The sequence below is a fragment of the Phragmites australis genome, chromosome 13 (assembly GCF_958298935.1).
Source record: "Phragmites australis chromosome 13, lpPhrAust1.1, whole genome shotgun sequence".
NCBI classification, from domain to species: domain Eukaryota; kingdom Viridiplantae; phylum Streptophyta; class Magnoliopsida; order Poales; family Poaceae; genus Phragmites; species Phragmites australis.
The window spans coordinates 31050665-31188127 of NC_084933.1; the positions used below are offsets into that span (position 1 = coordinate 31050665).

General features: G+C 44.4%; 20 protein-coding genes and 2 pseudogenes across 25 annotated transcripts in view; 11 read left to right on the plus strand and 11 right to left on the minus strand.

Annotated features, from left to right (window-relative positions):
- The first annotated feature begins 484 nt into the window (after positions 1 to 484).
- Positions 485 to 2627, plus strand: LOC133889663 (uncharacterized). The gene is made up of 2 exons (XM_062330111.1): positions 485 to 1543; positions 2084 to 2627. The coding sequence occupies exon 1, from the start codon at positions 590 to 592 to the stop codon at positions 1400 to 1402; it is 813 nt and encodes a 270-aa protein (XP_062186095.1). The 5' UTR covers positions 485 to 589; the 3' UTR covers positions 1403 to 1543; positions 2084 to 2627.
- Positions 2628 to 5890: 3263 nt separating this feature from the next.
- On the minus strand, positions 5891 to 10185 carry LOC133889629 (putative B3 domain-containing protein Os04g0676650). The gene is made up of 9 exons (XM_062330078.1): positions 9903 to 10185; positions 8988 to 9278; positions 7781 to 7908; positions 7573 to 7701; positions 7105 to 7191; positions 6861 to 6961; positions 6665 to 6711; positions 6508 to 6584; positions 5891 to 6419 (listed from the first exon to the last, which is right to left on the minus strand). Exons 1-9 carry the CDS (start codon positions 10183 to 10185, stop codon positions 6291 to 6293), a joined length of 1272 nt encoding a protein of 423 aa, XP_062186062.1. The 3' UTR covers positions 5891 to 6290.
- Positions 10186 to 12133: 1948 nt separating this feature from the next.
- LOC133887824 (transcription factor SRM1-like) lies at positions 12134 to 15524 on the minus strand. Its single transcript, XM_062327809.1, has 3 exons — positions 15395 to 15524; positions 14782 to 15184; positions 12134 to 12922 (listed from the first exon to the last, which is right to left on the minus strand). The coding sequence occupies exons 2-3, from the start codon at positions 15180 to 15182 to the stop codon at positions 12421 to 12423; spliced, it is 903 nt and encodes a 300-aa protein (XP_062183793.1). The 5' UTR covers positions 15183 to 15184; positions 15395 to 15524; the 3' UTR covers positions 12134 to 12420.
- A 630-nt stretch (positions 15525 to 16154) lies between these two features.
- Positions 16155 to 22946, plus strand: LOC133887826 (probable protein arginine N-methyltransferase 6.1; annotated as a pseudogene).
- Positions 22947 to 23261: 315 nt separating this feature from the next.
- Positions 23262 to 24984, minus strand: LOC133887823 (protein ASPARTIC PROTEASE IN GUARD CELL 2). Its single transcript, XM_062327808.1, has one exon. The coding sequence runs from the start codon at positions 24682 to 24684 to the stop codon at positions 23278 to 23280; it is 1407 nt and encodes a 468-aa protein (XP_062183792.1). The 5' UTR covers positions 24685 to 24984; the 3' UTR covers positions 23262 to 23277.
- Positions 24985 to 30074: 5090 nt separating this feature from the next.
- LOC133889031 (LRR receptor-like serine/threonine-protein kinase FLS2) lies at positions 30075 to 32163 on the plus strand. Its single transcript, XM_062329467.1, has one exon. It carries the CDS (start codon positions 30227 to 30229, stop codon positions 31763 to 31765), a length of 1539 nt encoding a protein of 512 aa, XP_062185451.1. The 5' UTR covers positions 30075 to 30226; the 3' UTR covers positions 31766 to 32163.
- A 4808-nt stretch (positions 32164 to 36971) lies between these two features.
- LOC133887626 (NDR1/HIN1-like protein 6) lies at positions 36972 to 38230 on the minus strand. Its single transcript, XM_062327574.1, has one exon. The coding sequence runs from the start codon at positions 37996 to 37998 to the stop codon at positions 37267 to 37269; it is 732 nt and encodes a 243-aa protein (XP_062183558.1). The 5' UTR covers positions 37999 to 38230; the 3' UTR covers positions 36972 to 37266.
- A 2011-nt stretch (positions 38231 to 40241) lies between these two features.
- LOC133889765 (uncharacterized) lies at positions 40242 to 44253 on the minus strand. 3 transcript variants are annotated; one of them, XM_062330239.1, is made up of 10 exons: positions 43750 to 44253; positions 43424 to 43652; positions 43243 to 43329; positions 42972 to 43141; positions 42678 to 42820; positions 42404 to 42584; positions 41674 to 42277; positions 41313 to 41425; positions 40934 to 41177; positions 40242 to 40824 (listed from the first exon to the last, which is right to left on the minus strand). In XM_062330239.1, the coding sequence occupies exons 1-10, from the start codon at positions 43902 to 43904 to the stop codon at positions 40579 to 40581; spliced, it is 2172 nt and encodes a 723-aa protein (XP_062186223.1). In that variant the 5' UTR covers positions 43905 to 44253; the 3' UTR covers positions 40242 to 40578. The 3 variants fall into 3 exon arrangements, with proteins under 3 accessions (XP_062186223.1, XP_062186222.1, XP_062186221.1); XM_062330238.1 differs by having other exon boundaries at positions 41674 to 42274; positions 43243 to 43332; XM_062330237.1 differs by having other exon boundaries at positions 43243 to 43332.
- A 143-nt stretch (positions 44254 to 44396) lies between these two features.
- Positions 44397 to 48267, minus strand: LOC133889766 (pyruvate kinase, cytosolic isozyme-like). Its single transcript, XM_062330240.1, has 3 exons — positions 47819 to 48267; positions 46138 to 46599; positions 44397 to 45480 (listed from the first exon to the last, which is right to left on the minus strand). Exons 1-3 carry the CDS (start codon positions 48086 to 48088, stop codon positions 44668 to 44670), a joined length of 1545 nt encoding a protein of 514 aa, XP_062186224.1. The 5' UTR covers positions 48089 to 48267; the 3' UTR covers positions 44397 to 44667.
- Positions 48268 to 55267: 7000 nt separating this feature from the next.
- LOC133887851 (uncharacterized) lies at positions 55268 to 55726 on the plus strand. The gene has a single exon (XM_062327837.1). It carries the CDS (start codon positions 55268 to 55270, stop codon positions 55724 to 55726), a length of 459 nt encoding a protein of 152 aa, XP_062183821.1.
- A 363-nt stretch (positions 55727 to 56089) lies between these two features.
- On the minus strand, positions 56090 to 65260 carry LOC133888270 (katanin p80 WD40 repeat-containing subunit B1 homolog KTN80.4-like). Of its 2 annotated transcripts, none has more exons than XM_062328445.1 (18): positions 64762 to 65260; positions 64219 to 64349; positions 63732 to 63849; positions 63419 to 63645; positions 63184 to 63286; positions 62375 to 62445; positions 62018 to 62092; positions 61792 to 61935; positions 61447 to 61675; positions 60449 to 61342; positions 59621 to 59677; positions 59441 to 59553; positions 58364 to 58486; positions 57927 to 58001; positions 57738 to 57850; positions 57472 to 57591; positions 57324 to 57392; positions 56090 to 56903 (listed from the first exon to the last, which is right to left on the minus strand). In XM_062328445.1, exons 1-18 carry the CDS (start codon positions 64793 to 64795, stop codon positions 56837 to 56839), a joined length of 2763 nt encoding a protein of 920 aa, XP_062184429.1. In that variant the 5' UTR covers positions 64796 to 65260; the 3' UTR covers positions 56090 to 56836. The 2 variants fall into 2 exon arrangements, with proteins under 2 accessions (XP_062184429.1, XP_062184427.1); XM_062328443.1 differs by having other exon boundaries at positions 60449 to 61345.
- A 6566-nt stretch (positions 65261 to 71826) lies between these two features.
- On the minus strand, positions 71827 to 73704 carry LOC133889029 (uncharacterized). The gene is made up of 5 exons (XM_062329465.1): positions 73221 to 73704; positions 72962 to 73130; positions 72472 to 72711; positions 72252 to 72386; positions 71827 to 72155 (listed from the first exon to the last, which is right to left on the minus strand). The coding sequence occupies exons 1-5, from the start codon at positions 73679 to 73681 to the stop codon at positions 72027 to 72029; spliced, it is 1134 nt and encodes a 377-aa protein (XP_062185449.1). The 5' UTR covers positions 73682 to 73704; the 3' UTR covers positions 71827 to 72026.
- A 1143-nt stretch (positions 73705 to 74847) lies between these two features.
- On the plus strand, positions 74848 to 77105 carry LOC133889630 (uncharacterized; annotated as a pseudogene).
- Positions 77106 to 87005: 9900 nt separating this feature from the next.
- On the plus strand, positions 87006 to 91831 carry LOC133888635 (uncharacterized). Of its 2 annotated transcripts, none has more exons than XM_062328950.1 (7): positions 87006 to 88595; positions 89810 to 89900; positions 90074 to 90231; positions 90317 to 90368; positions 90542 to 90624; positions 90787 to 90880; positions 91119 to 91831. In XM_062328950.1, the coding sequence occupies exons 1-7, from the start codon at positions 87294 to 87296 to the stop codon at positions 91697 to 91699; spliced, it is 2361 nt and encodes a 786-aa protein (XP_062184934.1). In that variant the 5' UTR covers positions 87006 to 87293; the 3' UTR covers positions 91700 to 91831. The 2 variants fall into 2 exon arrangements, with proteins under 2 accessions (XP_062184934.1, XP_062184935.1); XM_062328951.1 differs by having other exon boundaries at positions 90542 to 90609.
- A 3-nt stretch (positions 91832 to 91834) lies between these two features.
- On the minus strand, positions 91835 to 92992 carry LOC133888637 (dof zinc finger protein DOF5.8-like). Its single transcript, XM_062328952.1, has 2 exons — positions 92584 to 92992; positions 91835 to 92480 (listed from the first exon to the last, which is right to left on the minus strand). Exons 1-2 carry the CDS (start codon positions 92689 to 92691, stop codon positions 91989 to 91991), a joined length of 600 nt encoding a protein of 199 aa, XP_062184936.1. The 5' UTR covers positions 92692 to 92992; the 3' UTR covers positions 91835 to 91988.
- A 2146-nt stretch (positions 92993 to 95138) lies between these two features.
- On the plus strand, positions 95139 to 97341 carry LOC133889673 (phosphatidylinositol N-acetylglucosaminyltransferase subunit P-like). The gene is made up of 3 exons (XM_062330126.1): positions 95139 to 95494; positions 96395 to 96513; positions 96935 to 97341. Exons 1-3 carry the CDS (start codon positions 95226 to 95228, stop codon positions 97150 to 97152), a joined length of 606 nt encoding a protein of 201 aa, XP_062186110.1. The 5' UTR covers positions 95139 to 95225; the 3' UTR covers positions 97153 to 97341.
- Positions 97342 to 106087: 8746 nt separating this feature from the next.
- On the plus strand, positions 106088 to 107670 carry LOC133889271 (protochlorophyllide reductase). Its single transcript, XM_062329780.1, has 2 exons — positions 106088 to 106231; positions 106370 to 107670. Exons 1-2 carry the CDS (start codon positions 106181 to 106183, stop codon positions 107477 to 107479), a joined length of 1161 nt encoding a protein of 386 aa, XP_062185764.1. The 5' UTR covers positions 106088 to 106180; the 3' UTR covers positions 107480 to 107670.
- A 960-nt stretch (positions 107671 to 108630) lies between these two features.
- LOC133887738 (uncharacterized) lies at positions 108631 to 113107 on the plus strand. Of its 2 annotated transcripts, XM_062327704.1 has the most exons (9): positions 108632 to 108919; positions 109290 to 109360; positions 109773 to 109837; positions 109919 to 109963; positions 110045 to 110125; positions 110679 to 110746; positions 111002 to 111050; positions 112138 to 112298; positions 112745 to 113107. In XM_062327704.1, the coding sequence occupies exons 1-9, from the start codon at positions 108732 to 108734 to the stop codon at positions 112806 to 112808; spliced, it is 792 nt and encodes a 263-aa protein (XP_062183688.1). In that variant the 5' UTR covers positions 108632 to 108731; the 3' UTR covers positions 112809 to 113107. The 2 variants fall into 2 exon arrangements, with proteins under 2 accessions (XP_062183689.1, XP_062183688.1); XM_062327705.1 differs by lacking the exon at positions 109919 to 109963 and having other exon boundaries at positions 108631 to 108919.
- Positions 113108 to 113546: 439 nt separating this feature from the next.
- Positions 113547 to 116312, plus strand: LOC133887620 (probable polyol transporter 4). The gene is made up of 2 exons (XM_062327565.1): positions 113547 to 113969; positions 114348 to 116312. The coding sequence occupies exons 1-2, from the start codon at positions 113726 to 113728 to the stop codon at positions 115724 to 115726; spliced, it is 1623 nt and encodes a 540-aa protein (XP_062183549.1). The 5' UTR covers positions 113547 to 113725; the 3' UTR covers positions 115727 to 116312.
- A 745-nt stretch (positions 116313 to 117057) lies between these two features.
- LOC133887787 (clathrin light chain 1-like) lies at positions 117058 to 119543 on the plus strand. The gene is made up of 3 exons (XM_062327769.1): positions 117058 to 117480; positions 118685 to 118838; positions 118930 to 119543. The coding sequence occupies exons 1-3, from the start codon at positions 117074 to 117076 to the stop codon at positions 119326 to 119328; spliced, it is 960 nt and encodes a 319-aa protein (XP_062183753.1). The 5' UTR covers positions 117058 to 117073; the 3' UTR covers positions 119329 to 119543.
- Positions 119544 to 119656: 113 nt separating this feature from the next.
- On the minus strand, positions 119657 to 123235 carry LOC133887786 (cold-responsive protein kinase 1-like). Its single transcript, XM_062327768.1, has 7 exons — positions 122973 to 123235; positions 121782 to 121910; positions 121306 to 121421; positions 120994 to 121204; positions 120656 to 120893; positions 120419 to 120566; positions 119657 to 120190 (listed from the first exon to the last, which is right to left on the minus strand). Exons 2-7 carry the CDS (start codon positions 121843 to 121845, stop codon positions 119849 to 119851), a joined length of 1119 nt encoding a protein of 372 aa, XP_062183752.1. The 5' UTR covers positions 121846 to 121910; positions 122973 to 123235; the 3' UTR covers positions 119657 to 119848.
- A 14138-nt stretch (positions 123236 to 137373) lies between these two features.
- Positions 137374 to 137463, minus strand: part of LOC133888680 (stem-specific protein TSJT1-like) — a 1409-nt gene continuing 1319 nt past the window's right edge. The window contains exon 3 of the mRNA XM_062329010.1: positions 137374 to 137463. This exon is cut by the window's right edge and continues 517 nt beyond it. The gene's annotated coding sequence lies outside the window, so the exon portion shown is untranslated.

The window sequence follows — 137463 nt, forward strand, 5'->3', positions numbered from 1 at the left end:
CTTTCCATCACTTCGCAATCACACAAGGAGCCCTGCATAAATGTCCAATTTGACAGCACCCAGAGTGTCAATTACTACAAATTTATACTTACTAACTGTCGTCCCATTTTGGAAGTTCAAAAGGGGTCAAAAAAATAATAAGTGGATACTATTGCAAAGATATTCATATTGAAAAATAATAGCATATGAACTTTAAGATTAATTTTTCAACTTAGATGATTTTAACGATGGTATTTTCCAAATTCATCTAAAGTTTCAAAAACACCATTGTAGACTTGATTCCATCATCTAAAAACGCCAACGATCTTCAAAGAATTATAAACACGTAAACACTCGATTAATTTTCCTAAAGTTTTACCTCAGTGATAGCAGTATATGACAAATAAAAGAAAAAGAAAACACTACTGGTCCAGTAATCCAGTTCGGAGCAAACCCACTAACCTCTGGCGCTCTCCTGCCCCATAAATAGCAGGCCGCGAACCCGCTCCACTCCCCTCTCTGTCCACCGTCTCCTCCTCCCATTACTCACGCCGCGACGCCGACACCTCCTCGCTCCCGCCCCACCATCCAACCGCTCGCGCCCCGTGCCATGTCGTACAGCTACGCCTCGCGGCACCGCGGCGGCACGTCCACGACGATGCTGGCGGCCAAGGTTGCCTTCGCCTCCGCTGCTCTCGCCGCGGCCGCCTCCTTCGCACGGCTCGCGGTCCCGCAGCTCATGTCCGTGGCCGGCGCCGTCTTCCCGCGCGTGTGGGCCGTCGCGCGCTTCTGGCTCGCCCCGCCATACCTCTTCGTCACCGTGCACCTCATCATCCTCGTCATCTGGAAGCTCTCCGACCACAAGCACTTCCAGACCCATGCTCACCACAAGGACCCCTGGCCGGCCTCTCACCACACTCCGCACCCGCCGGCGGCTGCTGTCCCCGACGCTGAGGTTGCCTCCCCCGCCGTCAGAGCCAAGGAGGAGTTCAACTCCTCGGCCGGGTACGACGAGCCCTTGGAGCCTGAGTTCTCCCCGGACTCCGGCGGCGGCGAGTCCTCCTGCGTCACCACGGAGTCCGACGAGGACGCCTCCTCCCACCCCTCCTACCTCGTGGACGCGAGGAGGAGGGTCGCGCCGGCGCACCAACACGCAGTTCTTGAACGGGAGCTCTCGCTGCCGACCCAGACCGTAGACTGCGACGGCGACGGCGGCGACGACGACTTGGACGCCACGTGGAACGCCATCATGCAGAAGACGCGTCCGGCGGCCGCCGCGCCAGCGCCTGCCCCTCCCCCTCCCGAGCAGAAGTCTCCGCCGCCGCCGCCAAGAGCGCGGGACCCGTCGGTTGACGCGGAGGAGATGAACCGGCGGTTCGACGACTTCATCAAAAAGAACCGCCACTCCTTCGGGCGGCACTAGGCGCCCTCCGATCCGATCCAGCCTCCCGTCGCATCCGTACGATACGTATATATACACACATCTTTGGTTTTTGATCTTGGTGTGCCGCCGAAGAGATCGCCGGAGCGGAGGTAGGCGGGCCAATCAAATCGCCATGCTTAGGTAAATTAATTAATCTCCTTTGCAAAGCAGTAAAAATCCGTTCTTTCTTAAGATTAAAAAGAGCACTGCTTGATTAGCCGGAATGAGTTGTCGTTGGCGTGGCTGCTTTCCGTAAGAAAGCAAGAAATTGGTCGGCTTCTGCGAGCGCAGTCCGGTCCACTTCTTTCCCTTTCGGTGCCATTAGGATCTAACTGTGCATGCATCTTTGCTTAGTGCTCACTAGATGTTTCTGTGTCGGGCCTCTTCTTTTCCCTCTATCCAAACAAGCAATTCTCAGTAAAATTCTTCAGAGCCAAAATTCTCAGTACAAGTGTAAAACATCTTTATGAAGTCTGGATCTCTGAATCTTCAGCGCTTCAGAAAAACAGCAAATATTTTCGGTAAAATATTACAATGATACTTACAGAAAGTTGTAGCAATCAGTAGACGAGATGCCAATTTTTCTTTGAAAATAAGATGGCTACAGTGAAATGCATAATCAACAGGTGGCCAAAATCCTCAAACTGACGAGTTTGTTTACATCCTTTCTGGAATTTGCAGGTTACGAAGGTTCTGGAATTTGCAGATTATTGGATCGATGGTGGTGCTGTGGGAGTAGCTAGAGATGACCGTAATGCGCTGAAATGATGGTTTGAGTTGGTACTTTGCCGTTAGGTTCTCCTTTTCAGTTGATCGATCCCCTTGCTGGCTTGCAGGCATTTGTTCTTAGCTTTCCCTTTTTTTCGCTTTGCTTTTCCTACAGCTCTTTTACTGATTATAACAGTGCTAATTGTCCAAGTTCATATGGTGCTAATACTGGTCAAGTAGTAGGTGTGCCTGTGATCATATATAAACGGCTGCTGCCACATGGTGTGTGTGTGTGTGATTTTAGGTCAATGACCATACCACACCTCGCTCCATGATTCTTTCTTTGTTATCATGGAATGGTCATTAGAAGCCTCCTGTTCAATGTTGCAACAGTGTGTATTATAGTCACTCTTTGTCTGGAGTGAACAGTCAGCAATTCTCGACAACAAAGCTTAGGTCCATGTGCCACTGTTGATAAAAATATCACATATAAATAAACGGTGCAACTGTGATATGAATATATAGTTGGCAAGTGACAATGGTCAAGAAAGGATTTGTTTTGCCGTGTTGTTCCTTTTTCTCTCTCCCACACTGTTCTTCTTCTCTCCCCTCCCATGTGTAAACGGCTAACGACAAACAAATCACCCAGTGGTGAAAATCATTGAGCTGCAAAGAATCAGAGACCGCTTTCTTGAAATGTAAAGGCTGCAAATCTGATATGACAACCAACTTGGAGCGTCTCTGTTGGTTTGGTCCTGGCATGATGCCCAGAGAACAGTTTCAACTTCCTGTTGCTATCCAGGTACTTACTACTGGTGGTAGTACACATGCGTACTTTGTTGTGAAAACTTTGTAGTATTGCTTTCAGTGACATAAGCAGAATTAGTTCCTGATGAGTAGAAGTTATAGTTTCTACTACTACAAGTCATGTTCAAGGACTGTACTATAAATTGATTACCCTGTAAAAAAGGTTTGGTAAGGCAATTAATTACTTACATTCTGACAATTCTTTGAACAGTGAAGGAGATAAATTTGTATTTGTACATGACGAATTCTAACTAGTTACTAGTTTCCTTGAGATCAGGCTGAAGAGGAGTGTGTCCCTGATGCTACTGAAAGTGGCATCTGCTGCTTCATAAGCATGGCTCCTCACATCGCAGATCGCACTGCGAAAAAGGGCCATGAAGTGAACCATTCCTGCTACAAGCACAACTGCATGATTGAGATTTGGTGAAGCAGAACATTACATTGCTTTGCGTGAAAGGCCGCACCAACAAGTCCCAAAACCCTCCTTTATCGCGATTTTCGAAAGCGCATTTCGCGTTTTATCCTTGTCATCCAGTCAACTTATCTATCAGTATTCAGATCTGGATGGTGGATTCCTTTCCCCTGCAGCATCCCTAGTCTGCACAATGCATGGGCTGCATTCATCTCAGCATCAAAAGGACTAGATAGATGCACTTAAATTTGTAATGGCTAGCTGCACCCTGAATTCCTAGTTTCCTACTGCCTATAGAAAAGATGTCACAAATTCTAATGGTTATGCATGCAACTTCAGACATCCCATCTGGATGTTAACACCTGTGCCATGGACAAGTAGTCCTTGTTTGTGGCTACCCTTTTGTTTGAGACTAGTAGGGTTCATAGGGACTCACCCTAGGCTTCAATTATGACACTTAAACTAGTATCAGGAACAGGGTTTAATCAGCACTTCCACTGACCCTGCAACAACATCAGTGAACGGTTATGGCGACAAGGCAACCACCACCATCTCTTTTACAAGAAATTCTGTATGGGTAGCTTGGAGCTTATTATGCACATGTGGTCCTCATGCTACTCACCACCCAGAAATGCTTGTATATGTGATTGTATATATGCATGTACGCAAGCTGATCACCACCTTGTTATGGAGCGCAATGCAATGCAACCTGCAGTGCTTATTGTATATATACTTGCAGCGGCTGCTGCGCCTATCCTGTCCAGCTGAAAGAGACGCCCGGGACAAAGTGCAACGAACAACGCGGGGCGCAAGATAAGTACATGCGCAATGGCCTCGGCGTGATGGATGCATCAGGGAATGGCGGGGCCATGGCCCCTGGATGATGTGAGGTTGCTGAGAAGCATCAGCTAAAGCGCCGTCGCCGTCGGCCCCCACCACCGCCGGCCTAGCGAGGTTTGTCGCCGTCTCCCGGAATATTTATGGTGGCGCGTAGCCGTCGGCAACTTGATGTTACCTTCAGCCGATCGGTCGGGCTCCTTCCGCTTGTGAGCACGCACTACTTAAAAAAAACTATTTTTCAAGATAACTAAAGTGTCTTTTCACGAACAATTCATATCAAAACGTTTAAGCAGTTCTCGAGAACTTATGTGATTTTGAACCCTTATGAAAATATACTTATGACATGTGCATATGGTAATAATACAATTTTCAGAAGCAATCGATATAAGAAACCACATGTGTAAAAAGTCGTTTTCAGAACGGTTCCTTATGTGAATTGTCTTTGATCACAAACAGATCATAAATCAAGTGAAAATAAAAGTATTTATCCTTATCCATCTAAACTCAAAAGGTAATCCCAGAAAAAGAAAAGGTTTTTAGGAACAGAAAATGTTTTAAATGACCCAAGATGATATGCTAGTTTTGGAGATTGGTCGTTGGGTGATTTCAAATCTCCTTCGTTTTCTCGAAAGAAAAAAGAAATTGTCGGACAATTTGGAGGTACAAGTAACGCGCTGTCAAGATTAGAGGGTGTGATACATTGTCGTACATACGTTTGGTAGCCGTAGTCGTTTTCAGGCCATGCTTGTGTGATAGTAGCCCGCATGATTGCGTACCTGTCAGGTTAATTGAACGAATCAAATAGCCGGATTAGATGTCAGACTATTCTTCGGCTCTCTTAACAGCTAGTGAGGCACCCTTGTCCAAATGCAAGTGTTGCACTGTGTAAGAGGTCACAGTTTTCGGTGAGCTTTGGCTGAGACTTGGGGTCACATCTCCCCTTGGTCCCTGTACTATACACCTGCCTCGGCTGTGTAACCTGCAGAGATTGGAATACCGTTTGCCAACCTGAAATGGCACTCCATTTGTGTTGGTTGTCAAATTAGTAGCTCACTGAGGAGGAAAACCAGGAGAGAAAAAAATATTAAAGACACAGTGATAGGATAAGTATACCCAGAAGAAGTGAACGAATTATATCATAAAGTGATGGCCTTAATCCTACTGAGCAATGATAAACCTGGCCTTCACATCTTTCGCAAAGATGATAAACCTTCACTCAGATGTGTCATGGGTCAGTTTTTCAAGCAGCTAACCTTTTCTGCATCAACTAGTTTTACGGAAATTGAAGCAAACTAAAATATATCTCAATATTTCCGTTCTTAGAAAGATGACAAGAAGATGCAGCATGATTGATTCTATCATGGTCCCTAGCTAGGTTATATGTTCATAGATGCTACAGAGCTGAGGTTGTGCTACATGCTTCCCTACATCTTTTCATGATACTTTTAAATCTGTGCTGCTGCACCTATGTTGCTCGTGTGAAAATAGGGTGCATTTAGGTCACACCAATTAACTTGATCTACATCTCACTAAAACCTAACCCTTCCTGTTGATCCGAAAAGATTTAACATACTACGACAGCCAAGTCCAATCGCAACATTAGCTGTCCGGAGCAGTGAGCCGACTTGATGTCTGTCTTATGGTTACCTACACCCAACCACTACTATGTTCTTTCCTGTTTGTGCCCAATAGAAATTCTGCTCCATTATTTCCCTTCTTTTCCCAGAAAACATCTACAACTTCAGATATGAATATCAACAGAAGTAAATATCTACGGCAGCACCGTTGGCAAACCCATAGACCATAGACCACATCTCTGCAAAACCAAAATCATCCAAATGAAGGAGTGCAGCTACAACACCCACGATCACATTATTCTGTTTCCTGCAGGATTATCCAGATACGGAATATGTACATATACAAAGCAACGACATTCACCACAAGCTACATGAAACGGCATAGTTACCGACAAACAACACAGAAAATTGATGTTCTTTCGGACGGATCTATCAGTTCTACAGGCCTAGGGAAGTCCAGCCTGAATTCAGTTTCAATGATACAACCTCACAACAGTTCTGGATGCCCTCGACGATGCTTTCTCGAGACATGAAGCTCCATCTATCAGGTCTTCTTGGGCCGAGAGCTCAAGGCGAACCCGCACTCTTCACTGGTGTTCCCTTCATTGATGCATTCGCATTCCAGCTCTTCCATGGTGGAGCTAAGCTGGATGGCCTTCACCGCACGGGTAGCCTTTAAGAGAGCACAAAAGAGGAGAGAAGCATAAGGAGACCACGAAAATACGATCAGATTACAGGTGGAGAACATAACTTTGACATACATATCTGCCTGTGTTCTTGTTTTTGTAGATGATAAGGATGTCCCCTTGTTTAAGGCCATGCCTCCTAACAAATTCACCTGGCAATAGAACATGCAACTCTTCAACTTGTGTAGAAAATTAGAAGATCAAAATTACTTTTACTCATTGTTCACCATACCAGTAGTTTCCAAGACATACATTCTGCTCTTATTATTAGGCCAGAACCTGGAGGGGGGAAAAAGGCAGATATTTGAACTCTCAAAGCTGTGAGACTTTCACTTTGTGAACGTCCTTTTTAGCAGGGAAGCATTCAAACCAAAACTTTTGATCATCAGAAACTTTGAACAAGGAATAGTATAGGTCGATGAAGATACCTGAACTTAAACTTCCATGTAGCTGGAAGCACCAAGTCATCCATTTCCAGTATCATGCCATCCTTTTCAGCCAAGGCTGGGAGATTAGCCTCCGCATCCCTCTACAAAATTCAGAAGGCAGTTAAATGCAGCACACTGGTAGCTCATAGTGAAATTTGTTGCTCGTGCTGGAAATATAATTGATGCAGCACACAGTGTATCAACCAGAGAGTAAACTCGATTGAGAGAATATACAAGTATTTACCTTTGGCACCACAATTCTTCCAATGTTTCCAACATCACTGTTTGTTAAGCCCTTGCGCAAGACAGTGCAGTAGTCTCGACAGTTGACCTTCTGTAAAAGATTCGTAGGAGAAAAAAGCAGACTTAGTTCAGAAGCAATTCACTCCAAACTGCAAATATGATGATTGTGTAAGTGGTTCAGTGGTGGATTTTAGCATATTAGTACTACCTACTGGAGAGCAGTACATTTTCTGCATTTTTTCCCTCCTCCTTGCCGAGTAGTTTTCACAATAGAAAAAGAACTAAAGGTAGAACTACTTGTTGAAAATTGTGAATTCATTTCTTTTAGTCTTAAAAAGATTAATAGAATAGTTGTCTTTACTCTTAAACAATGAATGTGCAAAATGATTTCTGGAGTTATATAAAATCCTGTAGAATAGAAAACAATTAACAATAGGATTAACGAAGCATGTGCAACTTGACAACATACTATGTTATTCATTGCAGTGATGTTCCCGTTTCCCTCGTTCACGTTCTCGGCCTCCGTAACTGGAGTGGGTTCCTGTTCCTCACTGTAGTCACTCTCGATCTCTCCACTTCCAAAAAAGCTTGTTGTATCCTGGAGAATTGTGACACCACGACCACTTATATGAACTCGAAATTCTTTCACCATACTAAAGAGCTAGTCCAAACCTTACCTCTAAATTATCGACATGGACGTCATTGAATATTTGAGCAGAAGAATAGTTGGTCGGTTTTGGAGACATCAATTGAAAAGGTGAAGCAGGTACCGCTGGTGCAGCCTCCTTAAAGCTTGTCGCAAACCCTGCATCACAAGATGCATGCTCAGAACGAATGAATGGTATTTTAGTCAACAAAAGTGAAAAGGCTGGAGCCCACATCCTCCCGCCCTTGCCCTAGAGCCCACCCCTCCCGCTCCCACTCCACCCACCCAGACTTTTGTAGCTCCTCGTCCCGCCGCCATCCCTACTCACTATTCCCAGCACTCTCACGATTGGCCCCAGCTCTCGGTAAGCTCATTGACATGTGGACCTCAAACTCTAACACTGAACCCAAACCGAACGTGAACCTAAACCCTAACCCCACCAAACCCGCTCTTGTATCCGATTGCAACTAGCAGATTTTAACATCAGAAGAAACAAGGGCGCTAGGTTACCAAAGATAAAAAGAGGGAGAACCCTTTATATAGACTGGTGAATGAGCACATAGTCAATCAAGGCTTTGTCCTTGTTATCAAATAAAGAAGGTAAGCAATTCATCCAAAATGTCATAAAACCCTAGGCTCGTTCTATACTTTATAATAGGAAAACAACTCATGAATCTACTTTGATATCTAGAGGATCACGTGGATTGACACGTGTATCGCCTCATATGGTGAGCAAGGGATACACACGTCTAAGATAATAAATGGGATAGGATCTTGGAAAGAATCTTCTTAGAGGAAAAGACTGATATGTCCTTACTCAGCATATCTCACCACCGCACGGTGGCGGACGCAAGATAGATTTGGTAGGAGGCTCATCTACTTATCTCTCCTCGAGCCCCGCTTTTCTTCTTCCTCTCCCTTCTCCCTCCCCTCTCTCCATCTCCATGGAGTGCCAATGAGTAGAGAGGGCTTGAGAGCCCCGCCCTACTACAACGTCACTCTTTCGGTTCTCCCGATGCCTCTATTAATAGAGATAGTAGCTATAGGGAATGGGACAAACAGTTTCGACAAACTTGGCTAGCTATATATATATCCACTTCAAATAGTACGCTCAGTCTCACATGTTTCCCATCAAATTCTCGGGAGTTAAAGGAAACCCTAAAGATGGGATCCCTCCTCTCCACAATCATAAAGACTCAACTAATGCAAATATGCCATTTATCAAAAGCAAAATATACCTGAATCGTCTTTCACATGATTGTTGTTGTTGTGAAAGGAAGGAGCTTGAAGCACATCCGTTGTTGCAGGACCATAGTTAGTGCAGTAAGGGTTCGTCGGCACATAATTGTTAGTCCATGTATTGGTTGTCGGGGACACATTTTGATGAAAGCCATAGCTGCTGCTGCTGCTGAAGGTAGTGCCATGAGCGAAAGACATGAGTGCATTGTTTTGCATTCTCCAGTCCGCAAAACCTCCTTGATATTGCAATGATCCAGTGTTGCCGTAGGGAGAATAACTCTGGTAGCGTCCTGAAGAATAAGTGAGCAAAAAGCTAAGAGACGTTAGCTAGCACTGCACAGGAAAAAAAAAAGAAGAAGACCGAATAATAAGATGAAGCAACATGTAGCACAAAATTTAGCAAGAATGACAGTATCATAGCAAGATGATAAATAACATGATGCCTGCAGGAAATTGCTAATCATTTGTCTATACACATATAGCTAGTTATGTATCAGATAAAAGGGCCGGGATTGCTACATAGCTACAAATGGTAAGGTCTCATATGAAGTTGGGATGCGAAAAGGAGCTGAATTCTACTTCCTACAATTCCCTTCAGTGATCTTCTCATCCTGAAGTGATTAAAATGGCAAAGAAGATCTTACGAAGTGAACAGATCTCTACGCACAGACGAACACAACTTACATAACGAGAGCAGAAACCCTAGCTAGTCCGCAAAGAACAGCCGCGATGAAACCGGATCCAACATCTAGCTAGGGTCCCGCGAGTCGATACACAGATCCGAGCGCGCATCAAAACCCTAGAAACAACGTCGGAGAACCCCTAAATGACAAGATCACGGAGACTCCGACGCAGAATCAAGCAAGCATGGCGCGCGCGCGGGTGATGGTGCTACGACGTGAGGCGGCACTGACCGGGGGTCGGCTGGGACTGCGCGCGGTTCTTCGGCGGTAGTGGCGCGAGCTGTGGTGGGGGTGGCGGCACGGCGATCTGTGGGGAGTACGTGGGGCGTGGCACGGGCACCGGCATTGCCGCCGGCGTGGGGATCATGCCGGCAGGGTACTGGTGGTGCACGTTCGCGGCGCTCGGCGCGGTCCTGTGGATGGACGCCAGCAACGCCTGGTACTGCTCTTGCGTGAAGGCCCTGCCGTTGCCTGCGCCGGCGCCGCCGGCGGACGAGCCCTTCGCGTCGGCCATGCGGAGCAGCGACGTCGTCTTTGTATGGCTTGGTAGTGTGAGAGAAAATAGAGAGGCGGGGCGAGGTGATGGTGGCCGCGGCCGTGGCCTTCAAGAGGTGTGGGTGCTACTTGATTTAATTAGGACTTGGGGGAATTTTTTTGTAGAGGAGGAAGGAGATAGGAAAAGGAAGCCGGCCGGCGCTGCCAAACAAAGCACTATAAATGGAATGGAAGCCAAAAAAGAATGCGTTCATGAAGGGCTTGAGAATGATACTATATTCTATAGCTAGGGTTAAATCAAGGGTTTTGTGATAAGGTTATACCTTGTGTTTTATTTAGTGGTGAAGGCAATATTATTTTTTACCAATATGATTCTGATCATAAACCCGATACAATATTATGGAAGAATATTTATAAATAGCCTGAGTTGTTTATGTTTCCCTACAAAGCCCATGTCGCTTTTCGACAACAAATAGAGCCTACACGTACGTATGCACTCGTGCGCATCCGTAGCTGCTTTTAGTTTCCTTATAAAGAGGCAACGGTCGATTGAATGCTCCACTAATGAACTTTTGCTTCTTGTGTTGACTCGTATGGAAAGTTAAAGTAGTTACATACACATGCCGGGGTATAATGGCAAGTTTGTAAAATTCATGATCCTGAATCGGAATAGAGAAACTTCGGTGAGATAGTCTTTTATGATAGGATCATCTAGGGTTGAGGATAGGGCACAAGAAATCACTAAAATTATTCATAATACGAGAATGTTCATGATTCTAATATAATTATGCTATGGTTCTATTATGATCGTACATGATTATATGACTACAACTACGATACTACTAGATATGACTCTTGATACAACTTGAATCGTATTGGTGTTGATAGGATCCTACAACTAGGATCACGGTTTTAACAACCTTAATATTGATAGGTCCGCTGTGGGTGTGAAGTAAAATCGTTCTCAATTTAAAAAAAAATCTATTACGATGTAGAACCGTAAAGTAACCATGAAACGTTTCTGTGAAAATTTGAAGAAAAATTTGAAGAAAAATTTCACCATGCTTGAAGAAAAGTCATGATGGTTGATTGGATAGCAAGCGGCACATCCATAATTCCAAGCCCCGCTTTAAAAAATAAATAAAAATCCAAGTCTCCTACAAGACAAATCTGGAGCGCGTCTCATTTTAATTTGCAAACTGAAGTTTGACTGCCGGTTCCAGTGCAGCAATACTACATGATGTGCTGCCGTCATGCGTGATACTTGGCATGACATGTGGACCCGCTGCGTCCCTGTAACACTGCCACTCGTCACTGCCATAGCTATAGTGACGCGAGTTTTGGCTACAGCTGCATGATAGGGCGCGGCGCGGCTGGCAGTGCACGGCCGTAGCATCGCTCACGAGGCCAACGGTTTTCACATGGTTTTTCCACGAGGTTACATCTCGCCGGCTGGAGATGACCCCATAATCTGAAACGATATCATTTCCAAGTTTTCCTGTCACGTTCTCGCTCTCATGATTAGCAACAATTAATCACTGTTTCTTTTTCTTAAAAACTTCAGTGGCCTAAAAGAAAACTCAAGTGCCAGATCCGTCAAGCTATACATAGTCCAATCTGGCGGAACGAATGAACAGCGATCGAGCTACATAAAACGAGAACGATGAGCTAGGCCGTGAGAAAAGATCGTGCGATAGATGGTGCTCGTGCTATTGCCAGTCTGAAACACACGTCTGGTACCAAGAAACAGACGGAGAAAATTACACCATACGACACCCGCCGTAGCAGACTAGCAGTGCGATGTGCGATTATTCCTCACAGAAATGAAGAGCGATCAGGCGCTGAACCAGGAACATGGCAGCTAAGCGGATAGTCTATATAGTATCGCTTTACGACTATGGGAAATTTCTCGTTACACATGATCACTGCAAATATTTAACTACGCAACCAGTTCGGGAAAGTGGACATCAGAAACAGGACAGCAGGTATACAATTACAAATAACAGATATACTGACTCAACCCCAACATCTAGCCTGATGGCTGCCAGACCGAGACATATAGCATGACGGCAACCATCCTGAAACACTTGCAGCAGGTGTACATCGAGTGTTTGCATGGAACACAAGTGCATAATCTGCAATGTCCTCAAAATGCTACATGTAATAACAGTTTGTAATGTACAAGAGTATATTGATTGCTTTATTGAGACATGGTAGAGCATCTACTAAAAGCAACACATGGATATTACGTCCCTCATCCATGAGATGATGGGGGTGGCATCGGATAGGCCATTGGAGCAATGTTTACTGGGGCACCAGGTACTACAGCTCCTGGAACCGGGGTGTGCATGCCATAGGCCATATGAGGTGGAGCAGGAACAGGCAGCGTAACTGGAGTCCCAACCGCTGAGACAAGGGGGCCACCAACTGGCTGTCCAATTGTGGTACCATAAGCATCGACACCTGGAGGTGTATTTGCTGGCTGTGGAGATTGCTTAGAGGATTTCCCAGGATTTGCAGCCTGCCCATTTGTTTGACCAGTGATTGGCCCCTGTGCAGCTGATGCATCTCTGTTGTTCACACTGGTGATGTCATGTATACTTGACCGTCGCCTCTCTCTGTTCATTGAGTTCAGACGAATAAAATACTTCTGTGCATGGCTAGCTACTTGAGTCGGTGTCCTTGAGATCACAAAGTTCCGTGAGATGCTCCGCCAGTCACCTTTGCCATACTTTTCAAGTCCAAGAAGGAACAATCTGCAAAATCAAAATCAAGTGGAAGAGCACATCAGTAGCAAGTAAAACCTGGATGAAGGAAAGCTTCCTTAAAAAAAAAATCAGCTCCAGAAGAAAGGAGCAATAATTAGACTGAGAACATTCAGAAGAGGAAAGACAAAGCAGAATGCATCATCTATGACTACATGCCACTCGAATTGTACTTCACAGCAAGCACGTGTCAATGACTAGAACACCTCTTTAATCTTTAGGTATATCTCACATGCTTGTGAATTAGCTGCATACTCAAGGCATTTCTAACCACTATTTGCTACTTCTTGCATACAACTGCTTCTGCTTCATCATTTCACTTTCTGACATTGGCTCAGCAAGTTAATTGTGAGTGGACACCATTTTCAGTCATTCAACCATTAAACTAAACATTAAATCACAAAGAAACCATCTTCTTTTTTTGTCACGGAAGTTCACAAGAATTTCAACTTTATCACTCATACAACACACAAGATATTGTGAATTAATCACCTACCGGAAATACTGTAAACACGATAGTTTAGCAGGCCAACAAGAGGTTGCAGATAAAAATAGGAGTACTTGTAAAAGGTACATATAGCACCTACATGCACACACAAACATGTGATGACTTCTTCAGGATTTGCAATTTAACACCGAATAAAGCATTGCCCCAAACATGCCACGTACCAAATATCAGAAGATGCTAAGTAAAACACATGAGAACAGAAAAAGAGTGAGAGAGAGAACACACTAATAAGCATGAAACTAGGTATATAATAGAAACACCTAATCGCGTACATCGGTATACAATAGAAATACCAAACTATGTAACTGAAGTAGGAATAAGGAGAAAATAAAAGGTATATGGTAACCGAGTTTTCCTTTTTACTGGCACTAAAAACTATAGCATGGGCAATTAGTTTATCACGGTCTATTCAGCAATTCTTGAAAGACAGCTTGCCTGGAAAAGAAAATGGTCCATACAAGTCCATGACACAGAGGAAACAAACATAGAACATGGACAAATGCATCCAAAATGCTCTTATTGCTAAAAACAATGACAAAAAGATTTTCATGCAGAAGGTGAAAGCAAATTAAACCATCTATAGCCCTGCTAATGATTATCCCACGCCTATATTGTTAAACCCAGTACAGTTTTTTTTGGGACCAAGTACAGATTGATGATGCAGTTCCAAACTTTAAGTATATTACACTCATTCCACCATGAAGCCATCTAATAGCATATCAATGACTGTTCGAAAGACGTTGACAATTCATAAATGAATAGAGTTGAATAATTGCGAGCGTTAGCCAAACTTACGAAGCATGCAGCATTTTATCAAATCCACCAATAGGTGAATGCCAGCTGAAAAGAATCATGCAGAACATACCTAATCCGCCAAAACGCACAAACTGACACTCCTCCATGCACTCAGCTTATCCGTTGAACAGCAGCAGCTAACTATCTAAGTAACAAATTTCCAGAATCTCCGACAGAATACGACAAGGACACAAAATAGAATATGCAATTCATCTACTGAAATGGAATTGGATCCTACCTGTGCTCGTCCCCAGCCCAGCCATAAAAGTTCAAGCAGGAGGAAACGGCCTAATGCCCTGATATGCACGATGCTGCAAACCGACCCACACCTAGTAGGCTAGTAGGTGGTACTGGCTCCCAATTTTGCCACCAAGAGTAGCAGGTAAAGTACCTAACCAGCTGCTTTCCAAAATCTATGGCAACTACACGGATTAATTAGCATAATCCCCGATAAAACAGTAACGTTATATATTCTAACCCAGGCAATTCAGCTACCAATTAACCATCCATTGCAATTTTAGGCAAGAGAAACAGAGGTGAAGTCAACCTGTGCTCGTCCTCTGTCCAGGCGATCCCCTTCCTGCGCTCCTGCTCGGCCGACTTGGCCGACCCCTTCTCCCCGTGCCCCCCTCCTCCCCCGCTCCCCTTCTTCCCACCCCCACCGCCGCTGCCGCCTTCCTCGGCGCCGCCGTCAGCAGCATACGTCGGAAGCGGCACGCGCCCCGCGTCGATGCCGTCGACGTCCTCCACCAGCAGCTCGTAGTGCCGCCGGACCTCCTCCGCCGTCTTCCCCTCGACGACCTCCGCTATCTTCTGCCACCTCGCGTCCCCCTCATCGTCCTCCTCCGCCATCGTCGCGACCGCGTTCTCGAACGCCTTCTCCTGCTCGCGGGTCCAGAGGCCGGCCCCCTCCTCGCCGCCGCTGCTGGTCGCCTCCTCCACGGCCATGGCTGCCGAGCAGAGCTGAGCCCGAGGATTAAACCCTAAGCGGAATCCACGAGTAGGGTTTCGAGGTTTTGGGGAAGGAAATGGAGTGGCGGCGCGGCGAGCTAAGAGGAGTGCCAATTTGGTTTTGGGAAGGGAATAAATTGGGGGCTTCGAGAAGCGGAGGGGAGGAGCCGGAGGAGGAGATCTACCGGCCGGGGGACGTGCTACCTTACCGCGGGGATATTTTGGTTTCACCGCGCGCGGCTGCGGCTGCGGCTGCGAGAGAGACGGGGGTGGAGTGCAGTGCAGTGTCGGCCCTTCAGTGTGGGAGGAGCAGCGTCTTGGCCGCTGGCGCCGGCGGCCGGCCGTCTCAGCGCGGGAGTTCGATGATTGGCGCGGCGGCGAGATAAGCCAATCGATCGAGGATGCATGACAATCATATTATAATATTCGGTCAATTGACTATCGAGCTCTAGTCGTTCCATTGTCAGTTAGCAAAAAAGACATTGCATTACAATATTTTTCAACTAACACCTCAAATCAAGAACAGGTAAAAAATAACAAAAGGGCAAAACTAAATTTCCTATACAAGTGTACCCTTACAAAACGAAGACCATTTGCAAAGCAAAATATTTTCTATTGCGTGAATCTGTTATTATATAAAAACATAAAGCAATTTGATTTATTGCCATCGTCTTTAAAACAAGGTCGTATCACATTTGACATACCTACACCATAGTATCACATTACAAAATAGCTTCTTTACGTGTAATCACCCTAGAAGATTAGGTATCTGACCTAGTACTCTCTTTCATAAAAAAGTACTTATGTTTTTTTAACATAACACAATTATTAATGTGTATCTTTGGTCACGTTTTCTATTAAAATATATTTATAAAATTCAACAAATTTACAAGATTATAAAAATATTTTTCAACATAAATCTACACATATAATTTTTCATATTTTCAAACTAAATTTGTTAAAAATTATTAGTAATCAAAGTTTTACAAGTTTAACCGGATCCCATCCAAAACGTGACGGATGCGGTGGATTTCCATTTTTCAGCCAAAAATTGAGAGGCCGATCTGTCTCCCGCGGTTTAAAACCACCCTGGCAACGCAAAGCAAATCAAATCAAATTCGAAGCAGCGAGCCGAACGAGTCGGTAGAGGGGAGAGCACATTCACAGAATCTCTCTCGCCTCCCCTCACTCTCACTCGCCATGCTGCCGTCGCACCTCAACGGCCACTCCCCACTCGCGCGCCGCCGGGGAGTCCCCAGCCGCGGGGGCGGGATCAGGGGCGGCTTCTGCGGCGGCGCCGCTGGAGGAGCACGACCGCATCTACTTCCAGTCCTACTCCCACATCGGCATCCACGAGGCCATGATCAAGGTAAGCCTCAGCTCCGAACGCCCACATCCACATCCGCACCCGATTGAATCGCTTGCTCGTGCAGACCTTAAAACCCTTAAACCCTAAGTAGCTCGCCAAATCGCCTTGGGTGCCGTGTTTCGAATTCGATTAGTGATCTGGCTAAACAACGTGTGCTACGTTTCGTTTTGGCAGAACCGGGTCAGGACTGATGCTTACCGCACAGCGACCATGCACCATCAGAAGTTCATCGAGGGGAAGGTAAAACTGCTCACCCTGAGTTGGGGGTTGGTTTAGTATTTGGACATGACGGAGGTCTAAATTTCAGTGATGGGTTCCAAAATTGTGCAGGTTGTGATGGATGTGGGGTGTGGGACTGGAATACTCAGTGTTCTGTGCTCGTGCTGGTGCAAAACGAGTAAGATATGGGATCCTTCTGTTGAAACATCTGTCCATTTTTTAAAAGTGTTGTGTTTGCGTTGGAGCATGTTGCTACTCTGCTTTGTTAGTTCTGGTCCTTTAGATGATACTAAAATAATTTCACATCTGTTCCTACTCTTCATTTGTTGAATTCTGCTCTAGTGAATATTTGTATACCCTGTGCTAGGATCAAAATGTAATTTTGCAATTATACAGTTCTGCTTGCCAATCAGCAACTTAAATGAATTGTCTGTCCTAAAGCAACAAATATTGGAAGATAGAAATTTAAGACTTGATATTGTCCGTGCTATCAGAAAAGTAAACCCAGTTTAAATCTATCAGTTATATATTTCTATTTGACTTATGATTGTGACAGAAATCTGGGATAATTAAAAAAACTGGCAAGACTTGGGTTTTGACAGAACTGCATTTGACTAGAGTTGATATTGATTTGTTTTTCACAAATCTATTTGTTCTGCCTTCTGACTTGTTTTTTTTTCTTTTTCTTTCAGGTATATGCTGTAGAAGCTAGTGAAATCGCTACCCAGGTAACACGTTACTTCTGAAGATATGCTCCGTGTGCTTTCTTTCTTCTGTTTGATGTTTCTCTGTGACATATCTAAATTTATGTTTCAACCATTTTCAAAGTGAGAAGTTCCATTAGGCTAGCTATACAATATATGAACCTAGTTTCAGTTAAAAATTACATGTTTGCAAAGTGACGTACCCAATGCAACGTGTTCCCATGATGAAAGATGATCCATTTGGCAGTATCTTGTAGTTACTTTGAACTTTCCTCTCCATCTGCCAGCATGAATAGAATTTACCTGCCCATACCATGAGGTACAAGTAGGAATATGACAACATAGTACAAAGACATCTTAATCATCGCATATATAGAAGGGCACCTTTGTGAGTTTGTTTTCCACAAACAATTATGTTTATGGGTTTGCTGCGCAGTGAATTTTCTAGATTTTATTTACATCTGAAGTTTGTAGCTGCTTGTTTTCAGTAGTGAGGTTATTCTACAAAACTCTTCCTTTTCATGCAGGCTCATGAAATTGTAAAAGCAAATAATCTAACTGATAAGGTTGTGGTCATTCATGGTCGAGTTGAGGTGAGATTCTAATTTCATGTTTCTTTAGTTGGTGCTTGTTAGATTCCTTCCTTCATTATGTGTTGGCAACTTCGCATTACTGGTCTTTTGTGTTTCGAGCAAGTTTGGTACTTTTCTTCTCTATTGAAGGGTTATCTGCATTTACCTTGTTCTACAGCTCCTTGGTTTATTAGAGTGAGCACAATGTTAGCATGATCAGGGGAAAAATATGTGTTTCCTTTTGTATTTGTATGATTTATCTCTGCTTCATTATATCTTTATTGAATGCATTTACATTTTTGTTCCTTACTTTCTTGCCTTTTGATCTGCATTTTTTTTCATTACTGTTGAATTGACATTGCAGGATGTTGATGTTGAGGAGAAGGTTGATGTAATAATATCATAATGGATGGGTTATATGCTTCTGTATGAGCTGCCTTTTTTTCAATGTAGTTCTTGTGGATCATTTGCATTGCATTTTGATGTGCTCTTACTTTTGTTAGTTCTAAATTCTTCTGATTTTCTCTGTAGAGTATGCTGCCAAGTGTCCTATTTGCAAGAGATAAATGGCTTAAACCTGGGGGTCTTATTCTTCCTTCTCATGCTACGGTATAATTAGTATATGAGGTTTAATTCCTCATGAATGAGTACTTGTACACACGTGCCCTCTGACACACAACAGCACAAACTCTTGAGGCACAGAAATAGCTCACTACTTTTTCAAGATGTACCTTCTACCTTGCCTGTTTGCTACTTTGCTTAAGTCATTAAATAAGTTTTTAGCTTAAATAGGTGGAAGAAATATCTCTGATGATTCTAAATATTACTTGTTTCAAATGTAAAGGGTCTATCATATGAGGCCAGAAATACTATTCCCTGCACAAACTGAGCCTTGATTTACCATCTTTCACAATGAAACACCAATGATGGTATGGTGAATCATTGTCCGAAGCTGAATGCTTATGCACGATTCTTTTCCATAGCTCTTCATGGCTCCCATAACAAATCCTGAGAGATATGAAGGCAGTGTTGATTTCTGGTGTGATGTCTATGGCATAAACAGTAAGTTACTACGATATTCTTTTAGAGTTCCAATATACATGGTAGTTGTCATCTGATCCTGGATGGTGGCTTCTGCACGCTGTAGTTTGATTTTGAGCTTTGTTGCTGCAGTGTCTGCTCGTGTCACTTGCCAAAAAACTTACATCTGAGGAACCATCCATTGAAACAATTGGCGGAGAGAATGTTTTAAGTTGGCCGTCTGTGGTGGGTCTTGGATAAGCTCCTGTGGATCATATTCACCTGTTTGAGGCTTATTGTGATTGAATTGTAATTGCATTTCTGACATTTTTTTTGTCCTTGGATGCATATTGTGGACAGGTCAAGCACATCAATTGCTGTACTTTCACAACTGAGGAATTCAAAACTATAACAGCAAAATATAAAGTTTCATCAATGATGTTAGGTGAGTGATGTGTCTTCAGCCATATATAGTGTTCTTCCTGTGTGCTGAATTTGCTATTTAGTTCCATTTTATTGTAGTTTGATAATATCTGTTATTTGATGTCATTTTAGTTGATTTAAGGAACTCTTGACACTGAATAATTTCAATTCCAAAAGTATGTCAAGTATAGAGCTAAATGTTATATTTTCTACACAACTTTGTAAATAGAAGTGCTTCTTTGTACCATGTGATTTAGGAGTAATATTGGCCAATTTGACAAAAACCACAACAGATTTAAGGGTTGTTTTAGTTCTGTGCAAGATGCATTATTTTATTATTTGTAGTCATGACAATGATCCATCATCTCATTGATGTGTTTGATGCTCTTATGTTTGTTCCTTTTGTTTTTGTGGTTATCATGTCCATATGTATAGGGGATTTTGAACAGCGGGTTTTCAGATCTCTTTGTAACATGCAAGTTAAACCATAGGTATTCATCAACTGTGTAGTAACATTAGTTTTCCACATTGGCAATGAGCTCTGATTACATGTTAATCATAATGCGATAAGTGATCATGTTCATGACCAGTCAGTATATTTCCTCATTCCCAAAAAGTGGCTAGAATGTTCAGATCTAGTTTTTAGATCTGAACATTCTAGCCACTTTTTTGGGTATCTAAAGGGCTTCCAATGAAAAAAATGATGAACTACAAAGTTGTAGATCTCGTTGAGGGCTATAATTTTTGTATAAAGTTTATCTCCATCTAAGATCATGTAAAAAAGTTATGATTCTTTTAATGGTGTCACCAAACCGTATGGCGACAATAGGCTGTGTCGCCAAACCGTGTGGCGACACAAGGCCTGACGGCTTTCATTAGGGCCCACAAAGCTGTGTCGACAAACCATGTGTCGATGTGAACGGCGTCACTCCACGGTGTGGCAACATTGGTATATTTTTGAAAATTTTCAAAACCAAGTATTATTTTTGCTATTCCCGTTGGAAAAATTATTATTTAAAAAATCACAGCAAATCTGGTGCTTTTGCATTTATTGCTGTGGCATTCTTAGAAGCCTGTGGTTGTGAATGTAGAATATCTAAATTTATAGTTTTGGCAACTTATTGACCATAAGTAAAGAACTATGTTCGATTTATACAAGAACTTCAGATGGCAGCATTAATCTTTTATGACCATTAATTATTTGTTCCTTCATAGTTCAATCTAAAGTTCTCAGCTGCATTTTTCCGCTATTTACTCTAATTGTGAAAAAAATTCTTGCTCTGCGGATATTTTTTCCTACCAATTTCACAGGATAATGATTTATCTTGGTTCCTTGATAAGAAACCTGAAACTCTTCTTTTGCCTGTGTGAAGCTCCTGTTCATGGCTTTGGTTTCTGGTTTGAGGTGGACTTCAATGGGCCTGCAGAGTCTTCTCACAACTTCCCTTCCAATTTGAATCCCCTTGATACAATACAGAAGAAAAGGTGACGAGGATTAGACGACACAGTTCTGCTGTCCACAGCCCCTGAGGATGAGCCAACCCATTGGCAACAGGTCTGATTTGTGATAACAGTCTTTTCCTTCACGAAACATTTCAGTTTTCAGTCACTCTTGCTCCTTTGCATAATATGATCTTGGACCATCTTCTGCAGACTATTTTTTACTTCCCTGATCCAATAGAGGTGAAACAGGATCAAATTGTAGAAGGCTCTGTAACGGTGTCTCAGAGCGAGGAGAACCCTCGCTTTCTGAATATTCATCTCTTGTGCTCGTAAGTTTTTCTACCTGTCGTGCATCTATAGTTCTATGCAGATGCTACATCCACAGTTCTACTATGTTGGCCAAAGCAACGTGTTGCTCAAAACGTCTTGATATTATCTTCTTATACTGTTTGGAATTTGTCTGTGGTGTCATTTTAGCTGTCCGTATAGGTAATTCGGAAATGCAAGGATGAACAATGGCATATGCTGTCTTCTTGTGCCATTAATACGTCATTCGTGGAGCTTTTGTTGGACACAAATTTAATGGGAAAAATCCTATGAAGAAATATAACAAAAGCAAGCCAATTGTCAAGCCCTCCCAGCCGTTGTATTCAAACATTTATGATTATATTTAGGAACAAGTTGACCCATATTGTCTTAGAATAAGCCATGATTTGATCTGAACTTTCCATGCAGAGGATGCATTAATCTGACAATTTGCAAGCTGTCCTGTAGTATAAAGGATATGTAGCTTTCCATCAAGTTTGCATTCACACTTGTGTTTAGCATCGTATCTTGAATTCTTGCTATCATGTTTTATGGCACTAGTTTTCACTTAATATACGAATATTCAGAACAAGATCTTTTATCTTGTGTTTATAAATCAGACTAGCACAGTTCCCTGGCTTTTATCTCTTATGCTCATCATTTTATTTTGGGGCATTTGCAAATACTTCTCTGGTTTTTATTTTTTGTAAGGATACCACTCGAATGATAGTTTTAATGGCATTTTTGTAATTTTCTAGTGGCAAGCTTGCAATAACACCAGGAGTAATGGTTTCTTTGCAATTGTTTCTTTTATTTTTGTACAACAGCACGGGAGGACAAACGTTGATGAAAGACTGTCATGCTATGAAGTGGTGTTTGTAATCACTGTAGTTGGATTCCCCAACCTCCTTAGGGAAGATCATACAACTCGCAAGAGGTTCTCTCTCTGTAATCACGAATTGAACTCATTGATTGATGCCAAACTTCTTGTATGTACCATTAACTGTAGCACCGGCACTGAGGAGATGAATCTGTACTGATCATGCAGATTTTGCATCCGAGTTCATTGAATATAGGATTGCAGGGTGAAAATTGGTCGAGTGCTTAAAATTGGTAATCGATATTTCGTCTACATCTTCTGATTAAACCTTTGAACCTCACTGTCTCAGGAGTTGGGCGGCAGGATGAGACGATAAAGGAGTCAAGATGAGATGAGGAGGATAAAGCGAGTAAAGATGGATAAATTGATGAGCTGTTTTCTCTTCAACCCAAAAGGATACAGCTTGACCTTCACTTGCTGTGACATTGAACTTTTTTTTTTTTTTTGAGAGGCTTGTACTTTAGTCATGGTGGCAAAGTCTGCATAAAGGCAAGGCTTTTACGTCGATGGCGTTCACCACGAAAATATCGATGTGGTTGCTTTGAATTTGCTTGTTTGAATCCAATTGTTTGAATATGCGGTCTTGCATGTTACAGTTGAAAATTGCCCGTATAACGCTAGGGATAAATTGTGGATCATTTTCTGGTGCCAAGTGTTGCTTGCTTTGTCTCGACGTCTGCGCAGGCCAAGTGGAAGGGTGAAAGCCGAGGTGCTGCATCATGGGTCCAGGATATCATCCCTTGCAGGCTTTGCACAAGCCAAGGGAAACATGATCCGCGCTCGGCAGATATTGCCATCATGCACACTGCAAGCGATCGCTACGTTGCTGGCCTGGTCATGGCTGCATTGCATTGGAGACCTTAGTTCATGTAGGTGACCTGGTCATGGCAGCACAAGGGCAGAATTTACATTTCCAGGTGAGCAGATCAATTCAGCATATACTACTCTTTCCAAACTTCAGGATCTCCCTAGCACCCAGGAAAGGCACACACACACACTTACATTTATACACTGTAAGTACCTTTATTATGTACTGCGTACATTTATACACTGTGCGACACAATTCCATTCCGTATGCCTACATTTAGCAAGCATATGTACGCCACTAGACGAGTATTTATGCTAGTATATAAATTGTATGTGCAAGTGCAACCGCTTAGCATGTACTGGGTCCGAAGCCAACGAACCCGCTGGCCGAGTCGACGGTGATCTGGATGCCTTCCTGCTGTATGTTCCCCAGGATGGACAGGCCCGACGACGACGGCGCGAACGCCAGGCAGTATATGCCGCCGTCCACCTCCAACAGTAGGTTCCTCGCCGGCAGCGTGAGCGTGGCGCCCTCGTCGAAGTAGAACGACACGGTCGGCACGCGCACGCTCGTGTACCCGCTCAGGTCGTAGCACGTGTCGAACAGCGACACGGCCGGCGCGCGCGGGAGCCCGCCCACGGCGCTCGCGAACGCGTCCCGCAGCGCGGCGTACGCCTCCTGCGGCAGCCGCGTCACGGCTGTGCCGGTGTCCATCACCACGCCGCCGGCGCCGTCGTCGGTGAGCTGGAACAGGCCCTCCTGCAGCGGCAGCTTTTCGTCCCCGACGCCGATCCCCGCGAGGCCGACGTAGTAGAAGGTCGGTGCCTGCGGGTTGCGCACGAGGGGAACCCACACAGCGCCCTCCGGCACCGCCTCGGTCCGGCCGAGGACCAGCGACCCGGCGCCGGTGTTGGTGCCGGGACCGCGGCTCGCGAGGCAGTAGCTGAACGCGCCACCGGCCGCGCCACCGAGCTGCCCGACGAGCGACATGGGGCCCCAGCCGAGGCCAAGCAGCCCGGCGGCTCCGACGAAGAGGCCGTGGTTGCGGTGGCCGCAGCCTATCGCGACGCCCTGCACCGCCGTGGCTCCGAACGTGAGCGTCTCGAACGCGAGCACGCCCTCGGTGTACGACCCGTCTCCGTACGACACCTTGTACTGGCACTTGTCTGATTCGCCGCATCCGGAGGCGGGCAGCATCCGGCAGATTTCCGAGCCGCACGACACGCCGGAGAAGGACGCCGACGTGGAGGGGTCGAAAAGCGGGTCGGCCTGCGCGTAGCACTGCGTGCACGGGCGGCACTGCACCCAGATGACGTCGCTGCCGGAGTCCACCACGAGGTACTGCTCCGTGGGCGGGGAGCCGATGCCGACGCGGACGAAGTACTCGCCGCTGCCCTCGTCGAGGCCGGACACCACGTCCGAGCCGAGGTCCGTCGGTAGGTAAGTCGACGCCGGGGACAGGCGACTCACGAGGTACTCGGCGCGTGCATTGTCGCGGGAGACGAGGTCCAGCACGGCGTGGCGGCGCGAGGGGTACGTCGCGCCGGTGATCGCGTCGCGGTGCAGTAAGTCGAGCGAGGGGTTGCGGCTACGGTGAACAGAGGAGGACGACGACGACGACGATGAGATGGTCGTCGTCGTGGTGAAGTTGTGAGGGTTGATGTAGTGGAATCGTAGGGACGAAACGTGGGAGATAATCACCATGGATGTTGAGACGAAGACGAGGAGGAGAAGTTTGGTGCTTGCGGTGTGCATGGTTCTGAGGTTGAGGGTGCGTTCACGCGCGCTCTTTTTGGTCTGTCTGCTTCAACTGAAGTGATCTCAAGTGCATTGGAAGTGAGGAAGCATGCATGAGTGAAGGGGTGGATTTATTTGTGCCGGCGTCTGTGTGTGCACTAGACACTAGCTAGTAGACTCGATCGTCATTTCTGTACCTGGCAACTGCACTGTTGTGTACAAGGTGTGTAGTGCTGTCGTAGTCGTGTGTGAGTGTGACTGCAGATACTACAATGGTATGGTTGGTTCACAACTACTGGTGCGCTGCCTACTTGTAGTTCTCTTTGACTCTGTTCATTCAAACTAGTAAAATCTGACTGAAAATTAAGCGAGAAAAGTTTGCATGCGCATCTGTGTATTTGCATGACCATGCGTATCTGAAGCTTAGGTTAGTGCAAATCGGTCATAATGCAGAACTGAAGCAAAACATCTTTATTCACATAATATATACACATGAGCTTGCATAACCTGGGAGGCTCTAATTAAACCGACTTCAGTTGAAAGTGACTTGCTTTCGGTAGAAATGCAATTGATCTGATGCAAATATTATCTACTTGTGTATCCGTTTAATCACAGGACAAAAAGAAAACGTTACTTTTACTATGGTGACAAATTTAGCTTTTTATTATTATTTTGTTGTTGATTCGAACCAGGATCACTTCATTCAGATATTTATCTTAAGCATAATAAAAATGTAAGACAAGGATTATTTTACCGAATCCACTACTTGTTAGCACATCACAGACAAGTTAAATGAATAGTTGGCGACAACCCTGCAGTGAGCCAGTGAGAAACGTGAAGGCAAAGCATACATATGTCCTCGTGCTTCGTGCAGAAGTTATGTTGGATCACAGTCAGTCCGATAGCGAGGCAGCATGATTCAGTTTCGTCAGTTTTGGGCATTTTTGAGCCTTTTTAGGTGCTCACTTTCCCTCCTTTTGCCTGAATAAAAAGGCCTTTTATAGATTCGATCTCGTCCTTTATCTTTCATGATACTTCTTTAATATCCCGGTGGAATCAGTGCAATTAGATACTTGTTGTGTAATGAACTAAATGATGATCAAATTAAAGTATATAAGACAATGCTTGCTAATTTCCATTTTCTGCAGAACAAGAAGTATATGTATTCACTATTCTATCTGCCAACGCAGTGCATACATGCACACAGGTATAGTGAATTGAACCTAGACTCCAAAGAAGCATTTCAGTACGTTAAGGAATCTTCAAGATCTTGCCAATCGGTACATGGTGATGAGGATTGTACCGTGCCGACCATGCGTTTTTGATGTGCAATAGTTTTCAAATGCATCTATCGCTGACCTTCTAAGGGACCACATAAAACTAGCTCCTTGCACGACCGGATCAGTCTTTAGTTTGGTTGTGCTGATCAACGTGTATCTCTAGAGACGTGCACTAGTATAGAAAGTGCCTTTACTGTTGGCTCTAAAGTCCAGCAGTGATTGATCTACAGTGAAAGTCGCATTCCGATCACTGTTGGTTGTACAACTTAAAAGAAAGAAAATGAGCCGACTCGACTACCGTTGCCATCGGCGTGCTCCGCCCTGCATAAGAAAATGCGACAGCACAAAGGCGTTGCCGCCGCCAAAGCTCTGTATGGAAAAGATCGCCGCGAACAAGAGGCAACAGATGACGTTGAGCGTCGGCCGGAGCTCCTCGTTACAGAAGGAGCGGTACTCGAGCGTGTCACCACCGTCCTTCTTGACGTCGACCACAAGCACAGATTGCACCACGCTGAAGATCTCTGCGGCCATGGCAAGCCAGCCCTTGGGTCCGCCGCGCTCTTGGTCACCTGCATCCACCCGTCGCTGCTGTCATGCCCTGGTCGGCCAACCCCGTCCTTGGACCCGCGATGGTGGTGACGTCGATGAAGGTAAGGTTCTAGCGGCACCCTTGGACCTGCCGCCATTGGGGTAGCCGCACGGCACGCCGGCCTCTAGATCCCCTTTGACGTCCTTGCTGTCGCCCGCTATCTCTGCCCCTAGCGAGATCCATGGCTGGATCCCACACGGATCCACCATGGATCTCACAAGGGGAGGAGGAGAAGGAGGAGGAGACCGGTGGGAGAGGAGGCAGGGGAGGAGGTCGGTGAGGGAGGAGATCATGAGGAGTGACACGGGTGGTGGGGTGGGAGAGGGGGGGGGGGGCAAGAGAGACAGAGAAAGAGAGCGAGGGAGGCAGAGATAGCGGCCACACACTGAAAGAGAGAGGGAGTAGGAGCTGGACGTGAGTATTGTGAGTCAAAACCGGATTGAAGTCATATTTCAGGTCCAAATGACTTTTCATTGCCGATTCAAATCAACAATCGGCAATAATACTATTACTACTAGTTTTTAATATGAGCTGGCAGTGAAAGTCATTATCACCATCGGTTGTTTACCTATTTTTTGTACAAACAGACAGTGATATCATTATCACTGTTGGTTTTTGGCGATCCGGCAGTGATGGGCTGGTATATAAGGCATATTCTGTAGTAGTTGTGAGAAGTTTTTACTATTGAAACTCCTACTTCGCATGCAACAATATTAATTTATATATAAAGGTATGCTCACTAAGAAAAAGAACAAGTATATCTTTATGAAATATTAGCCTGTACATCCTTTTAGTTTTAGTTACTTATATACACAGAGAGAGAGGGAGTCTAGGATGCCTGCAATTCAGTGGTTGTAGCTAGCTCCTAGTTAAAGAACGTTCTTGTGCACAACTTTCTTATAGAAACAAAACGGTTGCATGCCATGCAGTGCATAACCATCGTAATTATTACATGAAGAAAGTCACTATCATTGTTATCTTTTACAAACTAATTATGCCGTGCCTCTGGGTGGGATGAGTTAGAAAGTTAAGCTTCTTTTCGTTATAGTAATGGATATGCTCATGCCGCATCATCTACCAGGGGAGAGAGATCACACAATGCAAACACATGTCATTGGGGTGAAACATGACATCTGAGTCGGCTGTCCTTTCGTCCTTTGGAATTCTTAATTTCCATCCCTTTTGCGCCCAATAACCCAATTCAAAATGGCGTGCTGACCACCCACTGAACAACAAAAATTAGTAGCTCGAGTTAGTTGAGGTGTTGAACGCTAGGTTGGCAGCTCATTCTTGAAAGATTAGCGTATGATTTGCTCCTGTCACTAGTGCTCGATCCAATTAATATTTTATGCATACTGCAATCACATGTGTGCGTGCCCACCAAAAAGCCTATATATACTACTAGAAAGTAGTAACTCATTTTGCTACCTTGTACGGTACAAAATGACAGTTCACTTCTTCTATAATCTGTAATAAGACCAGCAAACTTTTCTAGCTAGTGATCGAAAGGCTATATATATCTACTGTATGAAACTACTATACGAACCTGGCATCTCTTTTTGTATTGCATGAAATCTATACATGTGCATATAATCAGTCGACTAATCATATTATATATATATATATATGTATATGGCTAAACAGAGACAAATTATACTGTCTATGTCTTATTTAATTTCTACAACTACAACTGCGATGATCGATTGACACCAACTAACCCCTCTACTTGAACTTATTATATATATCTTGGGCAATAGAGATTAGCTAGGGTGATAACAACATGTGAACCTGCCCAATTAGGAGCGCTAAATATTGAGACAAACTGGGACAAAATGTGGTTAGGAGGAGGAAAAGGATTGCTTAAACAAATGAAAAGAGGAGGCATGCATGCTTTACGACGGATGATGCATAGGCGCGCATGCAGGCGAGAGTGCTGGAATAATAGAGGGGAGCGCGCGCGACAATGAACTAATTCAGGCGTTGTAGTGGAGATGTCACCGACGGCATGCAGCTGCTAGCGCTAGTGAAAGAGAAGGGACTAGCTAATGGGTATGTCGTTCATGGCCATGGTGGGAGAGGCACACACAGACGGCACTTTCGGAGTTATTGGAGCTGGGCGGTCAGGCAATATCAAATCAACGAGAAATTAAAAAGAGGCTGGCCATGAAAGATCTGAAATTAAACTGGATCAATGCGATCTGATTGCGCTTTTGGTGATTGTTTATATGACCACACCTCTGGGCGGCCGGCATGCGGCCAGCTGACACTTGCCCGCACTCAGCGAGAGCTAGCTTTCCATCTCGCAGAGTGAGAGACTCGCATGGTACACACGTAGATTTTCAATCGGCGCACGATCAATCGAACTGGTTTTCCCGTCTTTTTCACGTAAGCTTTCGTGTACCTCGCGCAGCTCTTGCATCGGCGGATGATGGAGCATGGAACTATGGAAGGCTTTGACTGGACTGAGCACCGCGGGCAGCTCTCTCGCGGGTAGCCGAACCGTGCGCTGATGCCGTGCTGCGCTGGGAGCCTGGAGCGCCGGTGCGCGGTTGGTTGGGTAGCACGCGAGCGGATTGAACGGCCGCGGTTGGTTGGCCCGGCCCAGCCCAGGATTTGGCCAATTTCACGGGCTCTTGTTCTGTTTGGAATCTCTCACTTGGGGCCGATATGGCACAAATTCTTGCAAAGCCCATCAATGCAATATGTAGAGGCCGCGGGCTTAGGGTCTCGCCCCAAATTTCAGCTGTGATCATCATGGGCGGTAGCTGTGCTGATTTTCAAAAGTTGATCAAAACGCCACAATTTCAGCGCTATTGTCGACTTATATGGGCGAAAAAGGCAGAGAATCGGCATTCACCTGGGCACCACAAAATGAAATCAGGGAGAGCAACGTATAAAGATGATCCTCTCCTGGGCCTACTGTGTTCTCGCAAAGCCACACCACCAGCTTATGCTACTCACTTGATCTTTTTTTTTTTTTAAGATAATAGAAGTACCAATTTCGACCTTTGCACCAACAAGACGTCTTGACGTTTAGGATGTAGTAGCCATTACACTGCTATCACATAAAGATAACAGAACAAATTGGCTTTAGGAGACCAAAGAGAGAGAAAGGATCAAAATTCAGCTTTGATCTGTCACGCCCTTTCGGAAAAGCATTTCTCCCCCATCCCAGCTTGCACGCTTCTTTTTAACTCGAAGTTTTTTCTTACCATCAAGAAAGAGCCCTTTGCTTCTCACATCTGTCACGCAGCCCGTGCTTCCCATGTCGGCGCGTAACCAACGGAATCCATCAATCAGTTCACGCCGATGGCCCCGGCGCCGGCGATGTCGGTGGATTCGAAAGCCCAGAACGCTCCAAAATCCGTCTTCGGACGCGTTGCAGTAACTTGTCTAGGCTCCCTCGAGAGTCCCCGACGCATGAGCAGAGTGAATGCATGCATGCAGGCGAGGCTCCTCTCCCCGTAGACCGCCACGCCGCGACGCGGGTATAAATACACAGATCGCACTCACGTTTCCACGATCACCACCATCATAAATTCGTGTTCCCTACGTTAAGCCACGGCCCATCCATCATCACCTTCAAATTCCTCTCTGCCGCTTTTCATGTTATCCGCGCTGCGCGTATGCACACATCGATCATACCAGCACTGAACTACTGATAGCGCCAGCACAGTAGAGCACTGGAGCAATGCAGCTTTCTGCAAGGCTCTTGATTCTTGCCATTCTTCTCGTCGCTCTGCTGTCGCGCACCGCTAGCCATGACAACGACGACAGGCCGTCCCCGCCGTGCTCGCCCGTCGACCGGGCCGCGCTGCTCGGCTTCAAGGCCGGCGTCGCCGTGGACACCACCGGCATCCTCGCCACGTGGGCCGGCGACGACTGCTGCGGCGCGTGGGAGGGCGTGTCCTGCGGCGCCACCTCGGGGAGGGTCGTGGCGCTGCAACTGGAGGCGCCACCGCCGCGGGAGCGGCACTACATGGAGGGCGCCCTGTCCCCGTCCCTCGGCGGTCTCGAGTTCCTGGAGACCTTGGTGATCCGCGACATGGGGAGGATTGGGGGCGCCATCCCGGAGAGCCTGTCGCGGCTGACGCGCCTCAGGCAGCTCTACCTCGAGGGCAACATGCTCGCCGGGGCCGTCCCCGGGAGCCTCGGCAAGATGAGCTCCCTCCAGTACCTGTCGCTTGCCGGCAACCGGCTGGAGGGACAGCTGCCGACCGATCTCGGGGCCGCCTTCGGTCTGGAGCAGATCAACGTCGCCCGGAACCGCCTCGCCGGGGCCGTGCCGCCGAGCTACAAGAATTTGTCCAGGTTGGCGTACCTTGACCTGAGCAACAACCTCTTCTCCGGTGCTATTCCTGGGTTTCTTGGGCAGTTGAAGAACCTGGCCCTGCTGGACCTCAGCAACAACAGCTTCTCCGGTGAGATACCGGCGTCACTCTGCGCCTTGCGCAGCCTGACAGATTTGTCACTGAGCCATAACAAGCTCGGTGGCCGGATTCCACCCCAGATGGGCAGCCTCCGGTCTCTGAATTCTTTGGCCATTGATGACAACATGCTTGTAGGCTCCATTCCAGCGTCATTATTCCTTGGCCTGCGGAAGTTGTGGTACCTGAACATGTCAAGAAACGGGTTCTCAGGCTCACTTCCCACCGGCATTCGCAATGGGTTGCCGTCTTTGGAATCCATGGACCTCTCCCACAACCATCTCACCGGTGGCATCGATGAATTCTTGAGAAGCTTATCAATAGTGGTTTCCAACAAGAACATAAGCACAGGCACCTTGCGGGTTCTTCTTCCTCAGAGACTAGAGCACCTGGACTTATCAAAGAACAGGATCACCGGCGCACTGCCAGACTTGGCCGGTGGCGGCCTGAAGTGGCTGGACGTTTCAAACAACGCCATCGGCGGCCAGATACCAAGCTCGGTTTCGAAACTGAGCGACCTGGAGAGGCTGGACATATCCAGGAACCAGGTCAGGGGCGTCATCCCTGCATCCATGGCCGGGATGGTGCGTTTGGAGTGGCTGGACTTGTCCAGAAACGCGCTCGTCGGGAGGATACCCGACCAGTTCACCAGGCTGACAAGCATGCGGCACGCGAACTTCAGGGGCAATAAGCTGTGCGGGAAGATACCGCAGGCCAGGCCGTTCAATTTGTTCCGTGCGGCCGCGTACGCGCACAACCTGTGCCTGTGCGGCAAGCCGTTGCCACCGTGCAGGATCATATGAACATGTTTGGGTGTATGGTGGTGGCCAGCAAACTGGGTGTACGCACATGTACAAATCAAGCGGCAACTAATTGGTAATCCCCAAGACTGGAAAGCACTAGTAAGTTGCATCCAACAGTCCACAACGAGAAATTGAAACCAGGACAAACTTGTACGGTTCGATTCAGTTCTCACTTCTCACTCAACCTTGTCGATCTCCTCGATCCGATTACACTGTGATCTGTTTCCATTATATTTGTTTGGTTTGGATGAGGTGTAATCAGATACCCAGGTAACAGATTACAGCCTAATACAAATCCCATTACTCTCAATATTGAGCTGTATTAGATCCTGTTACAACTCTTCCTCGCCTCCGCGACCGTGCATGATTCTCTCCCCTCCACACACAACGGTGCGGCGCTTGCCTCCTCTTATCCTCTCTCCTATGGCTTTCCTCTGCATGCGACACCCTCCAGTCGCATCTCCGGCAAGCCATGGATATGGCACTGCCCGACAATCATGCAGTGGAGGCGGCATGGTCTGGCACGGTGGCACAAACTCGTAGCGGACGGCAAGTGCCGAGAAACACACAAATGTAGAAAGGCTGGCGACAAGCATGATCGGTAAGCTCGGGATCTAGCATCAAGCTCTCTAGAGGGACATGAGAGGAGCTCAGGTGGCAATGGAGGATTTGGGAGATCGGGAAGAGCAGACGGGATTTGGGTAGCGACAGTAGATTTGGGCGAAGGCCAGCGAAAGGAAGCTCAAGACCACAGAAAACTAGTAGAGGGACATGAGAGGAGCTTGTTTTGATTGTCGGTAGCGTGCGAGGATGCCAGATCCAGCGGTAATTGTCACACCCGGTTTTAAAGGAAACAACCAGATGTATTCCACATGTATACCAGGATCAAGTTTTACATACATGCAGCGACATCATTAGTGATAACATAAACTGTGTCTTAAATAACGTAAACAATCCTTACAAAAGGACCCGAAGGTCTGAAAGAAAATACTAATAAATCTTCAAATGGCAGCGGAACACCCATCCATCCACAAGCGTTGTCCGGGGGAAACACCAGCCTAGGACATGGTCTTCAATCAACGCCTTCTTCCTTCTAGAAATCAGCGTCCTCGCCCGGGACTTCCTCGAAGACTTCACCTTCTGAGCAGCATCCGAGGGTAGGGAAAAGGCAAGCGTGAGTACATAAAGTACTCAGCAAGTGGAGGAAAAATATGACATGCAGGCTATTGACAAGGAAAAGTCAACTTGGGGATTACTGCGACTATGCTCAGCTAAACCAGACTCAAACAACCTAGCAATCCTATTTACTAGATTTTTATTCCAACAATTTAAGAACACAACTCATCGGATTCCATCCGACTACCAGACTCACCAGATATCTCATATCCGGCTACCGCCTCATCGGGAGAACCACCACCCGACTACCCAAAACCAACCCCTAAAGCTCCCATCTAATCCTGAAGAAGTCCAAGCCGCTCTTGACCGTGAGCACGGCTGATCGATCAGTTATTTACTCTGCAGAGTTTGCACACTTTACCCACGAGTCGTGATTCCCTTTTTGCCTTACACTTCCGGGGTGTATGGCCGGGGTCTCACTACAAGGCTGTTACAAAGTATCTCCACATCTATAAGCACCCATTGAGGTTTCACCGCTAACAGGGATCCCATCCTCTGCAGAGGCCCCCTCTTGTGCCACTGAACCAACCAATGGTGCGTATAGAATGCGAAGAACACTAATTACTTAGCCATGCCGTACCCATATAGGCCTCATGGTTGTGCTGTTTTGCCAGGTTACAGGCTCCAAGAACCGGTCCTTAGGATCCCACACAGAAACATACACAAACCCTGCTGTGTAGCTCCACCACATACTAGCCATCCAGTTGGGATCCCTAAATTCAAGTTACTACAAGATTATCAATTCTCCCAAGTACTTGTTCCTTAGTTATTAATCAAAGTTCATAATAATTCTAATCCATGACTGCACTAGCATGACTACCCTTTTACAGGACCCAAAAACCCCAAAAGAGGCTACAAGGAAAGGCCATACAAATTCTAGTAAACCCTATTCATGGGATTCAAAATTAGACAAGCATGCAACTAAGAAAAAGTAAACTATAATGATCTATGGTTAAATCAAGGTGATCAAGGACACTTGCCTTCGTAAGTTGGCTGCTCAGAATCTTCGAAAACTTGATCTTGAATGCTGGCACTCTGCTCTCCTCCTAAAGCCGAAGCACACACCGGAAAGAAATAACAAAACGGCTAAATACAACACACTAAACAGGAGAAACTAATTCTAAAAAGGCTAAGAACAGAAAGTACACGCTGCTACGATCTCGGGAGCGCGAAAATCACCTAAATCGGAGGTCGTATGGAAAAGTTACACTAATTCTACTCTACAGGGGCTTTTCTGAAAGTTTGCAGGGACTAAATTGTAAAATAGATAGTTCTAGGGGCTTAAGTGCAAAGTTCAGGGACCTAAACATAATTACCCTAAAATCCAGGGGCCTAATTGCAATTATCCAGAACTATCTAAGGGCCTATATGCAAAAATAGTGAAGCCTAGGGGTTTCCTTGCAAATCTCCCTATTTTCCGAGAATAGGAGTAATTCTTTTCATACTGAAAATCCTGATTAATGCGTAATGCTGACGTCACAGGCTGATTGGGCTGCTGACTGGGCATCCAATGCTGACTGGGCTCTGCCACGTAGGACAGGGACATCCACGTGGCGCACTGACGTGTCTCGACTGCTGACTGGGTTTAAGAGGGACACGTGGCGCAATCTGGACGGCTAGCGAAGGGGTATCTTGCGATCTAATCGGGAGCGTTCAACAAAGATCCGACGGCTGAGGTTGCTTGGGGGGGGGGGGAACAGGCCGGCGGCGATCGGAACACGGCGGCGCCGCCTCGGATCTCGCCGGAGGATCGTCGGAGACAGGCGATCTAACGCTACCGGCCGCCAAACTCTTCGGGAAAAGGCGCAACCGAACGGGGAGGGCACGGGGAAGCTCACCGGGGGCTTGTCGACGGCCGGGGAGGTCTTGATGGCGGTGGGCGACGACAATGGTGGGCGGCGGCGCTCGGAAGTCGACGGGGACCCGGCTGCGACGGCGGAGAGGCGAAATCGGCGGGCGCAGGAGCTTCCTGGGTAGCATGCGGTGCCGGAGAAAAGGTTAGTTGGCCGCGGGAAGCTTCGGGCGCTGCTAGCGACGGCGAGGGGCGGCGATGCTTACCGGCGAGCGGAGAGGACTCGGATTCGGCGCGGCAGCTTCGGAGTTCAGTTTGGATACGGCGCGGGCGCGGCGGGGACGATGGAGCTGACGGGCGGGCCCCTCTGGCAGCGACGCGCGCGCGGGGTGGGCTGGGCCGGAAGCAGACGGCGCTGGGCTGGGCCGCGGCGAGAAAAATGGGCATCACAGTAATCCATGGAGGCGCTGGAGTTTCTTTACGAGGAGAGGCTATCCATCCTCATGAACCAAACAAACTTTGTAGTCTGTTACATTGTTACCACTTCTAGCGGCTTCAGTACCATTTACGTTTGCTTTTTCCAACCGAACACCAACTAAAAACAAGCACTAAACAAAGTTAACATAACAAACGAAGGCTAAGACTAACCAGGACACGATTTTAGAAAGATTTGGGCGCAATCCAAATCGGAACAACAACGCGAAAACTACAGCTAAACGAAATTTAAAAGTCTAAAAATGACGAAAACTATTTTTATAGAATTAAACCTAATTTTAAAAGACCTAAAACTGATTATTTCCAGAATTATTTTATAGCATAAAGCTGATTAAAATAATTTTATAGGATTTATTTGCATTTTTACAAATTAAAACTAATTTTATATACAACAAAACATATTAAAAACATTTATTTTATCAAATAAAATATATTAAAGCATTATAATAATTAATCTATATTTTATAAATCATTTTCCAAAATAAAGCATTTATTCTAACATTTTTGAAATAATTTTAACACTAGAAAAATACTAAATAACATTTACATAAATAAAAATAGAGCTAAAAACATTTCTAAAACATTTTCTATTTTTTTGAATTTTTTCAAAAAAAACCTATTTTTGAATTATTCTATTTAGCGAATTATTCTTCTAAAGAAAATTCTATTTAGTGCTAACTAGACCACTACGTGGGACAAAAATGTCGACGTAGCTCGCTGACGTGGCTATGCTGACTTGGCGAAGTCTATTTAAATCACACGCGTTGATATGAGAATGAACAGACGAGATATATTCATCACGAAAGGGTATTGCGAATCTAATCTAAGCTGTATAATCGAGAGATCTACTCATTGGACAGTTGAAGGTGACTCTACCATGGATCCGGTGAGAGAGGACGGCGACAGGTCGTGCACGGTGGAGAACGGTCAGAGAAGAGTGGAGATGTCACTGTAGTGGTCGAATGACGATGGCTAACAGTGAAGCGCGATGAGATGTCGACGGTGAACTCGTTTGACGGGTCATGGGTTGTTAAGGGAAACCGGGATGGCTTGGTGGCACTTGAGCTTCAACGGTGAGCTTCCGTGTCCTTTGGAGCTCGATTGTGACGGCAGAACTCGAATGCGAGCGGTTGTGGATGTCGAGGTGTGGTCGATGAACACGAGTGAATGCTCGGACGATGTCGGGAAGGGTTGGTGCAACACGACGATGGTGAGGGTGGCTCAGTGGAGTTTGATGGCTGCGTGAAGGTGCTCTGGTGGCAAAAGGAGACTTGGATGGGGGGGGGGTTGATTTGGGCTTTATAGAGGGGAAAGGCGGATTGAATTGGCCGATTAGGGTCTCAATGCGACGGCAAAAAAATAGACTTTGGTTTCCTTTCATCCGTGCGGTTTGTTCACGAATTGATCTTTCTTGGTGGCGGTGCATCGGTTACCAAGCGAATGTGGCCTCCTTCCTTTACTCGAGCGCGGAATCAAGGAATTGAATCAAAAAGGAAAAGAAAAGAGGAGATCGGGTGGAGAGGAAGGAGATGAAAAGTGGGACCCATATGACAAAGAGATGAAGAGATTAGAGGGAGGAAGAAAACGAACGTGACACTTTCATAAATGTCACATATGCAATGTGACATATTTTCTTAAGCATTAGTCACGTTTTTTATCCATTATTATTAAATTCATATATATCTAATGAAAGAACGCACAAATCTCCGTGCAAATCAAGTGTCATAAAACATCAACTAGGAGTAAGAAGAAAAATCGGACAATGCATTAATAGTAAATTCGGTTTATTACTATGCAAAGAAATTCACAGCAACTGAAAATTTTAAATGCATAGTAGCTTATTACACTCAACTAATGGAGACACTTGCCGAAAAAGAATGGATTTACAGCAGTAATCTTGCACATCTCTACGACTCTACCACCTGCTGAGCTCCGCTAATGGATTCACAGAAATGGAGATGTGACCTTATTGGTAGCTGATTCACTGTACACGCGTGGCTCAGGGCAGTTTTACGCTAAAGCTAGGCAAAAAAATCCTCTAGATTTTGAGCTTAAAGCTGCAGTTGTTGGAGCGGATGCGAAGCTGCGTGCGTGCCTGGAGGCTGTCCACCACCAGGTTGCAGTTCGCCTTCCCCGTCATCTTCCATAGCTTGATGGCACCGAACTTTATGCGGATCGGCACACGGGCGCGCACCGTCAGCGGCACGAAGCCGGCCTGCTGCTGCTGCATCAGCTGCTTCGCGACGGCGCTGTCCAGCCGCGTCTCCCCCGCGAGCGAGATGCGTGGGTGCACCGTGGTTCGGTGTCCCTGGTACAGCGTCGGGAACGCGCCGCGGCACAGCTCCGTGCCGTTGAACGACGCCGTGACCTCGCCGCCGTCGTAGTAGATGCCGATGCGCCTGTTGGGGTTGTCGGCCGTCACGTCCACGTCGAAGGCGTCGGTCACCGTCATGGACGTGGTGTTCACGTCGAACCGGGTGACCGTGAGCCGGTCCACGTGGAAGCTGGGGATCTTGGGCCTGAACACGAGGTACAGGATCCCCGCCGTGGCGCCGAGCGCAACGACGAGGAGGATGACGACGAGCAAGGTGCAGCACATGCACCGGCAGCACCGGCTGTGCCGCTTGCGACGCGGCGGCGGCGGCAGCGGCGCGGGCGCGTACGGCGCCGGGGCCGTGACCGGCAGCTGTAGCTGGTCTTTCTTGCCCATGGCCTGGTCCGGCGGCGGCGAGCCCACCGTCATCGGGTGGATCCTATGGTAGTCTGCCATATCTGCGCTCTGGACGTCTACGGCCGATCGAGTTGCCTGCACGAACGCAAGGTAAGAGAGGCCGGCGCGCGCGTACCACACAACGGCAGGCTTGGTTTGATTTGGTGAAAAGCTAGCTAGCGTCTCGGTGTTCTTGGTCCAGCTTATATGTGAGTCTCGTGTCACGTTGATTGGTAATGGCTTGGCTTGGCTTGGCTTCTAGACTGTGGAGCTCTTGACTTGGTTGGCCGTGGCCCATGGCGGCGTGATTGACTTACGCCTTGTTTTTTTTTCTTCCTTTCTTCTGTCTCGTGGAAGAAGAAATCACATGCGCCTGTTCTCATGTGATGCTCGTGCCTCTTTGTTGATATTTCTGGGATAAGTTTTTGACCCCATGTACCACGCGCCCACACTGCGTATACTGCTGTTCGAGGCATGTAAGTCATGCGCTCAGGTCGGCCATTTTCGTGTTGCATTTCGATACACATATGCATCGCCAATGAATGCTACGCGTTGCGCCCAGTGGCGGATCTAGATAGAATGCTCATCTACTCCTCTTCTCCTCTTCTCATTTCTCTCCCTCTTCTTCTTATATCTTTTTTCTTCGACTCTCATCTATAATAAAATATTATTTTTTTAGGACGAAACTTTATTGGTAGTGGAGTTATTAGAGCAACAAAGTAGAATATTTTTATACACACATATCCCACATACATCATATTCAGTGGCTCCACCACGTTATAGAGTATGAGTGCATATGCATCCCTTTCCATTTAAAAGTATTAGTAAAATTAACTTTGATGAACAACAAATTACTATAGCTTCAATAAAAAGTAAAGAACCATACACCCCTCCCTCCAACACTAACTTCGCCCCTGATCATATTTACACCTTAGTTCTCCTTTCTAAAAAAATATTTACACCTTAGTTACGCACACACGTACGTACCCTAACCCACACTAAAAATATATTAGAGTCTCACATCTTCAATATTTAAATATGTATATCTTACTTAACGCGTACGTGTACGTATACTAAGTCTAGCCCAAGACCATACCAAAAGCAATTAGAGATTAAAACCCCCGGATAAACACGCACGCTAAAGCCAGGCTTCGAACGCGGTGTATCTAATGGCCACCGGCCACCGTTGCCAACCGACCTACGCTCGGTGGAATTACTGACGAGACCGTGGGCACGCTGTACGGCTCAGAGCAGGCCATGAAGACCCGAACGAACGGTCGGCGTCGCACCGATTTGGATCATGTCATGCGTAGCTCACCCCTGTCGTCGACCAGAACAGAATGGAAATACAGTAATCGGCCATCAGGGAAGAGTATGAATAATTAATTTCCCGGAAGATGCCTCTACTCCAACCACTGGAGGGAGGGAGGCAGGCAGCATGCTTCAATTGACCGGACGTCGTTATGTTTATGTGTTGAACGTTCAGACGGGTCCATTCCGGAAAGCTTTCATCCGTGACGTGATCAACGGTTGCCGACAGACTTTTCCCATTTCACACTCCCGTTCCTCGCTTCCTGCTCAGCGTAATTTCATTCAACCAAATTCCGTGTTCAGTATAAACTCAGCCAGTGGCAGAGTTAAAACATCCTCTAAGTAAGAATTTTGAATGTGTCTAATATTAATTTGTACTGGTATTTATAAAATTTTACTCTATGAAGAACTAATCTGTACTGATATCGATGTATTTTAATTGAGGTATTTTAGATGTGCTTATGACACCCAAAATACCTCTGCCTCCGCCCCAAAACTCAGCTCAACTTTGGAAAACTCCACTCTAGAGCTACCTTGAGTGAATGGTACTATTTGAGCCGTCCAGCTCAAGCGGTCAAGCCTGAGATTCACGCCAAAGGTGAGAAAGTGGAGTGATACTTTTAACATTTTTAGAAACTCAATTTTTGTAGGAAAATATAGTAGAGAGATTTTTTTTATTGGTGAGGACCGGCGTCGAGTAAAGCTCGATAGTACCTCCAGAAAATCCGCATCCGTTAGCAGCCGGGGAACGAAAGCTGGAAGTTCTGGGCGGGTTGGGCCACAGCAGGCAGAGAGGGATGGACATGCTCACCTGCCAGGCAGCTGACTGGTCAATGTCTTCAGCTGTGTATGACGGATGCTCCGCCGTGGTGCATCTTGTTCCTCTTATTTGTTGTTTTTTTATTAAAAAAATATATATGTCGTCCTAAACTGTGTTTAGTCAATTATTATAGAATGAAGTAGCTGCGATCCTAACATCCAACTAAAGTCAATTATTTGGTATTAAAATGCTAAGAGCTCAACTTTAATGATCAGTTGCTATAAACAATGTCGTGCTCCTGCCACAACATATGTTGATCCCCAATCTATTCTTTTTGCCCAAATGGTACTGGCCATTTCAACAGAAAGATCTGTTTACAACAATGAACAAGACAAGCAAACAATTCCTCATCCACTTCCACTGGTCAAGACCAGGCCCCAGCTTACGTACACCATGATCTCTGTTTCCTCTCAACTTTCATCCTGTCCGGATAACATAAACATTTCTGTCACTTGGAAAAATGTACAAGTATAGAGCACGTGTGAGTAATATTAACATGTCTGATTTGTTCATCTCGACCTCAGCCTCGATCTCCATCTCCTGGTGTCCTGAGGCCTCAGGAGTTGTACAGGAGCAGCCGGAATCCGTAGCCACCACTCCCTCAACCTCCTCACCAATTTCTCGCTGCTCTTCTTTCTCACCGGCATCTGCCTCGTGTATGCTTCCAGCAGAATCAGCAGAACTATGCTTCTCATTGGTAGCAACGCAAATGCCGCAGCCGCGACGACAAGCGCAACCGCAACTATGTTGGTGCTCTGGAACAAGGAACAATTTTCACTCGTCAAAATGGCAAAGTTGCAAGGTCCATACAGGATGGCAAGCTACCAGAAGCATATATGTCTAGGAGTGATCAAGGTACAGAACCTGAGGAAATGCTGCAAGCATGAGGGACCGGAGCTTGAGGAGGAAAATGTTTCCGGCCTGCACATGCGCTTCTAGCTGCGAGATGGCTTCTTGCAGAGCCAGGAGCTGTTCGACAGTTCTTCTCCGAGGGGGAGTTGTCACCTCAAATACTCCGATCAACTGCCCGTTCCCGCAATGTTTGTGCCATAGCATCAAGAGAGTACAGCCGAGCAAACAACCAGGAAGCATGAACCAGATCCAACCGCTGCAGTTAAATACATCATTTTCAACAAAAATGTGAATTCGTAACTACTTTGTACAAATATTTTCTGAACCAGAATCTGCAGAGATGCTTTCAGGCTATCTCATATGATATGATCATAAGATCAGGAATCAGTACCTATATATCATGTAGAGGAAACAGAACAAGAAGACATATGATTTAAGTGGATCTTCCCACTCGACCAAAACAAGAAGCCATTTGCCTAACTCAATCAAAGGAAATAGTAGTTCCTGCACATTAGGAGGGAATCTACCAGCGTTATTACGTTATGAATCTTAAAAGAAATTCAGATTGTGACCAACATGCTAGAAGCATGCCTTGCGGTTCACAGTTATCAATGTAAGTTCAGGTTCTGCCATGTCCAAGTGCTTTGGTTACCTAGAGCTACAGTTTTTTGGCGGGGGGAGGGGGGGTGTTTCAGGGCTTCAGTACTAGAAATAAAATCTTGTGAAGTAGTATCAAACGACGAGAGCAATACCTTCAAGACAGCTACATTAGTGTCTATGTCTTCCACTTTGATCTGATCAAGCGTTGCCCGTGCTGCCTCCACTCTGCCCGAATAATCTACCGAACGGTCTAGAGCCATTTGCACCGAGCAAGTTCCTCCTATCTGCACGTCTCCGACCATGAAATCCCTTTCCTCAGGATTGTCCTCCTCCTTCAGTGTCAGCAAACCCATCCTCACCATTGTATAAGCAGAAAGTGGGAAGGGATCAGCAAGTGTCAATTCATCCGAACTACTCTGCCCAAAATCCTCACTTCCTCTGAATCTTGAGCAGTGCTGCTTCAGCTTGCCATACAGTGCCTCTAATATCTTATCCCCTTTGGGCAGTTTCTCTGCTAAGTTGAAGGCAAGGGTCGTCTTAAAATGTGCTGGTAGTATGTGGAATCCCTCTTTCACGGTGCGGTACCGCAGAATTCCAAGCGTCGCAACCGAAAGAGCCTCTGCCTTCTGGAAATCTGCAAGCCTGTACTTCCTGATGAACTTGTGTGCGTGCAGCACCTCTTTGATGACTGCAAACCAGTAGTCCCTGCGTGTGTGGCCATTGAATTGAGGGAATTCAAAGAACACGGGTTCACTTCTGTCAGTAGTGAACGTATGTTAGCCATCATATTTGCAAATTGGTATGTATTATGATAAGAGCAGTAACTTTTTATCTACTTAAAAACATTAGGAATGAAGCCTTTTGTTCTGTACAGTTACTCACGTCGAGCTAGACTTGTACACGACTGCTTTGTCAAAAAGGTGAGCACCCCATGGGCCAGTGGATTCACGTTTGACAGACTGCTTCAAGTCCCTTGCCAGATCATACATGACAGCCTCGCCATACGAGAAATCGACACCGATAGGCTCGAAGTAGAGAGCGTGATTCGTCAGCGTGAGCCTCCCTGCAAAATGCGCAGCTCATACACCTTAAGACCCTTGTGAAGAACCACAACTCACAAGGACTGATCAAAATCCCCATAAGGAAAATGCTTAACCAGGCCATGTGGACGTCCCAATGTGCTGTAGAACCGGCTTGGTCGTTGCAGCGCCATAGATGTCGAGGATTACTTCGATGTCGGAGAGCTGGAGGGCAGGAGCTTTGTGTCCATCTGATATACGTTTTGCAGAGCTGAGCACCCTAGCATCAGAGATGACACAGTAAGGCAGTCATGCAGTGCAAGTGACTAAACTGATTACTCATCCTAACATGTCACTGCAATGCTCACAATTTAGAGGATGCAACAGGCTTGAGCAATGTGAATAAGATAAAGATCGATGCGCGTACGTACTGGTCTAAGCTTTTGAGGTATTTGTGGTAGATGAGAAAATGCAGTCGGCCTCCGGTCGAGTTGGTGAGCGCGTCAAATAGGTTCCGGACGGTGATGGGATGCGCCATGGCGGGGCAGGCAGGAGCAATCTTGGCAAAAGCCTCGGGTCCAACTGTCCTCCTCCCATCGATCTACATTGATTCCACATACATAAAAAAGATCAGGCAATGCAATTCAAGCATATGATCAAATGGTTTGAGCAAGAACAAGTACAGAAGCAACAACGAACGACCTGAATGGCCATCTGCGTTGGGCTTGAATAGAATATGGATCCACCGTCGTCGTCATCCGCGTCGTCCCGGAGAATGCTGAAAGCCGTCTTCTGTATCATGAAAAAAAATCAACTTTGATCAGTGTCTGATATGGATTACATGGTGCGGCGGTTTGTTCTTACGAGGAAGGATCGATCTCACCTGAAACACGGCGTCGGTCTCCTCATCGGGCGCCTCCCAGGCGAGCATCATGTCGTAGGTGAGTGAGTGGAACTCCCTGTCGCCGAGGTGATCCTGGCGCTTGGTCTCGACGCGCAGAGCAACGTAGGAGCAGTACTCGACAACGCTCCTGGCGTACTCCAGCGGCCGGCAGGCCTGCTCCTCCGCGTGGAACCGCCGGAGCAGCTGATCCACCGGCACGCCCGCGATCCTGCCATGGGCACGCAATGGCGACGTTTATTCGTGATCTAAGAAACCGAGTCACGCCGTGCGTGCTGCGTGCAACAACATCAAGGAGATGGACGGACCGGGCGCATCGGTGGACGACGGAGGCGGCGATGCGCGAGAGGGGCGGGATGGCCGCGTCGGTCGCCATGTCCGCGGCCTCCACTGCGCCGCCGTGCTCCTTCTTGCCCCTCCCCCTGCTGTGGTCGCCGCCGAAGAGGCCCTCAAGGAGACCCATCTGTGGTGGCGGCGGAGCAGGAGGAAGGCATCGTCCGTCTCCGTCGCCGCCTTCCCCGCTGCCCGGTTAAGGCAAGGTGGTGCGTTTCCGTGGCGTGCCGTGGTTTTGACGGATGCTTTGCGTTTCTTGCCCTTTCCGTGGACGGTGGCTATACGCGCGTTCCCTCTCTGCTCCGCCGTGGTCGGACGTCCAGTGAGGACCAGCGCGCGGGTCGCTAACCTATCCACGACGACAGACTTGGCTTCCAAAGCAAGTCCGACTGATATACCAGGTTGCGGTCCCTTCAAAAAACAGATAAAGACGACTCTGTTTGATTCGTCGCTGCTGGATATCAATTCATCAATGGCTGATGGATTTACATGCAAAAAAGTTCTGGGCATTTTAAGCGTAGGTTTACTGAACTCAGCAGATACCAACAATGATGCCAATCTTATTAGCATACCGTCTGTATCGACATCACCACCACAAAGTTGTTCTGCATTATAGAACAGCTACGAGAAAATTGCGCAGGGATGAAATAGAAACCGCCTGTCAAATACTACACAGGACATGAACATAGACAGTAGCAGAGCTCTACATATAATGGAGTCCTCTCCCTCATTTACCAGCTCAAATCTATGCAAACAAAAACATCCTGCAAACTGCAGGCTGAGAGCGCGATTATCTGTCTCCAACAGGTGGAGTTGTAAAACAGGTAGGAAGTTCTGTTTCATGAATCCCAGCGATGTGAAGAACCCTGGGACTCGAGTCACCGTGCTGATGATCACTTCACGATACAGATCTTGATAACAGAAGCGACACCGATACGGTGGAGAGCCACGACGGCATCACCAGGCTTGCACAGCTGCTTCTGCACAGCTGACTTCAGTGCAGCCTCCAGGATCACCTCTGTCGACTCTGAATCGGTAGCCTTGGCAGAGCCCTCAGCAAGGAGGGGAATGAGACCTCTGTATATTAGGCTGTGTCTTGCTGGGCCCTCGGAGCTGATGGTCCAGTCGAACGAATCGGTTGTTAGCACAGGGACAACCACAGAGAGGATTGGAACCCTGGGTCGGTACTTGGCGACCAGCTTGGCCGTGGTGCCACCGCGAGTCAAGACGACAATCAGTGTAGCCCTGGCCTTGTTGGCAGTTCGCACGGCAGAGGACGCAAGAGATTCCAATGGGCTCATCGGAAGGGGTGCAGACCTGATCATTGCCTTGAAAATAGCCTCATAGTCCAGGGAAGACTCTGCCTCAACGCAGATACGAGCCATGATCTTCACGGCCACCTCGGGATATGCTCCAGCAGCACTCTCACCACTGAGCATGACACAGTCGGTTCCATCAAGAACAGCATTTGCAACATCAGTGGCCTCAGCACGAGTTGGCCTCGGAGATTTGATCATTGACTCAAGCATTTGAGTAGCAGTAACAACAGGCTTGCCAGCAATGTTGCACTTATAGATCATCATCTTCTGCGCAAGGAAAATCTTCTCAACTGGAATCTCCATTCCCAGATCACCTCTAGCAACCATAAAGGCATCAGTCTCCCTCAATATCTCATCAAAGTTTACCACACCCTCTTGGTTTTCAACCTACATAGCAAGAACAAATTATGAAAGAAATCAGATCCAGATCCGTGACACAGGAACCAACATGATCACAAGAAGTGCTATATGCACATATCATCATGTCAAAAGAACAAAGTTATAGCAGGAAACCATCTAGGTTCCAGAATTTCAGTTACATTGCAGTAAATAATAAGTTTAATATGATCTGAATTCATTGTAGGAGTACCAATAAATAGAATGAACTTTACTACGACAAAATTCAGTGTAAAAGAAACAAATTTGTATTTTGCTAATCAGCTGTAAAATAAAAATTCTTGTGAACAGTTGCAGTCTAGGCAAGCACTATCCTAGTAGGAAGTATGTAGTAGAAGAATACTCAACATACCACTATTGTAAATTACATGCTATGGCACAAACTGGTTATGTTTACAAAGAAGAAAAGTTGGGAAAGGCTTCATAGGAGAACATCGAACAAAGCATGGTTCCGGTGTGTATCAATAAAGGACTGAAGTGTGAAGCAACTCATTGACTATCTAGTCTCTCTTACACAGCCTGGTGCTTATCTAAACATGCAGAACCATTTCATGGTTTCAATACAGAACAAAAATTGGAGAAGCAATTATGGACAGAAAAATAGTTAATAAAACCCCTTAAATATCTAAGGCGATAATATATACAAACCTTTGACATCAACTTAATGCGCTTGGCATGTTGCCCAAGGACCTGTCTGACAGTCACCAGATCTGATCCTTTACGGACAAAGGATAGAGCAATCATATCAATATCATTTGGGACGCCCCATCCCAAAATGTCTTCTTTATCTTTCTCAGTTAGCGTAGGAAGATCCACAACAATTCCTGGCAAATTGCAATTCTTTCTCTCTCCGAGCATTGCAGTGTTCTCACACCTACACCTCACAGTTCCAGCATCAGGATCGCAAGATAAAACAGTCAAGGAGATGGTACCATCTGCGCATAGAATGAGATTTCCAGGTTTCACATCTGCAGGTAATTTCTTGTAACTCATAGCGATCATATTCTCATCGCCTTTGATATCATAATCAGTGGTAACAGTGATTTCTTGACCCTTGGTTAGCTTGATTGGTTTACCATCCTTCAAAAACCCAGTACGAATTTCAGGACCCTGGAGAAATGAATGAAAGATTAAGAACGGTTAATATACATTAAATATCACACTAACAAAAATTCAGTCAGAACATGTACTAAACAAGTAAACATCATGGAATGACATAAAAGAAACCAATTGCAGGAAGTCTATTTGCAGCCAATTGGAGTAACAAAGGAAACCACCAACATATATGATTATAAGAACTATAAAAAGAAACACCACTAATTGAAAGAACTATGTGACAACTGACAGCAAGGAAGTGAGGAACTAAAGCCCTCGAAAGTTCATTCCATATCAAACATCGTATCAAGCCAAGCATTTGAATTGGAAATCGAATCACTAAGTTGCATGCATTCACAGAGTTTAAAAGGAAGATCTAAAAGGTCCTAGCAGTATGAAGGCCAAAACACCGACCTGGTGGGTTCAACATTTTCACTCAAAACCACTACTCATCAAAGTCTGGAGAGAGAATTATTTTATACTGTAGCCAAGAAGTAACCAAACTACATCAAATCCTCCAACATTCATGTACTCACTTGCCAGTTAAACACATTGCCAAAAGTACTGATGGACAAAATAACTAAAACAAATAGACAAAATCTAAAGCTAGCTCGAAAAAAAAAGATGTATTGCATCCTTTCCACCAACAATGTTGGCATGCAGCCACCTGATGAACGAAAAACACACCACCGACTGCTAGGGAATCTATAATCCTCATAAGGTCCCGGATTAGCTATATGGAGACACTAGCATAAGCATGAACATTCCAATTCCATGTAACAAAAGTCCAAAGTTTGGCCACGAGAAAATGCATTCTTTAATGATCCGGATTTAACCGTCAACGGTTAACCGACCCACCAATCCAAGATCCATCGCTTGTGCAACAAGGCAAACGCAGAGCCGCCGGCAAATCTAGCCCCTCGTGCCTCGTACCATTCTGTCGAGCCCTCGACTCAAGAGCCAAAACTTCCAAATAAGCTTGGATCCTAACTGTCTGAACCATGCTACCTCCAAATCCGACCAAGCTCGTCCCGCTCAACAGATCAGTAGATCCCAGTGCAAATCCTCCTCTCCCAGACCGAGACAACTCCCCTGACTGGCCCGATCCAACAAACTAAGCAGCACAGCAGGGGACAGCCACGCATGATGTAACTCAAGCAGGCCGAGCGCAAGCGGAGAGAGAGAGAGAGAGAGAGAGAGAGAGAGAGAGAGAGAGAGAGAGAGGGAGGGAAACCTTGGTGTCGAGCATGACGGCGCATAGGATGCCGGTGTTGTGCATGGCCTGTCGGAGGTTGTCGAGCGTCCCCTGGTGGTATTCGTGCGTGCCGTGCGAGAAGTTGAAGCGCGCGACGTTCATGCCGGCGCGGAGCAGCTTCTCGAGCATGGGCACGGAGCGGGAGGCCGGGCCGAGAGTGCAGACGAGCTTGGTCTTGGGCATCCGGCCGTCGCCGCCGTCGCCGAGCTCCAGGTCCGCCAGGATCGCCGCCATGTCGATGTTCGCCATCGCCTCCGCCTCTCTCTCTCTCTCTCTCTCTCTCTCTCTCACCTTCGGCCGCGGCGGCGATCCAAAAAGCGAAATGGTAGTGGTGCTTAGCAGCGAGATGGGATTTGAGATTTGGTCGCGGAGTTTTATATATAGTGGGAGGAGGAGGAGTGGGGAATTTTGCGATTCCGTGGGCGAGGACGACGAGCGGAGGTGGAAGGAGGACACGTGGTGACCAATGAATTTTATTTTTAGTTTACTTTATGCAAATAAAGAGACAGTAGGGCCCACAGGCCAGTCGCTTCGTGGCTATAATGATGAAAAACCATGCTTTGCTTTCTCCAATTAACTTTTTTTAAAAGATAAAGTCGGACATTCCCTCGATGCCTTATAGCACTTATCTAAATAATATTAAAAATATAACCTAATTTAACATAGACACTATTATACATGCACCCATATGCATATATTATTTTTCTTAAAATTTAATTAAAAAAGTACGAGCACTTAACTTAAACTCAACTGCACATGTTACATCGTAAAGATACTAACCAACTGAGCTAGACCCGTCTGGCTCCAATTAACAATTGCATCAAAGAAAAAGGGGTCATCTTCTTGGTGAACAAGTTGGAGTAGAAAGTTGATTATTGATCTCATAATCTGATGTTAAATGAATCCAAGGCAGCATCAACCGCGCGCAGCGACATGATTAGTTGCTTTTCGTGACAGTGGGTTTTGGTGGGGTTCGCCTTCTCGGGCGGATGAAAGCATATGCCGCGGCGGCGCCCAACCAAACGGCAAAACCAGCGGCGTCAGAATTCAGAAACCGAGACACGGAGGATCCCGCTCCCTTCTCCCTCTGATCTTCGTTTTCCTCGGTCATGTCCTTGTCCATTTCTTTATCACCATCCTATTCTCTTTGGTTTTGTTTTGTCACCCAGAATAATGCAAGTGCTAGTACATTCCATCGGCGGTCAACTTATAGCTTGCGCCAGCCAGGGACGGAGCTAGGATATTAAAATGAGATGACCAAGTGCTAATACATTTATGTTGAAGGAGACCAAATAAAGCTTTTATACTAATTTTGTCTGATTAGCAAATATATAAAGGTAATACATGAAGCATGCGAAGTGCCATAGCCCCTAGCAGCCACCCCTAGCTCCGTCTCTGGCGCCAGCGATCTGACATATGCGTCTGGGAATATTGGCAGTGGAACTTTGTTTTGTCTCTCTTCTTTCAAATAAGAAGCTTCTCTTTGAAAAGTCCCAACAGGTTGACAAGCTTATTGCGTACGTTCGTGGTCTTTGTCCTTCCAGAACCATGGAATCGAGTGGGCAAGGCAGCAAAAGCAGGTCAGCAACGGTTTGCTGTGAGACGTTGCGATTGCTCATATTTTATAAGTATCTGATGCCAAACTAAAGAAGCATTTGAGTTGCTCATGGAAATGATTTCTATCAACTGGTAGATTCCTGTCTAAAAAGTAAGCTTCCGGACCCTGTAGGATTCTAGTCTGAGTTGGCTAATTGACGCCTGCGACTGGCAGACATGGAAACTTTACCAGGACACATCGAGATGGCAGACAGAGGAGGCGTATGCGCTGAGGCTTACGTCGTGCCGTGCCTCTGCTACGTCCGAGGAGCCGATCGATTCCGCTCTGAATATATCATCTGCATCCGGCGTGTGGCGAGCAGACGGTAACTTTTGGCTAAAGATAACCTTTACAATACACCATGATACTAGATGATGGAGAATATTATTATTGTGATCCAACCGTCCATTTTAGTAGGTATTATTGTAATTATTGATACCCTTAGGGGTAATTACGTCATTGACTGACCGGACTTCGGACCTTCACCACCCATCATCGACCGACCGACGAAAGCTGGAAACCCTAATAAATGAAATGAACAGAATAAATGAAAGTTTATCCGAAATAAACTAACATTTTGATCTTCCCTAATTAAACATATAATTTACAAATTTATCATGATTTTTTTTCCAATCCTACCCTTATGATAACCATAATACTCTTTAATGATATCTATGGTACTGATGGGCGATAGAGTATCATTGAGCTAATCTAAACCATCGGATGAAGAAAATGAACGGCATGCACTCATTTAGATGTACCGTAAAAATCCTCTTGGCTAACACTTTGGGAAGCAATCGTGCCACTGTGGATGCACGTCGTGTACGTGAATCCTGCCTCTGTGTTTCATACATAGACCAAACAGAAAACTAGTTCCGAAATATTGAGATGCGCCACAGGAAGCCATGCAAGAGGGCATACGCGTACCTAGGGACACCCAATACTCAAATTCGTCCTTCGTTCACCTCAAGTTAATTCAATTCGCTCCTTACAACTACCACAGCTCCGGTTCCATCAATTGGCACGGCCAAACAAACCACCTACTCATGCATGTGTAGCCAAACTAAGAGTATATTTGGTTAGTTGCTATAGTTGACCATACTTTAGGCAGCCAAATTTTACCGATTGAAACAAGTGTTTACTTAAGGCCATCTCAAAAACACTGTAGCGCTCGAATTTTTTATTTGGTGCTACAGTTCTGCTGCAGTAATAAGAGAGAGAATCTGTTACTCCAAATTTGTCGAAACATTGTAACAACTGCAACACTGTTTATAGAGGTTGACTGTGGGTCTGGAGGGATGAGAAGAGTAGTGTAAGTTAGGAAATAGGGTAACTGTGGAGATAAAAAAAATAAAGAGTACTGTAATAATGTTAGAGGATACTGTAATAGTGTTATAGATGATGAATTTTTAAAATATCTGTTGGAGATGATCTTAGCTAACTATAATTATGACGTATCAAATTTTCTATTTAGCTAGATCCATTTGTCATATACTAGTTTTGTTATCAAAATTTGCCACAATTATGACGTGCATTTTGTCCGCCGCAAAAATTGTAGCGCATCGCACTTGTGTGGCAATGTATAGCCATAAACCAAACAGATTCTAAATCACACCTTACATTGCTTCGTAGAGTACGTGGTGTAATCATGACTGAAAAAAATACCTAGCAAATAGTTCAGCGAGCTTGAAGTCAAGATGGACCAACAACACATCAATAACATGAAGTGACCACTAAAATTTAATGCTTTTAGGGCTCTATCATATTGAGCGACTGCTATAGATGTCAATAACATGGAGTGACAGCTAAGTTTGATATTTTTAGATGATGTTTCTAGATAAAAGATACTTATGAGAAAAAAGAGATTGGCACTAGGTATTTCGCACTGATATAACCTATGCTATAAGTTTTCAAGATGGTCATATGAGAGGCCAAAGTTATTTCAAGATATCGGTTTAACATTAACGACATGTTAATTGTTTTTTCTTTTAACATTAAAACGGTAGGGGAAGCCCTTACCGAGATTTATAATTGAGTAAAAGAATAAGGAGCTTACATACAGGTAGTACATCATTAAACAATAATTTAGCCATGTTAATTATTTTGTTTGTGATGTCGTATACTTTAATGGTAACATGTATTTAGGAAAAAATGTGGAGTTTAGAATTACATATATTTATAAATAAAATTTGAAACATAAATGTTACTGAATTTTATTTTTCTATTATTTTTTGGTGTATTTTTCAAGTGGAAATGGTGGGCCTACTCCCGGAGCCGGCGATCAGTACTTGTTACCGTTCTGTTAGCTGTGATGATGTGAGCCATGTATCGCTTCTCCACACCATGATTCATTCTATCGACGCAAAGTTTGAAGCTTTGACGAGTTAATTGCTCTCATAGAGTCATGTTAGTAAATTAAGCATGATAAGCGAATCACAGCAAGTGTTTCCTGATGTGTTCGAGGTTTTTGGTAAGTTTGTGGTTTAACAGTAATCTTGGGTGGGTTAAGCTTCTCAAGGGGAATGATTGCTAGCGAAATTAGCATATGCTTGTGGTGGGCGGCGCCGAACCAAACTGCAAAACTGGAGGGAAACACGAAAGATCAAATGAGTTTGGTATCGCCGACGTGTATGAAGGTGTTATGGCGAAAGACACATGTACCTGTGTTACGCATCGCGTGTACGTAGGAGATTGACGCACGAGTGCCGTGCCTTAAAGGAGAAGAGCTTGCTCAGCTAGCCAGCCTACAAAGAAAACTATCCATGTATTGAAATTACTTGCTACTCTTCACGATGCTCTTAGAATGTCCGGTCTTGATATTTTGGTGACACAGGATGAGATTAAAAATAAGGCTCTATTATTAAATATAAATCATTCAGATCTAATTTTTTCAGTTTGTTTTTGGACTGATATACACAGTATATATATACATATGGAGCCTTTGAATTTTAGGGGACCGGGGCGGTCGCACCGCTCGATCCCCCTCCGGACCGGTCCTGGGTACCAGGAGCGTCGCTTGAAAGCTGAGTATTTCTACTTGGTTCGTAATCCACGAGTACATAATTTCTGTACGTAGTTCTTTGTTCATTAGTCCAAGAAAAAAAAGGCATGAAGAAGAAGATAACTTCTTCGCCGGAAGAGAGAAGACTACTTGTGTGTGAGCAAAAATATGATCACCTCACAAGGCCGAAAATGTCATGGAGGAATGGGGTTTCGTGATCTACATCTGTTTAATCTTGCCATGCTTGGAAAATAGGGCTGGCCCTTAATTATTACGAAACCTGAATCTCTTTGTGCCAGTATGAAGGGTCGGTGCTTTCCCAACACAAACTTTCTCTCGGCGACCAAGAAGAAGCACTCAAGTCACACCTGCGTGCATTTTAGCAGGTCGATATGTCCTACGGCAGGGAGTGATCAGAAGAAGGTCATGAGGGGAATTTGACGGATATATGGGAACAAAAATGGATTCCAAATCATTTCATGGCAGACCAATCACACCGTCAGACGATCAGCCGGTTCACTTGTGTCTGAGTTGATCACGGTGAGGTGTCAATGGAATGAGGAGTTGATCCGGGAGTGTATTTTTCACCATGGATGCTGACACGATCCTTCGCATCCCTCTGGCCATGCATGAGGATGATTTTTAGGCCTGTTCTTTGGAAAAATGTGGCACATATTATGTCAGATCAGCGTATCCTTTGTTGGACAGTGAGTGACAACGACAACAACAACAACAAGGAACCTTATCGAGCTGTTCAATCAGAAGCATATGTGGTATGTGGTCTCTGTGGATGGCAAGAAACAAGCGACCGCATGGTGAGGCTACGCTGTCCATGAGACAAGCTATATTATGGGCGCGCAACCGACCTTTGGCTTATGGCAGATCATGCACCCGACAAAGGATCCTCGAGCTTCTGAACCTCAACCACAGTGGTGCAATTAAGATGCCGGCAGGTTGGCTGAAATGGAACACTGACATCGAGCTGAGGGGGACACATTGCGCTTAGGGATGATCGTGGAGTGTTCTGTGGTGCAGCAGCGAGCTAGTATGACCATGCGCTGAGCGCACTGTCGATGGAAGCCCTTACCTGTAGTGATGGCCTCCAGTTTGCGATCAACAGAGGAGCTCGTCGACTGGTCAATCAGGTTTTGGTGGATCTTTGGTCGAACATGGACAACCAAAAGTCTGAAGTTTCTCCGATTCTCTCGGAAACCAAGGAGCTTGGCAGGAGTTGTGATGCTTTTGTTCTTTCTTTTTCAAAATGTTCTTGTGATAAGGCTGCACATATATGTGCTAAACAATCATCGAGTACTTTGGTTAGGGGTGAGTGGCTACTTGAAGCACCTCCGCCAGTACTCACTTGTGTGTGGATCGATTGTAAATTGTAATCCTACTGTACCTTAATCAATGAAGGTCCTTAGTCTAAAAAAACACTACATCCATCAGTTAGTTTAACTCCCCCAAGTCCATGTGGCATGTGCTAGCTATTGCTCTCTTTCTTTTAACTGATGATTATAGCTTAATGGTTCTTTTGATGGACAAACCCCTTTATGAACAGATTCCTCGTAATTGCGCCCCTCCTCTGCGTCGAAACATACGTACGGCCTCTAGTGTGAAAAAAGTAACGTTTTTGTTTGTGTGGCAGTCAACATATCAACATTTCGATCATCAGTTACCTTTTTGTACATTAAACTTGGAAAGCTGCTGAAAAAAAATAGGAGTAGATTTGTGTCGAAAAGTAGCTTCATAATCATATATATGATTTCATCATGATCTATAAATATATTATAATTATATCATAGTACAAGTCAGCAGTCAAACTTAGGTCTCGAGGGGAGAGGATGTCCAGAGCGACGTTTCTTTTATGACTGGAGGGAGCATTCACTTTGCCTGGCAATATTATTATGTACTCAGTGGCCTGCATCCGTCAGCCCTAGGGACGCCTCACCAACTAGGCTATGGAGATGAGCGCAATCGTCCTGGACACCTAGCTAGGTTTTTTTTAGACTAAAGCCCCTTACACGGTGTTCATTGGACATATCTATAGGGGAATGTGGGAAGGGGAATCGAACCCTCCCTAGCTCACCTCAACCTCGAGGGTGTTGTCACTAGGCTACTTGCCATCCGCCAGTCACCTAGCTAGGTATCACCACCTGATGTCCTTATCAAAGATATAACTTGGTTAGAAAAGACATGCATTTGGGAAGAGTTCAGCACGTAGTAAGAGTCATCATGGAGGACATGAGCTGAACTCATGAGTGAGCAGCAGCGTTGATTGAGAGCTAATACCATCCTAGGTGTTGCACATGAAATTTTTATTCAGTGATGAGTCGCTGATAATGCTTACAGTCGATATGACGATATCTATTTATTTTTATAATGGAATAAGATTATCTCGGCCTCTCTGCGTCAGAAGGAGATGCTTACAGTCGATACGATGGTATCTATCATGTTGAAATAAATATCCAAACTATATGGAACAGCCGATGTGGACTTACCGCCTCTGTTCTTTTTATTTGTCGTTTCAGTTCCTGAAAGTCTGAATGGCGTGCTCCATATAGATTGTTCCAAGGCCCAAATCCATCAACAGCTGGTCACGGGAAAGCGTGCATGCATGCACGCATGCAGCTCGCGCTTCTTACCGAACCAGCCTAGTTAGTTGCGGCACGCCCTAGTCGCTGCTTCAGCTCACGGACATAGCACCATAAATACGCACCAAACAAAACCTTGTCGCAGTTCACAGCAGACAAAGCTAGTGCCAACTGCACTGCAGAACCTATATATATATCTAGCCGCGCGCAGAGACGTCAAGAAACCAAAGCAACCAGCCATGTCACGCTCTTGCTGCAGCTTCGCGGTTTCAGTAGTGCTCCTCGCGCTCGCCGTGACGGCCAGCGCCACCGCGCCGGGCTTACTGCACGAGAAGCCCCAGGACAAGCGGACCGTCAATGCCGAAGCCCACCTCGAGGAGGGCGCGAGGGTGGCGTTGGCGTCCGTCTGGGCGGCCAAGAAGGACACGCCGGCGCTGCCGATGGAGGGGAAGCCGAGCGGCTCCATGGCCACTCAGGGCGACGACCAGAGCTCGTCGGGCGGCAACGGCAACGGTAGCGGCAGCGGCGAGCACGGAAAGGAGGAAGGGAGCAGCAAGGAGGGCGAGAAGCAGGCCAAGAGCTGCCTCACCAAGGAGGAGTGCCACAAGAAGAAGCTGCTCTGCGGCAAGGGATGCACGCTCTCGGCGCACAGCAAGTGCGCCGCCAAGTGCTCCAAATCCTGCATCCCCACCTGCTAGGAGCCTCAGCCGCGGCCGCGGATCGTGCAGCCGACGGCGACGTGCCGACGAGATCGATCGAGTCCTTCAGTTCTACTGTGGGTTAGTCGATTCAGAAGTTGAAGGGAATAAGGAGGGGTGCTTGCAGCATGCATACCTCTGGTGTCATTTGTTTTGGTTCGTACGTTTACTCCAGGTTTCTTTGTAGGCGTGTTATTAATCTGTTAGTCGGTCCCGTGATGGAGAGAGCTTGGGGTGCAATTTTAATCTGAAATGAAGTTCATTTTGTTTGCATAATGTTTTTTACTTTAGTCGCAGGTTTCTTCGGAACGGAATGCTTTATTAGACGAAATATGAATAACTGTCAGACTGTCCAGATGCTCGTAAGTAGAGAAAGATCATCAAAATTCAAGCTGGTGTAGCTGTTTAACAGATTAACAAGAAAGACATTCTCACGAAAAAAGAAACAAGACGATCCTGCTTGCTGCCTATCGCCTAACAGTATAAGCAGGGAAACAGTCGCCATGACAAGGCAAACGCAAGTCCACCGCCAAGTGACTTCATTTTCACACTTCCAAATAGAACAAAGGGAGTCATCGAGAGAACAGAAATCAAATCTTCAAGAATGATGTACACGGCTTGCTTCACTCGTCAATCTTGCCACTGAATCGACCAGACAACACAAACCAACCATAAACTATCAAATGCAAGCTGTTGATTGTCGGTCTGTCGCGCATGCACATTACTAATGATACACAATAAGATGTTACAGCCAGCAAAGCACTAGAAGCGCCAAAAATGCCTTAGCTTCCATCTTTAGGTCATCAATTGATTGAGGCCTATAACACCTTCAGCAGTCCATGAAACAACGTCCGCCGAATATTGTGGCTGAAGTCATTGTCCATGGCAGCTTCTCTTCCCAAATGACACGGATGTCAGGCCATCTGTGTTAGCATGTGTACAGAAGGCATGAACAGCAGCAACAAAATGTTTCTGCTGGTGGTGTAGCCTTGGAGTTTGATGGCAGCGCAAGATTGAACAGCACTCCATGGTAGCTGAAATCCGATCTTGGTGCCATTAGGGGGAAAGCATTTCCCATCTAATTGTGTATATCTATGAGTGTGTGGTCAGTCAACTCATAACTTCCTGGAAGACAAGAGTGAGTTCTTGTGCTGCATTTGCAACTGCCCCTTTTATTCTGTTAAACAGAAAATATCAAGATTTGATTATTACGAAAATGCAAATTGTAAAGAGTTTGATAGGGTTACTAAATGACTGAAAGCTACGCATTTAGTATGGTTTCAAAGCTCCAATGAATGGTTCGCTAGACTAAACCAAGTAGGCTGTAACATATTTCTAATGGTTTATAAGGTCAGCCTCCATTATATAATTCTAGCATTGAGGCTCATGTCCTGTTTAATGCCTATGCACAGCGTTAATTCGAGCAGCGAAACTTTTGACCTGTTTTGCGTGGATGGTCTTGTTTGGTAATGATGGCTGATTGCACTCTTCGACTCGACAACCCAAGCAGTAGATGCAGGTCATTATTGCTATCTAGTTACATTTACAGGTTAAAGGTATAATTTCCCTAAGGTATAATATTTAGACTGTCCAATACCTTGTAAGAAACGGAAGCTTATTTTTGACCTTCTCCAATTCAATGAAGCATAGGTTGCAGCGCTCCCGCCTACAATGAACAAACAAGTAAACCGCATCAAATACTCTAGTAATGGCCTATTATGGAAGCAGCTGACTGAAAACTATACCTTTGCTCTGCCTGAAGATCTACACCAACAGAAGAAGGCCCTGCTGATACTGTTGAATGGATTACTGGCCCAAAAGTCCTAACAAGCTTCACCAACAATTCCAATGAAACACCTAAGTGTCTGCATATATTTAATTAATAATATATCAGGGTGGCAATTCGGACAGCACAAAACATGCATGAATCGATAAAGATTTGGTGCCAATAGTTTGAATATAATCCCAGAAAACCATCATAAGCGCTCACAAAAATTGCAGCAAGAAGTACCTATCAGTTTTACTCTCCAGAAGGTCAGTGACAACAGGCAGGATAGAGGTACATAAATCTAGTGTGATTGTTTCATTTTTCTCCATCAGAACACTTGCCATATCAGCAGAGACCTGAAGATACCAGAAATCATATAATCATCAACATGCTAATCATTACATGCATAATAAAGAGTTGCCAAGTACTGACAGCGTGATCACACATCTTCTCCATCACAGAGATAACACCCCTGATGTCATTTCTATCCCACATTTGATGAATAATCTGCACATCAACAAAAAGAAACAGCCTTTGAGAAAATGCATTTTAAAAGTCTGTTGTTTATCCAAATCGTCGCTTTACTCCACTAAGCAACACAGCTACTTACAAAGTCAGTGATCACACCACACTGCTGTGTAGGCAATGCAACAACATTTCAGGACGAACTATTTAATGAACCCTATTATAATCTTGAACACCACAACATAGGGCATATATATCTTCTTTCCTTTGATCAATAACTTGGAGAAATTTTATTATCTGATTAATCAGTAGGTGAAAAGCTGGGATTATAAAACTGCTTTTTCTGCAGCAACATTACAATATTACACAATCAATAAGGCCAACCGGTCGAGCACTGCACTGACCTGCAATTTTGTCAGTCGAGACCGTGTTGAGCTTAGAAATAGCTCGTGCTGTTCCATTAGAAGAGATAGAACATCCTCATCACTAGCTATGATTGGAGTTTCAGTAGCTTGGTTGCTTCCTCTCTGCAGATGAAAAAAGGTTTTACATATATCTCAGCGTAAAAAGAATAGATGACCAAACATGCAAGTGAGCTGGAGAACCATGAATTCTACTACTTTCCAGGTATAAGCTGAGATGCCAAAGTTTAAGGTCTGCAACTTTTCAATATATTAAGGGCATGCTAGGAACGCAGGAATGCTGCGCTAATTTTACAGGAAACAACAAGAAACGGGAAAAAATCCTGCATTCCAAACAGGAAACTAAGGATTTGTCCAGGCAAGGGCAAGAGTAAGATTGATGATCCATTAAGTGTATCTTTCATTTTAAATTTTCATGTTAAAGATTGTTGAGTCATGCTCTATCTTTGGTCCATGATATCCATGCACGGGAATTGGACAGCAGCAGCCAGTAGGAAACTTGAAATCAAATTACTCCCTCCAATCCGAAATAAGTATCGTTTTGGACATCGACACGGTCCCCAAAATACAACTTTGACTACTACTTTTTGTTGTAATATATTGATAAAACATAGCAAATGTATACTATTATGAAAGTACCTTTAGAGACAAATCTACCCATATCATTTTCAAATATTCAAAATCAATAAATAAAAAGTAATTTGCAGCCAAAGTTTAAAAAATAATCAACCCAAAACGACACTTATTTTGGACGGGAGGGGGTACTACAGACTATAGAGCAAGCACAGTATCTTTTAATTCAACTACCTGCAGACAAGGGGGAAAACACATGAACATATATCCATGTGAGGAACAACAGGACATTGATTATGCCAACTACAATTTAAAACCAGACAGCATCATTGTAATAAAACTCAGCCAAAATGCATAATGGTTAACGACAGTATAACAGCAGCATCAGGTAGAGATACAAAACAGAAATAGTGTGGATACTGAAATTAACAGAAAAAACAGAAGAGTAATGAAATGTATAAAGCTTATGGATTGTCTCAGACATACAGATGAATACGAACGGCCTGTACGAGCCAGCGAAGAAGAACTACTTGTCGGTTCTTCGTGACTAGGGGACTGATCCCTCCCTTCCCAATTAGAGACACTTGATCTTGTTCTTCCTACATGATAATTTATTCAGACCCACAGAAGAAATTATTTGAAGTAACACAGAGTAGCAAAAGATACCTGCTCTTGAAACTTCAATATAGTAGTTATCTCTTGGTTTGTGCAGTCTAGAAACGTCTGTAAAACATAGCAAAAAATGCTCAAAAAGGAACTTCCAACTTATTTATGCTAAATGAACTTCAAAGGAAATTTAAAATTGGTGTGATTACCCAAAAGTATATTTTGTTGTCAAAACACAAAGATAGCTAATAACTCAACAAGAGAACAGACAATGTGTTTATCAAAAGATTCACAGTACAAGCACTGAAAACACATAATTTGTCCGATTAATGCTGAGCAAACAGGATATTAGTTAATCAATTTCAGATGACAACTACAAGACATGCAAAACATTTAGCTCTAGAAATTACTGAACACCTTGAACAAATAAATCAGTTGCTTCTTTCCTTAAAAAGGTAAATTGTTTGCTCATTAGCTCTTGATTCAGTATGGGAAAATGGAAATTTCATTAAAATATATTAGATATTTAGATTGAAATCCACAGTTCCAAAGGAAATAAGACTTTTATGTGGATGAGCACCTTACTGCATAACAACTCTAAAATCCGTATATTTAGGTAAGATTCGATTAACAGTGATAAAATATATGCAGATGAATGCACAACAAGAACAATGCATTAGTTAATTACATGCATATAGGGATGTACAATATATGCATACATGTGCATGCACATAACACAACATACATAGCAAGCAAAAGAGGTAGTTCGACTTGTAGTCCATTTAACTCATGATGAAGGAAATCAAGCACAGCTAACAATTGTAAAATAGTAATTGAATCAAAATGTAGCAGCACATAAACTAGATAAGTTAAGGGTTCGGATCATACAATTCTCACTGTGGAGACTTGTATTCGGTTCTGTTGAATTCAAAAATCCCATCTTGTCAACTGCACCATGTTTAACATCTTCACGGATTTCTTCAGAACTTTTTGTTTGAATAACACCATTTCCCCGGGGAAGAAATATTTGGCAATTAAAGTCATCTGTTTCAGTATTTTTGCTTCCAACATCAACTTTGTTTGCATCACCTTTGGCATGGGTTAGCTTCCGTAGCTCAGCATATCTTGATTGGATTCTGTATGGTGAGACTCTTCCAGCAGAAGGTTCTCTCCTAGAATCAGAGGCCATTTCCATTCTTGAACTTGTTCTGGGGACAACAACAGGTGCCACATCAGTACTTTCTTTCCTTGAATCTGTAGCAGACTCTAGTCTTCTGCTTGCCTTAGAAAGAACGGGTGCAAAATCAGAGACCATTTCCATTCTGGAAGCTGCCCTGGGAACAACAGGTGCTGCATCAGTACTTTCTTTCTTAGAATCAGTAGCAGACTCCAACCTTCTGCCTGCCTTGGAAGCAACAACAGGTGCTGAATCAGAGGATATTTCCATTCTTGAGCTTGCTCTAGGAATAACAGGTTCTGCATCAGTAATTTCTTTTCTAGAATCAGTAGCAGGCTCTACCCTTCTTGTTGCCTTAGAAAGAGCAGGTGCCACATCAGCAGCATCACTTCTAGAATCAGTAGCCAGCTCTCCTCCTGAGCTAGTTCTTGGGACAATCACAGGCACTACATCAACTTTACTGAAATTGTGAAGATTAGAGGCATTGTTACTCTTCAGTGAACTTCTCTTCAAGGTGGTGCCACCAGATGCAAAAGCTGAATTTCCAACAGATTTAGTATTGGAGCCGATTCCAGCCCTTTGTGGTGTGCTTGGGACCATTCCGCCTGCTTCAGTATGGTAAAAGGACGCATAAAAGGTAGATAAGGCATACGAACTGCATTAACCATTAGATGTAAAAATGTACAGATAGAGAAGATCAGCAACATACAAGCTGTCAATTTTGTCTCTTTGAGTGCAGAATCTGAGTTTTGAGAAACTGATAGTCTTCCTGAAGAAGCCTTTAAGTTATTCTCTGAATTTTGTAGAACTGATGATCGCCCAATGTTAGCCCTTGAACCACTGTCATTTTGTAAAGGCATAGTGCCACTTGACAAAGTCTTCAATTCAGAATGACCATTTAGTTTTGTCGAAGTACCAGTTGCGTATGGCTCAAGACGCTGCCAATTGATTACTTTGTTAGTACATTCCACAAAACAAGCAAAGAGAAGACTCCAGTAATCCAGTTGAGGGTAACAGATAAGTGTTACAAATGTAGCAGAAACCAACAACATACCGTTAGATCAACAACCCATATTCCAACACAACTTTGATTGAAAGAACAACCAAGAAGTTTTCCCTCATGGACATTTAGATCAGCAAGTCTAGACCATCCCACATCCACAGTATCGTGGCATCTTATTGGCTCCCATGAGAAAACCTGCTTCATATAAGAAAAGTTTATCTCTGGAAGACATGGGGAAGATGCTGTTGTGACATGGTCACATAAGGAAATGTGCTACCTTTAAGCTTTCATGCAACCCACATAACAGAGATCTTCCATCAGGATTGAATGTCATGGATCGAACACCTGTTGTCTGATAATTCAAATAGAAACATCAAGAAGCAGGTGAATTTAATAAGCGATCAATTGAACTGAACTGTCTTGCAAAATGTTCATATATGATCCTTTGTAGTTACCATCTACAACGAGAAAATAGCATCAACCAAGCTGACATTGGTTTCTTTCTGCTCAGTTTTTGTTTTTGAGGAAACGGGAGGGGAGACCCCTAACCAAGTTACTTATTAAGGAAATAATACTAACATCACGTTGCATTGCAAAATGTGAAGAAAAAAAACAAAAGGATATAGTAATATACCTCAGGTCCAGCAGATCCAATCAACTCAAAGGTTTCCAAATCCCAGAACTTGACAGTTTTATCAGCTGAACCTGAGTGAAGCAACAGGTGTTATGTAAGAAAGATTTAGTTTCAAAACAAAATAGGTAAAGATGACTTTCTGAGTTCCATATGAATATACTCTTCACTGCCTGAAAGAAAACAATATTCATCTTCACTAGAACAGATGGAATTTCTTATTCAATGACACTAAATCAAAATATCTAAAGATGTTGTTTCATACTTTCAATGGTGTAAAGGATTAGATCTACCAATACCTTAATACTCCTCAGATGATACACAATAAGGAGCTTATACATGGAAACAAGCAAGATATCCCACAAAAAAAAAGAGAGGACGTGTATTACTGATTTACTTACAGCAAGTTAAAATATGCCGGAACACAACTATTTAGCATTTTGGCAAACAAAGGAATAAATTTAACAGACATGACATGTAAAAAGTATATGGAACAGTAGATACCATTTACAACCATAATATGGTACATTACAATTTACCATTTAAAGCATCAACTCTTGTTTTTAGTTCGCATGTACGTGCTTACAGAATTTTTTCCACTCAATAAACAAGCGGCAAGAGGGCCTTGTTATTAAATAGCGTGTTATACTTGTATTAATTTAGCCAGTCAATGAACAAATGAGATTTTACTTCAACCAAATGACAAGAAAGAAGTCCAATAGTTAAGCATAAACAAGTATAGAGTACAACCAGGGACAAATAAAAGTTAATAATTAAGAGGCATATCAGCACTATAAAAATCTGAACCTAACCTGTTGCCAGAAGGAACTCATGGGGATGGAAATCTATGCACTGAATCTGACCCTCATGGTTCTTGAAATCATGTAATAACTTTCCAGCTGTCAGATCCCAAACCTGCCAAGGCAGAACCGATTATAAGTTCAATAAAGTAGAAATATTATGTCATTAGAAGAATTATGGAAAAGAAAATTGATATTGCATCACAAGAATTAGAGACTGAAATACACAGGAGTAACTAATTTGTACCTTCACTGTATTATCTTCACCACCAGACACAACCCACCGCCCATCGGGTGTGAATCTAATAGCATTCACCCCTCGTGTGTGACCTTTGTATGTATGAATACAACCCTTCCTTCTTATATCCCATATCTTCAAATTAGTGTCCAATGATCCAGAGGCAAAGAATTCCCCAAAGGGATGGAAATCAACTGACATGCAGTTTGACCTATGTCCAGTAAGAGTGCGGACAACTGCATAGGAAATGAGGCAAGTGATACAATTAATAAAAGATTCATATATACATATAATAGTAAGTTAAACATCCATATTTACATACTCTTTGCCTCCTCCAAATCCCATAATTTTATTGTTCCACTGGCTGCTCCTGCGGCCACAAACACTTCTGTGGAATCAAAACTAACCGACTCCACAGCACTTGTATGCCCTGATAAACTCTGTACAACCACCAAAAAGTTAGAAGAGTGGGTCAAATAAAGTATTCCATTACTTAAAACATTACATATGACACCTCTGTTAACTAAAAACACTATATTCAACACATTACCGTGCAGTAGGTTGATATTTAACATAAAAGTACACTCGTATTAATTGAATCCCAACATAAAGAGAACTATGCTAGATAAGCCATCAACAGTTGAAAAAGTGGAATTTTCATCTTTTAACCACTTCAAGGTTCAGCCAAGAGTTTTGCTGGGTCAAGTTCAGGGTTTTGTTTTCCTACTAAACTGTAGAACCACATTTTACATATAGTCAAGGCTGTCAAAGTCCATGCTTAGAATTAACACTAGACAAATCAATCTTACCAATATTGAATTTGGTTTCCCAATAGCCCAAAGATTGACCTTATGATCCTCTCCTCCTGTGACGAGAACCCGGGAGGTCTTCCTCCCAATCTTGAGGCAGTTGACATTGGATGAATGTGCCACAAACTCCTCTACACCAAATGTAGTCAAGGCATTCCAATGTCGCAATTTTGGCAACCAAATCACCCCCAAAAACTCACATTACGGCAATGTACCACTTCAGACATTTCACAAACACAGGATGCCAGCAATCTCACTTCTCAAATAATCAAAAGGTAAATCGCTAACGACTGCTCAGTAATCACCAACAGCTCAATGTGACCCAATCTCAGAACCACCGAATCCCTAATAATCTTAACGAGGGGGATAGAGAAGCAAAAAACTGGGAGCTAAATGCTCCCACTAAAATTTGCTGAATCAAATCGCCCAATTAATTGAACGACCCCAGCAGTAGCGATGGATCGGCCAAACAGAAACTACGCACCTCCCCCCAAAAAAAACAAAAAAGTTTCCAAAATAGCACAAACAAATTGACGAGGATACGGAGCTTGTAGGCGCGCTTGGTGTTGGTCGTCATGGCCTCCGCTGCGAATACCGCGCCGCGGGCGCCAATATCATTTCAGATCACGCCGACGCCACGGCGCCACCCCGAGACCCCCACCTTCCGGCCCGGATCTCGCTCCGCCGCCTGTCCCCAGCACAACGCAACCTTACACACTCCCGCCAGAGCCTCCCTCTTCCAGGGAGGAGAAACCCTTCCGCCGCCGCCGCCGAGGGGGAGGGGGGCGCCGCCACCTCCGCCGTAGCAGCCGGCGCCGCCGCCGCTCCTAAAGACGCGGAGAGGAGGGGCAAGAAAGAGGGGGTGGAGGGAATGCGGCTGCGACTTTGGGTTTGGTGCGCGGTGGAGGTGGAGGAGGGGGCGGGCGAGGGGAAACGGAGCTGTCTGGTCTGGTCTGGTTGGGGCCGGGCCTGGTGGGTTCGGATGGGGAAGCAGGAGGAGGAAGACGAGAGGTCCGGTTCGAAAATTTTGAATTAAAAAAACTTGGGGTTTTTTATTTTGAGAGGTGTATATACCAGGCTGCATAAACCTACGGACATCTTCAGCAGCTACTCAAATTTTCATCCTTAAAAACACTATCACACATTTCCTATCACTATTACAATATCCTTTATTTTTTCATCTCCAGTAACTACCCTATTTTTTCTCTCTCCAGATCCGCTGTCCGCCTCTATAAACAGTACAGATACAGTGTTGCTACAGTTCCCACTGTCAGCCTCTGTGAGCAGTGTTGCTACCTCGTGCTACAGTGTTACGGGTGCTACAGTAGCTCCGCGGATTTGCAGGTCCTTTTTCTCTCTCCGCAGCACTGTAACACCGGATATCGGTTCTGCTGGAGTTGCTACAGTACGTGAATGGTGCACGGCAAATCACTGTAGCAGCCGAATCTGAAAATTGCCTCGTCTGCTGGAGATGGCCTTACACCATATGCATTTACTTCCAACGTACGCATACGTATACATGTTCTAAACATACATGCTATATATAAAAACTCGTTAAGCGCGTATGTATGTACCAAAAAAATTAGGCCCCAGTGAGGCTCGGGAGCCCATCATAGGAATCGAACTCTCGATAAGGTGTTTCTACTACTAAAATGAAACTAACTGAGCTATCGTTTAGTCCTCTTAAAAAAATGCTTAAGAGTTGGAGGGCTCATCTTGTCTTCTTGGCTCACATCTTCTGTTACTATAAATCATTTGTGAGTTTTATTAATGTGTCTCTCTCTAGGCAAGCATTTGCTAAAGGGTAAAACCGTTCGTTTATGGTCTTTTTTTAACTCAGAAATTTTCCTCTTTTTTAAGATTACAATGTACAACGGCGGATCTTCATGGGCAGGAAGAGCTCAAACCCTCTTACCAGATGGCACTCCCTGTAACCCTCTTCTAGCCCCCTCCATTTTTTGCAAAAGGAGAAAAAGATAAAGATGAGATGAAGAAACCTTTTTCATGACTTAGCTTCATCCACCACTGAATCGAGTTATGTTATATACAATTAGGCAATTATTAGATCTGAATGTCTAACCAGATAAGATGATGAATATCAGTCCCGCACTTAGTTGAACAGGCTGCACAATTGTTCCTTTATTTTCACGGGTGCTATGGGTAGTTTCTTGTTTAAGACTTCAAGTTTGAGTCCTTTTACAGAAACATTGTGCACTTAATCATTTTACTGTGCTCCGTAAGTTGCGTATGCGTGAGCAGGTTTAATTTGTACCGTTGAGTGAAGTGCTGTTGGAGAATACCACGTAGTTGTTACGTACACCGCATCGATCTCAAAGTTACGTGTGATTAATTTCCAAGTACGACGACATTGTGCAAAGATGAAACCGTTTTTAGCAGAAACTGTGACTGCTAATTCAATAGGGACAGCTTTGTGGCTTCATGATTAGCAGTAAGTAGTTCAGTTGGCTTGTCGAGGAAAATCAAATCGCTTTCCCTTCTTTTTTTTTCTTTTTTTTTTTTTTTTGAGTGGAACTAGGATGACGGATCCGATAAAATTGCCTGGTGGTCCTTCTCTTCTTCTATTTGTTGAGACGAAACCTCTGCTTCACATAGCTTTATTCACTGTAGATTCAGAATTTATGGAGTGCTGTACAGTTGCTTTCGTAATAGCTTAGCCAATTTGCGTAATCTATTGTAGACCAGCAAAAAAACGCGGCAAAGACTAGAGAAGAATATTCTGTTGGTGAAATAGCTCAATTAGACGCGTTCCTTGCTGTCTTTTAGAAAAGGAAAAATAACAGTGAGTGGCAAAGGAGGAACTAGCTTAGCTGCGTGGAAGAGACGACCATGAGGGTTGGAGCACTACGATTTGTACGAGTAGGAGCGCGCGCGATTGCGTTGAGATGTATCCGTTTTGGTTTGGATTGGATTGGATGGATTATTCAGCACCTCACTCCGGCCGCCCTCAGTACCGGGTCCAACGGCCCTCTTCGATGGATCGAGATTGGAGTGAAGTCAGGGGATCATTATCCCTCTTCGATGTGGTCACAGGTAGCATCTCTTTCCGCTCTCGTCCTGCCGCGTGCCGAATCCACCCATGCCATGCCGCTGTGCCCACAATGCTACTATGGGGATGAATTGAGCATAGCTTAGGGTTCTTGTCATGGAAAGCGTCGTTCTGAGTTTAAGTTTAGACTCAGATGTAGGTGCTAGTATTTTTTTATCAATTTTTTAGAGTAATGGTATAGGTATACATATGTATTTTTAGTGGTTAAAGTATGTGACTGTGTTACATAAGGTTATATATCTAATCTTATTTAAACGTGTGCTAGAACATACTCATACGATGAGTGTGGTATGATCATGTGTGCGTCTGACTTGTATGAAAAATCAATGCCAGAATGGGCTGTACTGCAGGTGGAATTGCACTGTGTGTTTACCTCGTTTGCATCTGATTAAGCAGTAGAATCTTATGTCCTGTGAGATTTCAATGTGTGATGGTTTAGCTCCTTGCAGATAACTACTGGTACTAGCATGATGCCTAACTCCTACTTGTGAGAATCTAATGTTCGAGTTAGAGTCTGTTTGGTAAAACTCTTTCTTATCTAAATTCTCTGCGATGAGTGATTCTCTGGAGGAAGTAATTTTTAGTTAAAAGTGATTCTGTAGTGATTCTTTAAAATAAAATATATAGAGGAATTGATTCTGTGCGCGAAGTGAATCAGGGGAAGCTATTTTTTTCAACTCCTTAGCTTCTAGTTTATTTCAGAGAATCACTCCCCGCAATTACACTCGGTGGACTAAAAGCTGAAAGCTACTATTTAACATAGCTTCTCCTGATTACAGCAAGAAAGTTGCACTGTAAGCTCTGCCAAACAGGTTGATTCCAACATACCGGGTCATTTGAGCGGTACACGTGTTATGTGTTTGATTGGGCAGTACGACGTTTGGTGGCCTAGATGCTTTCACCGACTGTGCTAACATAATACAAAGACAAAGCGTCTGTGTGCCCATACATACTCTGCATCTACTTTCAGAGCTTCAGACAAGCTCTGAATCCTCTGATGTGGAAAAGCGGCCGGCAAGGCCAACGACCTCAACGGACAGGTAAAATTATCCTGCAACTGAAGCTGCAGCAGTGAACAGCACGAACCCCCAAACCATGATCCAGCTAGAGCTTGGAAAGGAAATGTAAACGCAATCGCGTTCGTGCAGCTTGCTAATCAAACAGCTGCAGTTGCAAGTAAAATACGCAGAGGATGAGACGTCCCAGGATCATTGCCGGGGACCATGCGGATAAATTATGCTCTGATCCCTTACCAGATGGAGGCCACCACATGCATGCCCAGCGACGACGGCCGATGACTGTGTGTGCGTGCCCATGTGGAGCTCCCACCAAACAACTCCCAACCAAAACGCTGGCTGGCTATTCAGGCAGAAATCACAAGTGCAACGCAGTTCTGCGCCGTCTTTCTTTTCTTCTGAACGTAGTGGATACCGGATAGGAAGGATCTTGTGCGTGCCAAACTTGGTCTGTACCCAAAGCATCAATGTTGTCAAAATCGTAGATTCTAAATCAAATAGGAGGTCCTTTGGTAAGATCATATATCATAGAACCATAACTATAAGAATCATAAAAAGTAGACTTTACGTACAAGACTTTACGGACAAGCATGTGTCGGTGCGTGCTTGAGAATGAGTAGTAGTAGTAACCTAGGATTGTAACAAGCGAACGACCGGGCGTACAAGAAACCAGAGGCCGGACGGCGATGCTTCTAGCCGCAACGCCGGGGTTCACGGCACATCGGATTCCTTAAGTTGACGCGCCACCAACCGCCTCGACACGAGCGGCGAAGGGAGAAGCAAGGAGGATTCTTCTCCTCCCATCGCGTTTGAGTTTGTCCACCAACTGCTATGGCTCCAGCCGGTTCTCGCTACGCCTGCTTTGGCGGCGGGACAGTACGGGCGACGGGAGCAGCCGGGTACCAGGAGGCGGCCGCGCGACATGCCAAGCCTCACATGGCGGCCATGGATGGGTTTTGCAGGGAAGAATCATGCCTGGCTGATGCGTGCTGTCGGCTACCTCTTCGATAAGCAGAACAAAACTAGATCATCGTTGCAAGTTGGCTAGGCTTGTAAAAAAACTAGGGAACGGAAGAGGAACATGTGGAGGGGGGTCTGGAGATGAGCGACTCTGCGGGCGCTAGTGCGCCGTGTCTCGCGACGAGACACCGGCGAGACGAAGGCTCCAAGGCGGCGGCGGCATTCAAATCGGATGCAGACAAGTGTGTGAGCGTGTGCGGCCATCTCCAGACCTCCCCACGGGAGGGGACGACCGACGATGACCTGCAGAACCGATGCGCCCTTCCCCCAACCTCGATTCCGGGGAGCCATGGTGGCCTTGGGGGCTGCATTCCGGTTACTACTGCATCTCAGAATTCGCAAGGGCGAAGATTGAGCGTGGTGGAGCAGGAAATCTCTTCGTCAACGAGACCCCCACCACCGAAACCTAAATGGCTAATTGACGCGAAGAGGAGGGGCAATTACTTTTTTTACCACTCTTTCGGATGGCAGAAATAGCACCCTACCGGATGTTCTACCCCATTTACCATCCGGGCCCACGCAAATACAGCATGAACAGTGTATGAGAGCTAAAAAAATACCAAAAAATGTGTCGATTCTTGTATATGCTCTATAATTCATAAGCAACCCATTTTAACTTGATTCACTAAAAATCTTGCGTATAATTCAAACTAAAATTCTCTAAAAGGTACTAATTTTGCAACTTCTAGCAATTTGTAGGCCTCACAAAAATTTTCAAAAAATCTGAAAAAAAACCACTAATAATCTTCTAATATGATGTACTAATTTATAAAATTATTTCTCACCCTAGGTTATAAGTGAAAAAGTGACTTTCCATCCTAGTTTACTGATAAATGGGTATTACAAAGTAACTTATTTTTTTCACTTAAATCAATTTTCACAAAAACGAGTCTTTTGTTTTTGGGTGGACCAAGCAACTAAAGAGAAATACAGCAATATGCTCAATTATAAATTAGGGGTCCTACCTATCAAATATATTGGAATCCCAATTAATGATCAGCATATAGGCTTGGTTATTTTTGACCCTTTGGTGCAAAAGCTTCAGAAGAGACTGGATTATTAGAAAGGGGAAAACATATCTTCAAGGGGGAGGCTTTGCTCACAGGGGCAGTCTCCCTATGTATATTATGGGCTTCTACCTCAATGCTGGAACCCATGGCAAGATTGATTTGATTCGTTCCAAATTTTTCTAGAGATGGGCATAGGATAAATTCAAATATCATATGATAAGGTGGGAAGTAGTCTACAGACCAAAAGACTAAGGAGGTATGTGTATCATAAATACACAGATCATGAATCAATGCTTAATGGTGAAATGGATTTGGAAAATCCTCAAAAATAGGGACTCACTCTGGTGTAGACTGTTAAGAGCAAAATACATGAGAGACGATGATTTCTTTGGCTCTAAGAGCAAAGTCCTTACAATTCTAGCAAGGGCTATACAAAGTTAAATATTTATTCCTGTGGAGGGTTATCTACACAGTGCATAATGAGAAAATGACTAGATTTTGGACAGACATCTCGATTCAAGGTAACCCCATAATGATCCAATTCCCTGATCTATACAAAGTGACCTCAGATACAACTACTAAGGTGACTGATTATTTTGAGGATGGTACCTTGAGCATCAGCTTCAGAAGAGCTTTGACCCTCATGGAATTTGGAAGATATGAGGAGTTGAAGACTCTGTTAAACTCCATTAATTTGGATGATCTAGACGATGAAGTCCACTGGGCTCTAGAGAAGTCCAGGAACTTCACCATGAAATCTCTTTACCACTGATTCTCGATGGTGGGATAAGAAGTAAGATCCGTGAGGAAATTTGGAAATGCAAAATCCCGCAAAAAGATAAAGATTTTCCTCTGGCAGATATTCTACGATAGACTACAAACTGCCTATGTAGGAAAAAAGAAAATATCAACCACATCTTCTTCCAATATATACCTGCTAACTTCATATGGAGTGTAATTAGTAAATACTTTGGTTGGTCTCGGTGATTTGCTCCTGCCTGGTTGACTCAGATTCTAAATCTACCCACAAATCTGTGTCTCTTCTTTTTTGCAGATCTTAGCTAGACAATTTAGTATGTTCATAACAAGATAACGATTGAAAAGACCTTTCCCAACAAGCTAATTGTTTCTCTACTCAAATATCTCTCTTACTTGCAAAATTAAAAAATCCTGCTTAAGAGTGACAAGAAGAAAATTGATCTAGCTCTAGAATAGATCTTGAAGTGATGCAACAACTTCGAGCCAAGTTGGATCTCCATCTCTGATGTCGTGAAGCAATAGCATGTCCTGAAATATTAATTTAGCTCGCGGAGTGTTATCTTAGCTATCAATGTTGTATATGTAAATATTTTTATCTTGTTTCTTTTGGAGACATTCCTGGAAACCTGATGATTGTATCTGTTATATTGCTTTTCAATATAAGTAGAGTTTGTTCTCCTGTCAAAAAAAAAAAAAAAAAAAACCTAGGGAACAGGTGGGCTAACCACCAGTGCGAGATGACTGAAAACTCTGCGATGAAGTTACCAATCTTCTGCATTTTGACGTTACTGATATCGGGTGGTACTACAGCCGCGTGTAGCTAGGTGCTACACGACCAGATCCTTCCTCCAAACTACACAATTCAGATCTATCGAGCAGCAGCTGGTAGCATAATACATACGCCGTGCACATTAGATGTCTGGTTAACCCAGGGGTCTAAGCCTGATCCAGTTTTCGGGTCACAATGCCCACGGCAATGGTGTTGCCCTGAGATCGCAGGAACACTCGGCCAAGGGCCTTCAGTGTTGAGAATTCTTCCACGCAGACTTCTTTGTCCAGCTTTACCTGAAAGATAAAGAACAAAAAAAGGTATTACAAAACGAGAGGAAAAACTTTCATTTGACTGGAAAAAACGTTAGATTCCATGTGACGTAAGCTTACTTCAACTATAGCAGCCTGCCTCGTAGTGAGCAACCGTGGCCTTTTCTTAGAGGCCTTGCCAGTCTTCTGGTCCAACAATGACAGTATTTTAACCAAGCTTGCAGACACCCTCGCATGATGTATGTGCAGCTCAAACTAAAATATTTGGATGGAAACAAAATATAAGATGATCATATTCAAGGTGAACTTGAGATGCTATCCATGGTGCTGTTCCACTAACCTGAAGGCCAACCAGTATTAGCATAGTGATTTCTAGAACCAGAATTTTCAGCTCTAAGGAAGACACGACGGGCACGGGGAAATCTGGATGGCAAAGAACTCCACCTGACACAACATGACCAGGTTCGATCCCTTGCAAACCAAAAGCAATGTTGTCCCCAGCTCGAGCCAAGTTGCAGCTAGAGGAATCCCGCTCAATGGTTCTTACTGTAGCTAAATCTCCAGAAGGCATGACAAGAACCTAACATCAGAATATTCAAGATCAATCAACACCTTGAGCAGTTTGTTCATAAACAAGCTAAGTGTACTGTAGCTGGCTTGACCATGCAAAACTAAAGGAAATATGCTATCAACCAGGACAAGAAAGCAATGAAATGCTTAGTTGCGAAAGCATCATGTGATGTACATCATAAGTAAGTCTTCTGCACATCAAGAGCTAGCATTACAAATCAACACTTCATAGTTTGCCAAGCATAACATCAGAATGATACCTTGGAACCAGTTCGGATTCCTCCAGTCTCTACTTTACCGCAAACTGCCACTTGCCCCAGTGTGTGGGATGCAATAACATCACATATTGGAAGGTGTAGTGGCCTTGAAACATCACGATGAGGAGGAGGTAATGAGTCAATGGCTTTCAGCAGACAATTTCCATTGTACCTGACATCAAACATCAATACATTGACTATCAACTAGCAACTCCGCAAAAAAAGTGATGTGCAAAGAGGTTCACCATCAGCACCATCTTACCATGATAAAAGACGAGAATCTGAAGCAGCTGTCACTAAATTTTCGTTTGCCATTGCACTCAAAGGGACCCAGGTGATTGAACAGTCTTTGTACCCACATGATCGAAGAAAGATACCAAGTTGCAATTGCACAAAACTAAACCGCTCTTTCGAATATCCCACCAGATCCATCTTATTAACAGCAACTATCAAGTTCTCAACACCAAAGCTCCTAATATGTTGTGAGTGCTCCTTTGTCTGACCAATCCCATTAACACCCATACCTGCTTCAAATGAGCCTCTATATACATCAACAACTAGGACAGCTGCATCAGCCTGTGTAGCGCCAGATATCATATTAGGAACAAAATCTTTGTGACCAAGGGAGTCGACCAAAACTACACGGTATTTTTCGGTGTCAAAGTATGCTACAGCCACAGTCATTGTAATGCCACGCTCCCTCTCATCAGTGCTCTCATCCATAGCCCAAGCATATGCAAATGATCCTTTCCCCTGGCAGAAGAAACGTTGTAAAATATAAACATCTGTAGATATGCATATAAGTACAGGCTGAGATGTGCTAACAATTTGAATAATAGAATGGTCCTTTTCTTTAGCTTCTATCTCATTAAGCATTTGCTTTTTTGAAATCAACCCCAGAGCGACCGCATAAAGTAGATTTCCCAGAATCGATATGACCAACCTAGCATAACGTTTCAGTTGGAGCTAAGAGCAGAAGGAGTGAAATATCTGTATGTAAAACGATTGAAACAACAAATAAGCAATTGTAGCTTACAATAGCAAGATTTAGCTGTGACATTGCTTGATACTCACCGTGGAGCATCCATGGTTCTGGCTTGTACGGTGAAATAGAAACTGGTTTCTTAATCTTTGGTTTACTGTTCTTCGGCCTCCTCTCCAAACTCAAATGCTGTAGCTCATGGTCCAAAACAAGAGTTTTATCTTGACCACTGGAAGGAACATTCCTACTAGTTCCGCCAAGTTCATCCATCTTCGCTGCTGAGCTTGGGTCTATACCTGTATCCTCCTCAGTTAAACGAATATCATTATCCATCATCTTCTTTCCGGTGACGTCGACAGAATCTTTAAAATAGAGCCACTGTGTCAACCGCTATAAGTTTGAGTCCATATGCAACTATAGCAAGCGATACATAACGAAAGCTTTTTTTGAAAGAATCTTCACTTTAGAAAAAATAAAAATAAAAAGCACACTAGTGACTGTAACGTAAAATTCATAAGTACCATCTCTAGTAATCTCTCAAAGGGGGAAAAAGAGAGCCAAGAGATATCTATGCCACGAGCCAGTCCAAGGCTTATAATCATATTTGACACAAATTTGTCCTCAAAAGATATCTATGCCACAGGCCAGTCCAAGGTTTATAATCATATTGACACATAATTGTCCTCTATTTGACCAGACTAGCTCTTTTGGCGTAAACATGTAAAATCAAATTCTGATTAATTGAAAAAAATCCCCATGACCTCAGAAAAAAAAAGGAAGGAAAAGAAAGGATCCACACAAATTAATGTTACATGCATTTTCAGTAGTCAAGATGTAAATAGGGGAAACAGAGGTGAAACGAGTACCTTTTCTAATATTTCTCGATGATTTTAGCCCTGTAGTGACCATGTCATCAGGAGATGGTGTATCAAACTTGAAAGGCACTGTCAATACCAACTTAATGCAGTCATGTTCCAGGTAATTTTACTCTGAAACCAAATCAGCAGGTGAAACAAATATCAAGCAGGCAGTAAAATAATGAAGTGTCTGAATACACTATAGAACTACAATATATGGACCTCCTAGGAACCAATAAACAAGTCAATCCAACAAATTTCTATCCGAATACCAAGGGACAGAAAAACTAAAGATTTTTATCTAGGTTCAAAAGGCCTACATAAAGCACATTCCATGAGTTGGCATATTGAGACATAAAGCATATAAGCTCAATCTGCTAATTTCTGTATAGCCTCAAAGTAGTTCATGAGAATCTAAATTATAAACTCTCGCAATAAAATTCTAAGACCCATTAGCCAGACACCACTTGCATTCTTCCACTTTTCCATAGAAGATGCATAAAGGGCTGGCTTAAGCTTATAGGCCGAAACATAAATCTGAAAGTTGGTTGTCTCTTCAACTTCTAACGATAACAAACAGAACCAGTATAAACCCAGAGCTCTTAGTCACACCAGAGTTGCCATCATTATGGCTTTACTCAACAGAGTCTACTAGTGCTTACAGTAAAGATGTACAGTTGGCTAGCTAGATATCTGGTAATGCAAATGACTGACATAGACAGAACCAAAGATAGCACACCTGCAGCAACAAGATTTCGTTCACTAAAAAAAATTACTAGCACAAAGTAAAGAATTTGCTTGATTTAGCAATGTAGTGTACCTATGTCAACGTGCCGCTCTTTGCGGGTCATGTATGTCTTATGCAAGCAACAAAAGGCTGGCCTCAGGAGCACGCTGCAGCAGGAGCCCACTGAAGAAACAAAAGGCTGGACGTCGAGACTGGGCAACTCAAGCCCATAAAAGATAAATTGGGCCAAAACAGTGAGCAGCATACTCTAAGTTCAGCCTAGAACCCGGTGCGGCTGCCCCTGCTTACCCCTCGGGCGGGTCCGACGCGGCCACGGCGTGCGGCGTCAGCGCGCCAGCCAGGCAGTGGTCATGGTGGCCAGCCGCTGCTTCTGCTGCGGACGCGCGCGCTCGCCGGGCCGGTGGCGGGCATACTCCGGCATCTGCTGCTTCATCGTGTGCTGGTAACTCTACTCTCAACCCGATGCACCGCTTTGCTTGTTGGTTTCGTCGTGACTCGCCCCGCTGTTCACTGTGCGATTACGCCCCTGCAATTTAGGTTTTTGCCGACCAGCTAATCAGTTAGTTTTACAAATTTGTCCGTATGAGGCCTCCAACTTGCAATGCATATACATTATTAGTACATGTTTGTTTAGGTCGGCTCTGTAATTTATACACCTTGGGTTGATCTATCTGGTCGCTGAGATTACAAGTTGGTCCCCGGATTACTAACTAATAGGTGCGGCAAATCATTCTTATCTGGCACAAATGACTATTTGGAAAACAAAATCTATACAGCGTTACTACAGACATCTTTTCCTGCAACACCATCTAGATGTTCACCATTTATCATCAACACTAATCATTTATATCAAGTAATGAATATGTAGGGTAACTTTTTATTTGGACGAGATCCATCGCTTCGAGATTCATGTCAAAGATATGTGGCAATTAATAGGAGGTGCTGCAAGAAGAGACATATGCGACACTGCTACCTAGATTTTTTTTCTGACTATTTATGTCTTGCGAAACATTCTAGTCTGCCAAAATTTTAGCTAAAAATGGAGCAAACTGACAGAGAAACTGAAACTGATGACTATACATGAACCAGCAGCCCAGCTTATGTCCTTTAGGCCGTGCAGAAGCCAGAAAGGCCCTTGCTCTACACCATCAGCCGATTCTACCAGCTCCATTATGCATTTGCGCCTGCTTACTTTACCACTGATTGATAGTACCGACTAGTAAAACGACTCATGAATGTGCTGTAAATTCGATCAGAGTTCGGTGTTCATCACGTGCAAGAAATCAGTCAATCATGTAGTGCGTGGACAATTTCAGACTTCAGTTCAGTTTACTATGACTGAAATGACTCTGTTTTTTCCCTCTGGATAGTGGATGCATCCGTGCAGGGTGACGTTCGTGATCGCGGAGCTGTGCCCGGCCCGCTGCGCGATGCTGCGCAAGGGCGTCTTCGCCGCCGGCGCCGCCTTCACCTTCCTCACAGAGCTGCACTACCTCTTCTACACCAAGGCACGCGACGTCGCCGCCCATCGTCGGCGGCATCGACATGGCCCGCATGTAGATGTGGCCACGGCCCTTGACCGGCGGTGTGTGATAGTACTGCAAAATGTTGTTGTGTTTTGTGCGTGTGCATCTCATCTGCAATTCTGTCAGAAAGAATCATGTGGGTCGTTGGACGCGTAGCGCGCGTGAGTCGGAAACTTGAGCTGGAGATCGAACCTGCTCTTGTGCCTGCGACCTGCGTGTGATGCCTGATGAATTTGCATGTAGCCGTATGACAATACCCGGAATAATTCTTCCGGCATCCTCAAGTACCAGCAAGACAACGTTTTTTTAACCTCGATCACCACGGGAAATGCAGCACTTCCGTACGGAATCATGAGCCTGCAGGCTAGAACTGCTGGTCGCTGACTGGTGAGCAGGTGAAGCTTTGTTTATGCCGCAAATGAACTGTGCTCACACAAATAAACATTATCCTTTTCGCGTCTTGCCGTGCACCCACTGCTCATCGCACGCAACATACGACGCGATTCCGAGCATCTGGTTCGGGTGTTAGGGGACCGAGATGTGGTCGGCGGCACTGGTGACCGGCCGTCGTCATCCTCATCGCCATGTAAAAAATTCCACACTCTTTCAGCCTGTGAAGACCCAGTAACGTCCTCGTCCTCGGCTGTCCCGGCAGCGCAAGGGCGCATCTCTGCTTGTCCCTGTGCGGTCCGGCAAGGTGCAGACGCAGGGAAGAACCGTCCTCTCGACGCAGACATGCTGTATGATAAGAGGGGGAACCATGTTGTGGCTGGTGTACCGTTGCTTCGTGTTTATGTCTGCCGGCGACAACGGCGGCGGTCTGATGAGCGAAGCATTAAGCGTGCGTCCTCCTGTGTCTGGCCGTCTGCTCACGCAGACAATCCGTCGGCATGCTTGTTCTTCCTTGGCACCACGTTCGGCTTTATATATGAGTTTTTCGCCTGATGTGACCGGGGAGGGAGCATCGAATCAATTTGCTTTTGCAACCTTGGATGCCTACCATCAGCTTTATTTTACTTTCCCCGGATAGAACCAGGGATGGCAATTGTCAACCTGTACGGTGGCTACTAGCGGTGCTCACGCGTACTCGTACATGTCGATTTTTACTTATTTATGGATATACCTGTAAACGCTCATGATCAAAAGGCTGCCTCTAAACCATCGCCTAGGGATACTCGTCGTCCACGGGTATATCCATTTAACTGTGGGGCAGCGTGGCGGCGTAACGTGGCGTTGCGACGAGGTAGTAGGATGGGGAGAGGTGGGGCAGCGCAACGCGGGCTGCGGTGTGTGCGGGGGTTCGGGTCATCGGGCAGAGACATAAGGGTGGCATGCTGGGCAGCTGGGGGAGTTGAAGAGCAAAGAGTTCAAGTATTTATATGATGCACAATATTAAGGTTTGGAGGAAAATAATCTAGTTGTCATAAATCTATACCGGTTTCGTGAGTATAAGTATACATTATATATACCTGTTGGTTAGTATTTTCTACCTATGAACATACCCATGAATATCATATACTACTTATAATTTATCCTATTCGGATATTTACTCAGAGGTAAATAGTTAATAGAGATTAATTGTCATTCTAGATAGAACGCTACAAGAGTACCCTGGAAAATATGCAAGCCTTCTCGATTGTGCTAGCTTAATTCGGTCCTTGATCAGCGTCGCTCCATCACATCGTGTTTTGAGACACGACTTTGGGCTATGGCTACCTCGGCTCCAATCAAGAATCCCCAGGGAACCCCAAGAATTCTTGGTATACGACGAGTAGTGGGTCCTGGGCTAAGCCTTGGCTAAACCTGGGAAATCTTAACTCCATAAGTCTGGTCTGTGTAAGAAATAATCCTGAGCGCCTCTGTTGTTACCGTTCAGGCGTGCTGTTTTTTCAGTTTTGTCAGTTAGTTTCAGGTTGTTTTTTCCGTTAGCTCTCTGCGCTGATCGGTTTGTGGTCACGCATAGAAGTAGATAGGATTAGTTGGCCCACCATGGCGCGAAGAGCGGGACGTGCTGAAGGTGTGGTGGATGGTGCACATCGTGACCAGTTGTCGTTATTTATACAGTAATATCAGAAAAGAGCTGCATGAGTTGAGCAGCGTCAACTAGCGTTCCTCTGTCTCGCGTGTGTTTACTCTCAATCCTGAGTTCAAGCGATCTCGAGAGTGGTGAGTGAGGGGTTCGGCCAACAGTGTGGACTAGACTCTGGATCTCGCCATCTCGGTCATGGTCAAGAGCAATAGAGTGCAAAATCCTACCTCACTTTTCAAACTGATGGTGCTCCATCCATCAATCAGGGCCATCGATCAAACAGTGGTGCAGTACTGCGCTGTACTGTTATTCATCTGGACCACGATCTGGTCGAGAGTGCCAGCTTCCCCAGCAGTGATCGATCGATGTGACCCGACCGATCATGAAGATGGATGGATGAAACCATGAAGGGGCTTCATGCATGCACTTTCCATGGATCGATCAATCGCTGCTCGGCTGCTTGCCTTTGCTCTGTACTGTTGCAGCAAAGGTAGCTGCACGGCTGCTGACTGCACATGATGCCCGCTCGACATGACAGTGCTCGGGACGTAGGTAGGTAAACGTAGGTCCGGAGATAAGACAAGCAACATGCGCGCGTACGCGACCACTCTCCATGACCTGACCTGACTGGAGCCGGCCGGCCTGACGGTGGATCATGCATGGAAACGGTGGTGGGGCTTGGGCCAAAGCATGCTCTACCGGGTTGCTTTCCGAAAGATCTTGGAGCACGAGCACAGCAACCTAACCATGCCTACTTAACCATGCATGCTGATCACTCCTGTGAACACGCAATTAATAGTGTTTATCAATCGTCGGTCTTCTGGAATCTGGACAAAGTGGTGGTTAGTTCAAAATCACGTCTTTTTTAACCGTACCTTTGAACGAGGCAGTCTGCTAAAACGGCACTATATATATATATATATATATATATATATATATATATATGTATGTGTATATATATATATATGTATGTATGTATGTATGTATGTATGTATGTATGTATGTATAAAGGCATAAATAATACTAAATGTTTATAGCTAGGGACTTAAGAAAAAAGGTGTTAAGTATTCACATAAAAATTGTAATTTCTAATACAAACAAAGACTGCATATATTTAAATATAATTAACTATTTTATTAACACTAATATAAACAATATGATTAAATAAACATCTTATTCTCTGCACTCCGTCTAAGCAGCTGCACCGATACATTTGGTTTTTTCTATAAATATCTCATATAAACACAAATCTTATCAGAATCAGTAAACAGTCTTGCTGTTGCTGCTGTCTAATTCTGCAGCACGGCACATGCCAGCTCTGATGGAGCATTCCAGAACAGCATTGCTCCCTTCGAACATGTCCACGCACATGCCATGCATTTCCAGCACGTAGGAGTATATGCTTGGCCATTTGCGCCGTGTTCATAAGTCATCCTCGATCACGTACAATACGTGCGTGCATGTCAGCTAATCAGACTAGGGTGTCTCTTTTGCTTCACTTGGACGCTAACGTGTACACCGTGCCGATCATATCGTATATATTACTCTAGCTAGCTAGTAGAAACTAGTAACTTGCAGAGAGAGATGTTGGTTGTTGGATACATGCATGTGTCAGCAAAGATATATAGCCAAGCTCATCCAAGCTAAGCATGCATACAGCTAAGATCAGCTGCTAACCGGCCGGGCCGTGCACGACCATCTTCTTCGGATTCCCTGCTTTTAGTAAGCACCAACTGCAGGTGCCATTTGCCTTATTGCAAGCACGCAACAACGAACGAAACTGATCAGGTATATATGAATTGCAAGGAAGTATCTAAATAGTATTCTAATTAATTATTTTAATAATTAATTATAATCGTGATAATTAACTGAAATACCATCTCGATAATCTCGGTACGTGTTTTATACTAAGATCAGAACGTATGTATTTCTAGCATATAGCATCACGATAAAGCTTAAAAAACAACAAGTAATTAAATTATATTACAATTTCTTAAGTATTTAACCATTTATAATAATTTACAATAAAATATTAGAGAAACTACGCAACAAAAAAGTAGCACCTATCAACACCGAAAACTAGGTAAAACTATATATCCTTAGGCTGCACAAAAACACGCAACACGAGTAGTTTATACTACTCATTCCCACCACCTATATCAGCGGACGTGAAGTAGCCAAACACGAGCTCTTTCTCGTCGATAAAACATGAAAGTGCACTGTGAGTACAAAGGTACTCACAAAACTTAATCCATAATATGTACATATAATATCCTGATTCTAAAGAGAATATATTGATATATTAGTAAAGAATCAGTCATATGGTTAAATAAATTTTATAAGCAAAATACAATTTGAAATACACATGTGAGCTTCTATACTTAACCAAAAGTACCTTTCTACCTAGTAACCAATAACTTGTACATAAATATAAATGAAACTATCTCATATAATCAATAATCATTTTCAACCATCCACAACACATCACACATCCCCGAATTAGAAAACTCTACGACCGATGCAAATGGATAGAAGTATTCTCATAACCGAGAGCTTGACAATTCGAAATATTTTTACACATTGCAGGGGATGCTCCTTTAACTACACGACTCGAGGACCATTCGACTCACGTGTCCACACAAACCCACGTAAGGGGTACTCGTGTCAACCTTTTTCAATAAACTTCAACTGTTTTATCATACACCGATATGTGCGGGGTCATCCGAAATTACTCTCGGAGCAAACTGGATACCCCTACAAGCCTATTATGCCCACAACACCATCGACTCGCACGCTAAAGGGCCATAACTATAAAGGTATTTAGCTTATCGTTCTCATATGCGATATATAGTTAGAATGAAAAGTGCTAAATCTAACTGCATCAACGAACAATACTTAAATGATGCAAGTGGTCTATGGCATCCGAGCTCCTCTCCTGTACTACATCGAGGAACTCCTTCGGTGCAGAATATACCTCTAGCACCGCCCATATTTCGCCCCCTTCTCACATTTTATATAACCCACATCATTATCATCTGTATTTATAAACAATAAGTAAACACTAAACTCGCAAAAAATGGTTGAATCATTATTTGTCTTCTACTAATAACTTAAGCATTGCTAAGTATCATGATTAATTTATAAGTTACACATTAACAATATTATCAAGACTATAAGGATATGAATAATCAACAACTCAATAGAGATAAATACAATTCATCAACATAGGTTCTACCTATTTAATCTAAACTTAACAAGGGACTCACTACTCATGTAAACCTACATAAAACGTAATTTATCATGTTACACAATACGAGATCCAAAACAGTAGGTTTAGTATACTTAAATGTTTGTCTTACTGCTCTGATGGTTGCCTAATACTCTCGGCGCAATACTAATAAAACTCTGATAAATTAGTGTTGCCTTCACTCACTCTGATATATATATATATATATATATATATATATATATATATATATATATATATATATATATAAAAGTAACCGTACCGAGTTTTCAAATCCGGGTGAACGGGAGGACACTTACGTTCGCAGCCAACCAGCCGTTGACCTGGTGAAAAGCATCGCAACGTGCCTTGGAATCCTCCACTATTGCACGCCAGCAGCAGTTAGCTTTGGCTGCATATATTTGCATCTCTCTGTTTCCATCGAGGCATCCACCCGCCTCCAGCACATGATCTCCTGTGGCAAGCCAGGTAAGGTGGGGGAGGAAGGCAGCCTTGCCTTCCACGGAATCCTTCTCGTCGTGCGGGGGCGCACACCACGTAAAGGCAGCCTCCCCACCTCTGCCAATCATTGGCAATTGCTTCTTGCTGCGTCCTGTGTAAAGTTGCCTAGAAAGAAATTGAGACTGCCTCACAGAGATGAAAAAGATTTTGTCTCTAGGTATAATGGTTTCACAACGATTTTTTTCATGGTCTTCCTGTTAAGGAGGATATTTCAACATGTTTCATGACCTCTATGTTAGGAGATTGGATTTAAAAGACTAAATTATAGGGTTATAATTTTGGTGCCAAAGATCAAGGAAGCCAACAACATCAAGCAATACAAACACATTTGTCTTCTCAATGTTGATTATAAAGGTTTCACCAAAATTCTTAATAATAGATTGAACCTAGTAACCAAGAAGGTTGTTGGTATAAGTCAAACTGTCTTCATCAAGGGAAGGAACATTCTGAAGGGTGTTGTGATCCTTTATGAAGTAATTCATGAGTTAAGAAGGATAAAATAACATGGAGTGTTGGTGAAAATAGACTTTAAAAAGACGTGTGATGAGGTAAAATAGAATTTTCTGTAAGGAGTCATGGAGGGAAAAAGGTTAATCCTATGTGGACGGAATGGATTATGCAATCTATTAAGGGGGTAGAATTTACATAAATATTAATGGCTAAATAGGGTCTTTTTTCAGAACATACCAGGATCTGAGATATGGTGATCCACTTTCACCTTTGCTCTCCAATATTGCTGCTGATGTTTTGAATGACGTGATGGACAAAGCAACAGCCAAGGGGTTGCTAAGTGGGTTGTAGACCACCTAATTCCAAGAGGAATCACACATGTTCAATATGCTGATGATACTATACTGATGATTGATGGCTCTGATAGCTCTATCCTAAACCTCAAGATCATTATTTACTGCTTTGAATGGATCTCTGGTCTTAAAATTATTTTCATAAAAGTAAGGTATTTGCTTTTGGGATGGAGCAAAATGATCAGGAAAGGGTAGCAAATATGTTCAACTGCAAGCTAGATCAGTTTCCTCTTAAATATATAGGTATTGTTGTTTCTGACCACCACCTGGGCATTGCTGCCTCCTCTGGTACTCTAACAAAAATGATGAAAAGCCTAGACTCATTGAAGGGTAAAAACTTGATTTATGGGGATAGACTTACACTGGTAAACTCTTGCTTAACCAGCTTACCCATGTTTACCATGGGGTTCTATCTCCTCTCTGGAGGGGTTCACATGAAGATGGATACCATCAAGTCTAGATTCTTTTAGAAGGGGGTTGAGGATATCAATAAATCTTATTTGGCTAAATAGGGAGCCATTTGCAAGCATAAAGACTATGGGGTCTTGACATTCTAAACACAAGAATTATGAATGAGTGTCTACTTGTCAAATGGGTTTGGAAGCTTTGCTATGGATCTGAAGACACCTGGTTTAAGCTCCTCGAAGCCAAGTACATGCCAAATGGCAATTTCATTACCTCCATGCAGAAGGGCACTTCTTAATTTTGGCAGAGCTTACATAAGATGAAGCAACTTTTCTAATTGGGAGTTGTTTATAAGGTGAATAAAAGTAACAAAGCTCTCTTCTGAAAAGGATGTGTGGCTGGAACATACCCCACCTAAAGCCTAATTCCCTAACTTATTTGTCCTATGCTCTGATCCCAATACCTTAGTTTTGGAATGTTGGGTTAATAATGAGTGGGAGGTTTAGTTTAAAAGAGGTTTGACTGCTGTTGATCTGCTCCAATGAGAGGAGATGCTGCAAAAGATGCAGAATGTTCAGTTGAATGATAATGGTGATGAGGTGGCATGGGCTCTAGATAAATCAATGAGGTTTACCACTAAGTATCTATATAGGTTTCTCACATTTAAGGGGGTTTCTAGCCAGGGGGCTATGAAAATTTGGAAATGCAAAATTCTCCTTAGAATTAAGATTTTCTTGTGGCAAATGTTACATAATAAACTCCTAGTAGCTTCCTCCCTTAAGAAGAAGGATTGGAAAGGGAGCTCGACCTGTTGTCTGTGTGATAGTCCTGATGACGTTAATAATCTCTTCTTTGGATGTGTACTAGCGCAATTCTCTTAGTGTGACTTGAGAGATATCTTTGGTTGGAATGGTTTCTCCACCCTAGTAGCCAACTTATGGGCATGCTAGCTCCCGAAAAAATTTAATATCTCTCAGAACCTTAGGCTTTTCCTTTTTGTAGGTTTAGCCTGGGCTTTGTAGAGGACTCGGAACACCATAGCGATCGAGAAGAAGCTCCACAACAAGCCGAATGAAGTTTTGATCCTAGCTATGTCGTTCGTACAGAAATAGAGCATAGAGCATACTTCTCATGGGTGACAATGGACTGAAGGTGGACAGTGCATCATCTCTGCTGGTTCAGGCTCGGATGTGTATGACCTCTAGTGTAGTGCCTAGGTGCCCTTCATGTAATAAGGCTAGACTGGTTTGACGTTCTGACGCTTTTCTGTGCTGTACTCTTTAGGCTATGGTTCACCAGTAGTCGGTTGTCTCATTTGCTTTTTTTCTTCTCTCTGTTGTTGTCCTGAACTTGATAATTGGCTTCCAATATAAGTCGATGTAATCTCTGTTAAAAAAACAACCCTATTCTTAATTTACTGACCCTGCATAGATTTACAAAGCTAGTTTAGCGCCAGTTGTCGGTAGCAGAGGAAAAGAGAGTGCTGATTGGTTGCCCTTATGGGGATCCTAGTCCGTCAGATGTATATAATATTAAGTAAAACATGTTTGGTTGCTTATGTGTATTGTTCCAGTCTGGCCAGCCGGATGCAATTGCACGCCCGTAGCCTGGCTCGACGGATGCGCTCTTGCATTTGTTTATATTGATGAGCCCACTTGTTAGACTTATAAAATCACTTTCATACGGACAACTAATTACAATATTAACTCTTACTTCCATTCTTGCGGTCTTAGATTTGATCAACTAAACAAAAATTCGGCTCAGTCCGTCCAGACATATATAATTAACTAAACACTCTTCTTTTCAACAAATATAACCCTGTCCAACCTGTATATATGATCTATACAAACAAGATCCTATATAGATAACCAATCACACCTATAGTGAAAACACTTAGTTTTGTTGAAACTAACCACTTACTAACAATTACATCATGCGTTAGTAGTCATTGACCAACCATATACGATAGCTAAAAGATATGCTAATCACCCTTAAAATATGCAGTACAAGTCAACGTGACAGCTTATCAACTTGTTTGAAACAAATGGGACTTTGCAGGAGTGAGGATTTGCTAATGGTACATTCAGCAATTTTGCCACAAAGCCACCAAAGTAAAATTGCATTTTAATGTGCCCGTGCAGATGTCTGGATAACAAGGAAGAGATGATAAACAGTCCTATTCCTAGCAGGATGGTACTATCAAGTCTATTTGATTTTCGAGGCTAATTTATTTTTTATAAAATACATGAGTCATAATAGATATAATCAATCTTCACGGTTCAACTAAAGTTAATCATATAGTCACTATGTAAAGCAAAGTTAGACCTTGTTTCTCTTTTAAAAATATTTTAATATCTTATTATTTGTTTTTCATATCTAGACATCTAATATTTACCTGTTATATATTTTAAAAATACATTTAGTTTTACATTATTTACCTTATCTACCTATATACTCTAATATTTGACTTGTATATATTTACTGTCAGGTTTCTTCAGATAGTGCGTCATCTCCCGCACTTCGCCTACAACGTCAGGTTTCTTTAAAGGGTACATCTCCCCTCGCACTTCATCTGTTTTCTGACAAGGATATGTCGCTGCCCGCACGTCACATCCGATACGGTTCCTACCACCGTCATGTATATATACAGGTACTCGTAACTCTTCTCTTCTAAAATTTAATGATCATATTAGGTATTTCATATATGCAAATTTTTATCTTACTATGTTATATTATTTTACTTTTTAACTGCTATATCCTGATTTGATTATATGTATGTTGCCACTACTAGCTAAGACAGAAATCACTATTAGCAGCAAGATACTCCTGTATTTCGTTTGGGCCCCGCCTGTCATGGTCGGGTCCAGAATATACCCTCCCTGACCCCTCTTGGTTGGGGCCGGTCATCTCTTCTTCAGTTCATCGACACCTCCTCGTCTTCAGCCGGGAGCCAACGTGCCGAGCGGGAGCCGGAGCAGTGAGGTCGTCCCCAAACTCCAAATGCTCCCGGGGGAAGTCCAAATGGCGCCCTTCTCCACCTCGTCGATGTAGCTGTCGGCTTGCTTGGGCTGGCTTCCCCTCGACCTCCAACTGGACGCCCAGCGGGCAGCAGGGACAAACAACAACTATTCCAATAAACCAACACGAAACCAAAACCTCCCACATAAATCGCCATTTGGGCGGGCGCCTCCCCCGCGCGAGTGGTTGCCCGTGCCGGAGGCGGAGCCCCCAGCCGCAATGCCGGACCTGGATCCGTTGGCGGCGGCCGAGGAGGAGGAGTTTTACGAGTCGCTGGATCGAATCCTCTCCTCCTCCTGCTCCTCCACCTCCGCCTCCGACGACGACGCCGACCACCGCCGCCGCAGACGCCAACACCACCACCACCCTCCTCCGCCGCACGCGTCCTCCTCCGCGTACGACGTCTGGATCTCCGAGCCCACCTCCGTCGAGGAGCGCCGCCGCCTCCTGCTCCAACGCCTCGGTCTATCCTCCGAGCCCCTGCCGCCTCCTTCGCCCCGTCGCTCCCCTCGTTCGCTGTCCCCTTCCGTGTCTCCCCCGGCTTCGCCTCTGCCTCGGCCGGTGGTGGTGGAGGCGGCCGCGGAGGAGCCCAGATCCGGCGGGCTTGGGAAGCCGCCACTGGCGCGGAACCCCAGCGCCGGCGGCGGGGAGCAATGCCGGATCCGGAACCTGGACGACGGCACGGAGTTCGAGGTCGGGGAGGTGCATGAGGAGGTGGTACGGGAGGTGGGCACTGGCCGGCAGCTCACCCTCGAGGAGTTCGAGCTCTGCGTTGGTCGCTCCCCAATCGTTCACGAGCTCATGCGCCGGACGATCACCACCACATCATCGTCCACCTCCGACCACGCCGCTCCTACGTCCAAGCCCCGGAGGAAGCCCGGAGGCTGGCTGCGCGGCATCAGGTCCCTGGCGGGCAGCGTCGCATACGGGCGCCGCAGCACCGAGGATGGGGATAAGGAGAAGGAGAAGAAGGAGAGGGAAGCGCGGCGCCTGAGCTCTGCGACCGATGACAGCCTTGATGGCACTGGCTCGCGCAATGCGGGGAGGGTCCGGGTGCGGCAGTACGGGAAGGCATGCAAGGAGCTCACCGGCCTGTTCTTGACGCAGGAATTGGCTGCCCACTCGGGCTCTGTGTGGTGCATCAACTTCAGCTTGGATGGACGATACCTAGCAACTTCTGGGGAGGACCGTGTGATCCATGTGTGGGAGGCGTCGGAGGGAGAGAGAAAGGGTGAATTGCTCGGGGAAGCTTCGATGACAAAGGAAAATGGTAGTGGCTGCAGCCCGTTTTTTGCGGTTGTTGGGAATGGGTCACCGGAGATCGCAGCATTGTCATTGACCTGCGCTGACGGGAGCTATGTGGAGAAGAAGAGGAGGCTGAGGAAGCAGAGCAATCGGAAATCTGTAGGATCCGATCATCTAGTTGTGCCTGAGTGTGTGTTTGGCTTCAGGGATAAGCCAGTCTGCTCGCTCCTGGGGCATGCCGCTGATGTTCTTGATCTATCATGGTCCAAATCTCAGGTGCGCATTTGTGATCTTTGATAGAATTTTCAACTGCTCAAGCATATTTTGTGCCAATAGAACAGGAGACCTGGTTGTTGAGCACAAAAGTTTTCGGCCTTTTTGCATTGAATCATTCACATCTTTCGTGTTGCTGCTTGTAATTGGATTTTCCATTGGCTCCATTTGCTTATCTGTGAAAATCTGATATTATTTCCATGTCCAATAAAGAAAAATACCAGTGATTCCTCATTTTCCCAGACTATATAGTACAGACCTAAAGATGTGTCGCACAGTTTCGCCTAATTAAATATGGTTATGATATTTTCTGTTTGTTTGTTCTTGCAGTACTGTTATGATAGTTTAGCTGGGAGTTTTTCAGGATATACATGATATATTGTTCAAGTGATGAGATCTGTCTGATCTTCCACTGCACCTTGATTGGGTTCGACTTGGGTGTTGTCCATGTAGGATATACATGATTTATAGTTCAAGTGATGAGATCTGGCTGATCTTCCACTGCACCTTTCTGATTGGGTTCGACTTGGGTGTTGTCCATGTAACATTAAGAGGCAACATTTTTTTATTGTTTACTGAACCCTGTCAACTGTCATAAGTAGGTCATTGATGTGCTCTCTTACGCCTGCTTCTTTTTGGCACTTTAGGTCTTGTTAAAAATGGCACACGATGATCAATAGGCAAACACTTGAAATCGTGTATGGTTTATTGGACCGATTGAACTGTTCATGCTCAGTATGTCCTGACAAAACATGCTATGCTTACCACATGCAGACATGCTACGTTCTGCCATTAAAAGTAACTGTTCCTCTTTGTGTCTGATAATATCAAATATAGTTGCAATTGTACCCTACTTATTTGCATAACATTACTAGTAACACAGTAACACTTCATCTGCTGGGTATATGTAGTATTCAAATGCATGAGCAGCAAATCAGCTTTCCATGCCCACTGTGAGCTTTCTTTCACATTCATTTATGTAGTAAACTTGCAGCTTGGTCTGGAGGTTTTCTCCTCTTTTTTTAGTTGTGTCGTAGATGGAACCACATTTGGACTTCGAAAATACATAGGCTTGATGTTATTAGTTGTTACCTCAGCATAATGTGTAATATAGTTGCTTATAAAATTAGATTTATGCAGGAAACCCCAGTTTAAACGCAAGAAAATTTTGTACTCTTTGTAGGCGCTAATTGGTTATCTGGTTCTTTGTCTTGCAGTACTTGCTCTCATCCTCAATGGATAAGACCGTTAAACTCTGGGATATTACTACCAGCACCTGTTTAAAAACATTCTCACATACAGACTATGGTGGGTTTAGTCACAGGATAATTTTCTATCCATTTGTTGTGGTCTCTTCTTTTTTTCTTATAAAGAAAGGGGCATTCTCTTTTTCTCCTCAGTACTATAAGTATTTGTTTGTACTTTTGGACCAGCCACACAATTGATTTGCTTCTTTGCAATCAACCTTTTTTTTTTTGCAGTGACTTGCATCCAGTTCAATCCTGTAGATGATAACTTTTTCATTAGTGGATCACTGGATGAGAAAGTTCGCATCTGGAATGTCCAAGATCGTAAGATTGAGGACTGGAATGATCTTCATGAGATGGTTACCGCTGCTTGTTATTCCCCTGATGGACAGGTTGAAGTAGTTTCTTTCTAGAAAATATTTCTTTTTACTATAAAACTAGATGTACTTATATTATATTTTTCTCTGGCCTTTGAAGGTTGCACTGGTGGGCTCTCACAAGGGAAGCTGTCATATATTTGATACATCTGGTATGACACTTCTGCTCTCACACATACTGACCCATGCACACACAATGTGTAATTCTTTCTCAATCTTCGCTAAAGAGTCGGTTTATGTTAGACGCTAGTAAAAATCAGTTGTAGTAACCTTGAAAGTTCTACTTTCTCAGATGATGATTTACACATTGCCTTTCTGATTTCAGAGAAGAAGCTTCAGTTCAAAAGTCAAGTTGATTTGAGAATCAGGAAAAAGAAGTCTGGCCAGAAGAAGGTAACTGGTTTCCAGGTATATAGCACTGAGCATATGTGTTTCTTGGCAAACTTATTTTCTGTTAAGAAAGATGCATGATTAAGGTTCGTGATTTTTGGACTCCAAAAGAAATCTAATGCCACCCAATGTGATCATGGCGTCAATTACTTAGTTAAGTATCTATCTTGCATGCAACAGTTTGCTCCTGGAAGCTCCTCGGAAGTTCTGATTACTTCTGCTGATTCAAGAATCCGTGTTGTTAATGGCGATGAATTGGTTCACAAATTTAAAGGTAATGTCTCATTCTCCTGACATCTTAAATCATATACGATTCACGTTTCGGATGAACTTCATGTATTGTTTTCCTCAAATCTAAAGGACATGAATAAAGTAATCCTGCACAATTGTTTTCTGCTAGTGCACCTGATTTCTTCTTGGGGGAAATATGATCCTTGCCGGTTTGAGCTGTAATATCCTATCGTGTTAGTCTCAGGATTATGCATTTACTTGGTGTTCAATCCTTTTATCAGGGTTCCGCAACACGAGCAGCCAAATTTCAGCTTCTGTAGCTCCGAACGGGAAATATGTAGTCTGTGCCAGTGAGGACTCCCATGTGTATGTGTGGAGACATGACAATAGTTCCCACCCGAGCAGAAGCAGGAGTGCAGTTGATGTGACCAACTCGTATGAGCATTTCCACTGCCATGACGTGACTGTGGCTACCACATGGCCCGGTGCCGAAGCCCGAGGTTCGTTTGGATCTCGTAGCAGCAGACACAGTGATTCAGATGGAGCAGTGAACTATGGCCGAGGCGTCCCTGTAGAAAACACTGAGCACAATTCGGATGCAGCTGATAATAGATACAATGAGAGCCCAGTTTGCGAAGGTAGCAGAAGCGTCAGCAAACATCCAGTTGATGGAGCATCCACATCCTGGCCTGACGAAAAATTACCCTCTGCCAAGAGCAGTCCCGGTCACTGCTCATCCGATCTTTGCATTGGAGCAATGGATGTTCAGCGCCGGTCAGCGTGGGGTTTGGTGATTGTCACGGCTGGACGGGGAGGCGAAATTAGGGTGTTCCAGAATTTTGGCTTCCCAGTTCAAGTGTAAAGGTAGCGTGAGATTGTGCAGAGTTTTTGTTTGGCTTCTTTACTGTTTAGATATCAGTCGTTCTTCAACAGTTCGCCTAGGCTTTTACTAAAAAAAATATTCTGTTTGATTGTCTGGTTGGATGCTTCAAGAGTCGATACAAAGATTTGTGTAAGCATGAGATCAAACAGTAAACTCACTGGAGAATCGAATTGCTGCTTACATTCCTAGCTCAGCACACATACTGGGAAGCACTACCTGAGGCCGCACTGCTAAAACTGGAGCCTCAAACGGCGACCGGCTGCCATGATCAGTTGCCCGGTGGTGGCCAGCTGAGCTCCAGGCCGGTGATGTCGCCCCACGCGCCCGTCATGCCGGCGGCGCCAGCCGTTCCATCGTCCCACGGCGCGAGCCCGCCATAAAAGTCCGGGACCACCGACGGCCACGAGAACGCCGCCGTCGGTGCAACGCCGAGATCGAACTGCGGCGGGAAGCTGCCGTCAGTGAGGAACGGGAAGGTTGGGAGGTCTGGGTACGCGTCCTCCGCTCGCGCCGATGTTGGGGGCGGCGACGAGGAAGACGGCTCGGCGGAGACCCTGCGGCGCTTGTTGCTGCTGCGGCGGGTGGCTCCGCCGACCGGTACGTCGCGCAGCGTGCCGCCGTGCGTCCAGTAGCGGCGGCACGCGCGGCAGAAGTGGCGCGGCTGCGCCGTGCTGTAGTTGTTGTAGTAGCAGAACTTGGTGTTGGTGGATCGGCAGCGCGGGCACTCGAGCTGCTGGTTCTTGCGCGCCGCCTCATCACCCTACACATGACAGCACCAACCGTACGTCAGCGGCCATTTCGCAGCTACGCAAGCGCGCCAAGCTTAGCACTCCGTTGCAGTCTTGTAGTACGTACGTACTGACCTGCGCGAGCGCGGTAGAGTCGAGCGGCTCAGCGTCGGAATCGAACGGACGCTTGGAAGCAGCGGCGACGGAGGTCGTAGCTGAGAGGATCGAAGCTGCAGGCGCCATTTGCCGTGCGAGCAGAACCGCGCATGCCGAGGCTGCTAGCTAGGTTTGGCTGGGCTGTGGGCGCGTGATCTCTCGGCAGGCCGGGAACGAGGAAGATGTAGCCGTCAGTCCGACCTGGACGGCAATCAGCTTGCGCGGTTTCAGCGGTTTGGTTGGTTGTCTCTGTAGTCGCCCAGTTGGGTTTGGGGTCCTATATATATATGGAGAAACGAGTGCGCCCATGGCTGACGCAGAAGATGCTCTCCTTCAGCCGGAAGCTGCCTTCCGTGACCGTGCGTCTATCTACCACGCCGCCGCGCGCTACATGCACGCTGTGGCTGCTTTAAGTACCACTGTATTCTGGTAAGTATTTACTCCAATTGGCACGAGCAACGACGCGACGCACACGGTCGATCGGTCGTCGGCGCACGTTAGCTGATCGGTCCTGCGGTTTCCGAGGAAACGGCCCGGCCGAGCCGAGAGAGTTGGCGAGCCTCACGCTAGCTGCTAAAGAGGAGTGTGATTGATCGATGCGTGCAACAAGGCAATTATTCATTCCGGAGCGGCCAGCTCGCGCAACAGTGGGTGGCGTGAATGGGGAGGGCAGGGCAGGGCAGGGCGGCAAGGGATCACGTACGTGAGCCTGCGTGGCGGCGTAAATGGCCGGAGCGATCGGGCCGGCGTTAATGGGGACGGGAGGGTGACTCGCCATGGGACCCGCGCGATGGAGGTTGCGGAGAGAAAAAGACAGAGGGGTGGGGCCTGGTCGGTGCCTTTCCGACGCGGGTTGGGCCCCGCGAAAGGTCGATAGCGCTGTCGCCGTCGGGTTCTTGTCGCCGACATGCGAGCCCCCCCCTTGCGTCGGCCGCCGCCTGACCAATGGAGGGCGCAGTTTGATTCGGTCGTCGATGTGGCTCGTCGCTAGTCCTCTGCCAAACCAGTATCTGAACCCTCGCGACTCACGAGCAATAGCGCTGCTTCAGCTAGGGACGGATCAACATGCACATCTAACACGCAGGCAAGATGCGTTGCAAGGTGGCTGACTCGTTTCCTGCAAGTTTTGGCTGCCGATCGAAGACCTTTCCTACCGAATTGACCTGAGAGCCGGGGAACATTCCCAATTCTCAGCTCAACGTAGTCATCCGCACGTGGTAATTTTATTAGCACAGTCACACAGAAAAATGCAATTCCGGATGCTCTTACATACTCTTAAATAGTAAGATTTATCTTGATTATTCATCCATCTCACTTATCTCATACAGTAATTTTTTCATCTACTCTTCAACACGAATGTAAATGTAAATATACCATCTTGATAAACGGTATGTGCTGATGGAATTCTCTGTTCGCCACACATGTATGCTCCTGCCTACCTAGCTAGTTCGTCGCACACTCGCACTCACCAATTCACAACCTACGTAATTTCTACGTCATCAGGCAGCTAGCATTGCTGTTCGTCTGAAAGGGGGTTCAACTGGAGTGATTGCCTCCACTAATATAATCCCGTGAGGCTGGTCAGAAGTCAATTAAGTAGTAGCAAAACTTGTCCCAAATGTTCCTACAAAGCAGTCTTGTACATGATGCATGGTAGCAACAGGTTTGAAACCTTGGTCACGGCGACGCCTGCAGATGGGACGACGGAACCGTGGCTGCATGCCAGGGGAATTCCGAGTTATGAAATCACAAGTTCCATTATCGGAAAATGAAAATCGCAAGTTGCCGCTTAAACAACGAGAGCATGCAATCAGCCAGACGGTGTCTTGCTCCTGCACGCACGCCTCCTACTTCTCGACATGCACGTCTCTATTAATTCCCTTCGTCTGTTCTTATGTATTCCCCTATCACAAATAAATATTATTTTGGATATTAATATAATTTTTTAAACACAACTTTAACTATTAATTTTTATTATAATATATTTATAAAACATAGCGAAACTATATTATTATGAAACTACTTGTACTAACGAAACTACTTGTACTAACAAATCTACTCGGATTATTTTTAAATATCCAAACTCAACACATAAAAAATATGTTATAACTGAAGTTTGAAATAATTAACTACACACAACCCAAAATGACATCTATTTGTGCACATCGAGCATGCATAATCAAACTATAGGTATGTTTGATAGAGCTTATTTGATCAAAATTCTCTGAGAAATGTGATTCTCTGGAGAAAGTGATTATATAGTTGAAAGTGATTTTGTAGATTAAACTCTACAGAGAAAATAATTCTGTGGAGTAAATGAATTAGAGAAAGCTAGTTTTTTCAACTCTTAGTAACTAATTCATTTTAAATAATCGCTCTCACAAAATTACTCTAAAAACTGAAAAATATAAACTATCATTTATGAATACTTCTACTGATTGCACTGTAAGAGCTATGCCAATGTAAAAAGGGAAATAAAGCGACGTACCCGTGCGTTTGGTCCATTCACTAGTAATATATGGGCTGCATGTGTTTGGTCCATTCACTAAAGGCCCATTTCTCCCGTGACCCGTGCGGCCGTGTCGCGGACGACGAGGCCGAGTGGGGAGAGGAAGACGACGATGGAGTGGGCACCGCCGCCGCCGCTGGTGGTGCGCAGCCCCAGGCAGACGGTCAGCCTCCTACGCAACCGCCGCCCCCACCGCGACCGTGAGCCCTCCTTCTCCAGTTCTCCATACTTCGCCGCCCGCGACCACGGCCCTAAGCCGTCCGAGGTGTACGGCTTCGTCGGATCCATCACCACCGTCATCGCCACCGCAGTCTACCTCGGCTGGGCCTACACGCCCGAGCACTTCCTCCACTCCCTGGGCATCACCTACTACCCTAGCAAGTACAGCTTCTCTCTTCTCACCCTTCCGGCCCTGCCCTGCGCCTCTCGTGCGAGGCTCTCCATTTCATTTTCGTTCGATTTCTTTTTAGCTCACTCTGCTTTTGTATAATCACATGATTTTATTTATTGTGCTGGAATAGAGACCAGATTATCACAGCCCGTATCAATTCGATTCAAACCTAAATTTCAGACATGAGACATGCATGGCATTGGTAGCATTGCTGCTTCTAGTAATCAAATCAGATCAAAACGAATGGATGTAATGCGACTTTTCGATCAAGGGAATTCTCTGTGTCTCCTTTATTAAAAGGATCCACAAAAGTTTTGTGGTCAAACGACAGTAGTTCATCCTGGCGGCTGGCGCCACACACTGATGGACAGGTGCGATGTAACCGCCTGAAACTTATTCAGACTAGACAGAGTTTTCTCGCGGCTTGCTGAATCAACAAAGTTCCCAAAACTAGAAAATAAAGAAATAAATCCCACCATACAAACCAAGTCATATATGTATTCTAGATATGCAAAAGACATTGTTGAGCCAATTAACATCCTCCAGAAAGAACCCAGTCCACGCAACATAAGGGCTTGAGAAGGTGCAGCTTCACATATTGTTTGTAGATGCTTCCAAATCAGGCTGGCTGCCATCACGAGTTGCCTCCTTCAGTTGAATGAGGTTGCAGTACTGCCCGATACTTGAGAAATGCACACATTATATATAATAAGTCTAGGATCTGTAAGAACAATATGCTGAAAACCGATATCATTACTAACTAGCCATAAAGCCCAACTTGCAGCTGCAAAACCAATCCAGCGGCATTCAGTTGCCCCTGGAAGCTGATTTTACGATGTAGTGTGACATGCTAGATAATTGTAGGTTTATTTGGTTGCCGTGTTCTTCAGGTATTGGGCAGTGGCGGTGCCATCATTCATGATTGTGGCGGTGGTGCTGTCCATAGCCATCTATATGGGCATCAACTTCCTTGCCACTCCTCCCCCGACTTCCTTCAACACTATTTTTGGTGAGAACAAATTCCATTCCTCCTTTCTATGCTCGATTGTTGCATCTTCTCGGTTTTTACAGTTCCAAGTATCCAACATTTTAAAGACATTATCTACACATCAGCTTCCCAATTGTCCTATCAAGGGATAACTGAGAATTTGCCACTCTATAGAGTGATCTACACATGAGGTTGTATTATTGTATACCTCTGTCTATCTCATGCAGCATATTCATGTCATCATGAAACTCTGCATCCACGCCAGGGGTGTGCTGGTTGAACAATACATTCTCATTTCATTTTTTATCCGTGGCTCCTACATATATGTGTGTAGCTCAGTCATTGATGTTTGTGACATTGGTTCGACTAGATTTTAGTCTTCACTCTTCACAGTTGTTCATTTCCTCTTGTTCTAATTATTATTGCTCTTGATAATCTGCAGACGAAAATAGTCGGGAGCGTGTGACATTTTCTCCTGCAATGGAAGAAGAGAGGCCGATCGAACCCATTTCAGACATTAGTATTGATCAAATCAACAATCTTATGTTTGGTGATAGAAGATTACTCAAGATGGAAAATGAGTCTACCTTGTTTATGCGTAGAGCACAAGATGGGGACAGTAGCAACATGAAGGAAGAATCCACATCAAGTAAACTTTGAGTGTGCCTTCATAAGCAATCGGGGAACTCTGTCCTTCAGCATTTTTCTTTGTGAAGGAACCTCCAGTCTTGCCTCTGTCTAGAACTTCAGATGTATTTACATGTGCTGTGCAGTAATGGAATGCACTATAGCAGTACCTTTTTACACTATATCGGGGGCATTGATATCTAATGCTTGCACTTGCATCTATTTCCTCTCTTTAAGTCATTGGCTTGTTGAACTGCTGGGTGGCATGGGTGGTTGGATGATCTCTTAGTTTTACTCATGATCTCTTATTGCATATATCTCCCTAGTAAACATTTAGGCATTAGCGTTATAGAATTATCATGGTCATTTCCCTCTAGTATTGATTATCATGAATATTTCCCTGTTGCTATATATTGGTGATATTTGGGAAGCCTATATCACGGTCGCTTCACGCCATCGACCTCTCTTCGCATGTTTGAATTTTCAAGGAGAGTTTTGCGTGATAAAAGCCACTTCTCCTGATCAGTGCTATTTGTTTTTTCAGAAGTTCAGAAGTTTTTGAGCTTCTGATCAGAGCTGGGGCAAGAACTATTTGGCAAGAATTTTGATTGAGGCCACCAAACAGTGGCGTCGATTTGTGCATCTGCGTTCACATGCAAACAAAATTGTTAGGCCAGGTTCTTATGTGGCATCCAAGTCGAAATGTGCCTGCGTGTTTTGGCGTCTACAGTCTTCACATGTAGGGCCTTCTGGACTTTTTTATTTTTATATTTTCTAACATAAATAATTAAATGAACAGATGATTGATAAAATGATTTATTAGAATAGACGCTTACCATCCTGACGGTTAGACCCTTACCGTTCTCAAAGTAAGCAGTCCACTAGTGAGTACTCGCCTTACCGCCCTATGATTATGCACTTAGGTCACTAGGTGGCGGTAAGCCTAGTATGAAGTACTCGGCAAGAGTATTGTGTATACCTCCAATTCCCCCTTCCATCTTATCTATTTAAAATAGTGGTATTCTTTTGCTTTAAAAAATTTAAAAGTATTTGTATGTGTTTTATAATTCATGTGCAACTTATTTTAATTAGATTCACTAAAAAAATATGTGTAGAATTTAAACTAAAATATTCAAAAAATACAATTTTTATAAATTCTAACAATTGTTAGGACCACAAATAAATTTCCAAAAATCTAAAAAAATCATTAATATTCTTATTATGTGATGTACTAATTTCTAAAATTATTTTGAGCCCTAGGTTATATGGTGAAAAGGTGAGTTTCTTTATAATACTCTATTTATATGTATTTTTATCATTTCATGTGATATTCTTCTTTTATTTCAATTTGAATTCAAACAAAATTTAAACATATACAAAATGATAAAAATACATATAAATAGATATAAAATGGTAAAAATATATATAAATAGAGTATTACAAAGTAACTTACCTTTTCACCATATAACCTAGGGCTGAAAATAATTTTAGAAATTACTTCATCACGTAAGAAGAATATTCTAGATTTTTAAAATTTTATTTGAGGCCCTAACAATTATTAGAAGTTATAAAGTAGTCTTTTTTTATAATTTTGATTTAAATTCTACATACGTTCTTTGAGTGAATCTAATTAAAATAGATTGTACATAGATTATGAAACACGTATAAAAAATTCTGGTACTTTTAGGTCAATGAAAGATCATTATTTTAAATAGAGAAAATAAGAAAAGAATTAGAGCTATGAACAATACTCCTATTGAGTATTGTTCACACAGGAAAGAGGCTGTAATGGTCTAAAAGCGCAATAGGAGAGTAGTAAGGGTCAACGTGCACAGGTGGACAGTTTACCGTTCTCTCATGCGTGTTAAGGATCTAACTATTTGAGCGATAGATATATATTTTTGTAAATTTTTTCATCAAACGTATATTTATTTAATTATTTGTGTTAGAAAAATATAAAAATAAAAAAAACTAGGGTATTCTGTATCCTTTGCAAAGACAGGTCATGGCCTAATGGCTCATGGGTGCTGGGGTTGCACCCCGGCCCTGAAGAGTGGCCGTCGTCCAGGAGAATGACAAACCACACAATGCGTCCTGAAGCCCATGGACGACATCCACGCCACCGTCCACTCCTCTTGCAGCCCCAACCACCAGGATCGCCACCCTTAAGATCATCTCCAACAGTTTCTCTTCAGGGGTCAGAATTCCTTCACGATGGGATTTTCGTTCCCTTCAGCGTTCCAACAGTTTCCCTTCACGGTTCCCGTCACGACGGGATTCCCAGGGTCATTCCCTTCAGGACGGGATTCTCTCTCCATTCCCTTCGGGATTCCCCTCGAGGGGAAGCTGTTGGAGATAAGAGGAAATAAAGGGAATGAGAACGGGAAAGGGAATCGGGAAGGGAACGAAATGAAGGAAATATGGTTGGAGATGGTCTAAGACGCGTTTGGTTCGACAGATGATGCGAACCAGGAGATGCGCCATCCAGCAAAACGCGGTGTTTGGTTGGGAGCGTGGGTGGACGGGACGGCTAGATTCGTAGCATATTCGGTGAAGATGTTGGATGGAGCGATCCGTCCAAAACGGTCGGACCGAGCCATCCAGTTCGCTCAGCTCCCATCTACTGTTTTGTAACGCGTTTTATGATTTTTTTATTTAACTCATTAATTTATTTAGAAGCATAAAAATTGTTTAAATTTTTTAAACATTTTTACGAGTAAACTAGAGCTCACTAACAATCCGTTTTAATTAGTTTGATAAAAAATATGAGCTAATATTTAATTAAAATTATCAAAAAAACATACATTCGTAATGTCTAGTAATTTTTAATTCTTTAAATAAATTTTCAAAAATCTAAAAAAAATCACTAATATTCTTCTCATGTGATATACTATAAATATAAATAGATCATCTTATCTACTATAATCTCACAAAACAAACAGAAAACTGAATCATCCTATCCACTCTTATCCTACCAACTAAACAAAAAATTAGCTTATCACATCCATCTCAATCAAACAAAAAATTGAATCATCATATCCAGAAAAACATAGATGGTCCTATCCCATCTAACATTTTCTCTAACCAAACGCACATTTAGACGCCATTGGCAACGCCTACTGGCTCTATTCTTTTTTATTTGTCATCTAATATATTAACATGGTCTTTAATATATGTCTTTGATCATTGCTTGATCTAACTATTTGTTATCGAATGTTACTAAAAATATAACCATTTTTATATTATTATTTAAGGAAAAAAAAGATACCACATTCGCTCTCAAAGTCATAAAATTGTCACGTTAATCGAAAAAATATAGACCACTCATTGTTATAAACATCTAACGGTTTAGATTAAACAAAAATATCATATCAAATATGATTAACAATTAGCTAAATTCGGAAATCAAGAGTCTATATAAAATACGATTAATAAATACATGAATTCGAAATTAAAAATTATGAAAAATTAGCAGTTTGATTTCATATTGTTTGAGAAGCAAAATATGTAAAAAATGAGTCCAAAGAAAATAATAATAATAATAATTAAAATTGAGGTTATATAAGAAAAAAATAAGGATCCACATAAAATATAGTCTTATAAAAATATCAAATTATTATAAAAATCAAATACATAAATAAAGAGTCCATGTAAAATATAATTAATCAATAGCTAAAATTCATAATGAAAAATAATGTTTTTTTTTAATTCTTATTGAGATAGTAGATTAAGAAGCATTGTGTAGCTCAAATTTATCACATCAAGCAGGCAAGATACAACACGAAGGAAAGATAAACATATTCTAATTTTAGTTATGCTTTCTATATCTGACTCACGATTTTAACAGTTAACCAAAATATATAAAATCAAATCAATACGTGGATACAATGTACAAGTTTGGAGCATGAATAATTTCCCCTTTCACTAACATGACTTTCACCTCTTCTTCTAGTTTTATATGTTTTGTAATTAAATGACAATAACTTCATTAAAAAACTAAAGAGACTAATTTTTAATCAAAGATTATCACGATAAAAAATTACAGCGAGGCTAGCCACTTATTTGCGTGGGCCATCTTACTAGTTTAAAAGTATTTTCCAAAATAAATCTACTATTAATATTTTCATGTAACAAATTTTAATAATTTTAAGTATATTATTGATCAAAGTTTTTAAAATTTAACCACCCGCATCGTTAAATGATATCTTTTTAACAACCGCGGGTCTTTCATCCACCGCCTCCCGCCCAACGCTGACGTACGGCACCATTGGCCCGGACTTCGCCAAGAAATATTAACTCTATTTTCGTTTACTTGTCATCAGTTTTTACTGTAGCAACTTTGAACCCTTAAAAGTATATAATACTAATAAAATATATTTCACGATGAATCTAATGATACGAAAGTTTTAGTTATTTATAATTTTTTTAAAAAAAATATAATATCAAAATTGCTACAGTAAAAAATTGATGACAAATAAAAAAACGGAGGTAGTATATGGCACCGTCAGCGTGCCCAACGCCTGTTACCACCCGGACACCAAGCGCATGGCAACGCGCTTGGCGCTCAACCAGGCCGACTTCTTCGACCAGCTCGCCACAACTGCGCCGCGCCTCAGGCATCGAGGCCACCGGCGACGAGGGCTTCGCACTTGGCAGCTGATCGGTGTGTGATCGGTTTGAAAGTTGGCGGTGCTTCATCGCTGTTGGCTGCTGCTGCTTGTTCTGACTCTGGACGCACAAGTTCTTAGGCCGAAATTTTCTTTTTCAGCTCCCCTTCTAGAGATAAAATTAGGCTCCGAAATTTGGTACCATGACGCGGATCACAATCACCTCTCCATGATTTTTAGCTCAGATTTTGTGGGACCGTACCACCGCCAAATGGGGATTATTTTGTGTCACGGGGTGGTCGTTATTTCATTTACCGACCACCCCGTGAAGAAAGTTCACTTTTTGTTTCTCCCTATACATATCGCATAGAAGTCTGAAACTTTGCAAGACGATGCGAATCTCCATGCCCCTTCTACACGTTTTTTCTCGCGAATTTTGGTCGTCCGTGCCGTCGTTAAACGTGGATCATCTGGTAATACGGCAGTGACGAACGCAGAACTTTAGGATTGGGTGCACAGTGTGACTAAATCATTATTCAAAAAAAAAACTGAAGGTCCAATTTAAGAAGCATTAGCGCCAATCTAACATGCTTTTAGACAAAAATGGGCTCATGTGAATCCGAGCGCCGGAGCTAGAGAGTTTGGCTTTTACCGCGTGCAATTGGTGTGTTCTCAGTCGGTGCATTTTTCACAACTCACAACATTAAACTAAGGTTAAGACTAAACTAGCACAATCCAGCACTATGCGAAAAGCTAAATTTTCAACTGTACGCAGTCAATTGAGGCATCACAACATTGCTAGCGCTAGCAGTAAAACATAGAAAAATAGCAGCTAAATTAACAAATTCAAAACTACATTGAGCGAAAACTCTTTAATCCAAACGAGCTCAAGCCATTCCTCCGGCCGCTGTGCTCTTAGCCAACTAGTACCAGAGACCGCTCGATGACCTCCAACATCTCCAGTGGCCGCCCCCGTGTGCTCGCCGCGAGCTGTGCGCGTCCCAAGCCATGGCGTGATGTGCCTCCTCCTCCAAGCGCTGGGAACAGGGCAGGGAGGTTTCAGGACTGGAGCTATTACGTGGGCTTTATCGTGAATTTAGGCTCAAATGCAGCTATTCTGACCCAACTAATTTTTCGCGAAAAGTATGGTCGTTGTTTAATTTGCCGACTACCACAGGAAGAAATTTCACTTTTTTGGTTTCTCCCTCTACAGATCACAATAGTGTCTGAAATTTTGCACATTGCTTCTGCATTCCATTTTTCGTCTCCACGATTTTGGCTGGGATTTCTGCGCGTCCGAGCGCCGGCAAACGGGGATCTTCCGTGGTCGCTGTTCAGTATGCGAGCTTTTTTTAAAAAATATTATTATTTTATTAGAAAATTAAAAAATATTAGCCAAAGTCTGATATTTTTTAAAAAATAGTTACACGTCGGTACGCGGAGTGTTGACTAAGGACATATCGATACTCCACGTGCTAACATCTAACGTGGTAGTGGGTCTGGTGGCCTATCGGCACTTTGCAAGCTGATAGGTCCTATGTCTCGCAGATGATATTTTTAAAAAATTCATAACTTTTTTATATGATTTTGGATGCATAAAAATTGTAAATATTGGTGAAATCTACAATTTTATAGTTTAACTTTTTCAATTTAAATTCGTTAGATACCAAAAAATGGCTATAAGTTTCGGATCTAGTTTTCTAAATCTAAAATTTATAATCAATTTATTTGTATCAAAATAAATTTAAATAAAAATATTCAACTATAAATATGTATATCTTGTCGAGGGGCGTAATTTTCATATAAAAATCATTTCCACCTTAGATTGCATTAAAAAATTACAAACTTTTCTTTAAATATCATCTTCTAGACCTATAACCTATCGGTTTAATTGGTGTAGTGTCAGGATTGCACCAGTACAATACGATTGCAAACCGAGGTATAGGTAATTGCTTCTTTAACAGCATTCTAGCGAGTGTTTTTGCCTCCTCTTGGAAATAATTACCTGGTCTATTTAAATACTAATTACCGCTCTACGTGCTGATTAGTGTAGAGTTTAGTTAATATTAGAGTATTGAGTAAGTGACAGTCTGACTAACAAACTCTACGAATAATGTGACGGTTGGTAAGGGATATTTTCTGAATCCTAGTCCATCGAGCGACCAGCCCTTATCTCGTGCGATTAGCGTGAGACTTGCATGACTAGTCTTCTTGTCATATAATATGGTCTCGCAAATAATCTTTACTGGTCGTGGGACGTCCATACCTAACATATCTAATCGTATTTATTGATATCTACTCAAGTGTTTTTCTTCTCGAAGCAACTCCTCCAGCGAACAAAGTCGTGACCGGCGTCGATAGGCAATGCCTCATCCCGTAGTATTAATTACTACGAAGTGGGGTGTTGTGGACCGGCTTGCGCCGTATGACAGAGGGGATATGATCTATACAGCGACCAGACAAGTGGATGATTTTGCATGTATACTCGCGAAACGCAGGGACATGATGGTTTGGCAGACGATCCTATGGCGCAAGCGATTGGACAGGCCGGTGACCGGAGGAGGCAGGTACAGTGGCATGCCACGAATGGGACAGACGTACGGTGGCATGCCACGGATGGGACAGACGTACGAAGCTCTCAGGACAAATTGGGTTACTAGGTTCTCTACGAGGATAGTCCTAGAATATAATATCTAGACAGACATAAATTTGCTAAACATAGACCATTTGTAAATTCTCCTTTTTTTCTAAGTATATAAAGAGGGGATGACCTGAGTTGTAAAAGAGCAGGGGCAAGAGCCAAAAAGATTCGTCTATAACCTGTTTACAAAATATGATAATAAAATATATATGACATAGAATTGTTATTTTTAACGAGACCTGAACCTAAATAATCGTTGTATTTTTAGTTTATTATGAACACACGCACACCGCAAATATCGTTTACACGTCCACCAACCAATACACTTTAAAATTATTATCAAAGATTAACTCTCGACAACCACAGAAATTTTCTTGCAAGTTTGTGTATGGGTCGGCGTCCAAGCCATCTGGTAAGTTTTACTGTTTTTTAATGAAAGGACCTAAGCCCTCTCCCATTTTATCAACCAGACTGTTAAAACACTACAGGTCATCATAACTGATTTACATCAGATTAGTCTTAGCCGCCAATAGTTTTACTGTTTTATCCACTCCGTGTGTCGGAGCATCGGAGGTGAAAAGTGTAAAGATCACAAGCCACGTCACTGAAAGGCACAATGGGCCTTTCCTACGTGTCACCTCTCGCGTCTACTCGTTTGTCCCTCGGTCACGTGGGCACATCTGACGACCCAGCGGCATCACGATCCCTGCAAAACAAGAGATCTAGCGAGCTGGGTCCCATCCACCAGCCCATGCTGCATCATCATTTCAGATTTCGATCCAGTGCTCCAGCCCCAAACACCGTGCACGATTCTAAACGATAAGCGCATAGCTGCCCCAATCAGCAATCAGCAATCAGCGAATAATCAATCAGCAATCAGCGAATAACCAATCGTTTATGAGCTGCCTTCCCAAGCCAACTGTCTTCATCGCGTTCGAGCCGAAAACTTTAAGATATAATTTGGACTGTCCTATTATACTTATTCTAAACTCTGCTAAGACTTCTAAATATTCACCGCAGGGAGGGGGTTAAGAATCCCTTGCTCTCCTTCAAAACCTTCACCATTAATGACAATATTGGTAAAACTTAGAAAGAAGTTTTATGATAAGTCTGATAATTTGTCGAAGTGCTCGTCTTGCTTTGAAGTAACTAGGTTAATTCAATAGATCACCCCTACCGTCGATGGTGCTTTCGCAGATCATTTCATTCGTCGGCTTTCAAGATTACATAGAGGCGGGGCTATGAGTTGTTGATCTTACGAGCCCCTCGAGAGCAATGCTATTACGGTTCTTTTTTTATTGGTTCTTTAGTTGCTTTGACTATATCTCATTGTATTGTTTTTTAGTGTTTAGGATTTAGACTGGTTTCTTAACCTTTTATGTTTTATAATTTTTATTCAATTTTTCTTTAATTAACCAAACATATCAGTCTCTGGATCTTTGCCCGTTCGTTTTTTTTATAAAAAAAAACCAATCGTGCCTGCACATAAGAACCCTTGACGTTGCTGTCCCCTGTGTCGGCTAAAACCAACAAAAAAAAATATCCCCCACGAGTCCCTTTCAAAAACAATATATCTTGAAGAAAACCTCGTCCACAAAAATCCGGGGCACGAGCCGTGATTGGCAGGGGAGCCGCCACCTTGGCAGGCGGGCCCACCCCCTTATCCTAGCTCCATGGCGCTCCTCACTCCTCGGCCCGCGTATAAATACGCCCCCGAGCTCACTGCCACTCACCACCTCGAAAAGTACACAAGCAAACAAACATAATCACCTCTCAGTTGAGCTCGCGAGCTCCACTCCAAGCTCCTCTACTCATGGCTCTGCAGGCTGCACTCCTCCCTTCCACTCTCTCCGTCCCCAAGAAGGTACTCTACCACAAGATCGATCGATTCGAACATGCAAAGCTCAAATCACTGGCAATTAATGCATTATTGTTCGCGATTCGTATACTGTTTCGTGGGTAATTTGTTCAGCTAACAAATATTTATCCATTGTTAACTCAGGGCAACTTGGTCGCCGCTCTGGTGAAGGACACGGCGTTCCTTAGCGTCACCCAAAAGAAGCTGCTGGTGCCGTCGCTTTCGGTGAGAGCGCAGGTGGCGACGGCGCCCGTGGCCACCCCGGGGGCCAGCGCGTCGGTGGCGGACCGCAAGAAGACGCTGCGACAGGGCGTGGTGGTCATCACGGGCGCGTCGTCCGGGCTGGGCCTGGCCGCGGCGAAGGCGCTGGCGGAGACGGGCAAGTGGCACGTCGTGATGGCGTGCCGCGACTTTTTGAAGGCGGCCAAGGCGGCCAAGGCGGCGGGGATGGCGGACGGCAGCTACACCATCATGCACCTGGACCTCGCCTCCCTCGACAGCGTCCGCCAGTTCGTCGACAACTTCCGCCGCGCTGGGATGCCGCTGGACTCGCTCGTCTGCAACGCCGCCATCTACCGCCCCACGGCGCGGACGCCAACGTTCACGGCGGACGGGTACGAGATGAGCGTGGGCGTCAACCACCTGGGCCACTTCCTCCTTGCGCGCCTTCTTCTCGACGACCTCAACAAGTCCGACTACCCGTCGCGGCGGCTCATCATCCTGGGCTCCATCACGGGCAACACCAACACGCTGGCGGGCAACGTGCCACCCAAGGCCGGGCTGGGCGATCTCCGCGGGCTCGCCGGCGGGCTGCGCGTGCAGAACGGGTCGGCGATGATCGATGGCGCGGAGAGCTTCGACGGCGCCAAGGCGTACAAGGACAGCAAGATCTGCAACATGCTGACGATGCAGGAGCTGCACCGGCGATACCACGAGGAGACTGGCATCACCTTCGCGTCCTTGTACCCGGGGTGCATCGCCACGACGGGGCTTTTCCGCGAGCACATCCCGCTGTTCCGGCTGCTGTTCCCGCCGTTCCAGAGGTTCATCACCAAGGGGTTTGTGTCAGAGGCGGAGTCCGGCAAGAGGCTGGCGCAGGTGGTGAGCGACCCTAGCCTGACCAAGTCTGGTGTGTACTGGAGCTGGAACAAGGACTCGGCGTCGTTCGAGAACCAGCTGTCGCAGGAGGCCAGCGACCCAGAGAAGGCTAGGAAGCTCTGGGAGATCAGCGAGAAGCTTGTTGGCCTCGCCTGAGCTGGAGTAGCTGACATGACAAGGCATTGTTGACAACTCTGTCGAGCATGTGTGATCAGCAGGGCAGTCATTTTGCTTTTGTTGTGGGTTGTGTACGATCAGGAATCGTTGTGTTTAGAAGCCTGTCCTGTTGTGTACAATTCCTTTTTTTCTTTCTCAAACCATGGAATAAAATAACATGCTTTACCTTAGATTATTATGTTTGTTTCCCTCTGTTTTTGTATGGTTTGTTAGAACATGTAGAAATTAAAACAATTGACTAATATATAGTTTGATAGCTAATGAAGCATATATGTTTTGATCCTTGTCATCTACCAGACAGGGTAACTAAAAGGCAAACTAACTCGGCACAGCGAAATTTCCTATGGTCGATCGAGACGTACCGCGATTAATTACCAGTGATCCACTTCGACATAGCCTGGTATGCCGTTCCAGAGGTTCATCATCGTGTGGTTCGTGTCGGAGGCGGAGTCAGGAAAGAGGCTGGCACTCCCTATCCGATACCCAAATTCTCGTGGGCCCGATCTGATTGCAATCCAGTTTATTATGGGCCAAACCGGATCGCGAACTTCCTATGACCAAATTAATAATCGCGATCCAGGTATCTAGAAATTTTTTATTTTCATTTTTCAAATTTAGCAATTTTAGTGATCCTTTTGAAAAATAACAACTGTGGTAATTTTAAGCGGTCGTTTAGGAAAATAACAACTATATATGTCTGTCGCACTTTCAACAGGGGATAACTCAAAATTTATCTATTTTGTTTCTTATTGTATAAGTAACTTTTGAGTTGAAATTTTTATGAGATCTATATGGTAGCATCCTCTATATTATAATTTTTTTTTGAATTTTTCATGACTATTTATACAGTGTTTTTAATTTGAGAGCAATATAATATTGTATTTTTATTTTTTTTAACCAATTGTTAGTTGAAAGAACGATATGTTTATTTCTTTAAACAATTCGCTGGTTGGAAGGGTAACAGATGTCTATTCATACTAATTTTTAAAACGTTCATCTAAAATTGCTAAATTTGAAAATTTAAAATATAAAAAATTCTAATTATCTATGGGTTCAAACGGATCGCGATCCAATTTCTCTCTCCCCGAGTTTGATCGCTCAGGATCCTACTGGTGGTAAGATCCACCTACGTTGGGCCTTGAAGTACGTTGGTTAACTACGAAGGCGTAATCCACTAGTTCGCGTCTCCGCCCGGCGATCACGAGCAGCGACGCGCCGGCCGCCGGAGTGCATGTCCTGGATCTGGATGCTCTCCGCGGCGGGTGCCGTGCTCCTGTGGGCGATCTCCCTCGGGCGGATCCTCTACTCTTCAGCGCCGTCCTGCGTGACCCTGAGCCCTGGCTTCCTGCCCCCTCTTCGCGGCGACAGGAGGGGCCGGAACGTGCTGCTGGTCGTCGCCCACCCCGACGACGAGTCCATGTATGTCACTTGCGTTCTCCCTAATTCCTCTCTGTGTAGGCTATAGAGTAGTTTGCAATGTGCCGCGCCCCAGCAGAGCATCGTGGTTTAGTATATCCTTTTTTCCTTTGTGCGAATCATGCACGCCACATGTTCGAAGTAATTCCTGTGCACACTGGACTGATCTGGATGGTATCCGATTAAGCATGGCGCATTGCTTAAGCTTAAGTGACTTGGAGGAAAAGAATAACTGTGCTCTGGTTTTTCGAAAATGTAAATGAAAGCAGTCCTGTAATCCTTGTGCTAAATGCTCAACTGTCTTGTTTGTGAAACGTCTGCTTAGTTCTACTTTATTTTTTTTGGTTGATTTCTCATGTTGTTACTACTGCAGGTTCTTCGCTCCAACAATTCTTTTCCTGAAGTCAAAGTGTCACAGCATTCACATTCTGTGCATGTCTCAAGGTAAGGTGTCTGGCATCTGACACTGCACGTGTATTTCTGTTGTCCTAGCGCAATACTTTGCACATCTATTCATTCAACCACACCACAAGCGTTGCTGTTTTAATGCCTGCATGGATGCAAATAGATCTTGCATTTTTGTCATCCAAGAGCACATAGGAAACCATGACGTCCGATTCTTGTATACTTGAGCACTTCGAGGAGATATTCAGTTGTGATGCATGTACTGTGCTTAAACATGCAATGCCACTTGATATACATGATGTTTAGTGTATTAATAAAGACGATAACTGACAAAATGCAAACAATACATCAAGCGCTAAGGAAGCTTTAGAACAAAGTTTGCTAGTATTTTTTTGGGTTGATATCTCCATGTGAACAGTAGATCACCAGAAATAATGTTCTCCTTTCACAGGCAATGCTGATGGTCTTGGAAATACTCGAAAAGAAGAACTGTACCATGCCTGTGACACTCTTAAGGTACTCAGGTCTTGCGCTAGTCCATTTTACCCTCAAAGAGCAAGCATTGTTCAGTTCCTGAAACGGCTCTCGTAATTTCAGATTCCACGTGAACAAGTTAAAGTCTTGGACCACCCGAAATTGCAGGTGTTTTTTTTTTAATCCATGCTTGCATACCTGTACATAATGTTTGAAACACATGTGATCTTGACCCTATATATATCGTAGGATGGATTCCATGAGAAATGGGACCATGGACTATTGGCAGAACTTACCATGGAGAAGGTCCAACTATGGGACATCAACACGGTAATGACTTCATCTCAGAGGACATATGAACTCACAAGTACAGTGCATTTTTTTCTTTGTACGTTACCAGCTTCTCCCTCTCACTTGTATTAGGTTGCCTTGAGCCCTTGAGTGTGCATGTTTCCTCCATGTTCCAAATTATAACACTGAAGGAACATGAGTAGTTGAGTACACAAATGTGCTGATCTGCATTTTGTGCAATATAAGAAATGTTTACTGAGCAATTCTCGCCAATTTACCAGTTCTCCTTTTTGCTTCTCCTGAATAATTAATCGAAGACCAAATATTGGGGGATATGCATGTTCAAACTTCCGCACTTCTTTTTTTTTATAAGAAAAGACATTTTTGACAACTTTTTGCGAACTCTACTTAATCTAGAGTGAAGCCTTAATATCTGGTACATCTACATTAGTTATTAAGTACTGTACACCATATGACTGCAGGATGCACAATTCAAACGCTTTACCTTCATTTGCTATGTACCTAAAAAATTTGATAGCTATTTTTGTTCAACTGCCTCTGTTTACTGATGCAATATTTGATCCCATCTCAGATTGTGACCTTTGATTCCTATGGAGTGTCGGGCCATCCAAATCACCAAGATGTTCATCATGGCATACGGTTAGTTCAACTATCTGGTTTAGCACTTTATGGGTAGCCACAGTACCATGAACACGAACTGCTGACATTTTTTATTAAGATTTGGATTCCAATATGACTGGTGTCGAAGCTGTTGTTATCTGTTGACTGTGCACTAATTGTTCACATTTCTTTCACTTATGACCTGTTGTACTACATATATGACTGTCACATTTGTGTGGTATATTTCTATTATGTTGCTCAAGAGTCTAAAAAGGTCTACATCTGTATGAACAGCAAGATTTTGCGTGAGAACGGGCAAGGCAACATTGAAGCTTGGCAACTTGTAAGGTCCTTCCCCAAAATCCTTGGACTACCTTCTTTGGATTAATGATTTCCTCTTGATTCATTCTAGAGCGGAATAGAACATGTGTTACTTTCTTGAATTTGTCTATCTTGTGCTTATTTTTAAAGCTACCGATTTCATAGTTTTCTTAGGAACCAGAAAGGCAGAAACAACAATGCTACACTTGCCTTCTCTATATTGTATTGATGACTTAGCTCTTTTGGTGTTAATTTCGTCAGAGTCTTTGGCACTAGGACAATTAACCTCCAATTAGATGGATTTTGATACGGGACAACAATAAATAGCTTCTTTCTTATGTTATACCCAAAATTCCTAAAATAAAAGGAAAAGGACTTTCCACCCTTCCTGGGGTTCTTGTATGGATGCGTTGGACAAACACAAAGCTAGTGATTTTGTGTTATGGGCTTGGTTTGAGGGAGGGTCAGTGCAGAAGAAGTAGCTGTGATTGGTGGGTGGACGTGGCTTTTGTTGGCGGCCTAGACAACCCATGGTGATGTTGTCCGAGAGGAGGGAGCGGGGGGAGGTGTGACGGTGGCTAGGGAAGCCGACCGGCGCACAGAGGGAGAGGGCAAGAGAGTTGAGAGGAGAAGCTGTTCTATGTCTAGCTAAATGAATTATGAGTCCCACTGTCTCATGTTTATAGTCAAGGAGCTTCCAAACAGATTGATCAACTAGAGTTAATCTTCCAAGTATTAAAAGATATCCTTCCTAACTTAAGAAACAACTAAACTCCTATTTTAGATAATTACCAGTGGGGCAGCGGCGGTGGCTTGACCTAGCCTTGCTGCCCGCTACATGGTGGCTGGGTAGCGGTGGTTCTGGCATGGGCCACCACCCGAGCTCAACCCCATGGACTTCGAGTCCATAACACTTTTCTATTTGATAAATGAAGGCCATATACGTATTGCAAAAAATTTCAAGCTACTGCTGGCTTATTTTTAATATACCCTCTTTTTTTGTCTTGATCGAACCACGTGTTTGATTTTTTTCTTGTTTTTTTTCTCCCTAGGAGAAACACATTAGGGTGGAGTTAAGATGATTCATGCCGGATTATTTTTAAATGTAGGCAAGCGTGAATATTCTTCGCAAGTACAGTGGTCCAGTTGACATTTGGTTATCGTTGTTGATCTCCTTCTCAAGCTCAAAGCAACCAATCTATACTGTAGTTAACAGTAGCCCGTACAGAAGCTATCAGGCAATGGCTTCTCACAGAAGCCAATGGGTTTGGTAAGTGTAGAAGTTTTATATTTCCAATGTTGCCTACTCTTTTTTTTTTTCTAAGAAAGCATCATTTCTGACATCTGGTTTTAGAAACTCAATCTACAGAATGTTGGAGGTCAATCCGTAGTGTTATAAGTTTGAAATGAAATTTCTGATTGTATCTTATCTACATATGGTTCCACACGATAGATTATGACCCACACATACCGAGTCAATGACTGTCTGCTGGCATAACATCAACTCGGCATCTACCAGTAGCCATATTGGGAAATAATGGGGAATCATGTTGACCTGAATAGTTAAGGAAGCTCATTGTTGTATAAAACATTATAAGTTTGTTAGGATTTGTAAATAAATAGTCCCAACTTTCTATCTCAGATTTCAAAAAGAAAAAAGAAATTCGACTACGGTTGCTGTGTGAGAAAATCAACTTATTCCATGTGTTCTTGCAGGTTTAGAAGAATGTTTGTCTTGTTCTCAAGTTATACGTACATTAATACGCTACAGAATGTGTAGCATTTGACATCATATCAATCAAAGCAAGTAATTTGTCAAACATGCGCCTCCGATGTTCCTAATTTTGTACATGCAACTATAAGCACGAAGCTTCTTCTGAAGACTTTGCTGCCATTGGAGTAGGAACTTCAGAAACGGAATTAAGAAGGTACAAGAAATTAGGAATGCTGGTTATTTCATGTCTGTTATTGTTTGTATCAATTGATTTTGTTGTACACTGTCCACAGTCAGTGCCTAACTGTGTACTATTTTCTTGAGTTCTTCTTGGCATTGAAATACAATCAATCAGTATCGCAGTATGACGCAGAATACCTTAATTATCCTGAAGCAAAGAGAGGTGATGTCATTTCACTCGAGGTGGGTGCTTAATCTATACTCACCAGCTTCTGAGTGTGGTCAAACAATTTCTGGTTCAATTTTGACGTCCTTGCGATTTGGCCTGCTACCTAATGCGGTCGTTGACGAGAGTGCGAATTGGGTGCTGCTAAACTTTTTGTACCTGCCGAAGTCCAAAAGATCATGGTCCAGAATATAGATTTCTCGGTCATTTACCATATAGAATCTTTTTTTTAAAAAAAATTATTCCATATGGAACCAGACATTGCAAAAAATTTTGTTAGCTTCTTGTGCTGGAGGATCTGGTTCACAAATCACCAAAAGTGAAGGGGCTTATACGAAAGACGCCCCATTTGAAAATGCGACCCCGGGCGCTATGAGTTGAACGACGACCAAATCGCGTGTCGCGAAAAGTACACGATGGACACATAAAAAACTTCTTCCTCCTTCGTCTTCCCCTCCCCATCCTCTCCTTCCTTCTTCCTCAGATCCAGCACTACTTCCTACTGGTCCACTACTACCATTCAAGAGCCATCCTCTTCTGAATTGGAAGTCGGGAAGAAAGCGCGGGAAGGCAGAGCATGATGCTCCCAGGCGCCGAGTTGTCGGCGTCCAACGGCGGCGGCGGCAATGGCAGCGGCATGTCGAGCCTTCCGGATTTCTTGGGCAGGAAGAGCAAGTACGTGCGCATGGACGACGTCCTCCCTCAGGAGCAGGAAGGGGAAGAGGATGGCAGCGTGCGTGTCCGTCAGAGCCAGAGCAGCAGGAGATACGTCTTCACCTGCTCCGTCTTCGCCTCCCTCAACTCCGTGCTGCTCGGCTACGGTAAACCTCCGTTCGACCTCCACATCTCCGGCGGTCGTCTCTGCAGTTCCGTTCTGACCACCTGGATTGAAAGATATTAGTGACACAAATCTGATGCTGATTTATGTTTTCGTACGAGTTTCTCGTTGATTGTCCGTATGATTTGGAGATGGTTATTGGTGAATCGCGTTGACTTTTCGCCTAGAGAATGGCTACTAGGAGTCTAGGACTCGTTGCTGTTTAGTGGATTAGCATAGCAGTAAGAGCCGAAAAATGCTTGATTGATAGAAATGATGAAACATCATAGCTGAACTAACTAACTAATTATACGCAGTGTAATTACATTGGCAGTGTAATCTATTTTCTAATGTAGTTTCACAATTCATCTGTTGATCCCAGATGTTGGTGTGATGAGCGGCTGCATTCTGTTCATTCAGAGGGACCTTCACATCACCGAGGTGCAGCAAGAAGTCCTTGTCGGGTGCCTCAGCTTCATCTCTCTCATCGGCAGCCTCGCCGGGGGGCGGACGTCGGACGCCCTCGGCCGGAAGTGGACCATCGGCCTCGCCGCCGTCGTCTTCCAGGCCGGCGCGGTTGTCATGACGTTCGCTCCGTCTTTCCGGGTCCTCATGATCGGCCGGCTGCTGGCTGGCATCGGCATCGGGTTCGGCGTGATGATCGCGCCGGTGTACATCGCCGAGATTTCCCCCGCCGCGTCCAGGGGCTCTTTCACCTCGTTCCCGGAGATCTTCATCAACCTCGGGATCCTTCTGGGCTACGTCTCCAACTACGCCTTCTCTGGCCTCCCTGACCACATCAACTGGCGCGTCATGCTCGCCGTTGGCATCCTCCCGTCCGTGTCCATCGCCTTCGCGCTGCTCGTGATCCCGGAGTCGCCGCGGTGGCTGGTCATGCAGAACAGGGCAGACGAGGCGCGCGCCGCGCTTCTCAAGGTCACTGACAGCGAGGACGAGGCTGAAGAGCGGCTTGCCGAGATCGAGGCTGCCGCCGGCTCCACGAACGCCGGGAAGTACGATGACAAGACGGTGTGGCAGGAGCTCACGAGGCCAACACCGGTGATCGCCCGGATGCTCATAACCGGACTAGGCATCCAGTGCTTCCAGCAGATCACGGGCGTCGACGCGCTGGTGTACTACAGCCCAACGATATTCCGCGACGCCGGGATCAGCACCGAGAGCCAGCTCCTCGCCGCTACGGTTGCCGTCGGGTTTTTCAAGACGGCATTCATAGCGGTCGCCATCGCGCTGATCGATCGCGTCGGCCGGAAGCCTCTGCTGTACGTCAGCACGGTTGGCATGACCGTCTGCCTGGTGTTCCTGGCGGCCGCGCTCTTCCTGCTCGCGCACGGCTTGGTGCCTAGAGGCGCCGGCATCGGCATTGCCATCCTGACGGTGTGCGGCGACGTGGCGTTCTTCTCTGTGGGGATAGGGCCCATCTCGTGGGTTATGAGCTCGGAGATCTTCCCGCTGCGGCTGCGAGCGCAGGCCGCGGCGTTCGGAGCCGTGGTGAACAGGGTGACCAGCGGCGCGGTGGCCATGTCGTTCCTGTCCGTCTGCCGTGCCATCTCTGTCGCGGGCGCTTTCTCTGCCTTCGCGGCCATATCGGCCCTGTCCGTGCTGTTTGTGCACAGGTTTGTGCCGGAGACTAGAGGCAAGACTTTGGAGCAAATCGAGTCGTTGTTTGGGGGCGGCGGCGACGTTGAGGGGCGGGGAGAGCTAGAGCTTTGCGACGTGGAGCAGTTGGTGCACAAGGGGTGACTCTTTTGAAGTTCAAAGGATTGCTGATGCCGTGGTAGCTACAAAGGCATCTCCAACACAAAGCTCCAACGTCCAATCGACCTCCTTGCTCAGGGATCTTCTGACGTAACTGCATGACCGCTGTCACTTGGACCAACTCTTAGTGGATCCCGTGTGTTAGCATCATCCCGTGCAGTTACGTGAGAGAAACCGCTTCCGTCCACATCAGAGAGGTTTCACAGATTACTTGGACGAGGTAGTAGCTGATGGATTCAGATTCACTTGATTACTTTTCGCTCGTGCATACGAATGTGAACGAGCGTTTTTCTCTTGGGTGAACACTGAACAGAGATACATAACAGAGTAGTAGGGTATACTTTCACATTCAGATTCTGTGTACTAACATGCTCTGTAATTGCAACAAACATTGCATTCTTTTGCCTCCTCTTTTGTTGTATATCAGGAGCTACACAATGACGACCTCACTGGGAACTAACACGGATTAAAATTAGGCAAAAATCTTCAGTTTTTTCCTGTTACCTTTCTTTAACTATGTTGTTCCCCCCTGTTAGCTTTGCTGTCCCATTTTTGTTGTTTCTATTTTCAGGCCTGTTGATACCGTGTATAATGAGCATGACACTAGTGCACTATCATTCTAGTTTCACGTTGCTTAAGTTTCTAATTTCAGTGCAAAGTTGGCTTGCATTCTAGAAAAAATTTAAATACTACCACCAGTACTAAAACGTTACATAAGCCACACCTCCATCGCTGCAGATGTGGATTCTGCATGACAGTGTACATGCTACTGTGCAACTGTATACAAATTGATAGTTCACGGTAACATCACCAGCCACCAAAACTCCCGGACGGTAGGGAAAACTTTCATTTGAAAACGAGTGCAGAACTGCAGATTCCTGGTTCCTTTTGAGTTGAGCAAATGAGCAGATAACCACATCGCCTGAGCTGATATCCCGCCTTGTTTCCTCCACCATCTCTTTTCCTTCCTTCCTCGGATCCATTACTGCTTTTCCCATTCACAAGCCGAGGCAGAGGAAGAGGAATAGGAGAGGTCGAGGAATGCAGAGAACCAGACGGGTATCACGGCGGTTCAGGCCGCCGAGGGGGCGGCCGGCGGCGGCAGCCTGCCGGGTTTCTTGGAGAGAACGACGTGCTTCCGCAAGAGCCGGAAGACGGTTGTGGCGTCCGTGTTCGCGGCACCAGCTAAAAAAGAAAAGAAAAATGCAAACCTGTTGGGCCCAATCCTAAGCAGCCCACTAAAAAAGCCCATGGCCGACCAATCAATTTTTTTGGAACCGACCAGGCCAATTAATTAAAATACTTTAATTAATAATAATAGGACAGCGGTCTATGACGGAGCAAGCGAAGCAAGCCACACAGAGCACCACCAGTCCAGAGGCCGGCGCCGCCCAGAACCCCCGCCTCCCCCACCACACCATGGCCTCCTTCTTCGCCGACGAGCTCCCTCGCACTGCCTCCCACCCCTTCGATGCCGACGACTACGATCCCGCCGCGGCCGGCGGCGACGACGCCGGGGGGTACAGCGGCTACGCCTCCTTCGCCGACGGGGCCGTCGAGGAGGTGGAGGAGGAGATCGCTGTCGAGGGCGACGGGGTCCCGATCCGCCACGTCTCCGGAGGGTACTCGCCCTCGCCGTTCTCCCCCGAGTTCGAGTCCAACGGCGACGACGGCCCTATCCTGCCGCCGCCGACCGAGATGGGGCGGGAGGAGGGGATCCTCCTCCGCGAGTGGCGGAGGTGAGCACCGCTCTCGATCTGTTTGGGGCTCTGCCGTTCTGGCGCCTAGCTGCTTGCGTGCGTGGGTGCTAGGGTTCCGCCGCTTCGACTCAGATCTAACGTTCTGTTTTACCCTTTTCAGCCACTTCAGCACTTCAGAGGTCGTAAATATAACGATAAATTTCGTATGGAAATTCGTGTTGTATATTTGCTCCATTTTCTTAGGTTGAAGCTAGAATTTATTATTAAGGGGATGGCCAGTGGTGGACTAGTTTGTAAGCTGAGAATTGAATATAGTTGTTAAGCCTTCACCAGTATCGTTCTCCGTTAGGTGGTTGATGCTTGATGCTTTGCTACAATATAGTGGTATTTATCGATTGGAGGGGGTGATAGGAAGATATAATATGCATATCATCATGGCACATTAAACTTGTGAATACAACTAGTTAGCTATGCATCAGCGGTCTTCCATTTCATCCTATTCATCTACTGCTTCCTGTATGCTATCTTCCAGTTGGATGCTTTGGCGGTATCCGACTCAGTTCCTACCATGAGATGTACATATATTTACTCTCACAGGAGGCTTCCATCCTGTGATATATCTTATGCTTTACCTCAGAAGTTCCTGAGCATTGATTACTGAATAAGCTCCATGGCAAACAGTTATGGAGCAGATTCAGTAAAGGTGTGCCAGCAGGAGCAAAAGTAAACCTTTTTTTTTCTGCGACCACCTGTCATTCGCTGCGCCTTTGAAACATGTGCATTGCCTAGCATAATCTTCTATTTGGGTGCTTGAGTTGTCTTTCTATACAATTTCATTTCCTTTGTTTTATGATTTGGTGCATGCCCACCTTCAGTTAGTTTAGCAGTTCTAGAATACGTGAATTGTGTTTACCATAATTTATGGAGCGGTTGGTATGATCTAGTTAATGTCCACTTGAACATTGTGTTAGCAGTAGTATGTTTTGTCTGTATCTGGACTCTGGAGTGTCATTGTTTTGGCTGTGATGGTAATCATGGAAAGCCCAGTAAACGTATCTTGCAACGAGTCTGTAAACATGTTGTAGAATGCTTAGGTACAGATCGTGTTGCTTGTCCTTAATCCTGATTGTGATTGCATCCTATTACTTTTCTGGTCCTTAATGTTAACAATGTCGTTATTATATCTTCATTATTTTTTTCCCTGACACCTTTTTTTAATAGCTTTTTTTTACAATGGTTTTAGGAAAAATGCTTTAGTTCTTGAGGAAAAGGAACGGAAGGAGAAGGAGCTACGTGCCCAAATAATTGCTGAAGCTGAAGAATTTAAGATAGCTTTCTATGAGAAGAGGATACAGAACTGTGAGACGAATAAGGTCCACAACAGAGAGAGGGAGAAGGTATCTAGGCAGTTTTGAGTTACTAGTGTATTTGTCTATGTTTGTAAGTGAATCCATATTGATTACTACAGGTTTTTGCGGTATGCTGCAGATTTTCATAGCCGGCCAGGAGAACTTCCATTCTAACGCAGACAAGCAGTACTGGAAATCGATTTCGGAGCTCATCCCACATGAAATAGCCACTATTGAGAGGCGGGGAAAGAAAGATAAGGACAAGAAGCCATCCATCACAGTTATTCAGGGCCCTAAGCCTGGCAAGCCCACCGACCTGTCTCGGATGCGCCAGATCTTAGTGAAGCTGAAGCATGCTCCACCGCCACACATGTTGCAACCTCCACCAGCGCCTGCTGCTAAAGAAGGTGCAAAGGACGGTGCCAAAGAAGGCGCTGCAGCCCCAGCAAACAGCACGAAGCAGCCTGCAGAGAGCAAAGAAACCCCCGCCAATGTCCCTGCAGAGGCGGAGAAAGAGCAGCCTGCAGAATCGGAGTGACTTAAAAGGGTAGCTTTACAGAAACACAGGAACCTTGACTGTGCGTAGATGGAAACACATTTTATTTCTAATTTGCCAGACTCGCCTATCCTGTAGTGATCTTTTGTAGAGATCTACACCAGGATGCTTCGTATCAACCCAGAACATTCATATTTAGTATCACAACGGCTGTACTCGTTATTACCGTTTCTCCTTGTCCAAGTAGCTTCACTGGATGCCTTGTGATCTTAAGTTCAAAACCGAGAGATTAACTTCCAGACTGAATGATGGATGACATACTACCGCAGTCGTGCGGTATCTGCAGAAGCTGTTGAATTACCTCAAACTGTGCAACAAGTGACAATCTTGCATTGCATTGCTATGACATGAATCACTAATCTATATTTACAAGATCTAGCTGCCGCATTGGCAGAAGAAAACACCACTACACATGCACTCTATGTACCGTCAGGTCCTTCACTCTACATAGTTGCCAGTTTACAACGCAAGTATTACATCTGCTGATCTGTCTGGTGTTGCTTCACCTGGGGCTCATCTCAGACACAGTTGGTGGAACAACCATGCTGAACGTGTTGGAATCCTCCGATCCCGAGTGCTTGAACCTTGAGGTGCTGGAGGTGGTCGCCTTGGACACCGTCGTCATGTCGTGGATGTATCCCGGCGCCGTCAGCTCGCTCTCGTTGATCCGGATGGGCTTCGACAGCATGGTCAGGACCTGCGGCATCGACGGCCTCCGTGCCGCCGCCGCCTGGGTGCAGAAGAGCGCGACCTTGATGTACCGGAGGATTTCATCTTCAGGGTAGTCTTCCAGGGATGTATCAACCAGTTCCATGAGCCTTTTTGCTTCATATAGCTCCCATGTCTGTTGTGAATGTTCACAGAGTTAGACTTGGATGGAGGGTGGTCCATGTTTCTGATTTTTTTTTTACTGCCATATAGATTCTGTAAGATCTTCAAGATTACTGTACAACTGCAACAAATCATTCTACCAGGCATGGCTGTTGTGAAGTTGTGTTGCATACTTACACGACTTTGTGGATGACGTGTGAGGAAGACAAACAGAACAGAAGCACATGATAGGAAGACTGACCTTCTCTATGAGAACTTGATCATCAGTCAGTAGGCTCCTTGAACTACTTTTGCCGCTCACGATCTCGAGCACAAGGACCCCAAAGCTGTATATATCTGCTTTCTTAGTTAACTGGCCATGCCGGGCATATTCAGGTGCAAGGTAACCTCTGCAAGCAGCCCAACAATCAAGTTACTTTAAGGAAATATGACAACAAATACGGTTGAGCAGCAAAACTGCAAATCGCTCGATACTCACGTTGTTCCAGCTACACGGGTACTGATGTGGGTGATATTATCAGGAAATAACTTGGCCAGACCGAAATCTCCGATCTTGGGGATGTAATTTCTGTCAAGAAGTATGTTGCTAGCCTTGATGTCTCTGTGTACAATGGGTGATGCAATCTCTTCATGCAGGTATGCAAGACCTGTAGCAACTCCAATGCATATAGTAGATCTTATGCTCCAAGTAAAGTTAGCAGGTTCACTGTTAGAACCTACAGAAGCACAGGGTAAATTGCTAAGTAAACTAATGTTGCAATGCAATCATATAGACAATAGTCATTTTGATATAACAACGCAAGTATAGATTCATACCCAACAGTGCACGGTCGAGGCTGCTGTTTTTAAGATATTCATACACCAAAATTCGGTTATTTCCTTCAACGCAACAGCCAATTAATTCAACAAGGTTGGGATGCTTCACATTGCTAATGACATCAATTTCTGTCAAGAATTCTCTGATGCCTTGCCTGGATTCAGCAGAAAGGACTTTTACCGCAATCTCTTGCCCGTTTCTAATTGTTCCCTGAAACAAATGATGCTGGTAAGACATGCAAGAACTAAAAGAGCAAATTATCCCTCCTCTAGGCCACTCCCCTCAATCCCAATAAAGAATTGAAATGTTACCTTATATACCGTCCCAAATCCACCTCGGCCAACTTTGTTTGTGCGATTGAAGTTGTCTGTTGCAGATCTCAACTCACCATAGGAGAAGAGCCTTATGTTCTTCTCAGAATAAATGCCTGAAAGCAGTAACATTTCATAATGATGAAATGTGAAAAATGGACTTTAGTTTGGCATACACCATTCCTGAAAAAAAGGTTAGGCATACTCCACATGCATTTTTCTTTTATTCTGGTATAGAGCCAAACTGATTTTCTTCTGTTGATCATATGCTTTTCTTTCAAATTGCATGAAATTATTGCTTGGCAGCAGTGAATAAAAAAATGGATGATAGATTGCTAACGTGCTACGTGTTGGATAAATGCACCATAATCAGTTTTTTGGAGTAATCATGCATCATAATTTGTAACAAGGAAACCTTCTTGGTTGGCACGCCAATGCAGATAATAGATTGCAAATCGCCAATACTTATTCCTTACCACCTATGGAGTGAGAGTATGGGTTCTCGTCTTTGCTGGATTTCGGAAGGCAACACCAATTCATATCCTCACTAGTTATAGTTGCCTTGTAAAGTCCAACATGCAGCCTGGAAATCTTCAGGATGTACTCTGCAAAAAAATCATACAAATTTGCAGGACAACAAGTTAGAGAGTTGCAAACGTAGCTCTTTGATAAATTTATATCTTGAGGAAGTTTGGAGAGTTGCAAAGATAGCTTATATATAAATTTTACATCTTCATTTAAAAAAATTAATTTGACATCTCGAGAAAGTAATAATTTGTCCTAGCACTGGGCACAGCTCTGGCGCCTGATTCGCAATCCGAGTAGGGATTGCGACGGCGCGGCTTTGAATCCGGGGATGCACTCCCATACTCCCACCATCCCCGTTCCATTCGGGAACACTTGATATGATGGTGAACGCGTAGCATTGTGAGGGGAAACATGTCTTGGAAAGGGCACCTGCCTCATCTTGCAATGCAAACCAGCATAGGATTCACCTAAGCAGTAACTGAATTTACTGTGGATTTTTTCCTAAATCATCTTCCACTCACTTGCATCTGCTTGTTTGGAATATTCACCTTGCTTTCCTCAGTCAAACCTAGTACGATAATTGCATGCTGATTAAATCCAACTTGTGTTTTCTTTCTTGAAAGGAAAAAAATCCAACTTCTGTATTCAGAGCACGATCCAAGATGTGTTGCTCCTCGCACCACAGATAGCTCGGCATGACTCATCTTCTAGGAGGTATCCCTTTGAACGATTTTTTGCACTCCTCCTGAACAACGACTCTGACAAATTTAACAACTTTGCGGGCTCGCGGCTATGAAACCAGCTCGTCGTGCTACCATTGGTACACCTTACACGGAAGAGAGCTTCTTGGCTTGGGATTGCGGGGTTCCCTTCTCTGATGAAACACGGCATCCAAATCACCACACTCACAGAGCACCGCCGCTCGGTAGACACAAGAAATCAGGCGGAGAAACTGTACAACTACAACAGTCTGCCCCGAACCACAAAAACTTAGAAACGGCCGTGCCGACAGAGAGATGCAAAATCAAGGGCAAGAACAAGGGAAAGAAGAAAAACAAGCCAGGAAATGCCCCGAGAAAAACTGCAACAAGAAACGGGATAGAAAGCGATTGGCACGAGAAGAGAGAGACTTGGTATACCTGAGGCTGAGAGGGAACGAATGCTCACAGGTTCTTGCTCTCTGTAGACTGTGTATTTCTCGGATCAGATCGATGGCGAGTAGTAGTACTGAAAAAGGACAAAGGATTCTACTAGGGCAGGGAAGAAGGTGGTTGGGCTTCAGTTATAAGCACGTATCTGTGGTTTTCATGTTACAAGCGCTGCTCCGCTCGGCCGGCAGGTCGCTGCTGCAATGAAGACCAACAGCGAGAATAGTACCGGTACGAGGGAGAAGAAGAGCAAATCAGCACGCCACAAACCTACCCCCCAAAAAAATACTGTAATGCTCCGGAAAAAAAGAGAGAGAGAGAAAGAAAATGAGGCAATGCTCCGGGGAAAAAACGAAAGAAAATACGGGAATTTTTTAATAATATTTTTTATTGAAAAATTACAAAAATAATAGTCAAATTAAAAAAATTACAAGAATAGATATATGTCGGCACACTTAATACCGACAAGGGATCTGTCGGTATTTCATATGCTGACATCTTACATGGTAGTGAGCCCGGGGGCCTTTCGGTATTTCTAAAGCTGACAGGTTGTGGGCCCACCTAAAGTGTGGTGCCACATAGGTAGTTCATGCAGGATGGCGATATATCGGCGTTCAGAATGCCAACAGGCGAGACTATCAGCAAGCGGAACGCCGACACATCTGTCGGTATTTCGAGTGCCGACAAACCTTTATATATTCCACGGCCGTCGATTCTTCTCCCACGTGCGACCGTACACAGAGAGTGGGCTTCAACTCGCCCCACGGTCCATCAAAGGTCTAGGTCCAACAATTCCGGGTGGACCGCCTGATGCCAAAGTCAGAGGACTGGAGAGTGTGACGGCACCTAGAGGCGTACCTGCTATGGTTGTTCGGTTGGGTCCTCTTCACCAGCACGCATGCGGACACCATTGACAAGCGGTTCCTCTTCTTCGCACGGCAGATTATAGACAACCCCCTGGAGCAGCTCCCTCAGCTTAGTTGGGGCTCCGCAGTCCTAGCGCAAACATACCGGGCGTTGTGCTAGGCCTGATGTAGGAGGAGTGAGTCCGGGTCGATCACAGGTTGTCCTTTGCTCCTGACCCTGTGGTCATACGAGCGCTTCGACATAGGGCGCCCGCACCTGAGCTCGTATGACGCTTACAATCAGTTTTTCTACTTCCCTAACGAGTTCGGTCTGCACGATGTAGTGGACGGCTTTGTGATGGATTCACTCTGGTGCAAGCGCGACATAAGTATTATAAGTTAACACTTTTTTTCAGTATTGTTCTTTCATGACGCATATATGCCCGACATTTTTCCTTTTCATGCAGCCAAGGTGGGCGACGGGGACGACACGCTCTTCGTACCCTTAGTTCATTGCCACATTCGACCAGTTGCAGACAGACAGGGTGCGCTGGACATCGTACGACCACGAGACGGTCACGACGCTCGCGCCTATTGGCCTCTCCGACTTGTGCCACAGGGACCAGGATCTCTGGCTTATGCGGCGACGACTGGTGTTCAACATCACGGTGGAGCCCTACTACTCGGACCGAGTGTTCAGGCAGTTCGGGTATCACCAGCACTTCCCCCTACCACGACTACTGACAGACATCACTCACTTGTAAGTATTTGCATGTACAAGTTATTTACTAACCATGTTATATGTTTTGTAATCGTAACTTCATCTGGCAGGATGACGAGGAAGGGTCAAGACATCGCATACGATGCAACTTGGAGGGGTAAGTTGCAAGCGTGGGTGGACGAGTGGGCGAACGCAGCTGCACACGTCCATGTCCCCAGCGGGCCTTACGACCCTAGGATGGAGGACGCGAGGTGGCGGGTTAGGTGCTTCCCTGTGCCTCTGGAGCCACCGCAACACAAGCCGGAGGTCACCGACACGTTCGTTACGCAGTCGGCGGCGGTGTACCACGCAATGGTACATGAGGCTATTTCATTGTACTGACTTTCATTCTCATTATTAAATGTGGTCGCTCGGGCATAGTAGGCGGACACATGCAGGGACATCGGCACGGGGTTACTAGACTTCATGGACCGCTGGGAGTCGGTCCCACCGCGTGTTGATCCGAGTGAGCTGATGGCTGGTCTGCGTCGACTGGCACGGCGTTGCCTCGACGAGTTTTGACGTGCTTCATTCCAGAGGGTACCAGACGTCGTTGGGCCTACCACACAAACGTGGTTGCCGTCATGCGCTCGTGCTACGCTGACACGCTTCCACATGGAACCCGCCTCGTTGTCTCAGCCACCACCGCTGCATTATATGCCGACTTCGGGTTTCAGCTCAGGTACTTCAGTTCTAGGTTCGTCACTATCAACAGTATCACTCGAGATTGTATCTTTCAATTCAACTATATTGTGATGCATGGCATTTGATAAAAGTTGTGCCATGCAACAGTTCCACCATCCTTCAACGCAGCGTCCGGCTCGTCACTCTCCTTGACGGATGACTGGTTGACGGAGCTGGCCAACGAGGAGGGCTCATCACAGACAGCTGGGGCACCTCCACCGATGCAGCTGTCATAGTCCGACCCTGCCACCCCTGCAGATGCTGCACGACCTCGCCACCCTCCGCGCGACTCCTTTACGTTCTCCACTGACCAGGTGCGTCACAAAGCAGCTACCCGATAGAGGCCGGTGGGCGTGCGCATCAAGTGTGCCCGTGGCCATAGAGACGTCGCTTGACTACGCCATTAGACAGTACTTGTATATGTTTATGTTATTTCTATTATGCTATTGACATGTCATGTAAGATGTTTATGTCGGTATTATGTTATCAGCCTTGGTTTTATTACTCGTGTTTTCCTGCCTTCCAAAAGCTTAGCATCGTGTAATCTTATCAGCTTTTCAACGTACCTGCGTGCCGTCCTGACTACAACGATACAACAGGGGTACCACTAAAAATGTTTATATGACAGGGTACAATTTATTCAATTACAAACAACACGTACAATAAAAAATTACATAAGTGTAGCACGGTACCTCGGGATACTTTAATACTACTCATACTGACCACTACAATAGTACGATACACGTAGCATAATATGAATTGACAATACCCTCATATACTACAACTACGATAGTATGATACATATAGCATACTGCACATGAATGCCCTATCTGAAATACATTGGCAAAAATAGTATAGGTTAAATACGAAATCAACACATGGGCCATCCGCTAGAACACATCCATAGTACTCCCAGTTGTTCCTCCGACCTACCATGCGAGGAAGGATATAGCGGCTTCTTACGTTGTTGGTTTTCTCTTGGTGCAATTGTTCCTGTAGTTCTGCGATAATGACGTGCAGTTGATAGATGTATTCTTGGATGTGTGGTTCTAACCGTGGGTCAATCTAGTATTAGAAACCACAATCATCCATATGAAAAAAGTGTTATATGAGATAAGTAAATGGTATGGTGAAAATCGCAAAGAATGTGCGTTTATTTGGTCTTACTCTGAAATGTGGACAACGGAAGAATCGACAGCCTGTGTCATCGAAATGCTCATAAACTTGGACTATAATGTCATCTCCATGCCGATATGGTGGCCAAAACGCGCAAGAAAGAGTATTGTGGTTTCCGTAGTAATCTCTACCATAGACGTCTAAATGGGGGTGTGGAGGCGATAAATCGATAGGGCCATCGAGAGGATAAGGATGCACCATTATCTCGATTAAATGCGAGGTCAACAGATGTGTGCGTAGAGAATAGATTAGGTTTCGTTTGTATACAAGAAGTCTCAGAGGCAGTGCAAAGATGTTGCAGCATTTGAGAGCCTATGGCTTGGACTGCACTGGCCTATTAGGGGTACCACTGAAAATATGTTGCAATATTTGAGAGCCTATGGCCTAGAATGCACCAACCTATTTGGGGTAGCACTGAGAAGTCTATTCGCTAGACTGCACTGACCTATTAGGGGTACCACTGAAAAGTCTATCCGTACATGTCTACGTTCTATGTATTACATGTTCAGCTGTTACTACTTACCATTAAGGCATGCTTCATTTAGCGTTCGAATACTGGATTAGAAGCCTTCATCTTTTTCACCAACCCAATAGATATTTTCTTGCACCTTGCAATCTATCTTTGCATAAGGCATGCTTCATTTAGCGATAGAGTACTACATGCCATTGTAATTTATCGTAGAATGTGTACGAGTAAGGTACGAGTCGGTGCATATTGTCTTACGTACTATACCCATAGACAGGCAATGAATGCTTAAGATGATCTTTATTTATGATGTATTTTACTTTCTTCAATGAAATGATCGGGTTTTATCATTTACCAATACATTTTTTGTAAGCCCAATACTTTCACAGGATTCCCTATCTTCCATGCACAGGGAATAATAACTCCTTTATGAATTTTTGGAGAATGATATGACTACAATAAGTAACAACTTTCATAGAGAATCTCTACCAAGCATTAATGCCATAACTTTTTCAGCTTTCATAGGAAATCCTATGCTCCAACCCCCAGCCAAGCCTATGCACTCAGTCCATGCACCAGTCCCTAGCCACTAAAAAAACTCCACCCTCATCCATGGATAAGTCACTCATTTCTCAACTATTTCAACTACAATGTCTTCATCAGCTCCACCAACCTCACCCAAGAAACATTTAGAGAATTTTCATCCTATAGGGGGTCGAACCCCTAATGTGCTTATATGGCGACCCTTGTAGGTTTCGCGAGTCCCGGGATATCTCTTACACATATGATCTACTCTTCTTCATGTGTGCCAACTACCAGTACGACAAGTCTCGATATGGACCATATGAGTATCTATCGGTATAACGACATAAATCACTCATGTGATACTTTTCATATAACTTCATGCACTGTCTTACTAATCTCATCTCTTATTTCATTTGTCTCATCTCCTCCACCTATCTGTGACTTTATGAAATGGCTGGATATTGAGCAAAATGAGCACCTGAAATAGTGAGTTCAAATTACCATGCGATGGGGGAGGGAAGCGTATGAATGCTGGGAATACAAGCAACAACAGGAGGAACTACGACTGAAGTATCAGGACGAGGAGCGCATGAGGAAGGCAGAGGAGGAGGGCGCCACGGCTGAAGCATGCGAAGCAGAAAGGGAGAGGAAGCGAGAGAGGGCCCGTCGCGCTAAGATGGGAGGCCCTAATGGCCTACGAAAAAACAAATATTCTAGGTGCACTCAGTAGACAGCATCTATTATGATTCGAACTATTTTCATTCTCTAAAACATGTTAGTTTTAGCAGCGGCACACTATTACGATAGTTTTTAGGCATAGCATACATGCTAACGTTTATTGTCGTCATCTCTTTTATAGTTAGGGTCCATTCATGCACCGACAATAAACCACATGTAATATTTTTCAGTGTATGTAACATCCGTACCTGATTCTATGATAATTGTGCTCCCAACTATTATTGTTCGATTAATATTTTTTTGTCAATATTTATATAACATAAATTTATTAAAAACAAAAAATCAAATTCAAATGGAAAAGTACTTGTGGTCAGCCCTAATTATTAATAAAAATCAATAAAAAGAGGCATATCGACACACAGAATACCGACATGAATATCGGCTATCCGCTCCCATGACACCCCTATAGATATGTATCCGGGGTCCTGTTGGCATGCGGAATGTCGATAGGCCTTTTGTCCACTTTCCGCGTGCCAACAGAGCCCTGAGCTCAGTGCCATATAGGTTGTCGGCATTCGGAATGCCGACAGGACCCTTGTCGGTATTTCACGTGTCGACAATATTCATATGATTTTTTGAATTTAGCTATTATTATTATTATTTTCTAATAAAAAAATATTATTAAACAAAAAAGATTTGAAAATACGGTAGCAGCCGGGAAGAAGGGGTCTGTCTCGTCCCGCTCACCTGCCCTGGTGCAGTGCCTATGGTGGATTCGTGGTCTGAGCGTGGCCAGTGACGACGGCGACGGCACGAGATGGATTTGGACTGGTTGCATTAACAATTTGGCCACCGTCCATCTCTTAACAAAACATTAGCCTCATTTTCTTGGGTTGTGATGTAGAAGCAGCAGCCAACGATGAAATTTTAATTTGCAAATTTTGGAAATTTAGTAGGATAATGAAATATCTAATTTTGAAATTCTCTTACTCGCATGTGGGATCCACGTTGCGGAGGATGAAATATGAATAAAATTTTGATAAAATTTTGCGAATTTTGGTATTTTATAGACCAAAGACTTTACCCCAATTTATAAAAAGCACCACAGTTCAAACTGAAAATACCAGCGCACAAAGAGAAGGCTTACAGAGTATGATCAGAAAAAACTCTATCGAAATAACTCTAACTAAACAACTTCTAATAACCCGCTGCCCTAAACAACCTCTCACGAAACAAAAAGCTAACAAGATAAACAACATACAAATCTTTAAACTGGTGAACAAAAAAATTGTAAAACGAAACAGAAATCGCTGGCAGCAGCAACACCACTATTTTGTCGTACTCGTGCGATCCTAGTCCCAGCAGCCCAGGTTTGTTGCGTCGGCGCGCGGCGGGTGGTGGTGCCAACGCCGCGCTTTCGTTTCACACTCACCAGCCGATGATGGCGATTACCTCATGACGCCGCAGACATCGCCAAAGCCGGTGGTGAGGTCTCCACGACTCCACCCCACCCGGCCATGGATATGAAATGATGATGGCTCGCGTGTTCGTCGGCGGGCTCATTTGACGCTTTTGACACTAGTGGCCGTAGTGCCGCGTTGGCTCGTGTTCAAACCTGCCTCCGACTGATTCCACGCAGGGATACAAACATCTATTCATCTAGGGACCTAAGTGGGTATGAAATGGTTCATTCTGTCTCACTATTTTAGTTTAATTTTATTCTTAACTTAAATAGGTGAAAGTGATATATTAGTTCAATTGAGGGGTTAGATTGACCCATTGATCCGAGAAACACAAAACTTGTATCTCTAATTCTACAGGTTCGAATCACGCCTTCGGTGAAAAATTACAGCATTGGGTTATTCTTTTGACGAAAAATATTAGGTTATTATAACTAGTAGACTACTCTAGTTTCTCACGGTTAACAAAGTTTACTTCAAATCTCCAATACGGTCGTCTTTTAATAAGGAAAATCATGTAGAAAACCTTAGAGCCACAGGAGTGTATTTACATAGCATGCAGATTCATCGTTGGCTTTTAGTATTGTCGGCCACGTGCTTGATGTTCGTAATTGATTGACTAAACAAGTTTCCTTACGTATTCTGTCGTCTATAGCGATCTCTTTCCCTTGTCGAGGGAAAAGAAAAGGAACAGAGTTTTGTGATTCTTTAGGGTTCTTAATGCTTTGATTTTCTTTTTTCTTCTCTTAAAAAAAGAGAAGAGGTGCACTCCACATTTAGTGGTTGAATATTTTTTTAGGAAAACAATGGTGGGGGGTTACCCACCTGAATTTTTCTCATTACAAAAATGAAAGAGGTATATATAGTACAATAGTACTACCACAAGGTGAGCGGAGTTACAACAAGAACAGGAAAGGGGATGCTAGCACACCAATCCAATGTGGCCTCTATGTTGACCGAAGAAGGGGCCCGAACTACCTAGAGGTGGAGATGGGCTCGAAGCAGCTGCCTAGTGTTCACGAGGTTCATGTTGATCCCATCGAAGATCATGCGATTCCGTCATTTCCAAGCAACCCAGAGCAGCAGGAGGATGACCATGTTGCAGAGAGGCATCAACCATTGATTGAAGGAGAAGTACACCATGGGGTAGAGGGTGTCTAGTGAGCTTACGGATCTAACACCAGGTATCACGTGGCTCCACAGTTCGGTAATCCCAGAACAAGAAATGAAGAGGTGGTCAATTGTTTATGGGGCATAGGGGCAATAAGGACTCAGGACGGCGCCAACCGGGTGGAGGAAAGCTCTGGTTCAGGTATTACCATGTCAGAGAATCTAGAGTAAAGATTTGGACATTCTTGGGGGTGAAGTTGTTCCAATTATACTTCTGGAGGCGTGTATCTTGTCTGCGCGCGCGAGAGGGGGATGGGGAGGGAGTGCAGATCATCTTGTAGGCCAGGGCTGTCTTGAAACCTAGTGCTCTTGCACCTCTCATCCATCTGACGTCAAGGTTGTCTCCTAGAAACAGGGCGGCCAAATTACCATTTAGCATTTCGAGGTCAACCTTGGTAGAGGCCGTGAGGCGTGGTTGGAGTTCTAGGTTGAGAGTGCCACCCGCCAGTGCCTCAACTACTAGGATGTCTTTAGTAGTGCAGTGTGAGAAGGCAGCCGAAAGGGCCCGGTGAAGGGGTCCCAGGGAGGTCCAATCATCATACTAGAAAAAGGTGGTTTTGCCATCCCTCACCTCCATAGAAGTGATTGCAATGTAGATAGGCATGAGATGTGCAAGGGTGTTCCAACTAGACATGTATGTCAGTGACATGCGGAACCCAGCCTGGAAAGGCTTGTAGTGTTGGTTGACCCACCGAGTCCAGGGCATGTCCTCCCTGGCAGAGCTTATGTAGGAACTTGAGCAGTAAACTATGGTTCTGAGAGTGTAAATCCTTGAGACCCAGGCTACTATCTTCTTTTAGGCAGCAAGCTATGGCCCAAGCCACTAGCAATCTCCACCGTTGCATTCACTTGCTCCCTTCCACAACATAGCCTTACGTGGTTGATCGATCTTCTCCATAGTTGATTTAGAGAGCTCGAAGACAGTCATAGCATAGGTAGGAAGGGCCGGTGAAGCCTCGTGAGGTGCCCGTGTGGGGAGGGCCCCTCGCTGACCTGGTAGTAACAGCGCTGGGTCTAGGCAGGTCAGGACCTCCTCGACAGAGTCTGGCATGGGAGCTCCTAGCCGGTGCTCTGGGGCTAGGTAGTTGAGGAGAGGGAGACTTGGGCGTAGGGCAGGGGCGGCTGGAGCAAGGGCGAGGAAGGCGAGATAGGGATGGGCGGGGGCTCTAGCAAGGGCTCAAGGTGGGTTGGGCGATGGCGGCTAGGAGCCGCTTTCGGTTGCCAGTTGAATTGTCAAAGTGGCATCCTTGCCCTGCAGTGAGCAGCTCCTCCGTCCGTGCATATTAACGTGGTTGAATAATTGATGCATGATTTTGACAAGCTTGTTTTTGTTGTACTGGTTGATTTGTCGATTGTTCAGGCCGGCCACAGTTGCAGTGGTCATGAGGTCATGAGTCAACCCAAATCATGGCTCCATTTTTCAGCTTGGATCTAGTTGCTCCCCGGCTGTTCCCTGTGTTTGGTGTCTTGTGGCTCTCTTGTCAACTTATTCCTTTTCACTGTGGCCGTTCACACGTCCTGATATTAATATATTATTAATGATCGATTAAAAAGGCCATGCGAATTGCAATGCGATGAATATTATACTATGGAATTGCGGCATGGCTCGATAGCGAGATCCACCCCTCCACAGCTTTGACGGCATCAGCATGAACAAGTATACTTCCTTCTGGCGTGACCTAATACTCGCGTCACAGGTTGTCAAGAATGACGATATCGCAGAGTTTAACCCTCTTTTTCTTCTTCTCTTTCTTCTCTGAAAGCCTGCTCCATCCACGACGAGAAGTTGGGAACCGTTAGATCGATCACGACGGGTACATTGTCGGTGTTTATTTCGTTGCAGATGCATGCATCTGCCCCGCTTGGACAGTCTGATTATACGGCATGCACGATCGATCATAAATCTTGGGAGCATCTGTTATCCGTGTGAGAACGAGTTGTGTTTGTTGGGTCGATCTGAGTCGTAGAATTATTTGTCTCTGCAGATCAATCACGGAATACATATATAGCCGCCGTCGGTTCACATATATGGTGTCAAAAGTTCAGAAGTGAATGCGCGTCTGTCTCATCGGTTCGTTCCTTCGTTGCTTCTTCGTGGCATTGATCGATGCGCCTGGAAACATCCGCAATGTTCAGCGGCGACTGCGACAGTGGCGGGTCGCGACGGGCGCCAATGGCGAACCCACCAATTTATAGCGCATGCATCATGCACGTATCAGTTGTCTAGGATCTGCCGGCCGTTCCTTGGCTGTAGACTTCTTGCCTGTATTGATATGTCTTGTCACAGCTGGTACTGGAAATAAAATTGTGTCACTCCAGAAGCTTAAGACTGGATCGACGACTCGTGCAGTGATTAGATAATTCGTCTAGGTCAGTGGGGAAAAAGATCCAGAATTGTTCCTTTCGGCGCACAGATGCAGTTCATGTATGCCTAGCTGCACATGAACGGATGGTCGATGCATCATCACGGATTGAGTAGCTACTTAATGGTGCAATTTAATCAATTTGATGCGTCTGTTTCATGGAAATAGCTGTGTGATTGTGATCCTTCCTTCATGTGAGGCCTCAACGGTTCCCGTATGCTTTGGGTAGTTGACACGGATTTCCTCCTGATCTTTTTCCCTGAATCGATTCCTGAATGGATCACATACGGAAGAGTGTAATTTTTTTTTAAGAACCACGGTGAGAGGACTGTCGTTGTTTATTAAAAGAAGAAATAGTCCCAAACAACTATCCATGTGAACAATTAGGCAAAAACAACTAACGCTAGAAAGCACCGCTACAAAAGAACAACTGCAAAGGTGCTGAATTTTAATTCACTCGTGTGCCCAACTGCAAAGGCCAACATCTTTGACTATTTGCGAGCAACTGGCCATGGATATGAAACGTTTTGACTCGTTTCATATCTCCTGTACGTACGTCCAGATTGTATAAGATGTTGATGCACTCTTGCAAAATCTTTGGCTATTTGCTATGCAAGTAAACCATCGATCTCATAGGTACTGTACTGCTGTACATGTCCATGGCCAGTTGCTCGCAAAAAGGAAAAAATGCCCATGGCATCCTTGTTCATCGCATCTTTTTTAAAACATTTGTCAACATATTTTGACTACAACATTGCTGCTGTGGTGTGATTGTCCATGAGAACTGGCGTCTGATCGCCTTTGTCTAGCAATGAAAGTCAAGTCAAATATTACACGAGTTAGATGCGGCCTGCTTAATTCTCACTGCAAATCCAAGTCATCGATGCCAACGAATCGATCGGACGGACTAATCTAAGCTGGAAAGGTAGCGTTCCAACAAACCCATCAGATTTTTCTACACCTCCACGCAGAACAGCTGCTATTCCCCTCTGGAATCGTGGATAGAAAGATAGCAAGAGATTAAAGATATCATAACAGGCAGGCTGGTCATGATAATGTCAGTTCACATGTCACTACCATATATATTCTGGTCTTTATGACAACTTGGGAAAAAAAAGGGTAAGCGGAGTTCCCGTCTTTCTCTGCTTAGTCATAACACGGGACAAGAAATCGCACCATTTTGTTACTTTCAGTCCTTGGATTCCAGAGACAGTCTAATAAGAATATTGCATTGTCAGGACAATTCAGTTTACCATGGCGGTGAAAGTGAAACAGGTGAGGAGCAGCGCACCTGCAAGAAGGCGTCGATCCACCAGCTGGACAGTCAGAACAAGAAACATTAGCATCGACCAACCAGGTGACACCTGCGTCATCTTTGAAACTTAAAAGTCGCAATTGGACATACCAGTACGTGCGTTGCGGAAAAGAAGCTTCTTGGAATGGTTTGTGGAAGAGAGATCCACATCCAGCTACGTGCAGAACGACCGGTTCTTGCTTGGGGAAACAGTCTCTGGCTGCTGCCTTCCGTTCGTACGTTAGCTAAGTGATGATAGTATGATATTATTCAGGCAAAACTCGATCCTTGTCTAGTCCCGCAAGTTTCAGATTGCCCTGATTTTGGGAACTGCCCATATCTCCTCCAGTCGTGGCTCTGAGTATGCAGCAGCCGCCAGTAGTGTGCGCTAAATAAGGTCATGTTTGGTACCGTTTCTGTTCGTGTATTCTTGAGGATTTTGCAGAAGATATGTCAAACCGTAGGATTTTATAGTAGATTATCAATAAGAGAATTTCAAAAATAAGTTGCATAATCTGGAGAAATAGAATGTGTTTTTCACAGGATTCTTCAGAAAATGAATTATACAGAAGCACAAGCTGTGTCAAATATGACCTAAGGCTATGTTTGCTTTCTGCTTCTGCTATTGCTAGAAGCAAGAACAAACAAGATTTTAGAAAATTAGTTTTTGAAAGAGTCAGAAGACTGCTTCTAAGATAAATAAACTAAAGCTAAAAATCTCATTGAGTATACTTTCTGAGAAGCTATGTGTTGAGAAGTCAAAAATTTATTATAAAAATCAACAACTTATTTTCAAAATTAGCTTTTCAGACAAATCAAAAATTAAAAAAATTAAAAAAACAAAAGTCCAAACAAATATACCTAAATCTGGTTTCAAACGCTGGAATTTGCGGGGAGAACCGGCAATGGCTTCGGCGGCTTTTGAACCAATCCAAGGCTCTTTTTGTGGTCTTCATTGGGCTTGGGAGCGGAGCATCTATGTGGCTCTCACTAAAGTCGCGTCGAGACGGCAACAGCAACCAGCCCGAGCGCGGCTGGGCTGGCCCATCATCGTTCCGAGACCAGCAACAGGGGGGACAGGGCACATGTAGCCCAATTGCCGAAGCGACACCGATGGACCAGTAACTGGCGCGAGGTCCCGAGTGGCTTCCGTCTCCAGCAGCCGAGTGCCAGTGCCAAGCGGGATTTTTTTTATATTTTTTAACTTAAAAATTCAATAGATCTCGGATGAAAAAATTACAGTAATATATATCTATCATCCTCTCAAAAGATGTAGCCCTTTAAAAAGCAATAAGAATACTACAGTGATAAGCGCATGCCTTACCACCATCTGAGAGTGCAATTAACCACACTGGTTAGTACTGTTCCCACAGTGAACACTACTTAGTCTTCCAATTTTATCTTTTTTTCTCTATTTAAAGTAATATTCTTCTGTTATTTTACAAATCTTTAAAAAATTGTGTATGTTCTATAATCCATATGCGAACCATTTTAATTAGAGCATATGTAAAATTTAAACTAAAATTCCTAAAAAAGGATACTTTATAACTTCTAGCAATTATTAGAGCATCAAAAAAATTCTTAAAAATCTGTAAAAATTCACTAATATCGTTCTTATGTGATATAATAATTTCTAAAATTATTTCAGCCCTGGGTTACATGGTGAAAAAGTGAGTTACTTTGTAATTCTCTATTTATATGTATTTTTATAATTTCATGTGATATTTTTCTTTTAACTCAATTTGAATTCAAACATATACAAACCTAGGACCGAAAATAATTTTAAAAATTAGTCAATCATATAAGAAGAATATAAGTGATTTATTCTAGATTTTGAGAATTTATTTGATGCCCTAATAATTACTATAACTTATAAAAGTACCATTTTTTAAGAATTTAGTTTAAATTTTACACATAATTTTTAGTGAATCTAATTAAAATAGGTTGCCATGGATTATGGAACATGTATAAAGGAGTTTAGGATTTTTAAAGTACTAAAAGATTACTATTTTAAACAGAGAAATTGAGCAGCTAAGTACTGTTCACAGAGAATACTAACCGCACTCTCAGGTGGCTGAAAGACCTAACCACACTCTCAGAGAACGGTAAGACCTGTGGTATCGTTACCACCGTCTGAAAGGGCTACTAACTTTTTGAGAGGGTAGAAAACGTCTACTACTATAAATTTTTCATCTATAGCCTATTTATTTAATTTTGTAAATTAGAAAATGTAAATAAAAAAAACTCGCAAAGCGGGGGCTGCCCCCTCGTTGGCACGTTGGACCGCACACCGGCCGTCGTGGGATTGGGTCAGGCCCCCCGCGTCACAGAAAAGTCTAGGGGAAGGGAGGAGGAGGAGGCGAGGCCCAACTTCTTCTCCAGGACTCCCTTCTACATCGGCTGCATGGGCCGCACGGTTACTGGTGGTACAATACAAACTACATTATCCTTGTCCTGATCCGCTTCTCCTGATCTTGTTGGACTACTTGTGTTTTGATCAGCAGAAACCATGTCAGGCACGCCCTTGTCCAAAGGCCCATACCATATCATATCATAAACTACATTATCCTTGGTGATTACGTGTTCCATACGGAGCAGCGGCTGCCGTATGACCGGAAGATCTGCAAACCTCAATCATCTGAGATGTCCATCGAATTTCTTTGGAATTTTTGTTGCCGCTCAAACCCCAACATCAATTTCCAATCGAAAATAGACCTTCCCATACAAAACTAAAAATTAATCAAAAACCGAGAAGAACTGCCGTGCACACTGCAAGACATGCACACAGGCAGAGTGCGGACCGCAAATGTTGCTGCAGCCATTTCCAATTCGTTCGTCCGGTAGAATGGAATCCAAGCTTCCCGCAGCACGCAACTGACCAGCGGCCGGAGCTCTGGCCTCCAAGTAGGTGTAGATCCTAATATATCAGAGAAATGCAAAGCTCGTATGCACAAAGCAAAACGTGCGCAAGTTTTCAAGCAAACTCTTAGTATTATTCATCATGTTGAACAACCAAGTCCACAAGCCACAGGCGCCAGAAAATGTACAATATTGGCATGGC

Excerpts from the sequence above, each read along its gene's own strand:
- LOC133889629 (XM_062330078.1), bottom strand. The coding sequence starts at position 10,185 with ATGGCCGACGCGAAGGGCTCGTCCGCCGGCGGCGCCGGCGCAGGCAAC. Across the intron at positions 9,279-9,902 it reads GCAGTCCCAGCCGACCCCCG|GACGCTACCAGAGTTATTCT; the intron begins GTCAGTGCCGCC and ends CTTATTCTTCAG. Across the intron at positions 6,420-6,507 it reads ACAAGAACACAGGCAGATAT|GCTACCCGTGCGGTGAAGGC; the intron begins GTATGTCAAAGT and ends GCTCTCTTAAAG.
- LOC133889765 (XM_062330237.1), bottom strand. The coding sequence starts at position 43,904 with ATGGGTCTCCTTGAGGGCCTCTTCGGCGGCGACCACAGCAGGGGGAGG. Across the intron at positions 42,585-42,677 it reads TGGGACGTCCACATGGCCTG|GGAGGCTCACGCTGACGAAT; the intron begins GTTAAGCATTTT and ends CGCATTTTGCAG. Across the intron at positions 42,278-42,403 it reads GTGTACAAGTCTAGCTCGAC|AAGTGAACCCGTGTTCTTTG; the intron begins GTGAGTAACTGT and ends CACTACTGACAG.
- LOC133887626 (XM_062327574.1), bottom strand. The coding sequence starts at position 37,998 with ATGGCAGACTACCATAGGATCCACCCGATGACGGTGGGCTCGCCGCCG.
- LOC133888635 (XM_062328950.1), top strand. The coding sequence starts at position 87,294 with ATGCCGGACCTGGATCCGTTGGCGGCGGCCGAGGAGGAGGAGTTTTAC. Across the intron at positions 88,596-89,809 it reads TATCATGGTCCAAATCTCAG|TACTTGCTCTCATCCTCAAT; the intron begins GTGCGCATTTGT and ends TTTGTCTTGCAG. Across the intron at positions 90,881-91,118 it reads ATTGGTTCACAAATTTAAAG|GGTTCCGCAACACGAGCAGC; the intron begins GTAATGTCTCAT and ends TCCTTTTATCAG.
- LOC133888270 (XM_062328443.1), bottom strand. The coding sequence starts at position 64,795 with ATGACGACCAACACCAAGCGCGCCTACAAGCTCC. Across the intron at positions 63,646-63,731 it reads GGATTTGGAGGAGGCAAAGA|TTGTCCGCACTCTTACTGGA; the intron begins GTATGTAAATAT and ends TTTCCTATGCAG. Across the intron at positions 59,678-60,448 it reads AAGTCTCCACAGTGAGAATT|ACGTTTCTAGACTGCACAAA; the intron begins GTATGATCCGAA and ends TATGTTTTACAG.
- LOC133889029 (XM_062329465.1), bottom strand. The coding sequence starts at position 73,681 with ATGGATGAGAGCACTGATGAGAGGGAGCGTGGCATTACAATGACTGTG. Across the intron at positions 73,131-73,220 it reads GATTCTCGTCTTTTATCATG|GTACAATGGAAATTGTCTGC; the intron begins GTAAGATGGTGC and ends GTTTGATGTCAG. Across the intron at positions 72,712-72,961 it reads GAATCCGAACTGGTTCCAAG|GTTCTTGTCATGCCTTCTGG; the intron begins GTATCATTCTGA and ends TTCTGATGTTAG.
- LOC133887786 (XM_062327768.1), bottom strand. The coding sequence starts at position 121,845 with ATGAATTGGTGTTGCCTTCCGAAATCCAGCAAAGACGAGAACCCATAC. Across the intron at positions 121,422-121,781 it reads ATACTCTCACTCCATAGGTG|GCATTTATTCTGAGAAGAAC; the intron begins GTAAGGAATAAG and ends TACTGCTTTCAG. Across the intron at positions 120,894-120,993 it reads CCTCGACCGTGCACTGTTGG|GTTCTAACAGTGAACCTGCT; the intron begins GTATGAATCTAT and ends GTGCTTCTGTAG.
- LOC133889031 (XM_062329467.1), top strand. The coding sequence starts at position 30,227 with ATGCAGCTTTCTGCAAGGCTCTTGATTCTTGCCATTCTTCTCGTCGCT.
- LOC133889271 (XM_062329780.1), top strand. The coding sequence starts at position 106,181 with ATGGCTCTGCAGGCTGCACTCCTCCCTTCCACTCTCTCCGTCCCCAAG. Across the intron at positions 106,232-106,369 it reads CTCTCTCCGTCCCCAAGAAG|GGCAACTTGGTCGCCGCTCT; the intron begins GTACTCTACCAC and ends TTGTTAACTCAG.
- LOC133887851 (XM_062327837.1), top strand. The coding sequence starts at position 55,268 with ATGTCACGCTCTTGCTGCAGCTTCGCGGTTTCAGTAGTGCTCCTCGCG.
- LOC133889663 (XM_062330111.1), top strand. The coding sequence starts at position 590 with ATGTCGTACAGCTACGCCTCGCGGCACCGCGGCGGCACGTCCACGACG.
- LOC133887738 (XM_062327704.1), top strand. The coding sequence starts at position 108,732 with ATGTCCTGGATCTGGATGCTCTCCGCGGCGGGTGCCGTGCTCCTGTGG. Across the intron at positions 109,838-109,918 it reads ATGCCTGTGACACTCTTAAG|ATTCCACGTGAACAAGTTAA; the intron begins GTACTCAGGTCT and ends TCGTAATTTCAG. Across the intron at positions 110,747-111,001 it reads GATGTTCATCATGGCATACG|CAAGATTTTGCGTGAGAACG; the intron begins GTTAGTTCAACT and ends CTGTATGAACAG.
- LOC133888637 (XM_062328952.1), bottom strand. The coding sequence starts at position 92,691 with ATGGCGCCTGCAGCTTCGATCCTCTCAGCTACGACCTCCGTCGCCGCT. Across the intron at positions 92,481-92,583 it reads ACTCTACCGCGCTCGCGCAG|GGTGATGAGGCGGCGCGCAA; the intron begins GTCAGTACGTAC and ends TGTCATGTGTAG.
- LOC133887787 (XM_062327769.1), top strand. The coding sequence starts at position 117,074 with ATGACGGAGCAAGCGAAGCAAGCCACACAGAGCACCACCAGTCCAGAG. Across the intron at positions 117,481-118,684 it reads CTCCTCCGCGAGTGGCGGAG|GAAAAATGCTTTAGTTCTTG; the intron begins GTGAGCACCGCT and ends CAATGGTTTTAG. Across the intron at positions 118,839-118,929 it reads ACAACAGAGAGAGGGAGAAG|ATTTTCATAGCCGGCCAGGA; the intron begins GTATCTAGGCAG and ends GGTATGCTGCAG.
- LOC133887823 (XM_062327808.1), bottom strand. The coding sequence starts at position 24,684 with ATGCACACCGCAAGCACCAAACTTCTCCTCCTCGTCTTCGTCTCAACA.
- LOC133889673 (XM_062330126.1), top strand. The coding sequence starts at position 95,226 with ATGGAGTGGGCACCGCCGCCGCCGCTGGTGGTGCGCAGCCCCAGGCAG. Across the intron at positions 95,495-96,394 it reads ATCACCTACTACCCTAGCAA|GTATTGGGCAGTGGCGGTGC; the intron begins GTACAGCTTCTC and ends CGTGTTCTTCAG. Across the intron at positions 96,514-96,934 it reads TTCCTTCAACACTATTTTTG|ACGAAAATAGTCGGGAGCGT; the intron begins GTGAGAACAAAT and ends GATAATCTGCAG.
- LOC133887824 (XM_062327809.1), bottom strand. The coding sequence starts at position 15,182 with ATGGCCGTGGAGGAGGCGACCAGCAGCGGCGGCGAGGAGGGGGCCGGC. Across the intron at positions 12,923-14,781 it reads TGGACAGAGGACGAGCACAG|ATTGTTCCTTCTTGGACTTG; the intron begins GTTGACTTCACC and ends TTGATTTTGCAG.
- LOC133889766 (XM_062330240.1), bottom strand. The coding sequence starts at position 48,088 with ATGGCGAACATCGACATGGCGGCGATCCTGGCGGACCTGGAGCTCGGC. Across the intron at positions 46,600-47,818 it reads CCGTCATGCTCGACACCAAG|GGTCCTGAAATTCGTACTGG; the intron begins GTTTCCCTCCCT and ends TCATTTCTCCAG. Across the intron at positions 45,481-46,137 it reads GCATTAAGTTGATGTCAAAG|GTTGAAAACCAAGAGGGTGT; the intron begins GTTTGTATATAT and ends CTTGCTATGTAG.
- LOC133887620 (XM_062327565.1), top strand. The coding sequence starts at position 113,726 with ATGATGCTCCCAGGCGCCGAGTTGTCGGCGTCCAACGGCGGCGGCGGC. Across the intron at positions 113,970-114,347 it reads CTCCGTGCTGCTCGGCTACG|ATGTTGGTGTGATGAGCGGC; the intron begins GTAAACCTCCGT and ends TGTTGATCCCAG.